Below are 144,179 nucleotides of genomic sequence, written 5' to 3'. Positions count from 1 at the left end.
AGAGGTCAGACAGGCGAGGTATAGGCATTGTTTGCTGCAGAGCGGGGAGCGGCGCAGCCCACGGGATTAGGTCTCTGGGGAGTTAGAAATATAGGCACCGAGTCTTGGCCTGAGAGGGCGGGGTGTGTACTTAGAAAAGCTATACAATGGGGCTGGGTGCGGTGGCTCATGCCTGTAATCCTACCACTCTGGGAGGCCGAGGCGGCATGATCACTTGAGGTCAAGCGTTCGAGACTATACAGCAGCCACAGCTCTAAAATGTCAGGCTGGTGCTGCCCTGGTCAAAGATGGTCTCTGCAGCTGGTTGATGTGTTTCTTTCTTCCCTTTCCTCCCTTTATCTTTTCTTCCTTCCACAAACACTGAATGAACACCTGTCTACTCCATACACTGCCAAGGCCCAGCGTATGTATACTGTTGATGAGTTCTCAATATATGCACACCCTGTGCTAAACACTCTGTGTTTCTTCTCTCATTTCAACCCAGGACTGCAGATACCACTATTATTCCCATTGTGCAGATGAAGAAACTGAGGAACAAAGAGGTTAAATAGTTTGCCCAAGGTCTCACAGCCAGGACTGGCATCAAACCCATGTGGCTTCAGAGAAGAAGGTAGGCACAGTTCTTGCCCTCAAGGAGTGGATACTAGGAAAGCACCATGGGGAAAACTATTAATAGTTCTTCTGGGGAAGTGAAGAAAGGCTTCCTGGAAGAGGTAACATTCAGTCTGGGGCGTGAAGGATGAACAGGAGTATGCCTGATGGGCAAGGCAGGGGGAGTGTCCGTGGGAAGGAGCAGGAGCAGCAAAAGAGAAAAATGTGACTTGCATGGTTCACTTTCCATGTCCTTCTGACGCTTCCAGCTGTCCCCTCCATAATCCAGATGGTATTTGTTGTTCCCAACCCACCCAGTAGCCTCAGGGCTCCCTTTTGGCGGTTTGTCCTCAACTCCTTCCTGAAGTACCCTAAGTTTGGAATCTCCCGCTCTCTCCTACTTTTATCAAACATATTTAGGCACTACATGATAAAGTTTAAAATTTTTAGAGCACACTTTTCAGTATCGAAAGTATTCTTAGGGTTAATCTTCCTTATAGCATCAATAGCAGGATTCCTCCGAGAATCCCTATGGTGGCGTGGCTGAGAGCACAGGCTCTGGGTTCAAATTCTAGCTCTCACCACTCATCAGCTGTGATCAAGGACAAGTTTCTCACTCTCTCCTAGGGTCACGGGGCATTCATTGGATGGATGTGGCGATCAGGTGGAATCCTACACTCAAAGTGCTTGGCACACAATTTGTCCTCAGTATCTCACCAAAGAAATTCTAAAAGAAGGGGGCAGGTAGGGTCTCCAACGCACATCTCACACTCACAGTTGTGCTGGTTTAAGAAAAGAGATGTCAAGAATATCTTAGACCCAGTCCTGTCAGGAAGCTGCACCCAAGGCGAGGCCTCAGCTTTGCCACACAGTCAGGCTTTCCCGAGGACACAGAGTCACTCAGGCCTGGGGCTGACTGACACTGACCCTATGCACAAGTGCCGGATGTATAAACCAGAAGCCTGTTTGTTAATTTCCACTGGAGAGGGTTGCCTGTCCTAGCATCTCCCCAGCAGGGCTGGGCAAATGCTGACAAGTTCTTCCTCTCTGATTGCCCTTTTGTTAATATATCCTGCAAACAGACTGCACTGTCACTGCAGAACACCAGGTAACAATACAGGTGCTTAGCTGGGTTAGTGCCAGGCATACATCCTGAATCCTGAATCAGAGGTGGGGTCTTTAGGCAGAAAGTTAAACTTTAATTAGGTAGAATCTTTTTCTCAGGAGCTGCCTTGCACCTGGGAACTTCTTAAGTTACCTCACCAACACCTTTACAAGCCAACTCAGGGTGCAGCCACCTTGCAGATGGTTCCTTTACTGAGTGGTGCTGGTTCTCATGGATTTCACTCCCAATGGGTAGCTTTATTGCCAAATTCCATTATAATCAGTACTGCCCACACACTGACCAAAGGAGGGAAGGGGAATTAACACTACTGCATGCCAGGCAAGGTGCTTACACTTAATCCTCATGAGGTTTTGTTGGTAGCTATCTTTATCCCATTTGACAGTTGTGTCACCCCAAAGTATGTGTCTTTTCCAATACCCCACATGTGGTAACATCTGCCAAATTAACAGAACCAGGATCTTATTGCAACACATGTTCTCATGGACTTATCAGCAACATTATCAGCAACTTATATCTCAGAATGACAAAGTGTTAGAGACTGAAGGGTCCTTAAAGGGTCAGTAGGCCAAACCCCACTTTCTTGAAACAATGTAGCCAAACTCCTAAGAAATCAGATGTCTTGCCTGAGATCACATACCCAGCTAGGAATTGAACCCAAGACTCTCCAACCTGGAGCTCTTCTCAGAGAGTGCATGGTGTTTGTTGTTCTTGTTTGTCATGAGTCGATTACTCACATTAAATACATTATTATTCATTAACTACAAACCAATATACACCCCCACATATTTGATCTAGCTTCTGCTAATGCAAGGGTCCCTGGCCTCTGGTGGGCTTACATCAGAGGACAATGACCTGAGGAACTGATATTTTCACCTTTCTCAGTGCTGAGCCTGGCCTCAGAGGTGGGCACTCTCAGGTGAGGCCTCTGCTGTAGTGGCCATGGAGAGCTTGATTACAAAAGGGCTAGAAATATAGCCACTAGATTCAGCACCAGGAGGTCCCTGGTGACCTTTGTTGGCAGCCTTTTCAGAGGAGTCAGGCAGAAGCCAGATTGCAGCAGAAAAATGAATCGGAGTCCAGGAAGTGGAGATCAGCAGGTACAGGGCACTGTTTTTACAAGCATGGTTAGAAATAGAAGGAAAACAACATGAAAGAGAGGAATACAGGGTTGAGGAAGGGGCTTGAAAAAAATGAATGGAAGAAATTTAAGCACATTTATATGCTGAGGGTATAGGGCCATTAGAGGGGAGACTCGAAACACAGCAGGAAGGGAAAATTAAATTGAAGTTACAGGCATGGGTAAGATTACCAATGGGAGAATACAAAGTAAGAAGAGTAAAGGAAAATCTCAGGGACTCGGGTGGTTGGAGGAGATAGAGATACAGAAAGAGTTCTAAGTAGGAGGTAGACAATTACTGTTAGGGTGGGGACTCATAGCACAGGATGAGAAAGAATTCTCTACACAAAGATTAGGATAGAAAGAAGTAAAAACTTTATTTTACTTCCCAAAGGTGGGAAGAGCTCGACTCAAGAGAGAGAAAGAAGTGATGGCAGGGAGGGTAAGGGGTTTGGAGTTTTTATGGGGGTAAAGGGGAAGAAAAAAGAGTGATTGCTGCCAATTGATAGCAAAAGGGCTGTGAGGCAGCTGTGTCTGTTTTTCCCTTTTCTCTCTCTCTTTCTTCTGTGAGGCTGGCTTATCAGTTTCCTTGGAATCTGGTCTGGCAGGGAGCTCTCATACCCCTGCTGTGTTTTTGGGAACTCTTCAAGTGCTGTTAAAAACAAAACTCTTGAAACAATATAAGCCATAAGTGGTTAATCTTAAAGATAATGAGTTGAGCCCCAGGTGGTTAATCAAACAAAGGACTATTGTACTGTGATCTTTCCCTTCAAAGGGAAAATTATATGCTGTGAGTTTATTTCTCTTTTTTAGTTCCTGTTAGATAGTTTATTTTTATTTGTTAGATAGTTTATTAACAAGGCTGCCCTATCAATTGCATCAAACATTGCCCAGAGATTAAATAGCATACTAGCATAAGAAGGAAGAACTAATCATTGGGTCAATGGTTTTAACAAAAAGCAGGTCAATAGTGACCTTTTCCAGAGTAATTTTATTACATTGGTGTGAATATGAGCCAAAAGTATAGTGGATTGAGATGTGATGGGAATATAATAGATTATCTCTTAATAACTAAGAGAGGCTTGTTCAAGAGGCTTTTTAAACAAGTTATAAGTTAGCACTTTTTGGGTGGGGAGAATGATAATGCCAAGTGATGGCAAAGGTTCAATGAAATGGGCACACATATTTTGGCACTGTCAACTGGCAAAATCTGTTTGGAAAGCCATTGGACAATAAAAGCCAGGAGTTGTAAAATATTCATATTATTTTGGATCATTTGTTCTATTTTTGAGACTACCTTGGAGAGTATTCATTATTAGGGTGGAGTGCTAGTGCAGAGCTGGTGCTCGTGGGTTTGAGAAACATTTCTCCAGACAAAGATTAGGATAGAAGGAAGAAGTTTATTTTACTTTCCCAAGCGGGAAAGGGCCAAACACAAGAGAGGAAGGGGAAGAGTGTGTTGGCAGAGAGAATCAGTATTTAGGCTTTTTATTTAGGAAGTGTAAAAAGGGGTTGAAGATGATGTATGGCTGTAGCCAAATTAACAGGCTACTGTGAATGCTGCATTGGCTCCTCTTTCTTCTCACAGACAGATAACAACAGAACCGGCTATGGGATGTCAAAGATCTTGTCTGCGATTTAGTCCTTAAGGAATGATTTTGGGCAGGATCTGAGGCCTGGTATTTGCTCCCCTGCTGTCATTTCCTGGGGGTGCTGGGGTGGGAATGGGCTCCTCAGGAACTTCTAGAGGCCACAAACAGATTCCGAAGGTGGTGAGCTGGTGAATGTAAAGAGACAGATTAACATTTCCTTTTTGTCTTTTGGCTCTTTTCAGATGTTATGAAAACAGAACCATGCAGGGTGCCTGCCAGCTAGGCAGAGCAAGATGAGGAGAGCTCATGATTGATCTTTAGATGTTATTAGAAAATTGCAGGGTTAGATATTTTCCTGTTATTTCAGTAAGGCTGCCCCTTTCATTCAAAAATATAGGAAAATTTTTATGCATAATAATATTTATTGTCATGCCACTTACAGTTGTGAAAAAAAGTAGTAACCACCTAAATGTCCAACAATAGGAGAATGGTGAAGTAAACCATAATCCATTTGCTGGAATACCAGCTAGTGATCACAAATGATATTCATGAGGTCTGTGTAGCAACACAGAAAATGTTTGTGTTATAATGTTAAGTTGCAAAGCAGGACAGGCAACTGAAGCTACAGTGCTTTATAAAGCACCTGTATGCAGTGGAGTTGGGAGGCAGAATGAAGATAATACAATACAGGAAAATGTTAATGGTGTTTATATTTGAGATGTGGGACTGTGGGAGGCATGTATTTTTATTCTTTCAGCTTCTCTGTGTTTCCCACAATTTTTTTAGTAAGCATGTAGCATTTAGAAATTTCTAAAAATAAATACTTTTTAAAAGGAGGTTTGGTGGTAAAGGATGGAGAAGGATATGGAAGTGGCTTGAGAGGGATGCAGGATCAAGGGAGGGTGATCCTTTTAGGATGGGTGCCCTCTGCCCTCTGAAAGTGTTTTTGGGGGGTGGAAAGGGTGAGGCTGATGTAAACAGAAGGGGTGCTGGGATGGGCAGAGTAATTAGAGAAGGTGAGGGTCAGGAGAGTAGCATGAGGGATGAGAAGGGCACTTCCTCGGAGCCAGAGAGGAAGTAAGAATGGGTGGCTTTGGAGATACTTTGGAGGGAATTCTTACCTGATAGCATTTATTTTATTTGGAATCTGGGAAACTCAATCTGTTCAGGACTGAGATGTGGGAGTGTGATTAGGGACTTGAGAGGGGCAAATGTGTAGATGAGCCACTGTGGGGAATGGGAAATGGAGGCATAAAGAGAAGAGGACAGTGACGGTGGGCAGCCAGGTGGTCCCCTCTGAGGATGGAGAATAACCTTGGTCAGGCATCAGGAGCTGAGCGAGGGGAAGCCCTTCAGCCAGACCTGCAGGCTGGGCACAGCAACACAGAAAGTCCAGCTGGAGTTGGGCCCTGGAAAGCACGTGGTCCACAGAACAGAAGGTCAGTCCCTACAGAGGGTGCTTACGTAAGTATCACTGAAACAACTGATGTGGGTTTGGGGCCCAAAGACAAGGAAGTGAAACCAGGAGGAGTCCGATAGCTTGAACAACACATAGAGACAGAGGGACTGACACTCTCAGTGAAGCTGCTCAAGAAAGAATGAAGGTGGCTGAGGGCAGAGTGAGGGTAGGACGAGGTCTGCCATCCGGGATAAGGACAACTGCTCCGGAGAGTGTGACTGTGGGAACCAGAGGGTGGCAGAAACAGTGCAGAGGTGGAGGAGGCCAGATGGGAAGAGACTCAGATGCTGAATGGAGGGCCATCAGCAGGGGTGCTGAAGGTGGCTGGAGCAGGGAAGGAAAGAATGAAAATGGACCAGACAGGCTGCTACATATATACAAAGAAACACAAAACAGATCAGAAAGTGCTTTGTGCCATAAAATAGGTCCAGAAAAAGGTAAGGTTTCCCCGATTGGGGCTTAGAAAAGGCTTTCTGAGGTAAGAGGGTATTTAAGGTGGGTCTAGGAATGGCATTTAGACATACGGTGTTGGGGAGGGAGAGGCGGTACACACAGGGACTAGTATGAGGTTGCACAGGGACAACAAATCCCGGCCTGCTCCGGTAAGATCTGAATTTGGTTAAAACATAGTAGGTACAGGACACAGGATAGAGAAGGCGAGAGAGCAGATTTTGTAAAGACTCAAATGCCAAGATAGGGAAGCTAGACTTTATTCCATGCATTACTGGTTTCTAAATTTTTCAATCATGTACCCTGTTAGTAACAAAATGTTTTAATATGCACCCCCAATATATGTATATTAATTTTCTATGTTTATATCAATAATTGACATGTTAAATATTGTCAAAGCTTAATTTCTTTCTTTGTAGATAAGAGGAAAAAAATACTATAGATATCTGCTATTTTACCCTCCAAAAGCCAGTCATTTATCTTGTCTGTTCCCTGGGGTTTGTAACGCCTGCTTTGGAGACCTGTGAATCTGCAGGGAGGCAGCCCTGTCTGGGACAGATGGAAGAGGGAGGGCCTGGAGCTGGCAAGGTCAGTTAGGGTGGGATTCCTTCCTTCCTTGTTGAGTTCTTTCTCCAGGCAGTGCACGGAGAAGTAGTAGAGCGAATAAGAAAGTCAAGACTAGGCGCGATGGGGAGTACAATGGAGGATGCAATAGAGATGTGAAAAGCATTGGGCCCCAATCCAGCTACATCCATGGCTTGTCTCAATGGGGACCTAAGACAACATAGCCATGTATGCGCTTTGAGTGAGTTGGAATTAGGGAAAGAAGGGCTGGCAGCTATCTAGTTAGGAAAAGGCCTCCCATCTTCCAAAGATTGATATGGTTTCCTGCATTGAGGGCCTGAGAATTCATTGATCCCATTGCCTGCTCTTAACCTGAATCACCAAACTACATTTAACATAGGCTGCTGCTTACTTATTCTGGATACTAATTCCCAAAAGCCTGACATGCCCCAAAACAGAACCCTTTTTGTCATCTGCCCTCTCTTGACAATATCATCTCTTTGTGCTCTCTGCTGCTTCTTGCTCAACTAGATGTACCCTCCTTTGCCAAATCTTCCTGCTGTGCCTTCTGAAAGTTCAATTCCATAGTAAGTAAGCCTACCTGCCTTATTAACCTAGTCATTTCCTGGACTCCACACTTTCCCCCAAGACACGACATCTCCATAAGAACTCTGGAAGGGATGTCTATGCTGCATAACATCAGACTCCTCCCCATTCCCCAGTACTATTTCTGGGACATTAGTCCTCTATGTTAGCATAAAACCCACTCCTTTGAGGCCATGCCACATGACTGTATCAGCCTCCCCTTCCTGTTCCTGCCATCTTCTGAGCTCCAGCCATCTGCACTCTGTTGTTAAGGTCTTCAATTCCTGGCTTGTGCTCCTGCCCTCCACCCTCACCCTGCCACTATTCAGATGGATCCATCATCCCCATGGACAATATCCTACCTAGTTTCCTTCTTGCAAAAGCACCTTGACTCCAGGGACCAGCACCCAGCTCCACATGGAACTGCCCTACTCTTTGACCCCCATTTTTCTCCTATCTCTATTTCTCCATATTACCACTACTCTAGGCCACTTTGGCAAACTACAACCCAAAGGCCAAATTCAGCTGACTGCTAATTTTGTAATAAAAGTTTTATTGGAACATAGCCATGCCCATTCATTTACATATTGTCCATGGTTACTTTTGAAGGAGCTCAGGAAATTTCACCCTAAAATATGACATCTTGGTATTTTGAATTAAGGGCCTTTAGAGATTAACAAGCCCTTGGAAGAGGCTGTTCTTGTATCTGCATAACCAGACGGACCCATCAAAAGAACAACGGGCTTCCCTTCCCTGTTATCTCACTGTATGTATTGCAGGAAAGAAAATCAAGAATACAACCAGACCTGAAGCAAATTGTTTTAAACATAATACTTGTCTCTCAGGTTAATTTACAATTAATCTGTTTCCCCCCATCCATTCACTCTCCCAGGTATCTATTCGTCCTCCCTAGCAACCATTTATTGCCCCTAAACAGAATTACCCATACTCCTTATCTGCCCTCCCCCCCCCCCCTTTAAAAGGCCTGTATAAAAATATCAGGATCTCATTGGTACATTGGGTAATCACTCTGTGATTCTCCCCTTCTTCACAGTAAACAAACCTCTGCCTCTTTTAGTCTGCCTTAATTGTGAGTTGATCTTTCAGTGAACTTTTGGGTCAAAGGGCAAATTTCCCCTCACCCCCACACTTTCTTCCCACAATGGCAGAGCTGAGTAGTCGATACAGAGACTATATGGTCCATAAAGCCAAAAATATTTACTGTCTGGCCTTTCACACACACACACACACACACACACACACACACACACACACACACACAAAGAGGGTTTCTGACCCCTGTTCTAGGCAAACAAAATAAAATAAAAATATTTTTCTGCAAAAGTAATACATGAGTGTCATGAAAAGTTGGGGAAATATAAAAAGATATTTATACAATGAAGAAAAACAGCTCTTATTACATAATTCATATATAATCACTTAATATTTTAGTGTTTTCCTTTCTGTTATTGGTAATTTTTATTGTCTGTGTGTATGTATATATTAATATGCTCATATATGTAAATCATTTTTAGAAAATCAGGATCATACCACTTTAAAGCTTGCTCTTTCATTTCAAAATATGTTATAAATGTTTTCCTACAAGAATTATTACTTTTTTTATAACATGATTTTAAATTTATGCAAAGTAGTCTATGGAATGGATATAACATAATTTAGTTAACCTGTCTTCCAGTACAGAAAATTTATACTGATTACATTTTTCTTCTTTATTTCAAATAATGCTGTGGTGAACATTATGAATATTCTTAGCCTTGGCAGACCATATGAGAAGAGGATTGTAGTCACCAACTGCTGCATGAATGTTGTAAACACACACACATACATACAGTGATAAGAATGTCGATCAGCTAGCATTGTATTTCATACATTCCTCCTGGTCCTTGGTGGCTTGGGGTCCAGGTGGGGGTGGGGGAAGGGCTAGAGGTGGTAACAGAGTACATGCTAGCACTAGCAATATTTTATAAAAATGATTATATGAGAAATTGATGTTAAGAGTGCTATATCACATAGGTTATGTATTCTTGCTTTAAATCTTAAAGATTAAAAATATATAATTTACCTTGTGACGACTGAAATTCTAATCCCTAGTGACTGAGTGTTATGAGCCAAAATGGGAAAGATACAAGAATGAGGACAATTTGGAGGAGCTGTGGACCAGTTGAGTTTTGGACATACAAAATAGTTACATTTTATGAGATTTTGAATCATGCAAATTTTAAATAATGAGATATTAAAATAGCAATAAAGTCTCACTTTATATACAAAATTTGAAAGAATTTAAATCCCCCCTCTCATTTAAAAAATTAGCCAAAGATTGTGTATTTTTAAAGTGAATGTATTGTGGACCTTGTTTACAACATTGCAATATGACTGCACCACGGAAGAGAAATATCCATCACCTTTGGTCTATATTGTGGGAACCACACTTTTTTATGTGCAGCAAAATTTTGATGAGTGGTTTTGATGATTTTTTTATTCTAATGTTTGATTTTATTATAGTTGTAAATCCTTGTGTTATCTTAACATCCACCAAGTATTTTTAATTGGTTATGGTGGTACAAGCGCTAAAAAATTCACCTGAAAACCAATAACCTTGAAACATGACCTTGATGTGATTAAAAAGCCACTAAGAAGGCAAATAAATGAGGCATATGCAATGCTATTAATTTAGTAGAGAGTAGTCTGCAAAATTAATATTAAAGATAATGTTAAGAAAACACAGAGCAGCATTAATGCAAAAATGTATTATAAGGCCAGTAGATTTAACAACTCTGTAACTTATCCTCTCTAATTTATGTTTATTATTGGGAAGAAGTAATTCTAAAATAATGCACATTTTGGGTAATACTAAGTCTTCAGGTATGCATTATTGGGAGGAAATAAGTCACATAGAAAACTGTTTTAGGTAAATTAAGGTGAGTATATATATAACAGAAGTATGGGTCTAAAAAAGGGCAAAATATCTTATGAGCTGTCCCTCTCCCTTTTTGAGGAATTAAAACCTGCACTCCTGCCCAAGGTCAGCAATCAAAGCGGCAGAAAAATGTTCTTTGTTCTTTGTTTTCTAGTGTCTTAAACCATAGGAGATGGCTCAACAGAATTACCTGGACAAAGGTCATGAGATCATTTTCACCAGAGATCAGGTCAACTACAACCACAACCACCAACTAACTATAGTTAAACAACAGTAGCCTGAAGCTGAAAACTCCCCTTAAAAGCCCTGTATTTCTGCTTGAAGTGGAGATGATGGTTCCTTAAGATTAGAGTCTGCCATCCTCATTTGCCGACAAATTAATAAACTTCTTCCTTTTCCTCAAACCACTTGTCCTTCTTCTTCGTTTGGCCTCGGGGACAAGTACAAAATTTTCGGTAACAGAACTTGGCATCCTTGAGTGGGCCTATTGAAGCCCCAGTGGAACGGCACCCCATGACTGCTGCCATAGCTGGAAGAGCAGGGAAACAGCCCTTGGTAAAGCCATGGGTCTTCACCAGTAGGAGCATTATCTTTTCAGGGCAAGAGAGTGAGGGACCACCCCAGCAGCTCCCAGAGCCTGTTTAGCTCTGGGGAACCCTATCTCTCCCTCCCCAAATTAGACACAACTCCTCACAACTTGAACCTCGTTGAGGAAAAGGAAATGGATTTGGGAAGAGTCAAAATGCCTTGGCCCTTTTGGTAAGTTCTCCAGTGTGCATGCTGAGACCCTTGATTCCACCCATTTGGGGAAGGTTGTAAACCTTTCAGCCTGTAGAAGGGCATTTGTAGGTGCCAGGGTGTGGAAGTCACAGTTGAGTGGAACTAGAGCACCTGGGGGAGTCATCTGCTTTTGGGTTAGGAGAATTTGGTTCTCTTTTGTATATTTCCCATTTCTTTGGTGGGCCTTGGCATTGAGATTGTTTGCATTGAGAATTCTCTGTATTGTCTTCTTGTTAGTTTGTGTTTGTTGTTGTTGTTTGTAAGTTTTATTTTAACATGGGAGGCTGTGTTTCTATTCCATCTGAAAGTCCCTTTGGGAGAATCTTGGCTGAATGGTCAACTTATAAGCCTATGTCTAAAGAGAAAATGGTGTTTTTTATTGTGATACTTCTTGGCCAATGTACATGCTGAAGTGTGAGGAGACATGGCTGTTGAATGGAACCTTAAATTATTATACCATCTTACAACTGGAATTATTTCATCAAAGGTCAGGTAAATGGGACAAGATCCCATATGTACAATCTTTCATGAAATGGCATAATAAAGAGGCTGAACAGCCTGGGACAAAGTTAATGGTATAAAGGAAACCTCCACTGGCAGTGGGTGAGGATAGTCAGATCCTGGATGATAAAACTGAGGAGGAATTAGTCAGGTGGGACCTCATGAACCCTTTCAATCCAAACTTCACAGAATCTGCTCCCCACCATCGGCTCCCCCATACCCACCACTGCTGATGGAGGGGCCCACGGTTGGGGAGGGTACAACTGGGACTGATTGTTCAGCCCTACACCCACCAGGTTATGACTTGGGAGTGGGAACGGTCTCTCCTTCCAAGACCTGGCAGGGAACTCAATTTGGACAGAGGGCACCAGTAGCTGGGGCAGGACAATTTCCATTGTGGCAATATCCAGTAGGGGGCTTGAATGCACAAGGACAGCCAGCAGGGTATTATTACACTTACACCCCATTTTCCACCTCTGACTTATTGAATTGGAAAAACTCAAACCCACCCTATAGAGAGGACCCTCAGAGAATGACAGAATTGTTCACAACCATCTATGCAATGCCCCACCTGACTTGGGTGAATGTACAGACCTTACTGAGTATATTATTTACTTCAGATGAGCATAGACTGGTGGTGGACAAGGCCAATGAAGAGTCACAGCACCTCCATGGTGAGGATCCTAAGTAGACCCCAGACCCTAATGCTACCATTCCAATGGAAGAACAAAATTGGGATCCTAATGTGGATGCAGACAGGATGAGAATAAATCATTACTGGAAGTGCGTTCTGGCAGGCCTCTGGAGGGGAGTTCCTAGACAGAAGAGTTTAAACAAGGTCCGAGAATTACAACAAAAAGCTAATGAAGATCCCTCTCAATTTTTGGAATGCATCTATCGGGCATATTGGAAGTATACAGATGCTGGTCCAGAGGCCCCTGAAAACACGTGCGTGGTTAATATGACTTTTATGGAGCGGAGCACTCCAGATATAAGGAGAAAGCTACAGCAGGTGGAAGGGGCAATTGGCATGAATCTCTCACACCTTGCTGATATCACCTTTAAAGTATGTAACGCCGGGGAAGAATAGAAACTGAAACCTAAGCGTGTTCATGTTAGCTGCACCAACCAAGGGTCCTTTGAGACAGTCAAAGGAAAGGGTGGGAAAGGCCACCCTAAGGTGAGGTACAGTCAGTATGCTTTTGTAAAGAGGAAGGACATTGGAAAGAACACTGCCCAAAGTTGCAAAGGGCTCCAGGAAACAGGAAACCCCCAGGAGAGAGAAAATGGTTTTTCAATTCCAGGACTCAGATGATGAATGAGGTGGCCTGGGGTTCCATGCCTCACTAGTGGCTCCAATCCAAATATCCCCACAGGAGCCCTGGATACAATTGACAGTGGGGACTCAATTAGTGGACTTTTTAAATGACACAGGAGCTAGCTTTTCTGTCCTAAACTCTAAACTAACTTCCCTTAGTGAGGATATGGTGGCAGTGGTCAAAGTAACTGGTCAGACCAAACAACCCATGCTTCAACCTCTTTAGTGCTAAAAGTTGAGACACAGTTTCCTATATATGCCAGACTATCCAATACCTCTCCTAGGCCATGATTTGTTATGCAAGTTGAATGTCCAATAACTTTTTCTCCAGAGAAGCAACAGTTCCACCTGCAGGTCTCGCCTGAAAGTGTTCTCTGTTTTCAATTTCTACTCACAGACGAAGAAGCAAATTCTGTTCCTCCTGAGGTCTACCAAAAAGTAAGTAAGGCCACATGGGCCTACAGGACCCCAGGATGTGCCTAACCGCCACACCAATTATCGTTTTGTTAAAAGAAGGGATTCACACCCCCGTAAGAAACAATACCCCCTTAAAAAGGAAGTGTTGGAAAGAATTCAACCTATATTGAACAGATTTCTAGAGCATGGACTAATTTGTCCCTGTCGGTCCCCTTATACACCGATTTTACCATCAAGAAGCCCCATACCAATGAGTATAGATTTGCACAGGATCTATGTGCCATTAATGATATCACACAAGACATATACCCTATGGTGCCAAACCCATATGCTCTTTTGACAGCAATACCAGGTGACTATGAATGGTACTCAGCGCTGGATTTAAAAGATGCTTTCTTTTGCATTCCTTTGGAAAAAGAGATCCACTTCCTTTTCTCATTTGAATAGCAAGATCCTGAGGCTATGATGACCTCACAGTACTGTCAGACTGCGTTGCCCCACAAGTTTAAAAACTCTCCTACCCTGTTTAGTGAGAGCTTAACAAGGGACTTGCAGAGCCTGCAATTGGACCAAGAGATTCTGTTACAATATGTGAATGATTTACTTATTGCCAGCCCTGATTATGAACATTGTCTCACAACTACAGTGATTGTGCTAAATCATCTGGCTTCATGTGGCTATAAAGTATCACCTAAAAAGGCACAGATTTGCAAACAGCAGGTTACTTATTTAGGATTCCAAATTAGCACAGGAACCCACAGCCTAATGTCAGAGCAGAAGCAAGTCATCTTGAATCTTGCTGCCCCCAAATAAAAGACAATTGTGTGGGTTCCTAGGAATGGGAAGGTTCTGTCACATCTGGATCCCAAACTTTGGACTAATAGCAAAGCCCTCGTATGAAACCCTTAAAGGGACAGATGTGGAGCCCCTGATCTGGACCACAGACTATCAAGATGCCTTTGAAAAACTAAAGCAGAGTCTTATGACTGCCCCTGCTTTGGGGTTGCCTGACTTGCAGAAAGAATTTAAATTATACATTAATGAAAAACAAGGAATAAGCCTTGGAGTATTAGTACAGATGTTGGGAGACATCCCACAGCCAGTGTCATACTTGTCAAAGCAACTGGACAATGCTGCAAGAGGATGGCCTCCCTGCCTGTGGCAGTAGCAGCTACTTGTGACTTGTTACAAGAGGCCAAAAAAAAAAATCACCTTAGGACCACCTGTTGTAGTATATGCCCCCCACTTTGTTCTGACTTTATTAGAATAGAAAGGGAGTTATTAGCTGACTGCAGGAAGGCTAGGAAAATACCAGGTCATCCTTTTGGATAATCCAAACATTAAATTAAAGACTGTGTGTACTCTCAATCCTGCTACCCTGTTACCAGCTAAAGAGAATGAGTCTTCACAGCATGACTCTTTAGAGATTCTGGAGGCTGTCTATTCCAGCCGCATGGATCTGTCATATAAGCAGATGCCAGAGCAAGATTGGGATCTTTTCACCAATGGGAGCAGCTTTATGGACAATGGACAGCTAAGGGCTGGATATGTAGTGTTCATGGAACAACAGGTACTGGAAGCAATGGCACTGCCACCTGGGACTGCAGCCCAGAAAGCTGAGCTGAGTGCTTTAATTAGAGCCTTTCAGTTATCCAGAGGAAAAAAGGTAAACATTTATACATACTCTAAATATGCTTTTATGGTTGTGCATGCTCATGGTGCCATTTGGAAGTAAAGGGGGCTCCTGACAGCAAGAAATAAGGATATTATGTATGACGCTGAAATAATGGCCCTGGTACAGGCTGTGGCTGATCCCAAGCAGGTGGCCATCATTTATTGTCCTGCTCACCAAAAAAGGGAGACAGTTATGTTGCAAAAAGAAATCAGGCCCCTGAGAGGGCTGCTAAGAAGGCTGCTAAAGGTGATCTGTTCCTTGGGGCTTTGATATCCCAGCTAAATTTAGGTTAATATAAACCCCACTACAATAATGAGGATGAAAAAAGGGCTAAAGACTGGGGCTTTGACACTTGGAATGACACAGCTAAGTGGAGACAGAATTCTCATGGGCTCATTCTTCTACCTGGAGACTTGGTTTGGCCCCTTATGAGGCACCTACAAGAATGCACACATTATGGGCGTGATGCCTTAATGGACTTGGTGGGACCTCATTTAAGAGGACCTCTTTTGCAACAAACTATCCAACAAATAACTCAGAGCTGTTCTTTATGTGCTTGAAACAATCCCAAAACAGAAAAGCCACCTGCTGCAAAGGGAACCCAATATGTGGGACCCACCCTTTCAATGATTGGCAAATTTATTTCACTCAGATGCCTAAAATGACTGGCAACTTCAAATACTTGCTTGCATTAGTAGATACCTTTTCAGGCTCAGTAGAGGCTTATCCTACCCGAATGGAGAGAGCATCTACAGTTACCAGAATCCTTCTAAAGGAACTCATTCCAAGGTGTGAGCATCCTTCCTCCATACAGAGTGACAATGGACCCTCCTTTATATCGGAGGTAACTCAGCAAGTAAGTAAAGCTCTATATCTAGAATGGAAATTTCATGCATCCTGGAGACCTCAATCTAGAGAGAAAACAGAGAAAATGAATCATACTTTAAAGAAAACTGTAGCAAAATTAATGCAGGAAACCTGCCTAGAGTAGGATAAGGTGTTGCCGTTTGCCCTCCTCTTGATAAGGGTAGTCCCTAGAAGCAGGCTTAAGTTAAGCCCCTATGAAATTGTTCACGGGAGACCCTTCCTAGCAACCTGAGGTAATTATGGCAACATAACCATAAGTTAAGAAAACAGAGTAAAGCAATGTGTCAAACAAATAAATACTAACCACTATGCATGAGTTTGCCTCTTTCACATCCCCAACCCAGTTGAAAGCACCCCACCACCACTTTAAACCAGGAGGCCAGGTATTGCTTAAAGCCTGGAAAGAACAAGGACCTGGACAACAACTGGCAGAAAAGTAGAAGGGACCCTATGGAGTACTACTAACAACTCACATCTTGTTGAGATTGTCAGGAGTAAAACCTTGGGTCCATCATACCAGGGTAAAGAGGTGACTCACGGAGGAAGAGGACACACGCCCCCCAGTGGACAGGCCAGCCTTTAAGCAAGCTAAGTGTCTGTTTAAGAAGAAGAAAAAATGAAAACATTGACATTTTTGCTAACCTTTATTTGGTTATTTGTTCTGTCTATAGAATGGAGAGAAAATTCCTTAGTGAGGATTTCCCAAACTATCATCTCTTCTGCTAGTCTGTCTTGCTGCTGGGTTCGTCATCCTAAACCTTGTTTAGTGCAAGTATTCCTGTATATAATTTCACTAATACACCTTCATACATTCTGAATTTGCAGAAGCCAGTCTCTCAGGTCACCTACAGGGTATGACTAATCATTCTGTACTCAGAGGTTCCATGTTTCTTTCTTACCCAGCCCCATATCAGACATTATGTACAAGGTGACAGTAAGGACCCACAGTCCTACCGGTATCTTAGATACCATGTGGAGTCCTCCATTTCACTCTGTCAGTCCTCACGGTTGTAGTTGTTGCTTATGCCCTTTTTCACCTGGAAATCTTCTGCATTCTTTATTTTTTTGTAATCTACTGCCAAAGATTTGACAAACCAAAAAGAGCAATGGCATCAATAAGTACAAACCTTCCATCTAAAACATCGCCCCAATTCAGCAGGAAGTAGCTCAGTGACTACATCACCCCTCCTCCCATAGATATCGAACAGTAAAATTGGCAGTGGAGAATATGTAACAGAAGTAAGGATATACAAAAGGGCAAAATGTTTTATAAGTTGTCTCTTTAAAACCCCTCACCCTTTTTGAGGAATTAAAACCTATATTCCTGCCTGAGACCAGTAATCAAAGAGGCAGAAAAAATGTTCTTTGTTCTCTGTTTTCTCGCATCTTAAACCACAAGTGATGGCTCAACAGAATTATTGGGACAAAAGTCACAAGATTGTCTTCACTGGAGATCAGATCAACCAAAACCACCAACTATAGTTAAATGACAATATCCCAAAGCTGAAAACCCCCCTTAAAAGCCCTGTATTTCTGCTTGAAGGGGGGATGATGGTTCTTGAAGATAAGAGTCTGAGATCCTCCTCATGTGTCAGCAAATTAATAAACCTCTCTTTCCTTTTCATCAAACCACTTGTCCTCATTTTTCGTTTGGCCTCAGGGACAAGTACTGAACTTTCAGTAACAAGAAATCCCGCAGATATTTGGAAATGAGGTCTCGTTGGGAGCTATTAAGTTGGAAGTTATCTGGGTAAGATTGATAGTTGAAATCATTCATTAGAGAGAACAAACTTGCCAAGGAGAGCACAGATTTAAGAGAAGGTCAAGAACATAATCTTCTGAAGCCACCAAATTCAGAGGATGGGCAGAAGAAGGAGAGAGGGAGGGCATTCCTGAGGACCTAGAATGTGTCAAGCAGGTTCCATGCATATGCCTGTAGTATCTCACTTAACCCTCCTGACATCCCTATGTTAGGCTGTTACATACCCCTGGTTGTATAAGGAGGGCAGGAAGAAGTGAAAGGTAAAGCAGCTAGACTCAGGTTTTTCAGGTCTGTCTGACTTCACTGCTTCCTTGAGAGGCATGAAATCAAGGCATGGATTAGCCAGACATAAAAAAAAACCTCAACTGCACAAATTTTAAGTTGGAGAGGAGGGAATTTGAGGTAACTCAAATGAAATGAACCATTACTTGCTGCCTCAGTAAATGGCCTCACCATCTACCCAGCTGACAAAGCCATGGATCCAGGAGTCATCATCCTTCATTTCTTTCCCACTCCCACATCAAATCCATCAGTAGGTCCTGGGAACTCTACTTCCAAATTATATCCTCTTTTTCTCATGTCCACTGCCCACCACCCTATACCAAGGCACATTAATCTTTTCTGTAGAAAGCTCAAACCACTTCCTATTCTGTGGCTATTCTTGCCCAGCTATAACCCATTCTCCCTACGGCAACAACATGAGTGCTACTGGCACTTGACTAATTATTAAACACTGATTAATCATTGTTCATTGTTGTGACTTTATTGTTCAGCTGTTCTGTCCATTTCAGAATGTTTACCATCCCTAGCCTTTGTCCACTAAATGCCAGTAGCATCCCAAGTAAATGCCTCCCCTTACTTGGGAGGGGGGATGGTGGTTCTGCTCCATCACACCTCATCCTATCCCTCAGGTTGAGAACCATAGAGCCTGAGTGATCTTTCAGGGTAAATCAGACCATGTCACTGCCCTGCTTAAAACCTTCAGTGGCCTCCCATGGCACCCCAGGGCCATTCATGATCCAGCCTGTCTACTTCTACAGCCTGACCTTCTCCAACTCTCCTCCTTCTCCTTTTTTACTCTCTTCAGGGCAACTTCCCTTCTCATCCTTGGCCTTATCAACCTATTTCCTTCTGCAGGGCCTTTGTGCCTGCTATTCTCCTGGCCTGGATTGCTCCTCCCTTGGCTCTACTTGGCTGGCCCTCCTCTCCTTCTTCAGACATGAGCACTAATGCTGATGTAGGCATGAGGCTGCTGTGGGCCATCCTGGCCAGAAATAAAGTCAGAGGCAGGCACTGCCGAGGGATAGGGAGGGAGAGAGAGTGGGACAGGGAAGGGGAGACCTGATGACATCTTTTGAACCCCCAGATCCAGCTGTGCCCTAGGTAAGACTCATCCGTTTGAATTTTCAGTACACAAGATAATAACATTTCCCTTTTCTCTTAAGCTAATTTGGGTTGAGTGTCTGCCACATGCCATGGCAAACAGTGTGATATTTGAAAATACAAATATTCCATGTGCTCCCTCACATGTAGCAAGGCTGGAAAATGGATGGATCTCTTTCAGTCCTGGGGTAAAGAGGCCTTTTCAGGGTCCTCTTCCAAGTTGCCTCAAGGAAGGACTAGAATCCCATTTCTAGCTATCCACTAAATATCTCCCTCAGCATCCTGCCCATCATCTTTCTCCCTAAAAAAGAAAATTTCCCTCCACTTAGTTATCCTTTCTGATTCCATCCCATCTCTTCTATCCATCACCATCAAACTACTTAAAAGAGGGAAATACATGTGCCCTTCCATTTCCTTCTCATGCACCACTTGTCAACCCTCAACAGCCAGGATGTCCCTTCCAGTGCAACCACATCTGCCAGTGGTCACCGCCACCTCCAAGTCCGTCCGCTAGCACAATGATCTCTTTTCAGCCTATACCCTCATTGCTCTTTCCGCAGCATTGATCACTGGGTATCAGGGGAAAGCAATTGTTGGTTTGTCTGTACAACGTTTATGCTCTTGGCCCTCCTTTAGCAATATTTTCTTTCTCTTATAAAGTGAAAAGAAGTATTTTATCAAAAGGAAATGGTCATATCTTATGGGTTGTGAGCAGATCCTAGTCTCACTTTTTTCTGTGTACCTCAATAGAGCAGATTTTTGTTCTCTTTTGTTTCTGTTTTCACTTTAATTTTGATTATGTAAGGACAATGGACTATTCATGTCAGCAGAACGTGGATGAAGTAGGCAATAATCATGACCAGATTTCAGCTTAGAACCTCCTTTATTAAGGAAGGTCCTTCAGGCATTTTTATTAACAGGCAGATACAAGCTTAACAAGAGCACCTCTAAAAGTCACAGTTTCAGTTGTTTTTGTGAGGTCATCCAGAAGACAGAGAACACAATGACGGCAGCTTATCAAAACCATGACAATCAAGTTGTTGGCCTTACGCCTTCCATCAGACACAACCATCACCCCCTCTGCTTCTGTCCTCTGAGGAATGAAGAGAAGCTGGGATTCGAGACTTGCTATTTATCTAGGCCACATGTGGCACTTGCTTGACAGCAGACAAGGCCCCCCACCCATGCCCAGGCTTGGATAAAATGGTGGCTACATTCTCTGTGCCAAACCTTCTCATCTCTGCTGTGTCTAGCCTAGACCTTGAAGTATCTGATCCTCCCTGGGCATGGGGGGACCACTGGACCAGCAGCACCAGCAACACCAGGCTGTACCACTGGGGGTGATTTGCCCGGGTGGAATGTTTCTCCCGAGGCTGACTCCACCGAAGCTACACCTGAGAAGGCATGGCGCAGGTCATAGTGAGCCCGGTGCATCAGGGGTCTTGAGTGAGCAGCCACTACCATGGGTCCTACCACCAGGGAAGCTGCAGGCGGACTGGCTGGAGGGGACACAGATGCAGCTGGGTCCACTGGAGCAGAGGTAGGAACTACGACGTCAGTGCCATCTGGCTGGGGCTGCGGGACCACAGGCTGGAGAGAGTGCCATTTCTGTAGGTTAGTTTGCTTCCTCCTCCCAGCCAAGGCCACCCAATTTCCTCACATTACTAATTTTTTTTTGCAAAGAATCTGGCAAAAAAAAAAAAAAAAAGAACTACCTAGGTACAAAGGATTGTCATCAGGCTTATGGAGAAGGATGACTGGCTTGTGGTGGCCCTCATCTCACCAGGATTATCTTGGTGATGGTGGACTTACACACGTGTGTCCCATGAGTGAAAGTACCCCCCCCCATGGCGAACCTTCACCAGCAGTGCCACCCTCTTCATCATCTTCAGCTGCAGCCACTGAGAACTGCCGGGCAGATCTGGCCACCTAGTCTCTGCAACTCAGAAAACCACTCTCACTTCCCACAAATAAAAAGGTGGCCTTCTCAACAACACAGTAGGATGGTTCTGGCCTATAGTCACCAGTTCATGGGAGGGGAAGGTGTGGCTGAAATAGCCTTCCATTAGTTGATGATTCCACATACACCAGTGTTATTTTACATTGTGAGGTTCAGAAGGACAGGACAGCAAATGTCCTGTAATTACTAATTCACTGCGTGGATGTTAAGGTGTCATTGTATTCTGAAGGTGCAGGCAAGAATATCCACAAAGCTGTTACCTGTGTTTGGAACAGTGTGCAGGTCACCGCAACATCTTCCTGACCAACCTTCTCCGTGACTGTTGCCTTACAGAAGCCGTATTGCTGCCCACAGAAAGAGAGGAGCTATCTTAATTGATTTTTAAAATGGATTTCTCCCCCAGTTTCACTGATATTCTAATACTACAAAGTAAAAAAAAATCACTTAAATTCTTAATTCCTTTTTAAAAAAACTTTCTTAAACATTATAGTTTCTGCTTATAGAAGACGTATGTAATTCTACAGATAATATAGAAAACACAGAAATACTTTGGGAATGAGATAGATCACCCACTATCCAAGAAATGATGGTGATTTAAGGAGAACTATTTTTAACATTGATGTACTTCTTTCTTATTTTTCAGTATATTAAATATAATTTTAAAATTGAGATAATTATGATTATACCATGTTGTATCCTGTGTTTTGCACTTACTATGATATAATAGCATTTTCTTTGAAAACAATTTTTGGTGTCTGCATAATTTTCTATTTACTGATGTACTGATGTATTATTTGATAAGCCCTCCTATTGGACAGTCAGATTTTTTTTTTTATTTTTGGTCACTTTATATGTATGATAAATCATCTTTATCAGATATATTTCAGTCAAACATCTCTGACGATTTCTTTAAGCTAAATTCCTAGAAATGGACATTACTCAAGGACTTGAAAGTTTTCACATCAGAGGTATATCTAGAAAATCTACACTTCACACTCCAGGTGGCTGGGCATGACTTGGTTTCCTGAGGAGATGGCCTCTGTCTTTCTCCTAACTCCATGTGCTTCCAGTAGGTGAGATGATTTGGTGACAGCTCTGAAGAGGGGAGGTGACACCCCAAAGGAAGGCCTGGCATGACATAGCCCCACAGGGAATGGGCATTTGGCGCTGTTACTCTCTTGCCTCAGCCCCAAGGTACAAACTACACAAGGATATTCTGTTCAACCCCCAGATTTGCCTGGGTAGCAACAACCTGAGTTCCTAGCCCACTCACCTTTTCTGCCAGCGGGTTGCATTTGGCTGGATCTGTGACCTCTTTAGCAACACAGTCAGTGGCAGCCACTGCAAACTCCACACGGGTAGAAACCGGGAGAGGCTGATAAGAACAAATGAAAATGCTCTTGAGGCAACACAATTTAGAATGAAAAGGGCAGAGAAAGAGAGGCTGGCAGGAAGTAGCAAGGGCCATGGCATGGCACAACTTCAATGAGCACCAATTACATAGACCACATTGTGGGGCCCAGGACACATGCCCCCGAACGGCCTACACAGGGCAGATATTGTAGGATTATGGTCTGAAATACTTGTACTACAGAGGTAGGACTTGGGTCTTCCCTGAGGAAGGAGGAGATATCCATTGCCCATCCATCACTCAGGGTGGAGGTGAGTTTTCATATAGGAAATAGGAAACCAGAAGGCCAGCCTTAGACTGACATGCATGGGAACACTGCCTCCCCCTAAGTCTTGGGGCTGCACTTTTAGACCCAAAGTTCTGGTTACTCCAAGACAGTGGAAAAGTGAAGAGATTAATAAATAACTTTCTTGTCTATTTCATAGAGCAGGATCAAATAAAAACATTTAAATGGAAAGTATGGAAGATATTGCTAGTGCTTTTCTTTCTTATGGTACTTGGAATATATGGACACTTAAAATAATAAAATATCTGCTACTTGGTGTAGTCTGGGATGGGGGTGTCCTAAGAATCACATATTCTGATGAATAGAATTACCATATATACTAATGTATTTCCAAGTATGCCATAGCTGGTATCCAGAATAGCAGTTTTCTTAAACATTAGAATTCTGTCGCTTTCCAATGCGCTAAAGCACCCACAGTACATTAGATGTTTCCTCCAGTGACTCAAAAGGCATTTTAGGATCCTGCCACTATAAGCCTGTCGTATGAATAGGCTTACGCCTTTATTAGTATTAATTATAAGACTGAGGCAGACGTCCGGCGGTGGCGGGTGAGAATGTGTGGAGACCAGTGGATTTACCGCGAGTGCTTCTGGATAACGTGGGAACCTCCCCTCTCTGGCCCTGGCGCTCTGGTTTTAACCAGAACTGAGGGAGTGGGGCTGTGCCTACCTGCAGCGTCTGGCTGCCACAAGTTAGAGTGGCTCAGCAGGGGGGAGCTGCTGAGGGCTTTGGGGTCCTCACGACACTCAGGGTCCTCATACCTCCAGGATGCTTTTGTCCTCCTTCCAACCAACACCCTTCTTGCCTGCTCGTTGCTGACACCGCACCTGGTTTTCCCTCCCTCCTGCTGCACCACAGACGCTACGGTACATTCCCGAAGTGCATGCAAAGTGCCCAAAGTAAGAGCGAGAATCTCAGTCTTTACCACGAATTGAGCCCGGGAAACCTCCACCAGCTGGAAATAGGTGCCGTTGCTCTGCGCGTTGAAGGCGGCCAGGGCAGCCTCCACGGCGTGCACCACGCGGCTGTGGTTGAACGGGGCCAGCAGGGGGCAGTCGGGGCACACCTTGCGCACGTCCTCCGCTGAGTCTGCACAGGGAGCAGAAACCGAGTCCGGCAGTGATGTCTGCTTGTTTAGAAAGGCCTAGAGCGTGCTCCAGGTGGCTCCGGGCATTTTCTCTGGCCCCTACTAAGCCTTAAGTAGCTCGCGTCATGCTGATATTTCTGCAGGAGCCCCTGTCATCAAGGGGTAATTTTCACCTCCAATAAACAGCTTCTTTTAAAAAGTTTTAAAATCCCAGAACCTAGGACATGTGGCTTCTCCTTTCTCTCACCGACAAAGTGGCTAGAACTATTTAGGTTGAAAGCTATTCAGATTCCATTTATTTATTTATTTCAGGATCCCTCCCTCACCACCACCCCCCAACCACCACCCACAATGCGACAGATAAGAAGAGTAATCATCTCTACCTGGACTGGAATCACATTTCGCAAACGTCACGGAAAACTGGCCATCTTGTTTCAGTACCCGAAAATCACAGTCTCCTTCCACAGCCTGGAGAAATAAATCCACGTGAGTGTCCAGGAAGACGGCTGGCCTTCCGCTGTTCACCCGGGAAGGGGTCCCTTCCAGGCATGTTTGTCAAAGGTGACCCTCACAAAATCACTTTCACTGGGTAATATTGAAATATTACACCCTCTGCTTTCAGGGAAGGCTACTACAAGAAAGTTAAGCGTTTATAAAAATCAGCCCCAGGGAAGGTGGCATCAAATGGCAATTTTAGAAACTGCACACCGGATAAAACGGCCTACTGTTCTTTGCTGAAACACCCGAAACTGGCCGGGCACCCCCAACAGCCACCCTAAGAAGGGCACTCACATGCTCCACCAGCTGCCTCACGGTGCAGTTTGCCACTGGGGTGGGGTCCAGCACATGGCAGGTGGTCTCCAGCGTGTCTATTTCAAGCTCAAATATCTCTCCAAAGGGCCGCTGTGGAGACACAGAACGAAGAGGTGAGCAGTCCATTCCCCTGATCCTACTGTGCGGGCCAAAGTGTGAGTCCCCAGTGAGCGTGAACCCACCCCTGTTTTGGAGAGGTGAGGGGAAAGTCATTCTGTCAGTCTGCAACTCTGTCTAACTCTGAACTGGCCTGTGGACAGGCAGCCCCCAGGGCTTCTCTGTCCTTCCTCTGTGGACTAGGCAAGCGCCAAATGGTGCTTGCAAGGAAAAAGGGGGCATAGGCTTGGACAAGTTGATGAGGCTGCAGTCCTCACTCTGAGCTCTGTTTGGAAACTAAAAATGAGTGTTGATGCTGCTCTATTTGGAAACTAAAAATGAATGTTGATGCTTTTTTTTTTTTTTTTAGACAGAGTCTTACTCTGTCGCCCCGGCTAGAGTGAGTGCCGCGGCGTCAGCCTAGCTCACAGCAACCTCAAACTCCTGGGCTCAAGCGATCCTACTGCCTCAGCCTCCGAAGTAGCTAGGACTACAGGCATGCGCCACCATGCCTGGCTAATTTTTTCTATATATATTTTTAGCTGTCCATATAATTTCTTTCTATTTTTAGTAGAGACGAGGTCTTGCTCTTGCTCAGACTGGTCTCGAACTCCTGACCTCGAGCGATCTTCCCGCCTCAGCCTCCCAAAGTGCTAGGATTACAGGCGTGAGCCACCGTGCCCGGCTGATGGTTATTTTTTAATTTCTAAAATTTCACCCTTCAACCAGCGATTTAGAAAATTCAGCTTTGGATTTTTCTCAGTCAAGCTGCAAAAGTAAGGTGGTATAGGGTAATGTCTTACCAGCATTTTTCAATCTTCTCTATCCCTCCCTCTACTTCTTTCTTCCTTCCCTCTCATTATTTACTTTCCTTCCTTCCCCCATTTTCTCTTTCTTCCTAAAGGTTTTTGTTGCTTTTGTCTTTGGCTTTTTCTTTGTCTTTTGGCTTGTAGGGTAGATGCCCGGATGCAAAGACGCTGCTCTCTACTTCCCCCTGCTGGTTATGATAGGGAAGAGCACGCCTCCCTCTGACAATGAGGAAACCATGTAGGTCGTAGTGCAGACTTGAAGGAGTTACCGGGAAGCCTATATAAATCCTTGAATTTGTTCTTGTTCATCTATTTCCATATCCTTTCTTCAAAGCTTGGAAAATCCAGAATGCACAAATATGCCTTTTTGTCTGTCAGCCCATCTGCTTGCCTCTCAATTTTCCTGACTCAGTAGTACCTGAAGCCTCAGAACCCCCTCCCCTGGAGGAAGCACTGCATTTTAGGATGTATAGGCATGCCCAAAGTAACTTCCCGAAAACGTCCCGCGCTGCAGTGAATAGGAGCCAGGTACAGCTTGGCTTCTCAAGGAAAGTACCTCTCAGGCTCCACCTTTTGTGAAAATCACGATGCCCATTCATTACCTTTTCCCTTGGAGGTGCATGTTGTGTGTTTATTTCCCCTGCATTGCTCAGTGTTTCCTCTGAACCACCATCACACTTTAATGTGGCTACAGTACTCTTAAAATCCATCTGGGGCAATGCTGACTTCAAATGTTTTGTCCCTTTGTGAGATCAGTGTCAGGTGTCAGTCCACCCAGACTTCCTGATGTTTACTTTTACTTTATCTTCCTTCCCACATTGTAAACTCTTGTGGTCACAAACTGTCTTTTTCACCTTTGTATTAAGTTGAACCATTAAAATTGCCAATATGTGGTTGCTTTTGATACACAAAAATGGCAACTTTGTATGGTTCATCCTAATATCTCCCATAGCACCCGACACTGGTTTTTGCCCAAGGAAGGCTTGTAATAAATGTTTGCTGAACAAATTACCATTAATCAGACACACATTCTAATTTTAAAACGGGCAGTAGACCTATGGCTTTTTCCCACCTCTCCAAATCTCTCCACTGACCCCCAAGGCATATTTTCCAGCTTGATCCTTACTGTCACTGGCTTTAGGCTGCACTGGTTCCCTGTCTAGCATGTAAGGAAGTGAATCCTGTTTATGCCAAGACTTCTCTTGGGTATGTGGGGAACTCTCTTTGGGAGGCAGCTTGTATAGAGGAAGGAGCATAGGTCTATAATCAAATCCCAGCCTGAATGTTTACTAATCATATGACCTTGGGCAAAAAATGACAATACATCAGAGCCTTGGTTTCCTCTTGTGTAAGACAAGCACAACATACCTACCACATAGGACTGGGGGCAGGGAAAAGGAAGGGTCAATGAGATAACATGTGAAAGTGGCTGGCACAAAGCAGGCACCTTCCAAATGCTAGTTTCATTCACTCTCAGTCTTTTTCAGGAAGAAACAGAAGCAAAGACAGATAAGTAATTTTCAGCCAGTGGTAACTTGGCAACTAACTAGAAGCTGGTCTCTTGGACCTTAGTTTTTCCAGCCAGCCATACCTTCCACCTGTGATCTGCAAACTATCATTTGAAGCCCTTTCTTCTCCTGCATACCACCCACACCCCACCCAGCACCCTCCTGTGACCCACAACCTCAGTATAGAGTGTCTTCCGTCTTGCCCTCCACCTGCCCCATCCTTCACTCCTGGGGAAAAGTCAGAGTTACCCTTTTGCAGTTTCATTTGTGCTGGGAGATGCTCATCTTTTGAGGCACCAGTTGAACTCCATGCTCAGGTTCTTTCAGCTCATGCACAGCAGGTTCACTTACCCGAGGCCACACCTTCACTTTGTCAATCTGGTTCAAGGTGTGCTTGTATCCCTGAAGAAGGTGGCTATTGATGTAGTCCACAGCCACCTGGGCTACTTGCTCTGTCTCTGGGTCATCGCAGTTCAGTTGTCTATAAGTCAGCTCTGGGCCATGTGGGGCCGAGTGGCAGCCCCAGAGCTGAGCAAGACAAAGGAGCAGGATGAGGGACTTCATGGCTGCCCCAGAGAGACCTTGGCAGGTGGGCAGGTGGCTGGAGACTGCAGGACCAACCCAAGTGCTCTTCTGGGAAAGGCATAACCATGGAGGCGTGGAAGGCTTTTTTATCTGTTGGAGCCTGCCAGAAGAATTGCATAAGGACATGGGATGATTTCTGTTTTGGTTCCAAGAAAACCCCTGCAAACATCAGCTCTGGAAAAGCAAACAGGTTAGGACATCGCTAGTCCCCAAGAAATCGGCCAAAGTCCATGCTGCTGCAGGGGAGACGCTGCAAAGCCTGCTTGGAATGTAGTAACAGCAGCAAAGAGAGAAGATAGCTGGGAGGACAAGATGGACACAGCCAAGCCTGGAGTGCAGTGGGTTGGCAGCAGAGGGAGCATCCTCTACTGTGATTCGAGCATGCCATGGGGTGTATGAGGGCAAAGGGGGGATATTCAGCAATTTGATAAAATATTCTAATGTCGAGGGGAATTAGCTTTTCCAAGAGAAGTCCTGCAGGGAAAACAAGGCCCACAGATACAGCAAAGGTAGAGATGCACTATGGGAGATGCCAAAATCTTGGGTAAGAGTCTTGGCAAAAAGAAGGAAGGAAGGGGAAATGTTTCTGCCTAGAGTGGGGAATGGAGGTGAAAGGAGGGGTTTCCTGTGGCAGGGCCAGGAGGGGATATGGTCAGCAGAGCAGCACGAGGTTCCCTGCCCCCTCCTCCTCCTTTCTCCAGACCTCACTGCCAGGGCCTGGCAGGTGACAGCACAGACTGGCACTGACCTGGGTCTCCTGGGTGGCTGAGCATGATTGGCACCAGAAGCCCTGTGCCCCCAGCCAGTACACAAGTGCAGCAGAGGGGAGTCCTGGTCTACCAGGCACTCATTAGACAAAGCTCTGGCTTAGAGTCCAACACTCCAGGCTGAGACCCTGCAGGGACAGCTAAGAATGCAAATGCTGCTTTAACACTCTTTATTAGCAGAACTACCACATGTCTTTCTGGCCAGAACACAGGGCCACCATGTTGACTTCAGGCACTATCTTTTAAGTGACCCATGACAATCCCAGGTGTGACCTCCAAGGAGGTTAGGCAGGATAGTGGGAGTCTTGGGAAATATCATACAAAGACCTGATTTGGTTTAGCCTGGAGCAAGAAAGCCCAAACATGGAGACCAACATGTTCTTCAAACATTTAGAGGTCATCATTGTGTGTGGGTGGATTTGTTCTGTTGTTTGACATTGCTTCAGAGGGAAAAACTTGGTTTAAAGCAAAAAGAAGGAGCCCTCCAAAGAGAAGCTTAGTATCGATTCGCTGGGGTGGAGGTCAGAGGGGGAGGTGGGTGGTGACGGGGCAGAGAAGGAGCCATTGGGGCTGTTCGCACGTCCGCTCCTGGCTGCTCATCCCTCACACAGAATCTCCGTGACAGAAGCACAGAAGGTGTGGTCAGGACCCCAGGTTCTCGCCCAGAGGGGGCTCGTGACTCCTACAGACACAACACAAGCTCTGGTCATCTAGCAAGATGACCCTCAAAGCCACAAGCAACCTTCCATCACTCTTATACCCCATTTTACTCAGGCCCTGACTCCTGAAGTTTCTGTGGAGGCTACACTCTTCTTTTACATAAGCTTTAAAAATACTAAATATGGTCATTACTGAATATTTGAAAACTATGAAACACATTCAGTGAGTACGCATTTCATAAGACATAAGCTCAGGTGTATAAAATATAATTTTATTTTTCCACAACCCAATAGAATTTCTGACTCTGAGACCTCTTTCATGAAAATTTATTCTAGTCACTTTTAGGTAGCCTAATTTTTCAGACATCTGCACTGAAATGTCGTCCTTCTTAGGATTGTTTGCCCTTCCTGCTTCTCCCCCGGGGTTAAAAATAAGCCTGGGGTGAAAAATAAGGGGTAATTTGTGCAAATGCCCCTTTAGTCAAGGGCACAAAGGGGTATCCACCTTTGCCTTGTGCTGCAAGGGCCTGTGCTGGCATCTTCTGCCAGGTAACCTGTCTCATCTGGTCCTCAGGCAGACCCACCTGTGAGCTAACAGCCTGCTTGTCCCCATCTAATCCACAGCAAGATGGTCCTCCCTGCATCCCCAGATCAGGGGTCCCCTTACTCCAGCTGTGAGACCTTTCCTAGACCACAGGCCTACTCTCAGCTAAGTGCCACCCCCTTCCTTAAGCCTGGGAAAATCTGGCTGCTGTGCCCACATAAGGTATAGGGGGCTTCATGAAGTGTCTTCAAGCCCTGGACACCTGCTGCAGTCATAGCCCCTCCACTGCTCTGGTGCCTGCTACTCGGGGGGCTTTTCCCTGCAACGTGCTGTCGGCCTGTGCTCCCCCACACCAGACGTAGGCTTGAGAATCCCACATTGATGTGGGGTGCTCTGTTGCTACACCAACCAATCTGAGGATGTGGGGAAAGAAGTTCTATCTGATCATACATACTCTCTGGTCATTTCGGTCTTATATGTGGAATATTTCTTTTGGTACCTTTGTTCTTAGATCTTCCACTGGTGACAATTTCTAAAGCCTTAGGTGTTTAGCTGATTAGACATTTTGCTGATGCTAGAAAAACAAGGCATGTAGTAGAGAGCAATTGATATCTCACCTTTCATGCTGCCATGTACAAACAAGAATACAAAACCATCCACAATCTCACCATCCAGAGAGACACAGTGTTAACGTTTTGGTGCTTTTGCATCTTGTCTTTTTTCTATGCAAAACATTACTTCAATATGATTTAGGTCATAGTGCATATACAACTTTTTAGTTTTTTTGTTTAACATTATAATTTGGATATTCTCTTATGTCATTAAGTAGACCTTAAAACATGCTTATAATGACTACCTGCTATTGTGTTGTGTGTCTGTGTCATAATTTATTTAAGCATTCTCTTATTGGGCATTTGGTTTGTTCTCAATTGATCGCTATCAGATCAAAAGCCACAATGAACTTTTTAATTTAGGAATCTTTGGTTTTCTAGGGTTTTTTTTTTCAGGATAGATTCTTATAAGTAAAATTATTGATTCTAATGACTTGGACATTTTTAAAGTTCTTAATTTCTAAGGTCAAACTGCCTATTTTTCTATGCCAATTCATACCTTCCCTTTAACTGTTGTGTCATGTCACCTCAGCGGTTCTCTCTGTTCCTCTGTTGCTGCTTCCATGCTGACTTTTATGAGAACTTAGATACGTGAAAACTATCAGAACTCCTTTTGTTAATGTATTTCATGAATATCTTTGTTTTATCTCAACTACTCCATATGTCTAATACTTACAAACTAAAATAACTTTGGTATCAAGCTGAATAAAATGATTTTTCAGTTTCCTTAGAAAGAAAAGTCATGGTTTACTTAATGACAATGAAGAAAATAGACAATATTTTGGTATGTTTTCCAAGATAACTGTAGCATTGGTGCCAAAGGGAAGCTATGGGTATTTCACTGTGCCTGATGACACCAATTTTAAACTTTGAAAGATTTTCACATGCTAAATATATGTGAAATACTCATGAGTGATCTTCACATGCCAAATGCCTAATACTGATGAGTGACCTTGGGTTGTTTTCATCGAACTGGCTCCAGCTTCTTTGTATGCCAATAGAAGACAGGCATTTACTTCCTTTTTTGGTCATTTGCTTCATTATTTTAATTACTTATCTGTACATTTTTCTATGAGGCCCACATCACTGTAATCAAACGATATTCTTTCCATTCACACTGTGGTATCTGATAGTGTGTTGAGAATATCAAGGTCTTATTAGAGCTGGTGGAGGAAAGCAGACTCAAAGGTCTAAGGCGCAAAAGAGGATCGACTATCCCCACGAGATGGCAGCAGGGCGCTGGGCAGTGCTTGCTGGGTGGAGCCCCTATGTGGCTGATGGCAGAGATCTCAAGGTGGCAGCTGTCTTAGTCCCCTTGTGTTGCTATAAAGGAATACCTGGGGATGGGTAATTTATAAAGAAAAGGGGTTTATTTGGCTCACAGTTCTGCAGGCTGTACAGGAAGCATGGCGCCAGCATCTGCTCTGCTTGAGGGCTTCAGGCTGCTTCCACTCATGGCAGAAGATGAAGCAGAGTTGGTGTGTACAAAGATCACATGGCAAGAGAGGAAGCAAGAGAGAGAGAGAGGGGAGGGAGGTGCCAGGCTCTTTTTAACAATCAGTTCTCGCGGGAATTAATAAAACGGGAATTCAGTCATTATCGCAAGGATGACACCAAGCAATTCAAGAAGGATCCACCCACATGACCCAAACGCCTACCATTAGGCCCCACCTCCAACACTGTGGATCAAATTTCAACATGAGGTTTGGAGGGGACACACATCCAAACTATAGCAGCAGCCAAGGATGGCATGAGGGCTCCTGAATTTGTCAAAAGGATCCTTCACCAGGGAGTCACTAGGGCAGATGGATGCATTTGAACTATTCCAAGGCAGAATTCAGTATTTATAGTTGCAGGTCGGGAGCCAGAACAAGAAAGATGACTGTAAGCTTAGAGTCAGAGTTTCTGGGAGATTGGTTCCGTTAGTGGACCTGCCAGCAGAGGATAGAGTTAGAAGAATGTGAAATATCAAGTCAAGCAGTGAGAGCTAAGGTGAGAGGTAGAAACCCAGCCTCTCACAAAACAGAACATGAACAAGTGCACATCAGCAAAAGCCAGAAGAATGATTGGCTTCTGCAGGGAGGAAGTAGCAGTGGTCGGTATTTAAATCATTGGGCCAGATTACTGGCTCTGCCTTGTCTGGTACTTAAGGACCCAGACCTTATGAGGCTGGGTATTAATTTCTGATAAGCCTTGTGTTTCTCCATTCATATGTTCAGTAAACAAACATTTATTGAGCACCTGCTATCTGTGATGTTGGGTGCCTGGACACAGATACAGAGTGATGAGAAGACACTATCTGTCCTAAAGGAGCTCATCTTGACTCATTTGGTCCAGCAACATCTGATCAGAAAAGAACTTTATGTTATTATATAAAATTATCATTATGTTATTATATAAATCATCATAATGTCCTGTGGAGGCAGATTAGGATTTATTTCTCCAACCTAAAAACACAGACTGGGCACAGCAGCTCACGCCTGTAATCCTAGCATTCAGGAGGCCAAGGCGGGAGAATCACTTAAGGTCAGTAGTTCAAGACCAGCCTGAGCAAGAGTAAGACCCCCATCTCCACAAAAAATAGAAAAAATTAGCTAGGTGTGGTGGCACATGCCTGCAGTCCCAGCTATTCAGGAGGCTGAGGCCAGAGGATTGCTTGAGCCCAGGAGTTTGAGGTTTCAGTGAGTTATGATGACACTACTGGACTCTAGCCCAGGTGACAGAGCAAGACTCTGTCTCAAACAAAAAAACAAAAAACACCACCAAAAAACACATCTACCAGTGGAATGCAAATTACCTTTGTCCAAGGACCCATCAGATTTCTTGTGAAGGTAACTTAGTACCAGTGGCTTAGAAGTCATCACCCAGTAATTAGCAAGAGCCCTTTGTACTGAGTGCCAATGAACCAAAGTTGGGAGATGTGGGCCTGACCACAGCATAACAAAAATGCTTTAACCACAGTGACCAGATGTGATTTCTTCCTTTCTGGGGGTTGAGAAAGGGCTCTGCAAGCCTTTTCCTAACCCTGTTCTCATAACCATGACTTGTCTCTGCAAATCCAAACCCATGAAAGGAAACTGCATTTGAGGGCATGCAAGGGGAAGAGTTAGGCCTGGACCGGTGCAAAATTGAAGGAGGCACTCTCCCTTGGGGTTGCTCCTTCTTAAATTTTGTGTGCTAGGCTTTTCTGTTGCTGCAGCCTAGACCTGCCCTGGGGAAGAGGCATAATCTAAACCCAGGACAGAAAAAAAGTCTGTACTTCATCTAATCTTTTTCCTCTTTCAAGGAAAGCTCTTTTACCATTTGGGAGGGGGATCCTATGTGTGAAAGGGGCCCCAAGAACACGGTAATCCTTACTATAAGCTTTTCATTATCACATAAGAAAATGGGAAAACTTTTATTCCCTTTTGTTTGGAGGAAGACTTCCTACTTTATACTGTTGAGTATAAACCCACTCAAATGTTCTGGCTCCTAAAATAATCGCTTTAGGGTTAAAGCAATGGGGAGATTTTGGCTTTCCCGTACTGGAACAGCGCCTCCTCAAGAAAACAGCGTCATCCTAGCTAATGTTATTGACTCCTTATTCTGTAAAAGGCATGAGAGGTGTGCTGTTCTCATGCTCCCTCCTTTACAGAGGTTTGGAGAGTTTCTGGAACTTGACCATGTCACACACCAAGAAAGTCGTAGAGCCTGGATTTAGCCTAATCACTTTCTTTCTCTATCAACCCCAAACCAAAAGAATACGGGGCCCAAAAAAAGCTGGGGAGCTTGGCTGTTGGACAGTGCCTAAAAGTGAGCAAGCCATTATTATTCTTAACAATAGAAAACATGGCTGTATGTTGTTGTATTTAAAAATAACTAAAGGAATAGAGCAATATATTGAGTTTGGTTACCAAATAAAAGAATTTAAAAATTAAGTTGCCCATGTAATTTCAATCAGTAGAAAATACCTGGAACTCAATTTTTCAAAAAAAAAAAACCTCCAAAAAACCAAAACCAAAAAACAAACCTTTGATCTGTTGACTTTAGTGATGACTCAGCCAGTATTGAAGTTATCTGTATCGCAAGTTTAAAAGGTAAATAAAAGGTAAATGATTACACTATTTCTAGTTAGATATTTTTTTCAGAGAAATGCCAGTCAATGCAGAGAATCACATGCATCTTTCCTGCTGATTTCTGCCGTCAACTTTTGATATCCTCAAAGCAAGGTGAGTGAGTGGCACTCTTCAAACAAGAAGGAAGATGAGAGGTGGAATTATCGTCTAGTGAGCCCCATGGTGTGCTTGCTGGGGACCTTGGATGTGGGGATTTTCAGAAGAGCTGTGTCCTTGCCATTGAAAGTTATACTGAGTCCCTGGAGTCAAGTAACTCATTGCACCTTTTTAAATTTGGGGAATTCTTTACCCGTCATGTGGATTATTGGGACTGGAATTCGTCCTTTTGACAGTGAGTCAATATTGAAGATTCTGTGGGTCCATTTATTGACATGTATTGAGTAGTCCCTAAACACATATGTATTAACTTCCAAACTATTTCTTGGATGCTACACTGTGCTAGGTGCTAAGGAAACACAGATGAATGGTATAATTCTTGTCTTCCAGATGCCCACTGTTGGGGCTAATTCCTTAAAACTATGGCAGCTATTGTGAACACACAAGAGAAGTATAAGCTGTGGTTCCTGCCTTCAGCCTGCACTAAATCCAGAGGAACATGGTCCCTGAGTTGGAAGGGTTCTCAGAGGACAATAGTGTCTATTTCTTATTCAATTTTGTATCCTCAGCTCCTGCCTCCTCTCCTGTACATGATCCCTGACTGAGGGTCTCCAGACCAGCCTATCACTCTACATAGGGTCTCCCTCCAATGTCTGGTGTCTGCTTGGGGTGCTCAGATACAAGACCCTCTCTACCACTTTGGCAGCCCATTCCATTGTTGAATCACTCAAGTTACTAGGATGTTTTTCCTGCCTACTTTATAACCTCACCAATGGGCCCAGATTCTGCTTTCAGAATACACACAGAGTAAAACAACTGCACAGACTAAATCCTTGGTCTCTATGTTGGGTTTTAGGTATTTAGAGACATCTGTGCTGTACCTTCCGTTTCCTGGCCTCCAATATCCCTGTTCCTTCAGTTACTTCTCAGATGAATTAGTTTTGAGACTATATCATGATCCTATTGAATAGGCAGGACTGGCACCAATGATTCAATAGTAGGATGAAGCATCTTGTGATTAGGAGTCAAATTAATTATGTAACTATCTGAGTGAGTGAGGATTTGTGCACACTCAATAATTGTGGCATTGAGCTTAGCCAGCTGCCACTGGTAGGGAATGAGAATTTCTCTGAATTTCTCTGAGGCTTATCCCAACCCTCAAAAGGATTAACAATGAAACCAACAAACAGGCCATTCTTCTCCATAGATTGCCTTGATTAGACTGCTTCAGTGTTGAGAGGGAAAAAACAGGAGGCGAACAAGATATGTAAGAGGAGACTAAGTCTCCTGCTTGGCTTGGATCTGGCAAGGCTCTCAGCTGTAGCTTTTCTTCACAATTTGTTGTCTGATCTCTTGAATACACTTAAGGACGTGGGAAGTCTTTGCTTCTGTTCTTGTTAGAACAGTAGAAGGCAATGATTTGAAATTGTGAGGGTGCAGATCACAGAGCCAGGGCAGGTAATGTGGGCAATTTTCTCTGTGCGCTGGGATTGTGCAACAGGCAGCCAAATCATTTGGTGAGTTAAGCAACAGATTGAGCTTCCAGGACTCAGATTCTAATGGCGACTGAGGTGGCGGGAAGATGGATACTAGCAGGAAGTAAGGGTAAGTACTATGGAGAGGGGCTGGATGGTGGGAATGGGGCATGGGAGTAGCTTAGCTTAATTAGGAGCCCTACATTTAAGGCTCCTACAGACTCAAGTCCAAACCCTGGTGCCACTATTTATTAGCTATGTGACCTAACTAGATAGTAAATCTCACTAAGATTTTGTTTCTCCATCTGTTAACTATGGGCAATAAAACTTGGCTAGTAGAGATGTGTAGAGGATTTAATGAGATAATATTTGCAAAATGCTCAGTGTAGGGCCTGGCATACCCACAGTAAGCTATCAATAAATAGAAGTTCGTAGTAGCACTGATAACACACCAGAACTGACAGCACAAGGAGGTGACATAGGCAATACTAAAGACTTAGATAAGGCCTTCCCTTCAAGTAGCCTATGTGTAGAAGCAATATGGCCTAGTGGCTAAAAGTAAGGGGTCCTTAGTTTTATCACCCTGGGCAAGTTACTTACCCTCTCTGAGTCTCATTTTACTCATCTGGAAAAAAAAAATTATAGCAGTGCATACATCAAAGGATTTTTGAGAGCATTAAGTAAGACAGTACACTTCGTTAACATCCCTGGCATCAGGTTAGCAGCCATGTTACCACTTATTCAGACAGAAGAAATGTAACAGGTGAAAGAGTGTTGGGGACCACCTCTTTTTGCATCAACATGCTGGCAAAGAGAGGGTCCTGGCAACAGGAGGGACTAGAAAGAAAGGGAGCTAGTGGTATTGCAGGAAAAGAAATAATTTGCTTGGCCACCCCAAGGGAATTAATGTAGCAGGACTCAAGGGTAAGAGGGCAGTAGGAATAGGTCAAAGTGGCTGGTGGGGGCTCAGGGTGCAGAGCACTCAGCTAAATCACTGGAGAACCAGGCACATAGATGCTGAGCCCTGAAACAGGCCTCAGGAAGGAGAGGGGAGCAGTTCAGGAGCTTCCCTGGGAGGTGATTCCAATGGACATTTAAAAGATTGCACTTGCCCAGTGGGACTCTTAGGTTCCCATTGGAGTCTACAAATATAATCATCAGGGCCAGCTTCTCACGTGTGTGTCCTGTGCAGGGGTGCAGGGCCCTGCACTAAGAAGGACCCTGTGCTTGGTGTAATGCTCTTCTGTCTTGAAATTCTTAATAATTTTTTAACAAGGGGCCATTTTACATTGGGCTACATAGATCATGTAGCCAGTCCCGGCTTACATCATAAGAAGTATGTTAGAGGAGCCAAGTACCATAGGCATTCACGGGAGAGAGGGAATCATTTCCAGCTGAGGGTGGGCAAGGAGAGAGGAAAGAAAGTGTTGTGAACAGGGGACATTTTGAATTTGACCCTGAAGGATGGGCAAGATTTGGATAGGTGGAAATGGGAATATGGCTATCTGGCTGGAAGAAATATGTTGGCAAAGTCAAGAGGTGGAGAAGTTTGGACTCCACTAAGGGAATGGTCAGAAATACTTCTGAACGTGGAGTCCCAGCTCTTGAGCTGTTCACATCTGTGCTCTTCCAGGATGATGCCATGCTCAGCTGGCCTTTCCACAGGGAGCCTTTTTCCAGGCCTTTCTTAGTCCTTTCTTCCAAGTGCCATTCTGCTAGGCACCTGCCCAGTAAATTAAATCTAGCCATGTTATTCTCAAAGCAAGGGTGGGGGAAAGCAGATTTGAAAATGAATAAAATAAAATATTCTTAATTAAAAATAAAATTTTCATTTTATTGAAATAAAAAATTAAAAATACTTAAGATAGATCAAATAATAGAACAAATACAAATGAAGAGAAAATTCGATTAAAAATCCCCAATGTCTAATTTGCTCTCTCTCTCTGTCTTTCATATCACAACTTCTGTGTAGGGATTTGCACAGCAGGCAAGTGGTGGAGGTGGAATTCTGACCAGGGTCCAAATCCTGTCCTCTGTCCTCTACCCCATACTGCCACAACCCCACTTTACTCCACTGGGGTGGGTTTCTCCAAACAGAACCTAGAGTGGTGCAGAAAACAGTGTAAGTGTTGGCACTTATAAAATTAACTAGGGTCATACCAAGTGACACAGTTGAGAGTCAGCATACAAGGAAAAAGGAATTTTTCTTATAAAAATATCACAATCTCTACCCTTACTATCCTAACATTTGCATTTGAAATCTTATTTCTGTTGACATGATATGACTGTCTTTATTTCTATTAACACCGTATCACGAATGACATGCCAATATACATTTTGTTGTGTTCCCACTTAATTTGAATAAATATCCAACTTCGCCACTTGATCAACAGGCTTTGATTTTTCTTTTCCAATGTAAGTGTCCCACTCCTAAATTTAATAGGACAGAGTGCATAGATAACTAGTATGTTTTGTGTAGTCCCAGAAGCTCAGATGCGTCCTAGGCTGTGTTGCTGCTTGTCTGGGAACTGGTGGGACAGACCACCTGCAGGAGAGGTGGGGAGTCGGGACCCATAGGCTGTAATAGAGCCTCCATGGTCATTGGGAACAACACAGGAGAGCAAAGAGCCCTTCTCCTATTGTTTGTACAGAACTCTGTGTGGCCCTGTGTGCTCCATGGCTTCAGCTGGGGCACAAAAGGACAGTGTCAAGCAGTCAAGGTAGTGCCCAGGTGCAGGTAGCAGTGCTTAGCTGTGGGAAGTGATGCCCAGGGCCAGGCAGTTATGTCCAGCGGCGGGCAGTGGTACCCTGAAGAAGGGAGTGGTGCTCTCGTAGTCCCTATGTCATTTGATCATTATTACAAAATAATGTTCTCTCATTTATACTAATACACATCATATTTTCAGAAGTGAACAGAGCATATGACATTTAACCAAAAGAAATTTGGGGTGTGGTTGTGGTGGATCACACCCGTAATCCTAGTGCTCTGGGAGGCCGAGGCAGGAGGATCACTTGAGCTCAGGAGTTCAAAACCAGCCTGAGCAAGAGCGAGACCCCGTCTCTACCAAAAATAGAAAAAATTAGCCTGGTGTGGTGTAGTCCCAGCTACTCAGGAGGCTGAAGCAGGGGGATCGCTTGAGCCCAGGAGTTTGAGGTTGCTGTGAGCTATGATGATGCCACTGCACTCTAGCCCAGGGTGACAGAGCAACAGAGCAAGACAAGGAAGAAAGAAAGAAAGAAAGAAAGAAAGAAAGAAAGAAAGAAAGAAAGAAAGAAAGAGAGAGAGAGAGAGAGAGAGAGAGGGAGACAGAGAAAGAAAGAAGGAAAGAAATAAAGAAGGAAAGAGAGAAAGTGAAAGAAAGAAAGAAAAAAAAGAAAGAAAGAAAGAAAGAGAGAGAGGGAGAGAGAGAAAGAAAGAAGGAAAGAAATAAAGAAGGAAAGAGAGAAAGTGAAAGAAAGAAAGAAAGAAAGAAAGAGAGAGAGAGAGAGAGAAAGAAAGAAAGAAAGAAAGAAAGAAAGAAAGAAAGAAAGAAAGAAGAAAGAAAGAAAGAAAGAAAGAAAGAGAAAGAAAGAAAGAAAGAAAGAAAGAAAGAAAGAAAGAAAGAAAGAAAGAAAGAAAGAAAGAAAGAAAGAAAGAAAGAAAGAAAGAAAAAGAAAAGAAAGAGAGAAAGAAAGGAAAGAAAGAGAGAAAGAGTAGGGGAAGAAATTTGGGAGCATCATATGATGTTTAAGACAGGATGGAAAATGGTTACCAGGGACAGTTTAAACCAAGAGACTACATGTAGTGAGATTGTAGAGAGGAGGTGGCAGCTTTGTCTCTTTGTAGGAAATCCAAAACTAACAGTTCAAGGTTGATTTACTTTCTAATGTAAAGAAATGTAAGTTGAAAGTCAGTCTGTTATTCATGTGTCCTTTGTTCACGAGTTCAAAGACAAGTCCAAGGAAAAGTTATTGGCCAGAGAACCTTATCAGGGAATGGGGACGTGCAGGGTGACCTGCAGAGGATGGGGTTGGGGCTTGGGCCCCCTAATTTCCACCAGCACCTCCCTTCCTTTGCTATGAAAGATGTTTTCTCAGTGGAACAGAAAATGCTATGTCAGTGTTGCTCTGTGACATGGCGGCTGCCCTCTCCACCCCTCAGTCCCAGGGAGGTTACCCCGAGCCCCACCCCTGAATAGAAATTCTAACCCACCAGCTCTGCCACTCTCTGCTGACGTCCCTAACACACACATACACACACACACACACACACACACACACACACACACACACACACACATGTTCTTCCCCACTTACAGGCTAGATTATTTTGGGGTGCAGAAGGCTAGAGCTGTTCCAGAAATGGGACCATAACCATGGTGGCTGTCAGACCTTGATTTTTTTGCAGTTACCTCTATTGCTTAGTTTTCTCCTTAGCTAAATATTTACATTTTGTTAAATATTACATAAGTGTGATTTAAAGTTCTCACCATTCTAACACCATTCTTTCCATTCAGATAACGTTATACTTCAGGGGAACAAAAAAAGCCATCTTTCAGAGTACATGTATCAAGTTTGCAGCAGCCACAACTGACCTGCTGCCCCTGCTTTCGGCAGCTCTTCTGCCATGGCCCGCTTTTTGTGTTGTGAATGGCAGTGCCCAAGGGCTAGCTCTGTGCCATGCATAAGAGAGGTGATGATGACATTTTCAAAGAAGAATATGTGTGAAGGAGGAGGAAGGGGAAGAGAGAGAAGGTGATGGAAGCCATGCTGCAGGAGTGGAGAAAAATGGTCTTCCCATGAACCAGAACCATCTTTAGCAAACAGTAGGTCAGGGATGGCCTCATCCATTGGAAAGCCCCCGTAAGCTGTGTGCTAGGAAGGAGTCTGAGCTCGGGCATCAGTTGCAGGGGCTGGGGTAGACACAGCCTGCACCCCCACCCTCACCAGCTGGGCTCCCCTATACACGGGCTGGGCTCTGAGCATCCTTGGTCCCTTGTGCCTCCTCAACTTCATGCATATAAGCATATAGTAGCTGCTTAATAAATGTTTGATGATTCATCAAGAATACTGTTTTCATCTATATTTCCCATTGAAAAACCCCTACAATTGCTCTTATTGGGTTTGTTAATACCAAATTAAAGCTGTAAAGCCTTCCACAATTGAGCTCTCTCTTTCCCTTTTGTTGTAATTTTGTCCACTTCCTCTCTACACCAGAGACCATGGGCTTTTCCCTGGCTGACAAGAGTATCAATACAAAGAGCCCCTGCTTGAGTCATATGGGGAGGGGTAGCATGCATAGGCCTGGGCACCAATCAGAAGGGGGAGCTAAAATGACGCTAGAATAAACTGGAAGCTGCGCAGATCATTCGGTTTCCACCCGTAACGCTATAGTGGACAAAATGTACACTAGCCCTACACCCGCCACAGTAGACAGCACCCTCTCATGGAAACAAACGTTTTAGAAAATGTTCCCGCAAGGACTCTGAAACCCACCAGCTGTCAGTAGAGTTGGCTGAAATTCCGAAATACCACTGTGCATGACGAACAATGAATACATTTTATTACTAAATTGTAAAAACCTCTTCATCTGTATCTTAAAAAGATGCCTGCTTCAAGACTCATAAAATGAATAATCACACAACAAAAAAAACAGACAATTAGAAATTTAGAAAAGGATAAAGCAAACAAACAGGAGTGGGAGAATTTTGCCAACATAAAACCAGAAAAAATAGTTTTAAAGATATTTTCAGAGGACTCTAAGCCCACAACCATGTAAGTATTCTTAGTATATATGAGTGGTTAATGTTATTCGTTAAAATAAATGGAAAACTGTGAAATGCAAGACAAATCCAATAAAGCTTATATTTTTATTAATATCATATAGTCAATACATGCAGTAATTCCTTTCTTCTTGTCCCCCTTCATAAATGTGTAATTCTATCCTGGAACTGGTGATGCAGGCAATGCAGGACATGGACTCCTTTTTTTCTTGGATAAACTGTTGAAAGATGTATTTCTGTCATCATTTAATTGTAAGTGTTTTTTCTGTGGTAACTAACTCAGTTTTCCATATTTAACTAAAACATTTAAAAGTTTTTACTGGCCAATGACTAAGGATTTATTAGTCTTGTGTGGTGGTTAATTAGTTTTTTGTTGTAGTTTTATGTGTGTGTGTTATGTTAAAAATGTTTCTTATATACCCCAGCACCTTGCACTGTGCCTGGCATTCAGTAGAAATAGATTTAGTGATTGTACTGTGTTGAGTCCTGTGGAGTGCAGAAGATACTATTGACTTTAAGAGACTTTTCAGGTATTATTAGGTTTAAAAACAATTATCCTCTTTTCCTGGAGTTGGGGTCTGACAGGTTTCAGCAGCTGTAGTGAGGAACCAGACCTGTCTTTTGACATCCCTCTCGGTTTTGAGTGTCCACAGTTTAATCGGTATCTCTCATGTTCTCATGAAGATCACTGATGTGTAGCCCACGTTTCCTAGGCTCCCCAGCAGAGAAAGGAATGACCTTAGGGGCCAGAATGGTGTGACATTTGCTCAGGTCTTATCCCTGAAACTCCAGCTGTCAGAATCCTTTCCTTCCTTGATGGCAGGGATGGGGGCTGATACTCATGGACTTGCAGATAGTAACTTCATTCTTCCCGAATTCCATTGTCCTCTTTCATGTTCTGTGAGCCATGTGGCTCCTCCATTGCTGTTCTAATATTCCACAGGCTCAGCTGCTACTTGTATGGTCACCTCATGTGATCAGCTGGGACAAATTGTATTTTCCAAAAATGACCACATCAATATTTGTAGATCTACATAATCCTTCAGAACCTGGGAGATTCTTTTGTCAAAAGATCCAGTCTAATTCCCCTCCCCTGGAATATGAATGAGGATTTGTGGCTGCCCCCATGAATAGGAATGTGAAGGAAAGGATACTGCATGACACATGAGGCTAGGTCACAAAAAGAAATTATGCTTCTAGCTTGTTCCCTCTCCCTTTTGGGACATGTGTGTTAGAAGCCCCGAGCCAATGTGTAAGAAGTCCAGCTGTACTGAAGCCGCCATGCTGCAGAGACCACACAGAGACAAAGATTCCCTAGTTCCAGTTCCCAGTTGCTTGAGTTCTCCCAGAATCCTAGACATATGAGTAGAAATGATTTCAGTCTCCAGCCTTTGTGCTGTCCCAGCTGACACCAAATGGAGCCATGGTGCTCTCTCCATCAAGCCCAGCCCATATTGCACATTTGTGAGAAAACATAAATATTGCTGCTTTAAGCCAGGAGGTGTAGGGTAATTTTTTACATGGCAATGGCAACTGAGACATCACCCTTATGGTATCATCATCTTGCTTTTTGTGAGACCCTTGCTTTTCTTCTACAACAGTTGCTGAGCAGAATTAAGGAACAGTCCCTGCTCTGACCAGTGTCAAAATTCCTCTACCAAACCACAAAACACAAACAGAGGCATTCAACTCTTACAATCTGAAATCTTATAGCTCCTTGTAATGTCCCTGATGGTTATACTTTTTATTCAATTGACTGCAGTTTGTTACGGTTACTCTGCCCACAAAATTTAGTGCAAGTGTCCTTGTGATTATGTTAGGAGACGTCAATTCAAGGGACACCTTGATAGCATTGCTGTCAAATCATGCTTCCCCACAAATGCTGTGGATGAAGTTGGCGCACCGCAACCCTATAGCTCCAGGTTAAGTTGCTTCTCCCACCTGAAACATTGTACAAGAGTCAAAAGCTTGTCTGGTCAGGTTTGATGTGTCCTGCTCCTCTCCTAGGACTTTTTGAACTGACAAACATATAGGAGCTATGAAAACTCTGTGACTTACACACAATAGGCACCTGATATTTTAAGCTCTCTTCCTGGAATGTTCACCATCAATAAGAGTATTGAATAGATCAGGACTGAGAACATAGCTCTGTTTTGTGCCAGCACAGACATCTCCCTTCCGGGTTGACATTGATCCATTAATCAACAGCATGTTCAACCATAATTAGTGACTTATGAATCCAACTATATGCCTTCATTTTGTCCCCAGGGATATCACGAGATCAATCATCAAACACTTTGCTGAAAACCTTGTCTATCACATTTCCTATTCTCCCAGTTTAATGACCTAATTGATAGAAAAGACAGAAGGTTTAATTACAAGACTTGTTCCTAATCACCTAGTTTGGCTCCTTGCAATGGTTTCCACAGCTGTTATTAATTCTTAGGAGCCATCCTGTATTTTTCACTTGATTTTATTATTATTGGAAGAATCAAGCTCCAAATAAAAAATCCAGCCCATGTGGAATCCACCTTCTCTATATTAGAATTAAGGGAGGCTAAGAGAAGAGGGCTGATAGTTAAGATGCATTAGTATTTGGGTTTGCATTGAAAATTATCAACATTGTTGTTTTACTTAATATCTTGATTTTTAGTAGCAATAACCAGAAAATGACTTAAAAAAAAAAAAGTTTGGAGCCCCAGAGCTGATTTTACAGTTCTCACAGCATTATTTTAGTGCCCTCTGGAGACAAACATCATGCATTGCAGAGGGTAGGAAAATAGGAGAAAAAAAAAATCATAAACTTCCCAAACCTCAATTAAGCAATATAGATTATAACTTGCTCTTTTTGCCTGTCTGTACCCAGAAAGGCATTACATTTGTAAATTTCCAATCATCCAACAACCTTATAAAATATGTACTATTATAATCACTACTTCACAGATGGAGAAACTGAGCCACAGCAAATAAGTGGTAGAACTGGAATTCGAATCTAATCAGTTTGATTCTAGAGTATATACATTTTAACCACAATGGCATATAAAACTTCCCATTTTGCTTCTATATTCTGTCAAAAACTGACATTTGCAATATCAAGAGTAGAATGAACATCAGTAAGAGGAAATAGAAGCCCAAGAGGGAAGAGGCGATTGATTGTAGGAAACCCTTGAACACTCCGAAGAACACTCCGAAGGAAATCATGTCTTTGGGACTGGACACAATCCAAGAATACTGAGAGAATATAGAGGTTGCTAACCATGTCTGTGGTTTTAAGGCACTGTGGAGGAGAGAGAGGCTGAAAGCCTGGAGATGGGCAATGTTTCTGGAAGGTAAGACTATGACAACCAATGCAAGTATCATTTCTAAGCACGTAGATATGGAAGTGCTGATTCCTAGGCCCTAGTATGGGTTCACTAAGAATAAGTCATGTCGGACACACCTCATTTTCTAACGGGGTTTCATCAAGGCCTCTCTGCATATCCTTGTGGAAAAGATGAAGAAATATGGCTACATGAAAAACTGGTTATTTTCATGGAGGTTGACATGACTGTACCCTGATGTTCTGATTGTTGTCAACCTGGAGGAAGCTTTTAGTGGCAAAACCCAAAAGTTGGCTTCAATTCTTTGGTCAGCATGTTTATTCACTGTTGGGATGAAAATCTTATGTCTCAGTCAATACCCTGTGGAGATAATATCAAGTGGAGAGGCACAGACAACTGGAGGATCCCAAAACATCATAATAGCCTGGGCCACTGGGCTGACTGAATAAGAGGTAACTGAATAGAAATGAATATGAGGCCCTTCATCCCAAAGTACTAGTCAACTGCTGTGTTGAGGAGTGACCTGGTGCAGCCTGGGTGAGACCCTTTAGAGTAGTGCAATCAACAAAAATATAACGTGAGCTACATATGTAATTATTTAAAATTTTCTAGTAGCCACATTCTAAAAAATAAAAAAAACCCTCCGGTGAATTTTAATAATATATTTTATTTATTTTTAATGGTATATTTTATTTTACCAAATATACTCAAAATTCTATCATTTAAACATGTAATCAATATAAAAATCATTGAGATATTTTACATTCTTCTTTATACTGTCTTCAAACCCCAGTGTGTATTTTATACTTCATAGCACCTCTCAATTTGTATGAACCACATTTCAAGTGTTCAATTGCCACATGTGGCTACTGAACTGAACAGGTGTTAGAGGGTTTTCATTGACACTCAGCTGTGATGAGACAGACTCTCAATTACGTTGTTCTCAGGCTGGGTGCATAAGTAGAGGCACTGTGCCTAAAGTTATACCACTCAGGAGGATTTAATTCTTCTAATGGAAAAAGCAAGAATCTGCGCTCTTTGACATATAAAATCACTACTGCCTAGGACCTGTGTCCAACCATTGATTGTGAGTGCTGGGACAATTTCAGTGACTAAAATACTAAAATTTTAAATAAGTGAACATTTACCAAATGTTTTTTTCTTCTCTTGCTTATCTCCCAGTGTATTTGGATAAGTCTTTTTGTTTATGGTACAAGTCATTACTAGAGCTAGTAGTAGCTTATCTTTTTTCAAGGAATAGAATAAAATTCTCTTTCTATTTCCATTTCTAATAACATTCAATGCAACTTTTCAAATAAGCTTTAAGTTTCCACATCCTGTTCCCTTTTCAGTAATTTCTGGGCACTAATATCCATTCAGGAATCTAGCAACCTAACCAATAGTGAATGCAGCTGAGAAGTAGGAAGTAAACATAAGTGAACAAATAAAATGAATATCCAAAAAAGACGTTAAAAATGCACAAAAGCTCAAGCTCAAAAATATCACCTGTCATTATCTCCATTTTGCAGATCAGAAAACTGAGGTTCAGAAAGGTTAACTGGCTTCCTCAGTGTCCCAGAGATTAAGTCTGTTGTCAGGCCAAGCATCCTTTCTGCCTTATTACATAGCTCCCTGGAATAACACTTTCCTTGCAGGACTGAACACACTACTATCTGTTCCCCCAACATCATTACTTAACATCCTTCTTCCACCGTGTTTATTTTCTCTGCTTGTGAATTCACAGTAGTTGAGTACATTCTCTGGAGCAGGTTGCTTTGGTTCTAATGCTGCTCTTACCACTTGTAAGATATGGGATGTAGCTTGATTTCCTTATTTGTAAACTGGGGGATAACAAGAGTCCCTTATCCATGTCAATGAACTTATCCATGTAAAGCACTTAGGACAGAACCTGGCTCATAGTGGGCACTAATTAAATATTTCTTTTACTCAGTGGATAAGAGACCAAGTTTTCACTGTTCTTCACTTGCACTTTTCTAACACATGAAAGTTTCTCGCTTGAAGTACGTACTGCCTATTATAACCTCCCAGCCTAAGAACCTCCTCTGCAATACTCCTGGACAGATGGATATCTTTGGTTTACTTGGTGAGAGCTTGCTGCTTCAGGTACCACTACTCCACTTTTGGACAGTACTAACTTCTGGGAAAGAAGTTGTACCATAGTGCAAAAAACTTGGGCTTCAGAGCCTGGTTTTATGATCCTCCCATCATCCTCCCACCCATTACTATACTTTATTGTGAGAAAATCTATGGAGCTTTGATACAAATCTGTCCAAATTACAATGTGCCTCAGATAAAGTACTTAAAGCTAACTAAAGTTTACAGAGTCCAATGATAAGAAGATATTCCTTTTCAACTCATTAAAGTATGGCAGTTGACCATGGATAAAAAGGAGTGACAAAGCCCCATTAATGTTCTTCTTTGTAGGCATTATCTCTATGGGGTCTTTCTAGCCAAGACTAGTAACTCTAGCTCTTAGTATCATCACTGACTTCTGCAGACATCTTGGAAAAGTATTTGCAAGTGCAAATAATGATCAAGCATTCTCCTGGGCTCAGATATGTAAGGGAAATGACCATTTTTAAGAAATGTTCAACTACAGGCAATTCAGTACATAATGAATCTCAAATGTACAAAAAGTCTACTAAACTTATGTATTTATGTGATTTCACTTGATTTCTAAGATAGTTTCAAACAGTAGCACTGGCTGCTGCTGTAACTATACTAATGGTTGGAAGGCAGCTCCACCACACTGCAACAGAAATTGTTGAACAGCACTAAACATTCACTAGCAGAGGTGAACATACATGAAAAGTAGAGTGTGATGTGACTGTATAATGTAAAAAGTGAAGAAAAGTGAAGGAGGTTCAAAAGTCAAATGTACTCAAGTCACATACTATTTGAATCAGGTGCATTCAGAAGAGGCAAATGGAATTTGCAACTCTACTTAAAATTCATTTTCTAGAGCCACTGGTAATCCTTGTTCCTAAACAAACCAAAGGCTTTCCAATCATGAGGTCAACTGAGATTATACACATGAAAGGTACCTTCTGCATCCATATCGCGTTTTTATAACTCCCAAATTAAATGAGAGGAAATATGCTTCCTCAAGGACAATTAGATCTTTGTGTAACCTTAATTCATGTGTTCCGATCTCTAATCTATTCAGGTTCTTCAAGCTTCTTTCTGTAAGATGCCATTGCCATGTGTGTGTTTAATTGGGTATGAGGACTGGATCTTTCTACTCTTTTGCATGCTTGTGCATCCAACTCGCTTGATGGGAGGACAACCCAACTAGCTCACAGGAGAAAAGAAACAGGAGTCACAAAAAAAATAACAACAAAATGTATTTAAAAACAGACTTCTCCAGTTGGCATTTTGAATGAGATAGTTAACAATTAACTCCAACCCTCTATGTTGTGTTTCTTTTGCTCCTGGAGTCCTCTTGCAGCTTTAATTCTTGAAACTCAGGTGGCAGCACCAGACATTAAATCCCCAAAGGGAGAGGTATTAGTAAACCTTTTGCTGGTCATTCTTTTCTGAATGCAATGGGCAAATTCTTAAGCCCTCTTATTCATTTCATGACGATCATTAGAAAAAAAATTAAACCAAACTTGCATATTGAAAATAAAAACAAAAACACAAAAAGCCCTGCAGATAATAAATATCGCTGATTCACTGATTTTAAACAAAGTCCAATTTTATTCACTTTTAATATCCTTGCAGTCCATTGTATACCTTCTGCACTGATCCTTGTTTCAGTAGCTGTTTGATACCTGAAGAAAGAATGAACAAATCACTCTATTAACAGAAAAGTTACTTCCCTAGAGTTTAAAGAGCATGTTTCATGGAAGGCTCATAAAAGGCCTTATGACAACCATAGATCGAATTAAACAAATAACTACCAATCTCCAACTGGACAGCATATAGATAACCACCCCCCCCCACACGTGCATCCAAGATGATCTGTTGTCTCTTTCTCTCAGGCTCACATTCCACATACATAACCCCACAAAACCTTATGAAATGAGGAATGAGAAGAAGCAATAAAAAAGGAAAGAAAACTCTTCAGCTAAGTCTTCCATTCCTCCTTCTTTATCCTCTTTTCATCTCTCTCCTTTCTTTTCCCATTTAGGAGCCTCAGCTGGGCCCTCTTCCAAACCAGTCATCATAGATACCCACCCCTAAGCCTCCAGTCCTTCTATTATACCTCATCTTCCCTTTTGGAATTTAGTCCAGCTCATTTGTTTTAAGTCCAGCTCATCTGTTTCACTCCCATACAACCTATCACTCCCTAGGTTTCAAAGCCCAACTTACACAACCTTTTGGTAACAGTGACACAAGGATTTTTTTTAACATTGCCTTTACAGAGAAAGACAAGTTCACTCCTATCCTTGTGTTCTACTAGTATTAATTGTTGATGTCTCATATCACTGGAGGGTTTTGCATCTATTGCCACCCTCCTAACACACATACAACAACCCCCCCCCTCCACACACACATTCATTATAGTCCATACCTTCTCTTGCTTCCTCTGTTAACTGTTCTTTTGGAAAATCCACATCAAAAGTGATTATCAAAGAGCCCTTGATGTTGTTGTTGTCAAAGCTGGGGAGCCCTTCCCCCTTCTTCCATAGCTTTGCTCCCGGCCTGGTGATCTTATCCCGGGAAATACGTACCTGGAAAGCAAAAGGCAATGGACTGGAATAGGTCTGGCACACCCGAAGTACACTAGTGACCACTGGTGCACAAAACTAATGTCACAGCTCAGCAAAAGGAAAGGATGAAGAGGCAAAGGAAACGTATTAGGACAATGCAAGTCACAGAAAACAGGTTTTTAAAAAAAGAAAAATCAAACACAAAAACAAGTTAAAAAGTAAGGTTTCTGTCAGTAGAAACTATAAGAACGGGCCTGTCAAGGGCTGTGCAGTCAACTCTGAGTAGCTGAAAAGTCTGTGGCACTGTTACTGCTGGACGTCCAGCAGCAGAGTGATGAGAGAAGGCAGAACAAGATCGAGAAAGGAGTCCCTGTGGTTCTAAATGATTGAGGCAGCTGATATAATCTCAAAACTACCCATATGAAGGCTTTAAAAGGACAGAAAACAAGAAAATTGGTCTGTTTACCTTGTGACCATCCAAGTGAATAATGTCCATCTCAAAGCCAACCAGAGACTCAACTAGTGAGATTGTCACATTTGTGTACAAATCATCTCCTCTCCTTTCAAATATTGGGTGCCTAAAAACAGAACAAGGTAAAAATTGTTAATTTCCATCTTTCTTTGAGTTCAAAAAGTTGTTAGAAAAATCTTAGATAAAGATGAACACTACTCTTTCAAACAATTAGCATTTATCAGACATGCTTTTGTGTATAGTATTAACTGAGACTATCAAGTTGTATAAGTCTTATTAAATGCTACTCTTAAGGAGCTTACAATCAACAAAAGCCAAAATACATAAGTAAAACTATTAGTCATCAGATTATGGAAGACAGAAAGACAACTTCTAGCAGAAGTTGGGGAGATAAGCAACTGAAACAGATCTGTGGAGATTTCCCGTGCTGTTCTTGAAGGCCAGGTCGGCTCTGGAGATGCAGATAAGGTAGGTGTGAGGAAGGGGGAATAGGGTGAAAGAGAATTCTGGCAAAGGCAACAACTTGAGAAGGCACCAGGTTTATTCACGGAATAGCACATATTCCATTTCCTCTGGGAAGTGATGAGAAAGACAAGGTAGGTAAGGAAAGCTGGGGAAAAAATCGTTGAGATTAAAGAGTGAGGTGAGTGAAAAGTCCCAGGCAGTGGCGGGTCATTTTTCCATATTTCAATAGGAACCTGTTTCAATGAATCCTTAGGTATCACTGGTTTCCAAAGTGGTAACAGGAGAGAAATAACAAACAAGAAAGCCCGAGCCCCAGGTAAAATTATCTAAGCAGCACTTGATGCTGAAGAGAAGCTCACAAAAGCTCTGATTATAGAAGCTGCACAGTATGTAATAGAAGGTCTTTTCTATGGAAAAGTTGCTCATTCCTATATGGTGCCACAGTTTCTCAGCTAAAATCTTCGCTCTTCTTGACTCCCTATCTTGTTTGCTTCTCCTTTATAACTTCTTACTTGTCTTATCCAATCTTTCCTTTTAACATCTTTTGGATTTGTGAGTCTTAAGTAAATAACTGGGGCTCAATCCTAGGGCCCAACCCCAAATTTTCAGTAGTATCATTGAAAAGTTACAAATAATTGTTTAGGGTATTAAGGGCATGAAACAGAAAAATGTCTGCAAGTGCTCTGGTGGCTATCCACACCTCTATGATCCGACTCATCTGAAAAGCTGGGGCTACAGAGAAGGCCTCTAAAATTAGAGTACTTACTTGACAACTTTGATTCGGAACCGTAAATCTCCAGGCTCCCCATCCACATGAGGCTCACCTAGTCAGAGCAGATTACAGCATACTGTAAGTCACACAAGTCGAACATCACAAATCTACTTAGCAATTGAGACAATTTTTTAAAGCCACTGGCTTGGGCATTGACTCTGTCAAGTCTACCAGTGAGGGTAGTGTCTATGCCTGGTTATATCAAGTTTCAGGTTATTAGTGAAGATCACCTGTGCCTTGGGTACAGCAATAAATAACTTGACCTATTTCCTAAACAAAAGAATGATTCAATGGTTTCCTGAACCTGAAGTTTTAAAGCTTTTTTTTTTTCTTTTAGAATTTTAAATTTAAGTCCAAAGGTGAGGTCTGAGAGCATTTTATTAATGCCAACTCTAGAGCTACATTATCTTCTTTCATCACTTAAAATTAATCCATTAAGGTCAGAACACCCTAAATTTTGATAAAATTTAAAACTTAGGCTACCTGATAATAACTTTTGGCCATAATATTCGAAGGATAAGCAGTAATGCCACTGCTTCAAGTGACTAACCATGATAGTCATAAGAAACATTTCTGTATCTTAAAACTGGCTGAAGAGTGTTAGAAATTATATATGCATTTACTATGTGGCTGTTAAGACCTGGTAAAGTGGGGTGAGAGGTATTCATAAGCAAGCAGAGAGCAGAAAATTATAATAATAAAACATCAAATATCAGCATTTCACCTTCTCCAATAAACGGGTACTCCATGCCGTCTCTCACCCCAGGTTCTATTTCTACCTCTAGCGTTCGTTCTTCATTCACTAGTCTGAGAAAAAGAGAATTAAAAAAAGAAAAAAAAATGAAAACGCAAACAAAACCCCAGATACAGATAGTAGTTCAAGTTTTATGTATTTTATCAGAACTTGTGTCTCTACTTGACAAAGCCATCTGATATCCATTTACATCTTCTACATGCTAAAATTCAGAGTGAAACTACTATATATTATATATACACATAAGAATGATCTAACATTCCAAGTAGGAAGAAAATGAAGCATTAACACTTGTTAAATACATTCAGAAATAAAGGGCACTGTTTATTAGTTCAGAAACATAAAAGTATTTAGAATACTTAAGGAAAAAATAAAAAATTTCCTTTTTTTTTTCTCTGTCTTTTGATAGAACATGGTGGGGGGAGGGAGAGAGAGAGGCAGGGAGGGTGACCTAGGTATGGACCCCTAGCATTTTATTAGACAAATGAAATCACATAGTGTTTCCTGATAGAACAAAGAAGATGCTTTCACTTACTTGACATTAGGGCATTCATCGCAGACAACCTCCTGGGTCATCTGGAAGCGCCCAGGGCCCAGCTGGGTGGTCCGCATCTCTTGTCGACAATTGCATTTCCGTTTGCCTGGAGCCTGCCTTGCCACAGGTTTGTTTCTAACTACCTAAGAAGTGCATAAACAATATTAGCTTCTCTCTCATGCAAAACAGCCATTAGTTTCCTCTACCACTCAGGGCTCTGCATGCATGGGTAGACTGAAACTTCTCCTTCTCTGGCAAGCTATCCCTCAGGGAGACCTAAAGCTGATAGAACTCTTTGAGGAGGACAAATCAGCCTAAAAATAGGAATGAAGCAAACACATACTTAAATGACTCAAATTCTAAAGTTGGAAAAGAGAGAGGAGAGTAAGAAAGAAGAGAACCAAAAAATAAGATGTATGCTGTAAGCATTTCTAAGCCACAACTAAATGGTACTCAGTTAAAGTAGTTCATAGAATCATTATCTTTTAAGAAATCTGAGCTGTGTAAAGCATACTGCGGAACAATCACAGGCCTCAAAAACTGGTATGTGGCTACCATCCAATCCTGTGATTAACCTAATGAAAATGCCTCCTTGCTTCAGGCAACTCGATCTAGGACTATTTTCCTTTAACTGGCAAGAACAGACACAACAGCCATCTCCTTATAGCTGACTGCAAACAAACCTTCTGATCCCTCTAAGTATATGAAATTAATATATAGGAAGAAATGTATTCCTATTTTTATCGGTTTAATTAGTCAATAACCAATCACAAGGTATGTGCTCATGCCACAGAATGACAGGAAGGCTTGAAGAAAAATCCCTTAAAGTTTACTAACATATGAAACCCCAGGACAACAAAAGAAATTATGACAACAATGACAGCAATTAGAGCAAACACTTTTACAGTAATTGTTATAACACATGCCAAGCAATGCTCTAAACACTTTTATATATTCATTTAATCCTCATAACCACCTTATGAGGTAAGTACTGTTATGATCTCAATTTTACAGATGAGGTAATGAAAGCATAGAAAGGTTAAGTAACACGACCCAGGCCATGTAACTAATATATGGCAGAGCCAGGATTCGAAACTAGGCAGTCTAGCTGCAAAGTCCATGCTTCTAACTACTATACTATCCTATCTATCTCTCAATGTAATTTTTTCTTAATCAAAGAATTTACCATGAGGTCATTGAAATAGCAAAGCCATTGCGTCCTTTACAATGATTAGATTAAAACAGAATTTGTATACGGGCACACTGACAGCAAAATTGATGTATACTGTGTATTAGTGATGACTGCAGAACAACAGGTTTGGAAGGGATTGTGGGAGTGAACAAGGCTCACCTCTTTTCTCTAAACAACCTCTCCTGTTTTTGAAGAAGAGATGGCTCAAATATTTTTAATGCCCCTTTCTTCTATCCGCAGCCTGAACAATAGTATTACAAGCCAGCAGCACCTTCCCTGATTGTTTAGTCCTCTTCTTTCAACTATTCAGTGCAAAAGCTACAACTAAGAAGAAAATGCTTCTCGTCAAGATGGCACATATGCATAGGTTACTGGCTATTCCCTCCAAAATCCTGGAAAAACTACAAGAAAACATGGATTCCAGGAAATAATAACTGTAAGGCAGAATATATGGGAAAATCCCAGAGACAGAAAGCTGTTTTGAACTGATATGTGTGTAGGGTGGTGGCTATAACCTGAGCAACAGTAGCTACTGAGGGCAGTGAGAAGACATGAGGAAAAAGTAGCTGAAGTTCTGCTCTTGCCTCTCTCCTGAACTGCCTTGGAACAAGCACTGTTTGCCCCCCCTCTGGAGAAGGAGAAAACAAAAGACCCAGACACCAAAAAAAACCCAAAACACCCCCAACAAACAAACAAAACACAGCTAAAAACCACTGGGCAAGGGCTCACCCCAAGATGCTCTACTGGGAAAGGTAGTTGCCAATACCCATAAGGTAATATGTGTTCACAGGCCAAAATAGCTACACACCGCAGGAGTCCAACTATCTGCCCCCTAAAAGACAACAGACTGGATGACATATATTCCAAGCAAATATGCTAGAGAAGACAGACCAGGAATTTAAAATAAGCATGATAATACTTCAGGGGATATGGAAGACATTATTAGCAAAATGAAAGAGTAAGAAATAATATAAGAATTAAAAATATTTTGTATAAAAATAAGAATTGAAATTAAAACACCGCAGATGGGAAATTATTAGAATGGATATAGCTAAAGATTGAACTCGTGAGCTAGAAGATGAGAATGAGGTATTCTCCCAGTAGGAAGGAGTAAAGGAAAAATAGAATTTATTTTTCATACTTAAAAGAAAATTAAGAGTAGATAGACAAGGCAAAGGAGAGAATTAATATTTGAAAAAATATGGAGATATATTTTCCAGAATTTTAAAAACAATGAGTAAACTAAAAAATGACAAAGCTTTAGTAGAAAATATAGGTGAATAACTTTCTTATTTTATTTTAAAAACTTTTCTAGAGACAGTGTCTCACTATGTTGTCCAGGCTGGAGTGCAGTGGCTGGATCTATTCACAGGTGCAATCATGGCACACTGCAGTCTCAAACTCCTGGCCTCAAGTGATACTCCCACCTCAGCCTCCCAAGTAGCTGGGACTACAGGTGCCCAGCATTATGCCCAGGTGCTTTCTTATCTTAGAGCAGAAAAGAATTTCTTAAACAAAACATAAAAACTAACCATAAAAGACTGATAGATTTGAACTAATTCTATTCATTAAAATAAATCTTATTTATAATGAAAAGAAAAGTTACAAATCGATAGGATGTATCTGTATTACATACAGCCGACAACAGATTTGCAGCAAGAGTGAAGTACTCTTAGAAATCAATAAGGGCAAAAGAAAAATGGGCAAAAGACATGAAAAAGTATTTCACGAGAGAGGAAACAAATATGGGCAATAAACACAGGCAGAGATTCTTATTCTAACTGGTAATCAAGAAAATGCAAAATAAGACCACAATGAGAGAACATTTTATACCCATTTGATGGTCAAAAATTAAGAAGTCTAGTAAGTCCAAGTATTAGAGAGATAGCAAATCTATAGATTCTCTTAGTAAATTGCTGGTATAAGTGTTGATACAATCAATTTCAAAAATAATATGGTACTATCTTGTAAAAATGAACATTGGTTCACATTACTCAGAAATTCCACTCTTAAGTAAATCCACCCAAGAGATATTCTTGCTTATGTGAATGTGGATATATATGCATAACAATGTTCATAAAAGCACTGTATGGAATTGAAAAAAACTGGAAAAAACCTAAATGCCTATTGATAACATGTGGCCATAATAAAATTTATCCGAAATTATAGCTATAAGCAACAAGGATAAATCCTAGTAACATAACAGTAGGTGAAGGAAGCCAGTCCCACAAGATAATGAATGATATACCATTTTTACAAAGTCAAAAGCAATGAAAACAATACATTATTCAGCTGTTTGTATATACATGATAAAACAAACAAGAATGGCAAAGGAATAAAGACAAAATTCAGGATAGATGTTACCTCTGGAGGGAGGCAGGGGAATGGAAGAGAGAAGTAGTGTGAAAGTAAAGTAAGTTATGGTATTGTTTCACTTAGCTCTTGAGCTGGGTGGTAAGCTCATGAAACAATGACAATAGTGTATCATAAATCAAGGATTATGATTCATTCAATTCTGTGCATCTGATTACTCTCCCTTACCCTCTAAAAGACAGAGAAGGTACACAGAAACCTCTCATTTTAGTAAGAAGTATAAGTTCTGAGAGTCAATACGAGTGGCTATATTGTTTGAACTTACTTCCACAAAATTTCCTGCATATACTTCTTCCAAAGTGACTTCTAGATCTACAATAATGTCACTTCCTCTCGGAATATTTCTGTCTTGCTGACGAGGGTTCCCTCCAAACATGAAACCAAAATCTCCAAAGAAGCTGTATATAAGTGTAAAATCATCAGGAAAAGAAATCAGAGTTCATGTTTTACAATTATTTAGTTTTCTTCACAATGATAAAATACTGTTTCCTACCAACACATTGTGCAAAACTGAAAGATATTTTTAATACACTGGAGTCATATATGATACACAATTTTTAATTTATACATTATCAACTATATTACTCCTTACCACCAAAAAATTTACTTTTTAATACAATATGGCTCATACATATAGCACAGGATATACACATATAGTATTACAATGAATTCAACACTAGATTCAACCAATGAAATAACCTGTTTCAATATTGGGAAAAATCCAGTTATGGTGGACATATTGAGAAAGGGTATAGTATATAAACTTATATAATGCTGAACTTCATGGTTAATTTAAGGAATTTTTAAGGGTAATGTTAACATATGTAGTGTTCACTTTATGTGATGAAAGAAGCTACTGCTGTGTACAAAAATCTTGGGTATGTAATTAAGTAAGCTAAAAATGCACTAGCCTTAGTAAAATTCTAGTTCTTAAAGAGAAGGAAGTTCTAGACTCTACAAGACCAAAATTAATATTTCTAAGTAACAAAAGAATCACTTTGAGATTAATAAAAACAATGACCTTTAATTATGCAGGCGTTCTAATCTTAATTTTTGGTATTATTAAGAAGCCTCAGAGATTAGCACAGTGAGGATGACAATTATATATAATAACTTCTCCTCCACCAACCAGCCCTGGTGAGTGAATTCCCTAAATCTCAAATAAAAGCAAAAAGGGAGAATGAAATGGGGGTTATGGGAAGATTTTTCTCTTTCTGGTATCCCTAGGTATCACTTTGGACAGCCAAGGGGAACAGGACACTTCCCTAGCAGGACAAAAAGCCAAATTAATCCTGGGGAAGATAAAGATGTCCTAATCATATTACTTACACATCTTTACAAATCCTAAAAATCCATTGTCACTCTCAAGCACTAAATGGAGAAACCTATTGTATGCAACAGTGATTCTTACTTCTTTTGGGGAGGGGTTCACAGAACCCTTTGAAAATCTGAAGAAAACAATGAACTCACTCCCCATAAAAATACAGTTTTAAACATTTTTTTATTTATAACTTCAGATTAAGATCTCCTAGTATATGGCATCATCAGGGTATATGGAAATACAAATGCTGAACAAAGAGGGGTTTTAAGAGGGAGAGGGAAAGGTGTTTATGATTCTAGACACCCAGCACTCCCAGAAGGCAGGAGATAAAAAGCCTCTACCTTAATCCCTTCTCTCAATGCTGGTTATCACATCCCCCACTTGTTGACAGGATGAAACAGAAGTAGTTCTGCGTATGGGAATAGAAATTTTTCTCTCTCTGCTTACAGTACTTTTGCTCACTAAATGGTGTGCAGATTCCAAGACAGCAAGTAGGCAAGGACAATCTGGTTTCCAACATATATCCTCCATAATTGTCAGGGTTGATTTAACTAATATGGTTGGCTAGAAGGACAGCCCTTTCAATGCTATCTGTCTTTCCTGAAGCTTCCACAGGGAAGACAGTAATTGATTATTGGATCAGTTGACTTGTACTCTTCATCAAAAGCTTCTGAACTAGGGAGTGAGGATAAGTTTTTAATAATTACTAAGTGTCCCATTCTCAGACAGTAATACTTCGTAGATGGGTAAATTACTTACTGTGAAAAAATGTCTCCATGGGAGCTCTGATGACCATCTTTTAATCCTTCCTCACCATAAGTATCATACTGTTTCCGTTTCTCATTATCTGACAGAACCTAGGGATAAAACCCAGTAAAGGAAAAGATTACGAGCTGGTAACATTCAGTTAAGGCACATTCATGTTTGTGTGTGGTTTTTTTTTTTTCCCAACTGTGATAACTGGGTCTAAGATTTCAGTGGGATGTAGTTTTCATTATGTATTCTATTAAGGCATATTTATAAAGCTATTTTCTCTAACAGACTAAATTCTTTGATGCACTGTTAATTTCACATTGTTCAATTCATGTTTTTAAAGTTATCAAATCTCACTTAATCACTTAAATATCATATCTGAGATTAGTGATGTGCCTGTGAAGGTCAGGGTGGTAATAGGAAAGAAGTGAGATGGATTCCTCAGGTTTACTTCCCATGCGGCTTGACTCTAGGGCTTATGCTGTTAGCCACCATACTAAATTATCTCTCTAAACTATAAATTAAGATATGACTATGACAGATAGAAGCAGTTAATTAGGACAGCCTTACAAATAGCTGGGCCCCACATGGCTACAATCCCCTGACACTCAAACACACACACACACACACACACACACACACACACACACACACACGTAAATATTAAGAGATTGGCAAGTCAAGGGAATCAGATGATTGGTCCTCCAGAGGTCTACACTGTTATGTTTTCATATTCTTTTTTAAAAGACACACCTTTGGCTTAGGGCCTGAATAATATGTGAGGAGTCAGGGTAAAAATTTATTAACATGTAAGATATACTTAAAAGGATTAATAGAAATTGATGTACAAAAGAGCTAGCCTTCTTAAAAACAAAGACAAATGGGTTAGTCCAGAAGTGACCACAGTACTTCTGGACTGTGACAGCCCAGAAGAGAGAAAGGAATGTTTGGACAAAGATCTTTAGAAAATAGGTACTAGGGGAAGCAGAAATAGGCAAGATTAACTTAAAAAAAAAACCACAAAAACAAACTCTTATTACTACATGATTTGAATTTCCAATATTTCTACTGTCAAGTCTACTTCTCTGATCTTGTCTCAGCAAAGAAATAAACCTTGCATTTGTGTCTATAAAAAAACACCATTTCAAAACCTCAAAATAATAACTAGTTTTAAGTCAGTTTCTTCCTGGACATCAGAGGCTTCTATAATAAGCCCCCCAAAACAACCCCTGAAGTCATTTATTATCATTTACTTTCTCCTCACTTTTCTTCTGTCTAAGGAATGCAATTTTATTCCATGGTCTTGGAAACAATTTTATTTTAAAAGAAAAAAAGGTTCTCGGTTGATTGGCCAACGAACATACTGATTTTCAACTAATTAAAATGCCAGCAGTAATCCTAGCTCTGTAGAGAAAACAAATTTCTCTTCACAAAAGATTCTTCATACTGTACGGGGATTCTGATTTGTGAACTCTAATTTACCTAAGACTAAACACAATCAAGCTTGTGACCTGAAGGAAGGTTTCTCTATGTTATGTGGTTTTTTCTATAGCCATAGCTTTTATTCATACTTTATCCTTTTTCCTGATTCACCTCATATGCAGCACCTAGATCCTGGAATTTCTCCTGGGCTTGTGGATCATCAGGGTTCCGGTCGGGATGAAGCTGCAGGGCTAGTTTTCTATAGGCCTTTTTAATATCCTTTATAGAGGCACTGCGAGGTACCCCCAAGATCTTATAGAAATCTCGCCTGGAAAGTGGGAAGAGAGAATACTTCATTAAAGAGTTATACATTACATTTTAAAAGTAAAAGTGGATTTTCCCCCCTTTATATTTAGGTTTGTGTCTGAGCCAAGTGGTACAAAAATGAAGATATACGTCACATTCACATATACACAGAATGACTAAAAAGAGAGCACATCAGAAATTGTAATGAGTCTTTTATACTGAAGTAATCACAATGAGAGACTATGTTTTGGGGGCATTGCTAGATTATTCAAAACATCTGTGGCACTCTTCTTTTAGAACTACCTTCAGTTAAGAAAACCATTTTTATCATTTTATGGTCCCATGTTATTTTCAGGCAATAACTGCATAATCAAATTAACTCTCCACCCTTTTCCCTATATTGGTTCCAATTGAATGCTGCTTATTTCCAAAAGTCAAATAACAACCTCAAAAGATGAATTCCTTTATTCAAAAAGATTATGTTACATAAATATCCTGACTAACAGTAACACTGTTGGAATGTTAAAGATGAAATAACTGAAGTCAACTTCAGAGGTTAAAATAGAGGTAAACCAAAGCCCAGATAATTCTGAAGAAAGAATAACACCCATCAGGATGCATGAGTTGTGTTTTTTGCTTCAAGAGAAAATATCAATCTTGTATTCATTTCTAATAATTATACTAGTTTGTCTAGATCAAACCTTTATTATAGACAGCTGCTAAAGCCTACATGCAAGAGCCTCTATGTCTCAGCAGCTGTGAATATGCATGGCATGAACTAGGGTAGAGATCCACCGACTTTCTTGCCAGGGACTATGCTGGAATCAAATTAATTGTAAAGCAATCTTCGCAAAAAGGGGTAGTGGGAAGATAGAATAGGACTATAATAAATTCTCAAGGCAGGGATCTTATTCAGCCCATTGAAGAGACCAATAGAAATACACTGAATAAAATGAATAAATAAGAACACTCACAAAAATCTATTTCTTTTGCCAGAGTCATTTTAGCCACCAAAATTTATTCTGAAAATGCATTCTCTCAACAGTGGGAATGGGGAAGCTATTCACAATAGAGACAGTAACTTAGTAGTGATGGTAATTTAAAAATGCACTGGAGGGCCGGGCCCAGTGGCTCACACCTGTAATCCTAGCACTCTGGGAGGCCAAGGCGGGAGGATCACTTGAGCTTAGGAGATGCCTGAGCAAGAGCAAGAGCAAGACCCCTCTCCTAAAAATGGATCGCTAAAGCTTGAGGCAGTGGTAAACTATCATGATGCCACTGCACTCTAGCCTGGGTGACAGAGTAAAACTCTGTCTTGAAAAAAATGCATTGGGCTACCAAGAACAGGTGATATATGACAGAATATTAAAAGCTCTTAGTCACACTTTAGGAAAAGTCATTTAATTATTTCATATGTCTGTTTTTAAAATCATCACTCACAAGGGGCTCCATGAGGATTGATTAGGGGCTCCCCCCCCCAAATCTGTTAAATTTTGACATCTTTTGAGACAAGAACAAAATAATCAAAAGGATTGCTAACATTAGTAACAAAAGGGCTAACTGTTTAAAGAGTGAGGCTTACTTAGAATATGCTTCATATAAAAATGGTTAAGTAACAGCATAGTAAAATGCAGGGAAAAGATGGCTAGCACAGCTCAGCATCAACATTACAGTTCCTAAGAGACTCCTTTATGAATGACTTAAGTCTAAAGCAATAGTGTTAATAATATTTATGTTGATGTTTTCTTAAACACCTAAGGATGTTGCTGTAAGTGTAAAAAATACTAACAAAAACAGTATACCAAGAAAAAACAATAAAGCATTTTCTAGGAGTTACCTTTTGAGAAATTTAAGATGTTTCACAAAAAAATGACAACAAAGTTAAAGCATATATGCACAGAACTTTTAAGAGAACCAGTACTTGAAATTTAAAGCCCTCCTAGGTAGTACTTTCCCTGTTTAGAACCTATAAACTGTCAGAAGCTGAGACCTACTATTCCTTGCATTCTAAAATATGAGGCTGGCATACCATATTCTGGGTCACAAGGCTTATAGGATTATGGATGTTAAAGGAAGAAAGAATCCTCAAGGGTTCATCTGCTCCTATTCCCTGCATAAGGGTGGCACATTATTATCCCAATGTTAGAGAATTTAGATGGTTCCTTCAAGGTTACATAATTCATAAGTGAGGTAGGGGCACCTGGGTAGAATCCCAGTTTACTACCTGTTGGTGAACTGCTCTTTTCGCTCAGACTATTCAGCTTCTCAAGAATGTACCACAGAAAGAGAGGCATGATGATAGTTTAGGCTCACTAAATAGCTCAAGAAGCTGGGAAGTACAAGGGCTCTCCAAAGGGTCTTCTTGATCTCTCAATCCAATTTCTTTCAGTCCCTGCATGGCTTCCCTCTCCGCCCTCCTCACTCGACCTGACATAACCCACCCACTTTAATGTCAGCCCACCTCCCACCCTCCCAGTTGTTCGTCCAGGCTGGGTGTAGCATCGTCCGCTCCTCCAGCTCAGCAGGGCACAGCAACGCACCTCCCGGACCAGAGAAATATCCATTCCCTTAACCTCGGCCTGGCACTGTCACTGCCTTCGTGACCGTCAGGCACCCCTCTTTCTTCCTCAGCTCTGCGTGCCATTGCTTCTGCTCACAATCACCTCCTTTCCCTCAAACTGCCCTCATCCCCCAGATGCTGTGTTCAGCAAGGCATCCGACTCCCACTCCTCCGGGCAAGCCTAGTTCTAAGGGCCTCGATCCAAGGCCCTGTCACCCACAGTTCTCCTCTCACCCCACTAGCCTGGCCCATAACACCCACTCCTGCGCCCCACAGCGAAGCCCCTCTCCACTCCCTCAGTCTGGCACTGCCGCTCCCCCCACGCCCCCTCCTCAATCCCCCGTCCCCCTCACACGCACACTTCCCCAGCAAAAGCTGACCCACGGGCCCCGCGCCTGCCGGTGCCTCACCCGGCGATCACGGCCCCGATGAGGTACAACAGCAACAGGCAAAAGGTGCTCAGGTTCTGCGGGGCCATGGCTCTTCTGTCCCGGGCCGGGTCCCACGCACTCCTCACAGCCTCCGCCGCCGCGTCGGCTCGCCAGCCCACCCGGCCCAGTGAGGCCGCCTCACGCCGGGGGTCTCCTACTCGGTCCGCAGAGACAGCTAGCTTACCCCCCCTCCCCTGCTGGTCCACTTCCCGGGAGTCCCGAGTCCCGGCGAGAGAAGCCCCCGGCAGGAGACGGCCAATCGCGACCCGGGGCATCACACGCGGCCGGCGCCTGGGAACCAATCGGCGCTGTACACTTCACCTCCGCGGCGGCGCAAGCAGCCAGTCAGGCTTCGGAACAGCAGCCGCAGCTTCCGGCCAACTAGAAGAGGAAACGTCAGAGGGTCGCGCCGCCGCAGGAGTCCGCTCGGCCCAGCTCCCGGGAGTCGGGGAAAATTGCGTGAAAGGTAGGGGTGGTGCCACGTGAGGGCACCCGAGGTACCGGTCTCCCCTCGCCCGCCTCCCCGGACTTTCCGCCAATCACGAGGCTCCTCCCCGGCACCGACCAATTGCGGGAGGGAGGTTTCATCTTGGTTACAAGTCTTGGAATTTCATTCAGTTTGAGCTCCGAGCGGGAGGAGGCAGCGGACGCACGAAGGCGGAATGGGCGGGGAAAGTGACTCCACGCCTACTGCACATCGGACACTTAGCCTAGGATATCTTATTCCCCTTAACAACCCCGTAAGAAAATTGTATCGGTTTTATGGAAAAGAGGTCTTGTACCTTACAGAGAAGCAACCGTGGAGACAGACCGATTTAAGTTCAGATTCGATCGCTTCTGGGCCTTTTGGTTAAGATCACGTGTTCTTAGTTTAATACCTGAAACGTCCAAAAATTCTTTTTTTAAAAAAAAAAAGGATTCGGCTTCTACCACTTCTTAGCGGTGAAAGCCCCCACATCCACCCCCAGTCAGAGTCTAAGTTTATTAACAAAACTGAGGCAGCGTTGTGATTTGTGATTTTTTTAACAGGAAAAAAATATCTGTAAATCATCTAGCACAGCGTCTGGCACATAGTTAGCACTCAATGAATAAAAACTTATTACAGTTTTGAGCAGAACTCTTTGATTCCCCCTCTGCCCCCAGTTTTGCTCATCACAGTAAACACACCACCTAGTTGTTCAGAACAAAACTCCAGATGCCTTCCTTGATTCCTTTCCTGCATAACCTATCCAATTCTTACCTCTAAGCTTATCTTGAGCTTAGATATAGCTCGAGATATAGCTTAGAGCACTGTGCCAGACAAACGGTGCTCAACAAATAATTGCTGTTGCAGAAAACTACATCTCTATTATTAGGTCTCTGGGCCAAGTCACATCATCTTTCACCTGGCAAGGCCTCCTAACTGGTCTCCCTATATCCACTCTTAATATCTTACTTAATATCTTAATATCTGTTCCTTACTCTTGTCTCCCGCCCATGATTTTTTAAAAACATGTCAAATCATGTCATTCCCTGCTTAAAAGCCTCGAATGGCTTTCCAACTGCAATTAGAATAAAATCCCAACTCTATGCTAGTTTACAAAACCTTGTGTGCTTTGTACCCTCACCTATTATACTCCTCACCATGTTCCAGCAAAACTGGCTTCCTTTCTCTTTCTTGAACACACCAAGCTCATTCCTACCTAGGGCCTTTGTACTAGCTGTTCCTTTTATGTGAACAGCTCTTCCCTCCCTCAGATCCTAACATGGGTGATTCCTTTTTTTTTTTTTTAACTCAGATATCAGCTTACATATCACCACCTTAGAGAAGACCTCCCTGACCAACCAATCAAAATTATCCCCTACTGAATCCCTTATTCTTACACTGCCCTATTTCATTTTTTCCATCCCCAGCTCTTCCGGACTCACATATTGAAATGCCAGTTTCATGAAAGCATGGATCTCTAGACTGTGTTCAAAGATGTATAAAACAGTACCTTAGAACAGTGCCTGGCATGGAGCTCAAATATTTCTGAATAAAAGTTGCTTTGACTGTGATCTTCGAATGGCTGGCTTCTTATTCTTCAGGCCTCAGCACAAATTCAGCACTACAAAGTGGCCTCTCTGACGTCCAGCCCCAATCTTCATAGCATTTACTACTATCTGAAATTATTCCATTTTATTCCTTAATATGTATTGTCTGCTCTCCCTATTAAATTATACACCCCAAGAAAGCAAGGACCTTGTCTGTTTTGTTCACCATTGTAACTTTAGTGCCTAGCACTGTGCCAGACACACAGTGATGCTCGACAAATAATAATTGCTGTTGCAGAAAACTAAGGCACAGAGAGGTGATGAAATTTGCTGGGGGGGGGGGGGACAAAAAAAAAAAAAGAAATTTGCTCAAGGTCACTGAGCTATTAAGTGGTGTAGCCTGGATCCGAACCCAGGTCTATTTAAATCTGAAGCCCCTGCTTTCAGGAAGATGCCTAGTAGGGGAGAGAGGCCACTGTAAGAGAAACTAAATTGCATTTTATGATCTGATTTACCTTTGTATCTTCTACACCTAGAGACGCCATAAACGAACTAAGAAAGCAGGAAATGTCCAGAAATCATGAAATGGAGGTTTAAAGGAAGGAATGAGATTTTCTGCTGGGTAAAATCCAAAAAAAGCTTCTTGAAGGCATAAACTAGGAGGTAAAGCTAAGAAAGGAGCGAACGCTAGGTGGGGTGGGGGTGGGGAGGAGAGAGGGCGGTGCAGGGAGTGGCGGTCTTGCTTCAGACGTCCTGGATTTGAATCTTGGCTCTGTCTTGTATGACCTTGGGGGTATGTTTCCTCATCAGTAAAATAAATGCACCTAAAGGGCTCTTGGGAAGACTGAAATAATACACATAAAGTTGCTTTATACAGTGCTCAGGTCATAGTAAACGCTCTATAAATGTAAACTGCCATCATTACCGTTATTATTACTGAGGAAAGCGTGCTGACCTTAACAGCAGCTATTGGCTGACACAGTTATGTGGAGCAATAGAAAACTTCCTACTCCCCTAGGCTGAAAGGCGCAACACCGGAAAGCCATGGTCTGGCTCCAGGCCCCACCGTCGAGATCTCTTGGCCTCAACTAAGTTTCTCCGAGCCGCAGAGGCGGCAAGCTGCCGCTCTAGCAACGGGGTCCGCCGGCTCTCGGTGGTGCGAAGCCTCGCGCTTGCGCTGTGGGCCTGGCGGAGGCCGAGGGGCGGGCCAGTGGGGCCGGGCGCGGGCTGCGGTGGCGCGCGGAGGGTTGCAGTGGAGCGACGCCTGCCTTCGCAGGTAACTGCGCCCGGGCTGGCACCAGGGAGGGCGTTGGGGGCCGGTCAAGCTTCAGGCTCGGTCTGGGGAGACCACCTTCGCGTTCGCCCAGTCTCGGGTCGGCGGCGGACCCTGTCAGCTTGGGTGTCTGTGTTCCTGAAGCCCGGTCGGGCGCCGGGCGGCCCACGCCGAGTCCTGCCCCGAATCACGTCCGAGGTGGCGGGCCAGCCTCAGGAGGACGCCACGGGCCCACGCCCGTCTCTCGTGCTGAAAAACCCTAACTCCCGCGCACCTCGAGGGCAGGAACCCCGGTGTATGTTTGTTTACGAATGTAGCCGTGTCCAATCTCGGAGTTAGAACAGAGGGTTCATCCTCAGGGTCTGCACACATCCGGACAGGAGCTCAGTCCTCACAGAGCAGCCTGTTGCATTTTGCAGAGAACTAAGGTCCTCCTCACCTAATTTTCATCGTCTGGTTTTACTCAGAACGACACCAAGCCAGCCCCATATTCGAAGACAGCTGTCATTTACCCTCCCACGCCCTTCTTTTGGGTTCATGCTACCATGTTGTTTCACCTGGCCCTTAGATGGCCTCATGTCTAAGGCCCTTTATGCTGGTAATTCTCTTCTGGATTCGTTCCCATTTTTCAGACTCTCCCAAAACTGGGTTCCCAAAGTACATTTGTACCAATGCAGTTCCCAAGTCAGACCTGAATCCTAATCTAGGGCTGTGCCAACAGAGTATGTGTCCTTGGGTAAGTCCCTTAACTTCTCTAAGCTTCAATTTTCTTACCGGAAAATGAGGACGATCATATGTACTATATCTCCAGGTGGTTGTGAGGATGAAAGAGGTGAAAGATACTGATTATGCTACCTAGCACGTGGTAAGCACGTGATTGATGTCAGTTATTTTTTGAACAGATCATTCTGAAGAGAAGCACAACTTTCCTAGAATCAATGCAGAACATAACATTTTTCATCTGTCATACAATTAATTTTTATATGATTTTTTGGATTTTTTAAATGATGCTACTAATGCTGAGGAGTGTCTGATAGAAGTGGGTACCATGTGAAATGATGGTACAATTTGATAAAATCATATGGAAAGCAGTGGGAATGTATGTCAGGAGTTTCAGAAATGTCAGTTACTTCATTTCACAAATGCACATCAGAACATTTTCTCTAGGAAATAATTCATAATGCAAAAAATATGAAGAAAGATGGTAGTCATAGCATTATTTAAAATAGTGACAATATTAGAACTTTTTATAATGAAAATTTTTGACAGACACAAAAGTAAAATAATGAGCCCCTTCATGCCCATTATCCAGCTTCAACAATGATCAATATTTTGCCTATCTTGTTTTCATGAAAAATCTTAAACCTACTAAGTGTCTAAAAATGGGAGAACAGTTGGTTAAATCAGGGTATGTTTATTTAGAATGCATTGAAGCTTTTATTTGTTTTTGTTTTTATTTTGAAACAGGTCTTGCTCTGTCACCAGGCTGGAGTGCAGTGGCGCAATCATAGCTCCCTGTAACCTCAAACTCCAGGGCCAAACGATTCTTCTGCCTCCCCAGTAGCTGGGAATACTGGCACTGCCACCACATCCAGCTAATTTTTCTATTTTTTATAGAGATCAGGGTCTCACTTTGTTGTTCAGGCTGATCTCCAACTTCTGGTCTCAAGCAGTCCTTCTACATCGTAATCCCAAAGTGCTAGGTTTACAGATGTGAGCCACCATGCCTGGCCAGAATACTCTGAAGCTTTTTAAATAATACAGAATTGTATGTGTGATATCACAACTATGAGAATTCAAAAACAAACTAACATCTAATCTATGTAGAAAAAAGACAAGAAATATTAACTAGCTGTCTTTTAGTAACGGAGATCATAGATGATTCCCCCCTTCAATTTTTAGATATTTTATAAATGTTCCATAAAAATCATGTATCATTATTATAACCAAGAAACAACAAACAAAATCCAAAAACACTACACCTGAACTGAGCGTGATAGAATACGTCAGAGTGAGTTTACTGTTAAAGAGAATAAATATGCTTTAACTTTCCTTGATCTGTATTTGCAGTCTATGTTTACATTAGCATTCTTGTCTGCTACCTCATATTGAACTTAAATGGTCAGCTGACACATGCAAATCTTTAACCAACTGTCCTCCATGTGCAAGTGATTTAACTCTGAAATTTTATTCCCCTTATTTTGACCAGTGCTCCTTCTCAGTGGCAAGGTTTCCTGTGTTAGGATTACTTTCTCCCCACCTCCCATTCCTTTTCTTCCTGCACTAAGCAGGGATCCCACTCAGACTGCATGCATTTACACACTCTTCCTGAAACAACCATTTCTAACAATTCAAGTAGGATAATTTTATCACAATTTTTTTTGCTCAAATGGACTGTAATGAGATCTGACCAAAAATTTATTCTGCTTTTGTTTGATGAACTAGAGCTGCTTTTTAAGCTGATGATACAGTACATTTAACACAAGGGAAGGGTCACCTTCCAAGAAAATGTATAAATGAGATTTGTTTCAAATCAGTTTATGAAGAAACTTTGTTTCCTAGGTATGCAAAGAAGCCTTTTCACCCAGATGTCCTTAGAGATAATATGGATCAGTCCGGAGTTCTCCTCTGGGTGAAAGCAGAACCCTTTATAGTGGGTACCTTGCAGGTCCCCCCTCCATCCAAGTTTAGTCTTCACTATCTCAGGAAGATATCCACCTACGTGCGAACCCGGGCCACAGAGGGAGCCTACCCACGCCTCTACTGGTCTACATGGAGGCACATTGCATGTGGGAAGCTGCAGTTGGCTAAGGACCTGGCGTGGCTTTACTTCGAAGTATTTGATAGTCTTTCAGTGAGGACACCTGAGGAGCGGCTGGAATGGTCTGAGGTTCTGTCCAGCTGCATGTCTGAGGATGAAGTTGAAAAACAAAGAAATCAGGTATGGATTGATTGTGTGTATGTATGTTTAATTGCTTTGGGAAATAACCCATTCTTAATTTTTGTACTAGCCGTATAGTTTGAAGTTTTAGGTTAGTAACCATTTGTGATCTTAGAATACCACTTGAGTTTTAGCAGTTCCAGTTTGACAGTATTTAATGTATTCAATAAGTTAGTCCTTACTTACCAATCTTTATTCATCTACTCCCAAAGCACAGGAACACTGTAATTGGAAGAGGGAAATATTTTCATTAACTTTGAAAGTACTTTGTGATGAGTGTTATGAACCATTGATCCGTTACCATGAGAGCACCTATTTTAAAATGAACTTCTGCTATGTGCTGGGATTCAAAGATAATTAGGATAGCATCTCAGCCCTTATGGAGCTTATAGACTAGCAGGGGAAGCTGCTGTGTAAAAAAGTGCTGTTTAATAGTGTGATATGTACAATAATAAAAGGCAGAAAATTGAGTAAAGAATGATTTATTCTGGTGATCAGGAAAGACTTCACACAGAAAGTATATTAATCAGAGTGACACACAATCCAAGAATCTGAGTGGCTTAGAACAATAACAGTTTATTTCTCACTCATGTAGCAGCCCAACACAGGTACCACCTGGTTAGGTGAATCTCTGAGCTGCTGTTGTCCAAGCAGTGACCCAGGATCCATTATTCTATCATTTGGAGTCACAATTATATTAATCAGCTTTGCTGCCGTTAAAAACAAACAAAATGAAATTCTAGTGGTTTACAGTAACAAAGGTTTATTTCTTACTCATTTTACCTGTAGGCTACACTTCAGCTGTGGCTTTCTTCCAGGCTGTGTCTTGGCTCTGTATGTTTTCTCATTTGGGACCCCAGGCTGAAGAAATATCTTCTTTGTAGGCCATCCCTATTCTTGTAATGGAAGGAAAGAGTAACAGAGGCAGGAGAAAACTCATGATGCCTCTTTATTTTCTTATTTAATGTATGCAACTTGAGTTTGAGGATAGCATATACCACAAAACCATCATCACCATCAAGGCCATAGACATATCCATCATCTCCCAAAATTGCCCCTACCTCCTTTATTATTATTTTGTGTGTGCATGTGTTAAGAACACTAACATGAGGTCTACTGCATACAATATAGTATTATTAACTATAGACACTATGCTATATAGTAGATCTCCAGAACTTAATTTTCTTGTATCACTGAAACTTTGTATCCTTTGGTCATCACCTTTCCATTTTCCCCTCCTCCAGCCCTTGCAAACACCATTCTTCCTGTTTCTATGAATTTGACTATTTTAGATTCCACATGTAAGTGCAATTATGCAGTATTTGTTTTTCTATGTCTGGCTTATTTCACTTAGCATGTCTTCCAGGTTTACTCATGTTGTTGAAAATGGCAAGATTTCCTTCTTTTTTTTTTTTTTTTTAGACAGAGTCTCACTCTGTTGCCCAGGCTAGAGTGAGTGCTGTGGCGTCAGCCCAGCTCACAGCAACCTCAAACTCCTGGGCTTAAGCGATCCTATTGCCTCAGCCTCCCGAGTAGCTGGGACTACAGGCATGCGCCACCATGCCCGGATAATTTTTTTTCTATATATATATTTTTTAGTTGTCCAGATAATTTTTATTTCTATTTTTAGTAGAGACGGGGTCTCGCTCAGGCTGGTCTCGAACTCCTGACCTTGAGCGATCCACCCGTCTCAGCCTCCCAGAGGGCTAGGATTACAGGCGTGAGCCACCGCGCCCGGCCAAGATTTCCTTCTTTTTAAGGTTCAATACTATTCAGTTTTGTATGTGTGTGTATGCATAGTGTGTGTGTATAGTGTGTGTGTATATATATATGTATGTATATATACACACTGTATATATAGTGTGTATACACCCCCCCCCCCACATTTTCTTTATCCATTCTTCTATTGATGGATATTTAGGTTGTTTCCGTGCTTTGGCTGTTGTCAGTAATACTGCAGTGAACATGGGAATGCAACTATCTCTTCAAAATCCTGATGTCAATTTCTTTGGATAAATACCCAGAAATGGGATTGCTGGATCATATGGTAGTTCCATTTTTAATTTTTTGAGGAGCCGCCATACTGTTTTCCATAATGGCTATACCAATTTTACATTCCTACCAACAGTGAACCAGGGTTCCTTTTTCTCCACATCCTTGCCAGCACTTATTAATCTTTTGTTAACAAGTGTGAGGTGATATCTCATTGTGGTTTTGATTTACATTTCCCTAATGACTTGTGATGTTGAGCACATTTTCATATACCTATTGGCCATTTGTATATCTTCTTTGGAGAAATGCCTATTCAGGTCCTTTGCCCATTTTTTAATTGAGTTATTTTTTCTTGCTACTGAGCCATAGGAGTTCATTATATATATTTTGGATATTAATCCCTTATCTCATGTATATATACACACACACATACATGTATATATATATATATATATATATATGGTTTGCAAATATTTTTCCCCATTCTGTAGTTACCTTTTCATTTGGTTTATTGTTTCCTTTGCTGTGCAGAAGATAATCCCACTTGTTTATTTTTGCATTTGTTGGCTGTCCTTTTGGTATCATATCCAAAAAATCAATACCAAGACCAATGTCAAGGAGCCTTTTCCTTATTTTTCTTCTAGGAGTTTCACCGTTTCAGGTCTTTAATCCATTTTGAGTTGATTTTATATGGTTTAAGCTATGGGCCCAATTTCATTCTTTTGCATGTGGACATCCAGTTTTCTTAGCACCATTTATTGATGAAACTATTCTTTCTTCATTTTGTATTTTTGGCACGATTGTGGAAAATTAGTTGACTATATGTGTGGGTTTATTTTGGGGCTCTCATGATGCCTCTTAAAACTTTTGCTCAGATGTGACATACACTATGACTACTTTCATTCCCTGGGCTGATGCTTTGTCACATAGCCAAGACTAAAGTCAATGAGATAGAAAGGTAAACTGCCATACAGGAGATAAGAAAAATCCCATAGCCATAGGTAGGGCTGTATAAGTCACTTGGAGGATGGGTAAGTGAACAATTGAAAATAATCATGCAATTTGCCACAGCCATGCCCATTAGGGCCTCAGAGTCCTTTGCTTCCATTTCTTTTGTGAGAGTTTTATGGGTCAGGCTTGAAAGTGGTAAATATAAATTAATCCACATTCCATTGACCATAACTCAGTTATACCATATCTAACTGCAAGGGGTGGGGAGTGGGAAATGCCATGTAATTTTGTGCCCAGGAAAAAGAGAAAAGGTATTCAGCTAGCATCTAGCCAGTCTCTGCTGTATGGGGTAATATCTAAACAGGGTTTTGGAAATTGAAAAGAAGTTTATCAAGCAACCATGAGGGGAAGGGTACTACATTTATTCATTAATCAAATATTTATTCAGTGCCTACTGTGTGCTATGTGTAGTAGTAGATACTGTGGATATAGAAATGAATAAAATGTTTAGGGATTTCCAAATTTTTTGAGTGCTTATTGTGTACCAGATTCTATGCTAGTTACTAGAGATATAAAAATGGAAAAGCCAAGGATCATATAGTCTCATGGGGAGACTATATGAAAAAATAATGATAACATAAGAAATAATTGTTAAAAATGTATAAAATCAAGGACTTATGCTGAGTGAAAAAAGCTAATCCCAAAAGGTTACATATTATATGATTTCATTTATATAACATTGTTGAAATGACAAAATCATAGAGGTGGCAAACAAATAAGTGGTTGCTAGGGGTTAAGGAAAGGGTGTGGCTATAAAAGGACAACATGAGAGATTCTTATGTTGATGGGAAATTTCTGTATCTTGATTATATCAATGTCAGTATCTTGATTGTGATATTGTACTGTAATTTTGCAGGATGGGTGAAGGGTACATGGGATCTCTCTGTATCAGTTTTTACAACTGCATGTGAATCTAGTTATTTCAAAAGTTTAATTAAGAAATAAAAAATTTATAAAATATATAAATTCATGGGGCTCGACATTGACAGTAGATTGAATAGATCTGGGTAATCTTGAGAATCTGTACTTTTAAATTCTTCAGATGGTAGTGATTTTTAGCCAGGTTGGGAATCAGGGAGAATATAGCTGTATACCCAGATGTATTACTTCATTTTTTTGCCTCTCCTGTTTGTGCATTGGAATGGATATACAAGGATAATTAAGGGCTTCAAATTGTGAGTTTCAAACCAAACCCTTCCTTGAATAAGAAATGACTTTATGCATCTATCAGACTACTAGTATTTTTCTCTTTAAGTCAAACACCCCTTTAAGAATTTGGCGAAAACCAGCCGGGTATGGTGGCACATGCCTGTAATCCCAGCTACTCAGGAGGCTGAGGCAAGAGGATTGCTTGAGCCCAAGAATTTTGAGACCAGTCTGGACAACACAGTGAGACCCCATCTCAAAAAAAAAAATTTGGTGAAAACCTGAAGCCTAATTTCTCCACAAAATGCGCATACAGAAAAAATATATATACAATTTTGGAAGTTGTACTGATACCTTAAACTTTCTTGATGAGTCTGTGAGCCTTAGGTTAAACCTCTGTGTCTTCACTAAATTTCCTTCTTCCTTTCTTCCATTTATTCATTTATTCAAATTACTAAGGTGATTTTTTAACTGTAACTTTAAATTTCTGAAATAATGTACTTTAAAAAAGTGTATACTTCATCCTTTCCCTTTCATCAGTTTTGGGAGAGAATCTGTATGACCATAGATGCTATCCAGCTTTTTACAAAGGTAAATGACTCTACTTTTATTAGTCTTAGAAACTCCTGCATCTCCATATCAGAGACATACATATCAAATGCTAGCAGTGTTTCTAAATTGTTTTCTTAGAATCAGCAAACTGTTGTGATTGTTTACTTAGTTGTAGATTAACGATACTGTTTTAAGACGTGTTTTACTTTTCTGCTGACATTGGGTGAGAAAAACGTTTTTTTAAATAAATATGATATGTACTCATCATTTATTTTCTTCTTGGATAGGTTTCAGTGGACACCCTACAGTTTCTGCTCTTCTTATACATACAGCAGTTAAATAAGGTCTCCTTGAGGACATCTTTGATTGGAGAAGAGTGGCCTAGTCCCAGAAACAGATCTCAGTCTCCTGACCTGACTGAAAAATCCAATTGTCATAATAAGGTACTGTTTATATCTTGGTCTCTTTCTCTAAAATGGGCAATTTGTGAGGGAGATGGTTCACCTTCATTAAAAATTATGTTGGGATTTTTTACATAAGCCAGTGATTTGATGGCTTTTTTTGTTTCTTACTTTTTACTTTCTCTTAAATTATAAAACAAAATCAATGTGTACAGAGAAGTGTGTATAGAGAAGTGATTTTGATACACTACTTTCACTGATATAAAAAACACTAGCATGATTTTTGGGCAAATCATTCACTATATTCTATTAGCATTCCTATTTTTGCAAATGTTAATGAATTTGAGTCTACTCATTTGACGAAAATAGGATAAACAAAAAGATATGTTTGTAAAGTCTCTTGAAATCTGAAAAATTTTCTATAAAAATATCTTCTCATATTGCTTAATCATGCTTAAGTACTTATATATGATGTGACAACCTAGAAGTTAAATTTAACTGCCTCACATTGTGAGTTTTAGAAAATGTCTTATTGCTTTTTCTTTCTATTTTTGTAAAAAAAAAACCAACAAATGTTTTTACCTGTTTTCGTGGAAGTATTCTGAAAAACTTTAAAATGTAGACCTCAGTATTAATGCCATATGCAGGCTGTTTTAAAATGTTCTGAGGCTAAAAAAAAAAAAAACTCTTTGTTATTTGGCACTTTTATAATCTCTTTTTAATAAATCTGTCCTCCCTTATATTCCATGATACTATACTCCCTTGGTTTGGCTTCTGATTCTTCCTTCTCACCTTTTTTCATAAATTTCTCTCCCCCTGATCCTTACATGCAGCTATTCTGCCTGTGGCAGTTTCCTCACTCAACATACTCATTCAAGGTAATTCTTTCTATTCCCGCAACCTCATATATCTCAATGACTCCCAACTTTGTCTTCATCCCAGAATTCTTGCCTCATATTTATCCCATCACGTAGTTGCCCTAGCTATACCTGAAATTCAGAATGTTCAAGTCCAGATGTATCAGTGATCCCAATCATTGCCTGCTCTCTCCGCATGTAGTTCCTGCTGAATAGGCATTAATAGGAGATGGTGTTTTGAGCCAAGGCAGTCTGCAGTCTTATCTGGCTCTATCACTTAATAGTCACATGTCTTTAGGCAAGTCAATTAATTTCTCTAGACCTTGACTTCTCCTCTCTAGATGGGGATAATAATGCCAATTTCCCAATGGTTGTGAGAGTTCAGTAATATTACCATGCGACTTGTTGCATACTAAGCACCAGTAAATGGTGACTCTGGTTTTGTGTTATAGCATGACCTTTCCAAATAACTGATAGGACCAGGGATGGACACGTGTTACTATGTATTTGAAATTGCTCTGATTTGAAGTGATGACCTGGGCCAGTCAGTCCCCCCAGGTAGAAATTATGATTTGGTGATGAGTGCTTGAACCAAAAACCTAAGTGGCATTGGGACCAGAATACCACCATGCTTGGAGGTGACCTGGAGTTATGAGGGACTAGAAACTCTGAGGTAATCGGAGAAGCACAGGACGCTTGTCATCAGAGAAAAAGAAGAGAATGGAAGAGACATGCAGAGAGACACTGGACCCTGAAAGAGAATCAGATTCTGGTGGCTTCCCATTTCCAGTTCTAACTTCATTCGGGAGACGACTGAGTGTCCCTACAGTAAAATCTCCCTTTCCTTGAGTTAACTTGTACTCCCTATGCCAGTGAAAGTTACCACCAGCCCACCCATGCTCCTTTCTCACCACCCATACCCAGTTAGTTGTAAAGTCTTACTGATTCTGCCTCAATATGACACTTTAAATTTGTCCCTTTTCTTCCTCTTACCTAAGCTTTTTTATCTAATGACTTTTTTTGCATTGATTTCTTTAATTAGGTTCTAGCTGGTCACCCTGCTTTAGTCTACAGTCCATCTACCACACTGGACTTTCTAAAATACAGATGGATTATATCTATCTCCTGTCTAAACTCTGTCAATGAATCCTCCTTGTCATTGTTGGGTTCATACTGAATTCTGTGGAGCCACCATATGGCCTACTTTGAGGAGGAGGAATGCAGTGAGAGGGAGGAAGAGCAGGTTGAGGCTGAGGACAGCTTACTTTGATCTGTTTTCTTTGGCATCCAGAGGAGAACTTAACTAAAAAGAAAAATAAAAGATATAGCTATTTAGAAAATAGTTTGGAAGTCCCTGGCATACAAAATAAAATCCAAATGTTTTAGTATTTCATACAAGCTCTTTCATGATTGGTCCCTGCCTACCCTTTTAACTTCAGCTGCTACTTCCCAGCATGCTTCCTATACCCTGCCCAGAATTTTCAATTCTCTGAACACAGCAGGTATTTCTACTCCATTGGGCCTTTGCATTTGCCATTCCCTATGCCTACAATGCCTTTTTTCTTATCTGTTTGCTTAACTACCAGCATCAATCAAGAATCTATTCAAACAGCAATCCAGTGTGATTTTTTTCTCCCAGGTGGAGTTGTTCCTCTCATGCTCATAGAACATCTTTATTGATCTCTGCTGTAGGTCTTATCTCACTGTGTTGTGGTTATTTGTTTATACTGTCTTCTCATGAGTTCTTTGAGGACTGGAACTATGTCTTAATCAATTTGCATGTTCGTCACTTAACATTTTTCATGTCAGTAAGAGGTGCTTAGAAAATATCTATCAAATGAATGGGTCAAATCACTAGAACATCTGCCAACTCAAAGCTTATTCCCAAAGTTATAATTTCTCTTAAATCAAGTCACTGTAAGATTCATTGCCTCATTTCACCCAGTAGAATTTGAAATTCCTTCTGTAATTGGAGAAGGTAAATTAAGAAACCTAGTGTTTTATTGAATGAATGTCTATGATGGTTACTTTTATGTTTGATCTGAAACTTTTAGAGTATGTACTAGCTCTGTGATCTTTATCAAGTTTCTTTATCTTTCTGTAAATCCATTTCCTCATCTGTAAAATAGGTATGATAATGGTATCTATTCTAGAATTACTGTTAGGATTAAATATGTTAAAGTATACATAGCACTTAATGCTTGACACACACTAAGGTTATTTATTAGTATTACTTTGAATTACTTAAGGTGGAAAGAGAATCTATTTATACCTATCACATACACAAAAAAACTTTATGTTTGTTTTTTTGGTTTTTTTGAGACAGTTTTGCTCTGTTGCCCAAGCTGGAATGCGGTGGCTTGATTATATAATAGTTCATTGCAGCCTTGACCTCTTAGACTTAAGTGATCCTCTTACCTCAGTCTCCCAAGTAGCTGGGACTACAGACTTGTACCACCATGCCCAGCTAATTTTTTAATTTTTTGTAGACACAGGGTCTCACTATGTTGCCCAGGCTGGTCTTGATCTCCTGGCCTCAAGTAATCCTCTTGCCTCGGCCTCCCAAAGTGCTAGGATTACAGGCAAGAGCCACCATGCCTGGCTAAACTGTGTAAGATTTATAAACCACCTAAATCCTTTTTGGGGATGAGGCAGAGAATAAATACAAAATAATTAAAATATAGAAGTTTTAGATCTTGTGGAATCTCTTTGTTCTGTTAAGAGTGCTTTCTTTTGATTTTTTTTAGAACTGGAATGATTACAGTCACCAAGCCTTTGTCTGGGATCATCTATCAGATCTTCTTGAGCTGCTTTTAGATCCAGAACAACTCACTGCATCATTTCATTCGACCCATAGTAGTCTAGTATCTCAAGAAGCTGTTGTGGCACTCAGCTTTCTTATTGAAGGTACAGTAAGTAGAGCCAGGAAGATCTATCCACTTCATGAACTTGCACTGTGGCAACCACTGCATGCAGAAAGTGGCTTTTCAAAGATCTCTAAGACTTTCTCTTTCTACAAGCTGGAAGCCTGGTTGAGATCCTGTTTGACTGGGAATCCATTTGGTACATCTGCTTGCCTCAAGTCTGGAAAGAAATTGGCTTGGGCCCACCAAGGTATTTTTTAATATTTTAATCAATATTAAATTGAATGACTAGTTAAGGAACCTAATGTTTTCTAGTGTATTAATGATCACACATCTTCTGTAGAGGACCTAAAAAATAGTGCTACTATAAAAGAGAAAAAGAGAACATCTGTCTTATGTATATGACTTTTTCTCTCAAGGGAGCAACAATCTCAGAGAGTTAATTTATTTGTCACAGTCTTCTTGGTCACAGTTAACAGAAACTCCAACTGTAGTTAGTCCTCTCTTTGCTCTGCTTTTCTCTTCTCTGACTCACCTTCATGCTGTCACACTCACTTGCTTGGAGCTTTCCTATCTTCTATACAACACAGCAGAATTTGGCCATCTCACGGTAAGAGAGTTCGTAGAGAGATACTGTCTTTTTAGCTGCATAGGCATAAGCAGAGTAGATGTTTCTAAATTGGAAATTTAAATTTTTATTAGAGAGAATATTGGGTTACATCAGGTATCCCTGAGGATTCAGCAGTGGCTAAATGGACAGGTTCAGGTGCCATATAACTCCTGGGCCCAGGTACAAGTTTAAGAGACACCAGTAGGTGTCTGTGCTACTAAGGCAAGTACTAGGCAAAATGAATGGGAAAAAAATGCAGTAGAATATACTTCTGTGATCTCTGAATTGGAAGATAGAGAACTAGAGAAAATATTAGGTTTCATACAAATGTGAAAAAAAAGTTTTGTATTAAATTTTTATAATGAAAAAAACAGAAAATGGTTGAACAACATCTATAGAATCTTGAGCAAAAAGATTGTAATCCAAGAATTATGTATCCAACTAAGCCCTAATATGAGGTGTAAGACTCTCAGATATGTAAGGCACCCATAAATATATAAGAGAATACTACATAATCTTGATGTTCGTAAAAGAATATAGGTTCAAGAGAGTTTTTGAATGTTAAGATAGGCACTAGTAGGAAAAAAGAAAGTCCAACCTTATAAGGATTGTACTAAAATGTTAACAGTGATGGAGAGTAGGATTACAAATGACTTTTATCTTCTTTTACTGTTGTTTTTCTGCAATAACCATGTATTATGTACATGGTACATATGTAATAAAAATAAACTTATATAATAAAAATAAACAATGAGTTATTTTAAAAGAACAATAGCATACTTAAGTGACCATTCCACATTTGGCCAATATTGTTTACAAGGGTGTCCCATTGGCTTGCAGGGAATTACAGTTTGAGAAGCCAGAAGCCAGTCACATAATGGTGAGACTATGTTAGGACAGCAACTTATACATAATTTTTGAGTGTTAGTTTGTGCAAGACACTATTTGATAGGAAGGTGTGCTCTCAGGTAGTAATGATCTTGGGAATAAAACACGAACTCAAACACGATTCATGGAATAACGTGGTAAGCAAATTAGGGCTACAGTATTAATATTATGGCAATTCAGAGAGCTGAATTATGGTTGGGATGATAAAGTAAAGCATCATGGAGGAGAAGATACTGGAGTTAGGCCAGCTCTTACACTTACTAGCCATATGACCTTAGGCACATTACTTAGCTTAAAGAGTAGACAAGAAAGAAATCTTTGATCTATAAGCAATCTTAAATGGTTTATAGGTTTTAAATTTTTTTCATAAAAATTATGAAATAGTACAAATACAGAAAAGAACAGAAAATGATATAGCAAACACCTTTTTTCCCAATCCCCAGATCTAACATTTTTTCCCTCACATGTAGTATCTAATTTTAGACGTGTATATACATAAACATGTGTAACCTCATACAGTTGTTTGTTTTCTTTGATTTGAAACTATCTCATTTATTTATATGTTTTCTTAAATAGTGGAAGGAACAACCAAAAGAGCTAAGATTGCTTGTAATACTCATGTGGCCCCTAGGATGCATGGCATGGTGGTGATGAGCCAGGTTTACAAGCAGACGTTGGCCAAGAGCTCAGATACTCTGGTGGGGGCACACATAAAGATTCATCGGTGCAATGAGTCTTTTATATATCTGCTCTCCCCCTTACGGTAAGCACAGTCTTCATAGCGTTCTGGCATTTTGACATTTTCTTTGGACTGTGGCCCTTTTTTTGCCATCAGAGAATAATATTTTAGTCAAATAGTTTTTATCTTATTCAGAGGAATTTATCTCATTTTTTTCTTTTTTCAGATCTGTGACAATTGAGAAATGCAGGAATAGCACCTTTGTCTTGGGCCCCGTAGAGACTACTCTTCACCTACACAATTGTGACAATGTTAAAGTCATTGCTGTTTGCCATCGTTTGTCCATCTCTTCTACTACAGGATGCATCTTTCACATTCTGACGCCTACGCGCCCACTTATTCTCTCTGGGAACCAGACAGTAACTTTTGCCCCTTTTCATACCCATTACCCAATGCTAGAGGACCATATGGCCAGGACGGGCCTTGCTACAGTGCCTAACTATTGGGATAATCCAATGATTATGTGCAGAGAGAACAGTGACGCTAGTGTCTTCCGGCTCTTACCACCTTGTGAATTCTATGTATTTATTATTCCCTTTGAAATGGAAGGGGACACAACAGAGATACCAGGGGGTCTTCCATCTGCATATCAGAAAGCACTTGGTCAAAGAGAACAGAAGATACAAATCTGGCAGAAAACTGTGAAGGAGGCTCGTTTGACAAAGTGAGCATTTTTTAGAAGTAATAGTTTATATTTTATGTGAAACTCCATGGAAAAACAAATTAATCTGTACATTTTTACAGCAGTGCTAAAGTAATGAAAGATATATTGTATCTTTTATGAAGGCTTGGATTTCAGGTCAGTATTCTAGGCACTGTTGGGTTGAGGGATGGGAGTGAGTGGATACTCAAGTATTGGACTCCCTTCTTTTAAGAAGCTGAAGTTTAGTTGGCAGATTTAAGAGTTATGTGAATCAAAGAAATCATATATAGAATATGCCACATAATTTAAGACTATTCTAAGTATCTTCTAGGTACTAACTCATTTATTCTTAATAATAATTCCCTATTAAAGATGAGAAAACTGAAGAACTGAGAGATTAGGTACTTTACCCGAAGTCACACAGGAGCCAGGATTCACACCAGTTGGCATGGTTCCCGAGGTTCTTAAATGCCTCTGATGTCTTTGTCATTTTCTTTCAACTATTGTCATACCATATCATGTCATATTGTATCATACAATACCATAATAACATTATAATAATGTGATATAAAAATGGATGACCATTGAAAAAACATCCTTTTAAAGAAATTCTGTTGTTTGAATAAGCTTCTGATATTTAGGTGCCTAGATTTTATTACACGTGAAAAACTTGTATGCAGAGTATGGGATATGGTAAGCACTTGATAAATGTTAACTCTGAACCATAGTGTTTTCAAGTGGTGAGATCCATGGTGACGCTAGAAACAATAAAAGTAGTCGATTTGACTTTGGGAATATAGGCAGACAGAAATCAGTTTGAAAACGGACTGCCAATAAGATCTATTTAAAATGATTAGATTTTGTCATTTTCCTGCTCTGACCCCTCTAATGGCTTTTAATCATATTTGGAATACAATCTAAAGTCTTTACCATACCTATCAGGCTCTTTTCCTCATTTGCTGCCATTCGCTTCCTAATTTACTCCCTCCCAGCATACAACAGTCTTCTTGCTATTACTTAGTCATTGCCATCCAGCCAGACTGCTGGGAACATATGTAGAACAAATGTGGATTGTATTGACTCACTGCAAGAAGCGAGAGAACTGTGTTTTATCTCAGTGAAAGTTTGGCGGTTTTGTCTCGTGTTAGGGGATTTGGGGGAGGGTTCTAGGAAGCAGGGCTATCTGGGACTGAGAGTAATTCTATGATTTGGTAGCTTCATAATTTTTATATCTAAGGCAGGAGGAAGGAAATGGAGTTAAAACTGTAACTGTAAGGAAGCAGCAGTCACTCAACCAGGAAAGGGTGATGTTTGGTCATTTTTGTGGTTTAGACCACAAATTTTTTTTTTCTGACGGGGAGCAGAGGGTGTCTGGAATGAGATATGATTATGGAATGGTCTTGTTCTTGCTATGGACTGTCATAATCCTGGAGCAGCTTTGTCTTATGTTGGTATTCTGTGGAATTGCCTACATTCAACAGAAGACCGCCACAACCAGGCCAGGTCCAGCTACACCAAGGCCTAGGATGGTGCTAAGCTAGCTCCTGGCTGTCAGGAGCTACTCTTTTCTGTCTTATTGTGCACATGTTAAATATGCTCCAACTTTAGAATCTTTGTCCTTTTTGTTTCTTCTGCTTGGTATGTTCCTCCAGATCTTCATTTTGCTTACTCCTTCACTTCATTCAGACCTCTGCACAAATGTCATTTTAGAAAGGTCATCTCTGTCCATTCTTTTTCTAAAATAGCATTTCCAATATTCTCTATTCCTTTACCCTGCTCTATTTTTCTCCAAGGCTCTTATAACTGTTTAACTTTATATCATATATTTATTTGATTTGTCTTTCCTGCTAGAATATATGGTCCACAGGGGCATAGACTACATAGATCCCAATGTGAGTGGTTCCTCTGGAGTCGGGTAGTACCATCCAGCCTGGACAGAAGCTTTGTCTCTTCTCTTTTCTTTATACATTTATCCCCATCAATCAGAACACTACCCAGCATTCACTTGGTCCTCAGTAAATATCTGACAATGAATAAGTCTTTACAAAGAGAGCATTGTATCTGACCAATCCTTTTTGGGTGGTAGAGGGTGGTCTAGTGTACTCTAAACAGAGAAAGAACAAAAGGATAACTAGAAATAATGAATGATTTAATGTTATCCCATTAAAGTGTTATGTAATCACTTGGAATTAAATATAGATGAATTAGTGTTCTTATGTTCTTTCTGCTTTCACTTGTGATTTTAGGGATCAAAGGAAGCAGTTCCAGGTACTTGTGGAGAACAAGTTTTATGAATGGTTGATTAATACAGGACATCGCCAGCAGCTGGACAGCCTTGTCCCTCCTGCAGCAGGCTCCAAACAAGCAGCAGGATAGGGATCCTACATCAAAACACTGGTAGGCATTTAATGTACATCACTTAAAACATTCTTTGGGGGAAACCTTCCAAGTGTAAAAAAAATGCACAGAATATTATATTATTAAACATTGCCAATTGTTTTCTCCCAGTATACACAGACCTTTACATACCCATATTTTTATTACCATATTTTATAGTGAAAAAGCCAACCAAAATGGAACCTGTAGAAATTTGGGCAAATATAATAGCCAAGTTTTAACTTTTTTGCCTTTTGCCTGGTACAATTTGTACTGTCTAAAGATAGTATAACTCTTCCCCACACATAGCTTTAAGTTTAATTCCCTCTTTCTAACACATCTTCCCTCTTTCCTATCCCTCCAAACCAGTTCATAAATTAGCTGATCTTTGTTGATTACACACAGGAGCAGTAATAACCAGAATTAATCCAAATGAAAATTTGATTACTGAACACTAGAAGATCATAGATTAAATAGAAGAGAATTAGGATACAAACAAATTTACTGGAAGTTATTTAATCCAAATATATGCTATTCTTTTCTTAATAGAAATTAGTTTACTTTGGTATTTTAAAACATGAACGATAGAGGCCGGGCGCGGTGGCTCATGCCTGTAATCCTAGCACTCTGAGAGGCCGAGGCGGGTGGATTGCTCGAGGTCAGGAGTTCAAGACCAGCCTGAGCAAGAGCGAGACCCCGTCTCTACTAAAAATAGAAAGAAATTATATGGCCAACTTAAAATCTATATAGAAAAAATTAGCTGGGCATGGTGGCACATGCCTGTAGTCCCAGCTACTCGGGAGGCTGAGGCAGTAGGATCGCTTAAGCCGAGGAGTCTGAGGTTGCTGTGAGCTAGGCTGACGCCATGGCACTCATTCTAGCCTGGGCAACAAAGTGAGACTCTGTCTCAAAAAAAAAAACATGAACAATAGAAAAATGGACAAAGGTCATGATTAGATAGTTCACAGAAAAATATTTACAGACATAAAGATGATCACTTAAAGAAATGTAAGATACTGCTTTTTATTTATCAGATTGGCAAGGATCAAAAACTGGTTGTACACAATGCTAGCAAGCCATTTCATTTGCCACTGGGAAAAGTGTAAATGTATGCAACCCCTATGGAGGGTATTTTGACAAAATTAAAAATACAAATATTATTTGATGTAGCAGCAATTTCACTTATTAGAATTTATGTTACAGATATACTTGTGTATATAGAGATCTATTTAATTTTTAATTTTATTTTTTTAAATTGACAGGTAAAATTGTATGTATTTATTATGTACAACATGATGTTTTGTTTTTTAAGAGATGAGGTCATGCTATGTTGCCCAGGCTGGCCTTGAACTCCTGGGCTCAAGTGATTTTCTCACCTCAGCCTCCTGAGTAGCTGGGACTACAGGCCCATGCCACCAGGCCCAGCTGATTTTTAAAATATATACACATTGTGGAATGGCTAAATCAAGCTAATTAACATATGTATTACCTCACATAGTTCTCATTTTTGTGGTGACAATACTTAAAATCTACTCTCAGCATTTTTCGAGAATACACTATATTATTGTTAACTATAGTCACCATGTTGCACATTAAATCTCTTGAACTTATTCCTCCTATCTAACTGAAATTTTGTAACTTGTAAAGATCTGTTATAAAAAGATGTTTATTGCAGCATTGTTTGAAATATGTGTAGACTGGAAACAACCCAAATACTTCTCAGTACAGACTGGTGCCTAATGAACTGATTCATCCATACCATGGAATGCATCTTTAAAAATAATGAAGTTTATCTGTATGTGCTGATACTGAGTGATCTCTAAGCTCAGGGGGAAAAGTAAAATGTTGCTTTGTGTGTGTGAAAATAGAGAGGGATTATCAGACATATTTATATACTAATTATAAGCCTAAAATTTTTGAAAGGATATAAAGAAATTGTAAACAGTGTTTGTCTTTGAGGAATGAGATTGGGTATCTATCTAAGGTGGGAGAAAACTTACTCTTTGTTTTAAGTTATAATCACATAACGTGAATTAAAATTCACCTTTTTAAAGTGAAGAATTTAGTGGCTTTTAAATATATGCAAAGTTTGGACAACCATAACCATTGATAAATCCAGAACATTTTCATCACCCCCAAACTAAAGTCCATTGGCAGTCACTCCCCATTCCTCCAGCCTTCTATATCTTCTTCACCTCAGCCCCTGGCAACCACTAATCTACTGTATGTATTCTGGACATTTCATATAAATGGAATCGTACAACATGCGGCCTTCTCTGTCTGGCTTCTTTCACTTTGCATGTTTTCGAGGTTCATCTATGTTATAGCATGTATCAGTACTTCATTCTTTTTCATGGCCAGATAATATTCCGTTGTGTGGATCTGCCACTTTGTTTATCTGTTCATCAGTTAATGGACGTTTGGGTTGTTTCCACGTTTCAGCTATTCTGAGTAATGCTGCTGTGTACATTTGTGTACAAGTTTTTGTGTAGACATATATTTTTATTTCTCATAGATATATATCAAATAGTGGAATTGCAAGGACCTATGTCTTACTTTTTAAGGAACTGGTTTTCCAAAGTTGTGAAAATGTGTTCTTTATTGTTTATTTTACATACTGTTTACATTTTTAAAGTATGTATTATTATTTTTTTTTAAATTTTTACAGCATTTAGTTAACACATGGTGAGATTAAGAATTAGAAATCTCATGGGGATTATACAAAGGAAATGGTAAAAATTTTACGTTAAGCCTGCCAATATTTTAAGTCTATATATGAATTTCTTCTATTATGAACTTATGTGACACCTAGCGAAAAAGAATATAATTAACTTAAACTATCATCTGACCTTGATAATTTATGTGATTTTGTAAATGCATGGTTCTTTTTCTTATTATTTGCATGAAGGCAATAGAAAATTGTTACTAATTTTTCTTTTGTTGTCTTCAGGGCATTGTGGAAGCACGAGGATGAATGGAGGATGGTGCTCATCTTGAAACTAAATTGGGAAGGCACTCTTGCTGCTTAGGAGATATTGGGCTTTTTCTTCCTATTTAAGACTTTTTGATTTTCCTTCCATATTCATTTATTACTGTTTAGTTTTAATTTTAGCTAAACTTCTGACTTTCATATAAACATATTGTTTATAGAATATCAGAAGACTCATCTTTATGATGCCAAAATGAAAAAGTTGATGAAAGCAGTCTTATTGTATATATGTTAATATTAAAGTAATTGAATATAGATTTGCAAGTCTACTGCCTATTTTAATTTGTATGATGAAAGGATTTCATCCTTTCTAGAGTTAAATAAGACTTTTATAGTTATTTGTAACTATTTAAAAGGAAATTGCTACTTCTTTTAAAGAATAGAATGAAAGTATGATTTATTGGTATACAAATATGGTAGAAAGTTTTATATGAAGATATTTTAGTCTTTAAAGTATGAAATTTAATGAAATTGTATAAAAATCTTTATTTTTCATTTTCTGTTTTAAATTTTCAATGAAAAAACTGGAGAATAATTTTTTCCTTTTGAAAAAAGATAAAGTTTTAATTTTAGAAAAGGTTTCCAGTGTCATTGTGTGACATATCAAAGTAAAATTTACATTTGATTGGGAAAGCCCTGTTCTTGAAGATAAAGGAAAACAATGATCAAATTAGTGAATGAATCAGATCACTGATAAACATTGCTTCATATGCTCACTGGCCATTTAATCAGTAATTATATCAAAAAGGGCTTGTTTTCATATTTCTAAAGTAAAAATTTTCAGAGTGTTAATTCTAATTGAAGTTTTCATAGTTTTTATTTTAAGATGAAATTCAAGCAAGTAGAGCATTACCAAATAAACACTGGTGTAACAGAAGTGTATTTTGGCAATTGCTATTTGTTAATGAAATTAATGGTATTAATCAGATACTTTCTTTAAATTTTATAAAATTCAGAAAACTAAGCATATAGTTTAATACTCTGTTTCTCATTAATCTGCTTATCAAGGCACATTTGCCCTTTTCTGAATTGACCATAATGCATCTGGGAGGCATCCCATTTATAAAAATATTTGCTGAATAGCTTTGTTAATAGAAAGATGAGGAAGTCAGACTTTTGAGAAGAATACACTTGACCAGGAAAATTAAAATGGAGAAGAGTTGACTCATTGTTTCTTTGAGTTTACATAGGACGTAATCTCTTTTCTAAAGTCAGAGGTGAATTAATGGCCAAAAAACACTCTCCCAATATAATATGGAACATGTCCCAATATAATATGGGCAGAGAAACACCTAGTGCGTGGCAAGTTGGACTTAGCTAAACCTTTGCAAATTCAGGAGTCCCATGGTGGTTTTCTGTCTCTCTACATACTATGGCACCCTTCTTGTGATTAGAACTCTTTCTTTTTAAATTTGTGTTTGAAAGAATTTCAAACTTAAGGAACAGTTGCAAGAATTGGTCAGTGGACTCTACATATCCTTTGTCTACATTCACCAGTTGTTAACATTTTGCCGTATTGACTTTACCACTCTTTATATAATAGTATTATTTTATTTTTGCTCAACAATTTAAGTGTAGGTTGAAGACACCTTCACTCCTAAGTATGTTACCATGCATCTCCTAAAAACAAAGGCATTCTCTTACCTAGTCATACTGAAGGATCAAATTCAAGAAGCTAACCTTTGGCAAAATAGTATATACAGTCCACATTAAGATTTTTTTTTCTAATTGTCCCAACAATGTCCTTTGTAGTGACTTTTCCCCGCAAACACAAGATCATGCATTGCCTTTAGTTGTCATGTAAGTTCTTTTGCCTTTGGAACATGTCACTTCTGTCCAGAAATAGAGGATGGTCTTTGGACTTTTATTTCCTATAAGCTTTGTTGAAGGAAAAAGACATTAGGAATTTCAAAGAGGCTGCTTGCTAAGAAAAAAAAAAAAAAAAAAAAAAACCCAAATTGCCCAGGGAAGAAGGACTTTTTGTTTTTAATTTTTAAAACTTTGGCTGGGTTTTGGTGTCTTGACTCAGCAAAGTCTATAATGCAGCAGGGCTTGGTAAGCATTAAAGGGGATACTGAAGCTTTCTTTTATTTCATAATCCCAATCGGTTTTTTCTAGAAACCATCAATAGCCTCTAAATGACTGACTCAATTTTTGGATTCTATTCTCATGACTAAGCAACTGTTTGATTTGAAACCAGCCCAGTATAAATGTCACTGTGCCTCTAACTCTCTGTAGCTATTCCTGAATTTCTTTCAGCACTGGGGAAACCAACCTATGCACCAAATATGTCTAAAACTGGAACCAAGGTAAGTAAATGGTCATACTGATTTTTAGCCTACCCACTTTTCACCTAATGATACACTGAAAGGAACACAGGAAAAAGTTTTGGCTTCTTTGCCTGGAGGTGAGTATCATAATTGGGATTGGCTGAGAAGATTAAGAAATGTTCATTATATTTTCATCACTAACAGAATTACCAAACACTTTATTAAGGATTATCTTTCTGCATTCTAGCAACTAATAGTCTATGAATCTCCACAGGAGTAAGACATGCTGATGAAGATTATATGGAGTAGAAAACTTTTAGTAGTAAATTAAAAATATGTTTTGTGAAATTTAACCTCAACCATTAGTGTTCTAAATGGCCAAGGTGGATGGGCCACTCAAGTGAATAAAATCCTACATATCTCCTTCATTCAAGCAGTTATTCTTACCCTTTCCCCAAATAAAGTGCTCCTTTACATTAGGAAAATTGCCTCTAAAATATTTGACTGGGCTGGAAATTGATCTCTCAGAGCTTTGGGAATGAGGGAACATGCCTTCTTTTTAGCTCTTCCACTGACCAGTGGGTGTAAGGCACAGCTGGTGCCTAGTTTTTCCTCCAGTTTTTTACTCTGAAAATTTTCAAACCCATGGAATCCTGAAAGAATAAGAAATACTGAATGAATACTTGTATGTCTTCACTCTGGTCATTAACATTTTGCCATATTTGGTCTCTCTGTGTCTCTGTCTCCTTTTTACAAAACCATTTGAAAATAAGTAGCAGACTTTTCTATACTTTTGCTTTAAATATTTAGGCATGTACCTCCTAAAAAAACAAGGATATTCCCCTGTATAAACATTGTATCATTATCATCTCCTCAAGATTTATCATAACTATAGTACCTAATATTGAAACCATATTTAAATCTCCCCCAATTGCCTCCAGAAATGTGCTTTGTGGCTGGTTTTTCCCTTAATGTAGGATCCAATCAAATATCATGTATTGCATTTGGTTGTCATGTCTCCTCAGCCTCTTTATTTTTTTAGCCTGTGTAATCTAGAACAGTCCCCCTACATTTTTTGTTGTTGTTGTTATTGTTTAATATATTGACATTTTTAAAAATCTAGGCCAGGTATCTTTTGGAAAGTCTTGCAATATAGATTTCTCCAATTATTTCCTCATGTTTGGATTGAGACTAAACATCTTTGGCAAGAAAGCTACTTAGGCAATGTTGTGTACTTCCCATTGTTTGACATCAGAAGGTACCTGTTAACTTGTTCCATAATTGATTAGTGCCTGATATTTTTCCACTGGAAAATAGAACTAATAATCATGCTTGTCATCTAGAAAGTTTGGGGAGATAACTAAGTGTTGTTAGTGCTCTGAGGTTCTTGAAAATATGCCATGCAAATCCCACTAAAAAAGAATTTCAAGTCCTTAGAGGGATATCCGCATGCCTTGAGGGAAGACTGTTACATAACTGTCTTAGACAGATGAAAATATCTCTCGATTTTAAAGATTTCCAGAGTAGCAATAGTGTACTCTCTTATTTATAGCTGAGTTGTTCATTTAGTTAAATAACTTTTGCTTACTAGGCCAAAGGATACAGTAAGTTATTTTTTACTCTTTCCTCATTGCTTAGCCCTTTCCCACTATCTTGCTAGCAGATTAATCAGAGGAGTTATGGGCTTGGTAGCAGGAATGGAGTTTTACTAAGTATGTTTTTGTTACCTCTGGGATACTTAAGACGTTTTTCTTTTTTTTTATTTTTTTTATTTTTTTTTTTTTGAGACAGAGTCTCACTTTGTTGCCTGGGCTAGAGTGAGTGCCGTGGCATCAGCCTAGCTCACAGCAACCTCAGACTCCTGGGCTTAAGCGATCCTACTGCCTCAGCCTCCCGAGTAGCTGGGACTACAGGCATGAGCCACCATGCCCGGCTAATTTTTTTTTTTTTGTATATATATTTTTAGTTGGCCAGATAATTTCTTTCTATTTTTAGTAGAGACGGGGTCTCACTTTTGCTCAGGCTGGTCTCGAACTCCTGACCTTGAGCGATAATTTTTTTTTTTTGTATATATATTTTTAGTTGGCCAGATAATTTCTTTCTATTTTTAGTAGAGACGGGGTCTCACTTTTGCTCAGGCTGGTCTCGAACTCCTGACCTTGAGCGATCCACCCGCCTCGGCCTCCCAGAGCTAGGATTACAGGCGTGAGCCACCGCGCCCGGCCTTAAGACGTTTTTCTTTCTGCTGCATTGGATTAGTAGGCTGTTTTTCAAAAATATAAACTTGAAAATGATAGAAATTTTGTAATAATTTCTAGGAAAACCTTCTGTACATTTCTTAGCCTTTTCTACAAATTTTTTTGCCCAAGGACCAAAACCTCTTAGCTGACAATAGTGTGGATTTCATGGTTCTTCTACAAATAGAAATGGAGCATAGATAGGTACAACATTCTCTGGCTGTGAGATTTGGAAGGTCTCCCACTGAAAGGAGAGCATGGTCCTGGAGCTCAGTAATGATTCCATGGCAACAGGACAAGTGCTTTGTTTCAACCTTGGGATGGTTGGCTCATCTGCTGGGAGGGTGAACATCCGATGAGCTTATTGAGCGTGGTGTATATTTCCACTTCTCAGACATTGATACCAGTCAAAAAATGTGCAGAGGAAAGTAAACGTGAGAAACCATGAAGTAAAATAGATAATATTAACCTCACTTCCCATAGCATATCTCTTGCAACGCCTCCTTTTTGGTGAATTGCCAAAAACCAAATGCGAATTGAGCATATGAATTAAGGAGTTTAGAATCTGGCCATTCTTAGAGAAGTTACTTAATTTTCCTAAAGATCTCTCCACAGGTCATGGGGAAAGCCCCTGAGGCTCAGGATCAGTCTTGTTTAGTGTCTAAGAGAGTAAGTGCTGCCATGTTAAACAGAGCTAGTTGTGCAGGTAGGAAGACAGCAAAAGAAAATGAAGTGAACCACAGATTACTAACCAGGAGTTTTGCTCTGCAGTCACCGGCTTGCTTGCAACTAACTGGTAACAGCTAGTGACATTAGGCAAGTCAATTCTTCATCTGTAACAACTGTCACAAAAGCTTATTGGCAATTATGTGTCAGGTATTAAACTAAGTACTTTATCAATATTATGCCATTGGACCCTCGAACATCCCTCTACAATAGATACTATTATCCCATTTTGCAAATGAAGAGCTTTAGAGAAAGGTTCAATGCCCTGTCCAAGGTCACATAGCAAGTAAGCAGTAGTGCTGGGATTTTTTTTTTCTTCATCTGTAAACTGAGGTGCCAGGTATCTAAATCTGTGCTATGTCCTTTCCTTCATTCCCTACATGTAATTAGTCACCAAATTCTAAATTCACATAGCAGTTGTCCTTCAATGGCCCTCATCATCTCACGCCTGGCCCATAGCAGCTATCTATTTCCAGGCACAGACTGCTATGTACAGCTCTCAAATAATCAACAGAGGGATTCTAGCATGGCTCCTGTGTCATTTTTCTGGGTTTATTTTCTAATACTTCACATATTCTAAATGTATTAGGCTTAACAAACTATTGTCCCTGTAACGGACCATGTTCTTTCACTTCTTTAATCTTTTGAACAGACTTGTCTTTTTCTTTGCCTCTGGAAAATACCCACTTATCCTTCAATCCTTAGCTCAAGATCATTTCAAGATTCTACCTGCTCTACTTTCATCTGAAATGACTCACATGATTTTCTACTTTTAAATCCATGAAGCAAATCAGCCACAATGGGGCAGCATAATGCTAGGGAATTAACCGCTCAAAGCATGCCATCGGTAGTTTCAGTTTAAATTATAACCTAACATTGATCTTAGATTGTGGAATTATTGAGCAACAAGGAATAAACTCTGCAGTCCATTTGTGGTTTTTATAGTGCTTTTCAGAAAATGCTTTGTGAATCCTTAGGAGTTCCTGGGAAACTCAATCCCCTATTTCAACCAGAAAAGCTCTTGAGTTGTTTTACAGCCAGGCATTCCCATCTACTCTAGTCCTTGCATTTGACAAAATGGGAAGCTGAAGCCCAGAGAGGCGACTTGACTAAGGTTGTAAGGCTGATTGTGGAGAGGTAGCTCTAGAGCCCAGGCTTCTTATTACTGGTTTCCCATGGCTGCTGTCAGAGACTTACCCCAGGCATTGTGGTAGAACCTTAGTGAGAGTGTGAAGCAAAGGGCATTCCTGACTGGGCACTATGGCTCACACCTGTAATCTCAGCACTTTGGAAGGCAGAGGCAAGAGGATCGCTTGAGGCCAGGAGTTTGAGACCACCCTGGGCAACATAGCGAGACCTCGTCTCTACAAAAAACTTAAAAAATTAGCTGGACATGGTGGTACACACCTGTAGTTCCAGGTACTCAGAAGGGTAAGGCAGGAGGATCACTTGAGCCTAAGAGTTTGAGGTTGCAGTGAGCTATGATGATGCCACTGCATTCCAGCCTGGGTGACAGAGCAAAACCCTGTATCAAAAAACAAAACAAAAAGAGCATTCTTGCCTTTGTTACTTTGCAACTACTCTGTTGGCAATAAGCTAATAATACAGAACATAGTATGTATATTTGCATGTGTATATGCTCTATATCCATCTAAAATAATCTTTCTAAAGCTAAGGTTTATGTTGTATTTTTCACTATATATCACCTATCATGAATTTCTGCATTTGAAACTCACTCATCTTCGTCAAACATTTATTGAGGGCTTGTCAAGTACTGGACACAGGGGATCATAGCTTAAGAGAGGCTTGGTCCTTGCCCTTGGAAGAAATCTAGGAGGAGTCTAGTGGGAGGGATAGCCACACAAATGGGTGATTTATAATATAAGTAGAGAGAGCTGTGGGGACAGAAAGGAAGACTTGAGCCTGAAACTGTGGCTTATATTAGAGCACTCTTCTGTTTTGCTGCATATTAAGCCTTCAGAAAATACTCGTTCCTAATCTTGACAACTAAAGTTGTCTGCCAGAAAGCATATTTTGTGAGGTGAGGTAGAACTATATATTTTCTCCTCAAAATTGAGGAGAAAGGAATTTCTAAAGGGGGGCAATATGTTCTTAATTTTTATTTCATCTGTGAATAAAGCTACCTAATGTCTCAGTTTTCTTTGTTTGCCTGTACTTCAGATCACTTTCTATGAAGACAAAAATTTTCAGGGCCGCCGCTATGACTGTGATTGCGACTGTGCAGATTTCCACACTTACCTGAGTCGCTGCAACTCCATTAGAGTGGAAGGAGGCACCTGGGCTGTATACGAAAGGCCCAACTTTGCTGGATACATGTACATCTTACCTCAGGGAGAGTACCCTGAATACCAGCGCTGGATGGGCCTCAATGACCGCCTCAGCTCCTGCAGGGCTGTTCATCTGGTACGTCTGCCACCTTGCTCCTGTTCTCTCCCTCCCTCCTTCCCTCCCTGGCTCCCTTTCTCTCTCTCTCTGTCTCTCTCTTTCTTGCTTTTATGTGAAAGTTTTCTGGAGGTTTTTCTACGTCTTAATGTGTGGCTGTCTTTTGTTGGCTGCTGACACTTAAGTAACATCTTAGATCAGTTCATCACAGGACTGAATACACTAATTATTTTCATGGCACTTCCTCTGCCTCTTGAGTATTTTGAGGAGATAATTTTTTCTTATGAAAAGTCAGCTGTTTAGCACTATTGACAAGAACGAAGATTTGGAATCAACCTAAGTGTCCATCAATGGATGAGTGGATAAAAAAAAATTGTGGTACATATACACAATGGAATATTATATAGACGTAAAAATGAAATCCTGCCGTTTGTAACAACATGGATGGAACTGGAGGACATGATGTTAAGTGCAATAAGCCAAGCACAGAAAGACAAATCTCGTATGTTCTCACTTATATGTCGGAGCTAAATATTAAAACAATTGATCTCATGGAGACAAAGAATAGAATGACAGTTACCAGAGCCTGGGAAGGATAGCGGGAATAGGGGGATTAAGTGGGGATGGTCAGTGGGTGCAAAAATATAGTTAGATAGATAGAATGAACAATATTTCATAGCACAATGTGACTATAATCAACAATAAGTTAGGGTATACTTAAAATAGCTAAAAGAGGGGATTGGAATGTTCCTAACATAAAGAAATGATAAATGCTCAAGGAGATGTATATCCCAATTCCCCTGATTTGATTAATACACATTGTATGCCTGTATCAAAACATCACATGTACCCTATAAAGATACACAACTATTATGTTCCCATAATAATTAAAAATAAAAAGAAAGCTGTTTCAGTCAGTACACAGTGGAAATGGAAGTTTAGATCATCCAGCTTTCAAGGTAGTAGATTTGGAACCGTACAGTTCTCTAAGTTCTTAACCTGCTGGTGATTTCCGTAATAGTTGCTGTTTGTATTTTTTTCAGCCCAGCGGAGGCCAGTATAAGATTCAAATCTTTGAGAAAGCAGATTTTAGCGGTCAGATGTATGAAACCACTGAAGATTGCCCATCCATCATGGAGCAGTTTCACATGCGAGAGATCCACTCCTGTAAGGTGCTGGAGGGTGTCTGGATTTTCTATGAGCTACCCAACTACCGTGGCAGGCAGTACCTCCTGGAGAAGAAGGAGTACCGGAAGCCCATCGATTGGAGTGCAGCTTCCCCAGCTGTCCAGTCTTTCCGCCGCGTTGTGGAGTAATGATGTGAATGAGGCCATAGGCTTCTTCCTGGGGCCCAAATGCTGGCTGGCCTTTTGGTCCAAATAGGCATCATAAATAAAACAGTTGGCATGCATCCCACTGCTGACTATAACGCCTCTCCTTAAATGCTCTTAGGGACCAGCAATGTAGTGCCCGCCACGGTGGGCAGTCACACAAAGCAACTCATCCATCAGATTACCAGTCTAGATCTTTGTGCCAAACAAAGTGAGATCACATTAAAAGGTTAGAAAATCATACTGCCATGTGGTGGTTCTTTTTGCTTATGTTTTGCATTAATTCAACAGGCACAGTAATAATTGCTGTCATTTATTGAGTGCCTACATTATTCCATTTTCTCTTCACAACCCTGTGAGAGGTAGTTTATCTGCATTTTACAAATAAAGAAACTGAGGCAGTGAAATTAAAAAATTAAAAACTTGCCCAAATTCACCAGCTGGTGAATGGAGGATCCAGGATTTGGTCTAGGATATTTCTGTTCCCAAAGCCATTGTTCTTGTCTCCTTATTTCCAGCATATTCATTCAACACATATTGGCTGGAGTTCTCTGCACATAATGTAAGTACAAGACCCAGAAAAAATGTAAAAGATGGGAAGGGCCGTGTGCCCCTGAAGGTCTGATTCAGGGGACAGAATTCCTATCAAGAATGATCTGTGAAAACAGTTATTATTTGAAAATAGCGATGCCATAAGTCACCTGAAGTCCCTTGTTTAAGATCCAGAGACTCTCTGGAAGGAAGAAATGGAAAGCCATTTGCAGAGCTGCAGAGAGAGCTCTGGACATTGTCACTCTACCGTGTTCCTCTTATCTCCAAAATGACAGAGTTGAACCAAATTCTTTCTCGAGTCCCATCAAGCACAAACGTTCTAATTCCCCGGAGGCTAGAAGGAGGACACTGAAAGACTAGCAGATTACCCAAGACTATTGACACTTAGTTTTAGAGGCACAATTTCTGGAAGTGACCAGAGATCTGCCACTCGTTTTCCACTGAAGAAACTGAAGCTGTGGGAACAGAGTGAGTTAGTATCATTCTCTTCTCTCATATCAACTGCTTGCCACGTTCCTTGATGAGTCGGTCACAATCTGTTCAAAACAACCAGAAAAGCAGTTCTGGCAGTAGGATAGGAAAACAAGAAGTGTTAGGATGACTAACCACAGTTTCAGAGAAGTAGAAAATGGCTTTAGACAGATAAAAGCAGAATTATCATTTTGGGGTGTAACATGCCTAATCCAGAAAGACATCACCACCATTCTCCCCAGCTACAGACACACCAATCAACTTTTTGCTTAAAAGGAATTTTACTAGCAATTGATATTAGAGATCAAAACCACTTTATGTCCTTATCTATCAATCAATCTCAGCTCTTTCGGTAGAACATTCGGCTATTAGAACAAGAAGCTGGTGTCCCACCCATCAACCACATCCAGAACACCACCTGATAATTCAGAGTCATCTCCCTCTACCTTTTGTTTTTTTGTTACTCTGAAATAGGGGATCTCAAGAAAAAAAGGCAAGGATATCCTTAAACCGTTTTATCCCTGTTTCCATCCCAAGCATTCCTCTGAGACAAGTCTGAATATTTCCCAAATATAGAGCCCACCGTCTCAAAATGCGACATCAAGGGCTTCCATTTAAAGCCTCCAGGGTAGGGTTGCCAGATTAAGTACAGGACAGTATTAGTAAATCCCAAATATTGGGATATAAATACAAATATGGTATAAGTATATTCCAAGTCTTGCATGGTACATACTTGGACTAAGAAATTATCGTTTGTCTGAAATTAAAATTTAACTATATCTTGTATTTTTATTTGCTAAATCTGGCAATCTTACTTCAAGGGCAAAGCAACACAGGAGTGACATGGAGCTAAGAGCACAGGAAGTGCTGCAGGCTACGGAAACAAGGACACATGCCCCACAGAAGGCATTTAAATACATTTTCTAAAAAACACTGCAAGCCAACAAAATATGTCTGCATCTGAATCTGGCCCGTGGACCACCAGTTTCCAATCTTGGCTTGTAGGGCAGCTCTGAATATCATAAATTGTTCTTTGCATTGAGCCAAAATCTGTCCCCTGAACCTTTCAACCTGCAGTCCTCATTCTGCTTTCCATCTAGTTCTTCATCCACAAGATAGCTCTTCTGACATTTACAGATCACCCTGTTTGCCTCCACGCTGGCATTTCTACACTGAACAGCTCCTGTTCCTTCCATCATTTCTGTCTTGACGTGCTGGTTCCCAGAATCCTCACCATGCTGGTGTGTCTCTCTTGTGCTGATTGCAATTTATCTCTTCCCCACCAACGTGGCTAGATCTGACCAGTGCAGACTTATGTGCAGTCCTTTCATCTTCCTTTCTCTGATTTAGACTGTTCTTGACTAAGCCCAGCTTGCCTTGTGTTCTTCTACCATCCTTGATATGGATTGACTGGCCGCCTTTTCCTGAGAACCGGCACTGCAGCTGAAGAGCTAGAGAGTTCCCTGCCTCTCTGGGGAATTAGATAGAAGTGGATTCAAATGCTGCCACTTTCACATGTCAGCTCCATATCACATAATCCTACATGTATGACCTCAGTTTCCTTATCTGTAAAACTAAGATAACACATACTTTGTGGGCATTAAAATAAGATAATGTGTGAAAAATACATAGCATCTACAGCCAATTCTCATTATTTTCCATAGTTATATTCTATAAGGACACCACAAACACTGAATAACAAATATTCAACTATTGCTCGTAGAGAAAATATAGAGTTAGGTTTCTGTGAGCCTCTGGTCACAATATTTTTGTTTACTGATCAACACATAACCTTTTTTCATGTATTTTTCTGTTTAAAGACATTTTAATATATATTGTTGATTCATTGACATGGAACTCATGGCCAACATCACTGTAACATATGTCTGAAGAAAGATTATCCAACACATTTTCTCAGTAAGGCACATCACTGCCTTCTTACGCTTAGGAATACTAGACAGCCCTACAGCACTACCTTTAGGGGCTGTTTTAAACAGTGAAATTACCTACCAAAAGTGAAACAATACAGAAAACATGGCACTAAATAAACAGTGAAAAGGACACTTGTTTACAGTATGAGAGCTGGAACAAGAAAGCAAAACATTTGTTTGATCTCGTCTGGGAACATACATTAGACAACTCGAATTTTTTACTGCTCTGCTTATATCCATGAATGACCATAAAAGCACCACCAGTAGTGATTTTGGGATTACAAATAAATTTTAGTGAGTGGATGAATTCACAAATATGGAATCTATGAAATAATGTGGATCAACTGTACCTTACCACCATGGTTAGCATATTAGCACCATTTCCTAGTATTAAGTACTTCTATTACCAAATTGTTTGACTTTTTTGGTTTTATTGTTTACTTGCTTAATGTATTTATACCTCTTTCTGTCTCCCAGTTGTTTTCAGTAAAGCATCTCTGCATTTTTGGCAGATGCTTCATAGTTGGGAAAAAATACATCAGAATGATCCAAGCCATCCTACTACCTTGAAAAAGAACTGTATTTTTATTATCTTAGGAGTTTGGCTTTTTCTTAGTTCTCCCATAAGCCTCTCCCCCAGTTCTAGCTCCCAGCAGTTTCCAAGGCCAGGAGGGTTGTCCCCAGAATTCACACTAATCTCCTTTGTTTTCTAATTTCTACCTCGTCCCTTTTATCTGGGCTGTCTCAGGGGACAGAGGGCAGCTAATCACCAAGTTCTTCTTCCAGCTCTTTGGTTGACCAGCTTCCGGCACACACAGGAGAGAAGGGTCCCTTGTGGGTGGGACTTCATTGCAAGAGAAACCTCTCCGCCCACAGACACCTCCCATGTTTACCTCTTTACTCAAGACTCAAACTTCAAAGTCAGGCAATTTTAGAACCAGAGGGGCTGGGGGCTTTCTCATACACCGTAATAATAACTTAGTGAGAGGGGGCTTACTGGCCCCAGGAACTGGGGCTCAGAGAGGTTAACCAACTTGTCTAAGGTCACTGGTCCCAAAGCTCTTATTCTGTCCATTGTACCATGCAGCTTCTGCTTCTCAGCCTTTGAGGGACAGAACCACAGTAACTTGTCAGTCATAGCACGAGCTATTTCTTTTTAAATAGCTTTATTGAGATTTTATCCACGTCATACAGTCCACCTGTTTGTAGTATACAACTCAATGGTTTTTAGTATATTCACAGTTATGTGCAATCATTACCATACGTGATTTTAGACCATTTTCATCACAGTACCCTTTAGGGATCACTGCCTTATCTAACTCCCCATCACCCCAGTCCTGAGCAGCCACTAGTCTACTTTCTGTATCTCTATATTTGCCTATTCTGGAAGTTTTGTGTAAATGAAATCATAAAATATGTGATCTTTTTGTGACTGGCTTCTTTCATTTAGCAAAATGTTTTCAAGGTTCATGCATGTTGTAGCACGTGTTGTTACTTCATTCCTTTTTATGACCAAATAATATTCCATTATATGGAAATTGCGCATTTCTACAAAATATTTATCCATTCTTCAGATGATGGACATTTGAGTTATTTCTACCTTTTGGCTATTCTGAATAACACTGCAGTAAACATTTGTGTATACATTTGTATGTGGACATACATTTTCATTTTTCTTGGATGTATACCTAGAAGTACAATTGCTGGGTACGAAAGTTATTTCTTTTTAAATGCTGGTGGCATGTGGGGTCTTGAAGCCACACAGACCTAGGTTGAATTCTCGCTCTCCTACTTTCTAGTTGTAGGATTTGGGGCAAACACACCTCTCTGGGTCTTAGCCTTCTCATATGTAAAATAGAGGTAGTTATACCTACTTCCCAGCATCAGATGAAGTAATAAGGGAAACATTCTTAGTCCAGTGAATGACCCACAGGAGTAGGTACTGAACAGAGGCAGTTATTCTAAAATCCTCCAAATATGGACTTCCTGAAGGAGGAGGCATATGAGGAGTTCTTAATGGTAAACAGATGTGGAACCAGTGGGCTGGAGGTCTCTTTAGCCCCTACCTGCTTTAATGATCAATGACCTAGTTGTCTGTGAGTGACTTTATGAGATCCTTTCTGAGAGCAGGTGGAGGGGAGGAGGCTGGGGAGGGGTGGCAGTGGCGGGGACAGGAAAGCCAGTGAGCTCAGTGCAGCTGAGCAGGTCGCTGAAGGCACAGAAAGGGGAAGTTAGGCCTCCCCCTCTGCTTCTGCCAGACCTACGCTGCCCTCTTGCTTTTCTCTTATCTGAGCTAAACGATCTCATTTCCTTTCACTCTGGTCCCCTTTCCCCAGCACCAGTGTGTCCCTTTGTGACACTGGTCAGCAACCATGGGTCTCAGCACCCTGGTTGGGTGGTTCTGGAATTGATTAGCTTTCAGGAGAGATTTTGCCAGCATTTTGCCTCTTGGGAGCACAACAGGCAGAGATTTGTTCCTATTGTTCACGCTCTACCCTCTTGAATAGGCCGCATTAGCCTGTGCATTGAACTGTGGGGCCGGAACAATGGCGGGGCCTGGCTGCAGTGCTGACCTGCGTGATTTCTCAATACACGCTGGACGGTTGGCCTGAGCTCACAGGAAACCTGGTGACCCCGGCCTGGTGACTCCAAGACCCAGTAGTCAGGACAGAAAGATAAATCTTGTGACTGCGTTTCTGTGAGCAGCAGAAGGGGGAAGGAAGAAGGAGGGTGGAACACAGCTGCCTACAAGTTGGTTGTAAAGTGGAACCACTAACAAGCCTCTGGGGACTCCCTAAAGGCCAGGGGTCCTGGCAGTCTGAGTGAGCCACATTTTCCTGCCAGCTCCTGCTGTCTTACAACCACTTAGCAGCAGCCCCCATTTGCACATGCTATTCCGGAGTTTCTAAAGCTCTTTGCCATGTAATACCTCATTTGACCCTCACCGTGGTTGTGGGAGAGAGGGAAGATGGTTATCATTATTCCCGTTTTACATATGAATAAACTGAATTACAGAAAGGCTCCGTGACCTTAGGGTGAATCACAGAAATTCTAGGCTCTCATAGTCAAGAGCAGCCCTTTGATGTGACAGGTGTTCATGCCAAAAGTCTTCCCTGTGACATGACAATTTTAAGAAAGCCATTTCTCTCATTTTTGTCACAAGTCTAAGGCACACTTTCAGTGTAAGTGGCCCCTGTGATTTCAAGTAATGTTAGTGAAATACGAGCAGGAACTGGAGTGCTGGAGTGGGGGCGTGTGTGAGCATCTGTGAGGACGCGTCCGAAAGACAAACGAAACTCATTTACCCATGGCTCTGTTGATCGGCTACCCCTTTGCCCTTTGTTTCTCTGGTTCCCAGTGGAGACACACACGGCCGGTGTGTGGAGCAAGGTGGAGACTTGACCCTTCAGGTGTGTTCCCCTTTAAGCAAATCGAATCCTTGGAAAATTTCAAATTTGCAAAACAAGTAAATTGGGGAAGAAATATTCTCTTTACTATGACTATAGGACTCTTTTAAAATTTTCAAACAAAAATTCAATTTTCACAGAATGTTTGTTGTCAAGGAGTTGTGTGTTAAATGAGAGAAAAATCTATAGGATGTTAAAAGTTGACATGCACCCAGACTTGTCCAGGCAGACTCTCCCGGTCTGTGACTTTCTCATACTGTCCTCAGGGCCTGGAAAGAGGAGCCCTTCCCCGCCTGGGGGCCCATACTTGCAACGATCCCACACATCACAAACTCCAAGGTACGAAACAGACCCCATATTCTGTCTTTCCTGTGTAAATCTCTCTCTCTGTCTCTCTGGTTAGGTAACCAGCTGAATGAAGGGAAATTACAGGAAAGGGCAAGGGCTGAATGGCCCCCTAGACTAAGGGATGGGGATCTGAATGCTCACGTCGGGGGATGGGGGAGGGAGAAAATCACAGCCTCTGCCCTGGGAAACCAGAGAAAGGGGGTCTGACTGGTTTACTTACTTACTGGGTTAGCTTTTTTAAGGTATCATATATTATATAAACTATAAAATTCACCTTTTTTTAAATGTTTGGTTTGATGACTTTTGACAAATGTATACAGTTGGGTAACCACCGACACAATCAAAATACAGAACATCTTCATCACCAATCAAAGTTCCTTATGTCCCTTTGCAGTTAGTCTGTCCCTGCCCCCTGCCCCACTTCCTGCTCTGGGACCACTGATCTGTCTCCTCTCCCTAAAGCTTGCCTTTTCCAGAACATCATGTAGGTGGAGTCACGCCGTATGCAGCCCTCTGTGCCGGGCTTCTTTCACTTAGGGGGACGCTCTTGAGAGACATCTATGTTGTTCCATATATAGTCGTTTGTTACACTGAGTATTATTCTATTGTATGGATGTACCCTATTATGTTTTACTATTTACCAGTTGAACCACATTGGGTTGTTTCCAGAAAGGCTGCTTTTGTTTATAGCCACTTCAAATCACCCAAAGTGCGTGTCTTACCAGCCAGCTTCCCCAAGATGATCGTGCTGTTTCCCATCTCTCTACTAGGATGATGTAGTTTTGGGATGTACCTAGAACTGCCTGGAAATCCTGAGTTGGCAAAATGACCTGTGGAGAGTGAAACCTGCCTGCCTTGGCTCCCTGGGGATCTTGAGTGTGTCATCCCTGTCCTGGGTTCAGAGAGTCATCAGCCGGGAGTCCTGGGCCCAGGTCCAGCTTCTGTCCCATCCTGCCCCAGCACATCTGAGCTACCCCCCACCCCCACGTTCACAGATGGCGGGGCTGGCCTCGGGAGGGCTTGGCTGCTTTATCCTCTGGGTGGCAAGGCTGATCCTGGGAATGGGTGATGCAGGCTGGCAGTGGGAATTTATAGTTTAATTCATAGTTTCCAAATATTTAGGCATGTGGTATGTGGGCCTCTATTTGCACCCTTGTTCCAGGCCTGCAAATGGTGATGAAGGCCTGCTCCTAGTGTAACTGGGGACAGCATCTGAGAGTTCCCTCCTGGACTCCATGAGCAAGTTACTCCTTCAGGCATCAGTGGCCCTCTGGTGGTGCAGAGGGATAAATTCTGTATGTAGAAGTACCTGCTTTGCTCCAAGGATCTAGCTTCTGTTCTGGGAACATCTTACCTCATTATTCCATCTGGTCCCCTGACTGACAGCAGCTGTCAGGACAGGAGAAAACAATCCATGCTTGGCAGTCCTTCTCTGTGTCCCCAGTCAACTCCCTCACCTCACCCACTCTCGACAGCAGCTGTTTTCTCCTCACTCTCCCCAGCCGCCCCAGCACATGGCCTGGTCTCTACAGATACCTCTAGCTCCTGAAAAAGAAAGATAATGGGCTGGAGTTCGCTTGGCTTCCTCCCAACTCCTGCACATGTCTTCCTGTCTGTAGAGTGTCAGTGTTCCCTGACACTTTGTTCTTGGTCCTCTTCACACCCGACTCTCCCACAGATTCAACTTCCCTCTCTCCACGTGTGTGGCTCCCAAATCTGTCTCAGAGTCACTCTCTCCCTGCTTCAGAACCCAGCCATCATCCTGTCCCCATCCTCCCTTCTCCCATACCCAGCTGGTTACAAACTCCCATCCAGTCTACGCTCCGAGGATTTCTCAAAGCCCCCTCCCTCCTGCACCTCTCTGCCTCGTGCCTCTGCTTGTGCCCTGGTGTGTGCCCCACAGGCCTGCGGCGTCTGTCACTCCAAAAACACAGACTATGTCACGTCCTGTATTTAAACCCTCCTAGTCTTTCAGGTTCCAAATGTTTGCTGAACAAAATCCCAACTTGCTGGACCATGACACACGTCCTTCCTGATGCAGTGCACAGAGGCAGCGGCTGAGCGACCCTCATTCTACTCGCACAAAGGTTCTGTCTGTGCACTCCCCCCAGCGCCCACAGCCCCACCTCCAGTCTACTACACTCAGAGGCAATCGCTGGGATTTGTTAAGGGTGTTATGCTGTTTTCTGCCCCGAATAACCCTTCCTACGTTTTTTGCCCATGAGCCTTCTCCTTATCCTTTGTAACAGGTCAGATGTCCCCTCCGGGGCTTTTCTGACAACGACACCTTGCTTCCATGCTACTGTGACACTGCTCCTTCACCCCTATCTCAGTTCCTAGTTTCCTGAGCCATAGTTATTTATCCATGTTTCTCACCGCTTTAGGCCATGACACCTCGAGGTCAAGGACTGTGTCTTTTGTCCATATATCATCCAGGGTAGATGTTTGCTGCTAAAGGAACACTTATCACGCACCTACTAAGTGTCAGGTACTTTGTGTACTTTTGCCAGTACTGATGGGCTAGGAATCAAGAGAAGGAAGAGTTCTCCTGAAGACCTAAACTTGTCAAGGATACAGCAGAGATCCTCAAAGTCATCTTAGGGAAACAGACTCCTCATCCTCCCAGTTTCACTATACCCTGATTGAAAGCTAAACGTTTCTTATGTGAAGAAATAAGTCAATAAACAGGAAAGACTTGGTCAGCCGTGGAATCCAAGAAAAGTTAAGTCCCAGGGACAATTGTTGAGTGAGTAGGTGAGTTTGTCTAAACTTTGTCCCTGGAAGAGGAAGCCTTGCCCAGTACTTTTAGATTTCACTGTCCCATGGGCAGGAGCAAGCAGGAGTCACACTTACTGTGGGGGGATTTAGGCCTCTAGCTGTCAGACACTTGAGTCCTCTAAACTCCACTCCTTCTGGTCCCTGTTTCTCAGATAAACCTGATTCTGAGTTGGCTTCCAAGTAACGTGACTGCTCTTGGTCAGGGGGACTCAAGAGTTCTGTTTCCTACGGTAGTTATGACTCATTGTAAATTGCCAACTTGGACAGGCCCATCTTCCTTGGAATACGCTGGTTTCTGGGCCCATCAGGCTGAAGGCCAGTCTTGGATTCATACCAAAGCAATGAAAGATATTCCATGAGGAATCCTGGGACACAAATTGCATCTCCAGTAGGTGACATGTCAATAGGGCTATGTAGCCATGGGTGAGAGCTCTTTAGAATGTAGACAGGCAGCCTAGTGCAATGGTTGACCATGTAGACGCTGGTGCTAGACAGCCTAAGCTCAAATCTTGGCTTTCCCACTTACCGGCTGTGTAACTTTATGCAAGTTACTTGATCTTTCGGTGTCTTAATTTCCTCATTTTAAATAAGAATAGTAAAACTACCCACCTACCTACATAGCTACCATCATTTTCTCCATGCTCATAGGCCCATTTAATTTTTGCATCAATTCTGAGCCAGTGCCCGGGGAAGGCCAGAAATGCTGGGAGATCAATGTTCCTGGGAGCATCCTCAGCCGATGATGAATGTAAGTTGGAGGATGTACACCCATTTCTTCACCCCTCCGGGGGACAACCGTGAGGCATGTTCTACACTGTCCCCCAGGGAGCCCCAGTAGAACTGAGCTCCTGGTGCAGTGGTAACCTGCTTGATGACAAGCTCTCATTGGCTTCCTTCCGTCCCTGTCTCACTTCCCCACTCTCCCTACCAGGGCTTCCTGGGGTCACCACCCACATACCTTACCTACACCCAAATCCTGTCTTTGCATCTGCTTTTAGGGGAATGCACAACCGAACACATCCCTCTTATAGGTAAGGAAACTAAGCTCAGAGAGATGAAGTAACAGGCCCAAGATTACAAGAGTCGCAAGTGATAGCTGAGATTCAAACTGGGCTTGTCCATTCTCCACCCACTGCCTTACCGTGCTGGACTCCATTACTTCCCTTTTCAGCTTTGTGTGGCAGACAGGGTCACGGCTTCCACCTACACCTGGTTCCAGCTGCTGCTTTCATTCAGCAGTAGCCTGCTACTCCTGCTGGCAGCTCCCACCAGCAAAGGGAAGCCCCACGGGCAGCCAGGCAGGTCTGGGGTCTTCAGGTATTGCCATCAGCTTGGTAGAGTTGGTTCACTTGTGGGCTGCCTTATTTCTGGTGGACAGGGTTTCATTTTCTGCATTTGTATAGACACTGGCATAGAGCCTCTGTTTTTAAACAAAAAAGGTTGATGTTTTTCATAAGTTTAATATAATTTTTAAAAATTATCAAAGGCGGCTGATAGCCAAAGTTGTGAAACCCCCAGGGTGCTATTAGCAATTTGGCATTTCTATTTCCGATGGGAATGGTAATGGTGCTCTAGAAGCAGTGCCACGATTAAGACATTGTAACTGTCAGAACTCAGAAGTGTGAACTTCAGCATAGGAACAAATGCAGATATTCCACTAGAGCTGGTTGTGTGCATGAATTTCTGTTGGCTCCTCCTTGCAACTAAAGTTCTAATCTTGTTACTAGAACACCAAGAGGTTTGCTGGGACCGTGGACTATTTGAGCTGCTGAGCATGTGAGGAAACTGTGGGCTAGAGAGGATGTATGATTGCTCACAAAGTCACAAAGTCCATCAGGGACAAAGCCAGAGTAGGTTCCGGGTCTTTCCACTTCCACAGCAGTGCTCTTTCTCTCTTTCTCTTTTATTATGCTGATTCTGTGCTCCTGTCTCTGAGCCTCAGTTTTCCTCTCTGTAAAAGGGGCATTAAAAATAATTCCTAGATTTCAGAGTTGTGAGGATTAAATTAGATATTTATGTGAGTTGCTTTGTAAACTGCAAGTGTCATGCAAAGGTAGGGAGGCAGTAGGGTACAGCGGAAAGAACATACTTTTCAGAGACAGACCCGGTAGGAATCCTTGCTTCCCACCCGCCAGCTTATCTGAGCCCCAGCTTCTATAAAATAAGGTGATCCTATCTTCTGCATAACATCATTATGAGATTTAAATGAGATATTTTATGTAAAATTCCCGGCAAAAGTTCTAATTTTCTCTTTTTCATATGTTCCCTGTTTTTTGAAGGGGGCACTAAAATTGGACATTTGGGAATATTGCTAGAAATAGAAGAATGTTTGTTGTAATAGGAATTGGCCCAAATTAAACACATAAGGACTTTCCTGTTCTAAGAGTGCCTATCATCTCCAAAGATGCCAGTAAAGTCAGCGTAGAGAGTAGGCAGAAATGACTTCCCATGAGGTTGACAGGGTGTCAGGAGGCTGTCAGAAGGAAAGCCTATTTCTCCAGTGTTCAAGACAAGTGGGCTGTGCTATTTGTGGAAGCCTTGTTTATTTACGTGGAGGAAACACTCCAGGTTTGCCATATTTACAAGCAGGAGCAGATTAGCCTGGCGGGGATGCTGTGCAAAGAGAATGCTTCCTCTGAGCCTCAGAAAAGGAGAGAGCAGGTGCTGCTAATCCTCTTGCCAGCCCCTTTCCCGTCTGTTGTACGAGTGAGGTACCAGTTAGAGACTCTTGATCAAATTTCTCATTTTTTCCAACCTGTTTTTTTAGGCTCAAGATGTCTTGCTTTCCTGCTCTTACTCCTTTTTAGTTTCTTTTTTTAAGGTAGTACCGATGTGTGAAAAACGTCCACAATACAGAATGGTCCTCAGTCTCCTTCTCATCCCTCTCCTACCTCTGATCCCACCTCCCCCCAAATAGGTGACCATGAATGCCATTTTCTCATTCTGTTCTGATTCCTCATTTCATACATACTTATTGAATGGCTGTTCCAGGAATTGGGACCAGAGCAGTAAATGAGGAAGTTGAGAGTCCCTGTCCTCCTGGAGCTTCCATTCAAGTGGTGCTTCCACTTTTATCTGCTCCTAAATGGTTATATGCATTTTGTAACCATATACCCTGTTCTAGCACATCAATCATTACTTATTATACACACTGTCTTGTGCCTTGCTTTTTTCATTTCATCGTGCATCTAGGATATGTTTAAACCTAGCCCGGGCGCTTTTTGGATTGGGTCACCTGGGCCCACAGACATCAGTCGCAGCCCAAAGGAAGGCAAAGTCTGACTGACTCCTGAAGAGACAGAGGTGGGAACAAAGGGCTAGCATGACAAAGCTGTCTTTTTTGGGATAGTTTTGCTAATCAGGTTCAGATTCCTGCAGGAGGTTTAATACTGAATTAGGACTCTTTTTTTTTTCTTTCTTTTTTTTTTTTTTGAGACAGAGTCTCACTCTGTTTCCCGGGCTAGAGTGAGTGCCGTGGCGTCAGCCTAGTTCACAGCAACCTCAAACTCCCGGGCTCAAGCAATTCTCCTACCTCAGCTTCCCAAGTAGCTGGGATTATGGGTGGAAGCCTTTACCCTGGCTAATTTTTTCTATTTTTAGCAGAGATGGGGTCTCACTCTTGCTCAGGCTGGTCTCAAACTCCTGACCTCAAGTGATGCTCCTGCCTCAGCCTCCCAGAGTGCTAGGATTACAGGTGTGAGCCACCACGCCCAGCCCAGTCAAGTTTCTTTATGTTCTTGGCATCAGAAACTCAACTCAAACTGGCTTAAGCAAGAAAAAGGATATGTATATCCTGGCTCTCCAAGCCAGTAAGTACACAAGGGCAGCTCCCGGGGCAGACAGGGGAGCCAAAGGAACCAGCTTGCTGGCGCAAGGTTACTTCCAGGTCTCCATCTGTCTCTCCACTCTGCTTGTCTCTGCTTCAGTGGGCATGTTGGCCTGCATCTGTCCCCCAGCAAGCAGACCCTTTCTGTGTCGTGGGGAACTGGTGCTACAGGTCAGGCAGCGACTCCTATTGGCCAGGACAAGGTCATGTGCTCACCCTTTTGTCTAGCAGGATAGAGTCTCTCACCAGGAGAAAGGAGATAGGAAAGTTCTTTCAATAGACAGCAATAATTACTAAAATCTTGTTTAATGAGTTTCTACAATCACTTTTCAGGGCTGTGTCCCTATCAGTCTAATGTTTCTTGGACAAAATGGTATGCTTAAAACTTATGTTAGAATTAAAATTTCCAGAAGTATTTTAGACAACTTGTATGAATTTTGCTGTACTGACACTTTATTCTTTCATTGGTTCATTGATGCATTGATTTCATCCAAAATTAAGCACTTGCCCTATGCCAGGCACTGGGCTGGTCTGCTGAAGATACCTGGTTCCTAGTCTGGAAAGAGACTCAGTCCTTGCCACAAAAGCATGGGGAAAAGAAATGGACAAATGGTTCTTTAGGTCATAACTACTCGTGGGATTAGCGTACAGCAGAACTGTGTACAAAATGTGGTAGGAAGAGAGGCAGGAACAGCTAGCTCTGCCTAGAGAAGACTTCAGAAAGGGGAGGCACACACAGCAGAGTCTTAGGGAGATTGAAGGGGCTTGAGATATCTATTAGGACTCTTTACAGGACAATATATAGGAAGCAAATTTAGCTAACTTAAGCTAAAAAGTATCATAAGATTGCAGCTGGATTCTGGAAATCCCAGACTCAGGCCTTGGAGGACAAAAAGTAACCCAGGCAGCAGTCTTCTCTCTGTCTCTGTCTCTGTTTCTCTCTCTCTCTCTCTCTCTCTCTCCCTAACCTCCTCCCCGTCTCCCCAGACCACCTCTCTCTCCTCTTCAGTCCACAGCAGGAGCACGGTGTGATGGAGGGTCAGGGGGAGAAGGAGACACTGAATGGGAGAATAGAATGAGAGCTAGGCAAAGGCTAGATGGAAAAGTCCAGAGTTTCAAGCCGAGGACTCCTAGTGTCCTCATGGAGTCCCCACCAGGCGAGTCTTCCCAGAAAGCAGAATGGGGTTGACTGGCCACACAGTGCAATCTGTCATGGCAGAAAGATGGCCAGTTATTTCCAAAGAACCAGGAAGGGAAAAGATGCCTGACCTCAAAGAGGGAGGAGCCTTCCAGCTGGAGGGGCCGCCTGACAGAAGAAATGTCCCAGAGAACTAAGGGAGGGACCTTCCACCAGAAGGACAAAAAAGAGTAGAAGGTATGTATCCCTTTGCAGAGCATAGGCTTGTCACAAGCCAGTGAATCTTGCTCAGAGTGAAATGCAACAGAAGAAAGAAGGAAGTCCTCTCAGTGTGAGTTTTACTCTCACACAGCCTTGTTTTCCCAGAAGCCCAGGCTCCTCGGGCCCTGGACTCAGGAGTGACTGGGAAGAGCTTCCTCAGTAGTCCCTGCAGCTGCCCACAGGAGACTGAGCTCGCCACAGTCACGATCCCCTCTCCCGAGAGGTCACAAACTGTGGGCGCAGCAGTGCTGAGTGACAAATAAGTGAACTCACTTTTTCCCTGGACTCCCCGAGCAGGTGCCTGGAGAAGAAAATGACGGGAGAGTGTCCCTTCCACAACATGTCGTCCATCCCTCAATTTGTTTACTTGTGGCCTGGATTCTGAAATCACTAACGTCACACACACACATACACACACACACACACCAGCCCTTACTAGGTGATTCTCCATAACTGTGCTGAGCAAATCTACGTATCGTTCACTATTTCTGCCTGAATGCTGGGGCAAGGAAAATGCTTATCCACCCTCTAGATTATTCCAATCTCGAAGGCAGAGGGGTCAACTGGGTGTTCAGACTTTAATTTATTTATGTACTGAGTGGCTTTGTATTTGCTGTGCAAAAATTCTTCCCATCTCTATTTGACTGGAGCAAGGCATTGGGTAGCCTGGGGCCAGGGAGGTGTCAGAGGGATGTAAGACTGCCTGTTGCAGGAAGGTCTGTTACTTCTCACTCTCCTTTGGGGTGTACCTCTGGGTAGGTGGTCTCATTTATTTTCTCCCAAATATTCCATTTGCTTCCTCCATCCCACCTCTTCCCTCTTGTATGGGGCAGCCAAGTTCCTGATAATATAAAAGAATAAAATGCATCTGGAAGTAGAAGACCATGAGCTGGTGGGTTTTCAAATGAGATGCAGCTGGTGCATGTGCTCAGTCACTCCCTTTCTGCAAGCCTGGGCTTTTGAAGACACATGGTGACATCTGGAGCCAAGCATTCCAGAGACCCACATGAAGGGGCACACCCAGATAAACTCAACACTTACAGGAAGTCATTTTTGAACACCTGGAAGAGGGATCTGGGTTCAGATCCTGCTAAAACAATAGTTTGCATTTATTGAGCACCCATTCTGTATCAAACATTGTGCTAAACATTTTACATGGATTATGTCATTTAATCCGTACACATCCATCCCAATAAATAGGAATTATTACCCCCATTTAATAAAAGAGCAAACTCATATTCAGAGATTAATAATTGACCCCCAAATCTCACTCTTTGTAAGTGGCAGAACCAGAACTCAAATCCAATCAGGTTGAATTCAGAACCGATACTTCACACTGTCTTACTACTTAGCTGTGTGTTTGGGGGAAATTACTCAACTTGTCTGAGCTTCAATTTCTTTATCTACAAACATGGCTATAATAATAGTACCTTATTTAGGGTTGTTGAGAACATTCAATGGGATAGTAAGTCTGAAGCAGCTCCCAGCACACAGGGAACAATGGGTGGTAGCGATTATTTTGCAATGCTTTGCAAGAGACAAGTATTCCCCCTGACCCACAGTGAATGAAGTTTTCTCAACCCCTGTGCTAGTATCCAGGGTTCTGTGGTCCTCAATGCTCAGATGGCTCCAGGCGAGGGTGGCTCAGGATGAGCCTTGAATCACAGAGGCTCCGACAGTGAGGTGGAGGTTCTTATTAGGTACAACGTGGGGCTCTTGGTCCAGTTGAGTGAGTGCTGCTCCTGCCTCTTGCTCCCCCAAGCCAAGCCCCTTGGGGTTCAGAGTCAGGAGCCTCCTCTGCCTGGCACTCAGGGGAGGACCGTCTTGGGATAGCCTGTGTGCTGCTGGCGGCTGTGGGTGGTGGGTGGCCGCTCTAGCTGGAATGCTTCTGGGAACAGATGGGGCTTTCTGAGCTGTTTGAAGGTGGCAGCTTGATGTATATTAACTGGCAAACTGCTCATTGTGTAGGGGCGGTCCGGAAGGAGGCCTGCGGTTGTAAGTGGGCGAAGGGGACCACAGAGGGAAGTTGGCAAGCAGGAAGTCACGATGTGGGCGGAGGCAAGGGCACAGCTGTGGGCGGGGTGTGCTCGGGAGGTGAGGAGGTGAGACAGTTTGTTTCAGAGCATGCTTGGCCTGCACTCCTCACCAAGGGAAGCATATTGGGTAACATTTGCTTAACTTGTCTCTTAGAAGCAGCATGATGGGAACCTGGAATCAGTGTGGTGCGCTTCTGCTTCTCGCAGCTCTTCTGCAAGAAAAGGGTTTGTTACACAGTAACCTGTCTTCCTCCTGGTCAACATTAAAGTCAGTTTCTCTGGAAATCCAAGTATTCAGACTATTTCACTATTTTTTTTTCTTTTTTTTCTTTTTTTGAGTTTTAAAAGTATGATGATCAACACAAAAGAAGTTTTAAAAGAAAAGAAAATAAATCATCCAATACTCATTAGGATCATTTTGTTCTTTCCTTTTCAGGCTTTTAAAATGTATATTTTTATGCAGCTGCAATCAGAGAGGAGAGAAAATTCTGCTGGCTCATTTAATAGCTTGATAATTTCTCATGCTACAGTCGTCAGAGTTGTCACAAAACGCTACATCTCATTGTTTTACAATAAATCAAGGTTCAATGAAACAGAATTGAACTCATGTAATATGACTGGGTCTGGTGTAAGACTTTCTTGGCAATAGCTTCATGTCTGTCTGGTGACCCTCCTGTCCTATCAGGCCAGATCATATGTTACAAAAAGATAATTTGTAGCTAAAATAAGAAACAAGATAAGGCAGGAAACTGCTTGAGTCTGCCTGTAACTCCAGACACCACCAGTGTTCATGTTTTGCAGTACAAGGGTTCTCATCACTGGCACACATTAGAATCACCTTGGGAGCTTTTAAAAAATATTGATGTCTAGACCCTATGCCCAGAGATTCTGATTTAATTATGTGGGGATGAGACCCAGACATAGGTATTTTTTCAGAGCTTTCCAGGATCCTACTATCCATCCAGAACAGAGAACTACTGGTCTAATGGGTTAACTTCTTAGAAGGATCCTCACTGCATGTTACACAAAGGATAAAGGCAGGTTCATTAGAACCCTGTCCTATAACAGAGTAGAGACTTTTGTCGTCAGTGTTGCGTGACAGCTACTTAACTTATTTAAAATTATTTGGCAGGATATGGCTAAGAATAATGGGAGGGTTGTTTAATGGGAAAGAAACAGAGGTGATCAGAGGGAAGTCTGGGAGTGCGTTTTGAAAGTGGGGATGGTAACATGGAAAATTTATTCCTGGCCCATAAAAGGGACTTGTGGCTTTCTGATTCTGAGGCTCAACAATAATTCAAAGACCTGGGTTGGTATTGTCTGGTGAACTAAGTGTTTGCAGCATCCACCTCAGCCGGGCTGGGATGGACACCCCTCGCCACCCTCATGGACTAGAGTCCTCCCCCTGGAACCTGCGGGAGCCGTCCAGGAGTCGGGGAAGTGTGCTCTTGGCACAGGAGGCACCAGGCCCGCAAATATCAGTCTGTTGTCTGTGAGCAAAGAGTGATGATCACCTCTAGCCTCTTCCATCTCTTTTTAGTTCAGCTTTTTAAAGTTGGCTCAAAACTTTTCCTTTCCTCCGGTTTGGAAAGCTTTGCCAAGACTGACTTGGCACATTCAACTTCACTAGTCAATACTATGTGCTCTGGGATTTCCTTAATTCTCTCTGTCTGGGTCTTCTTCAGGCTGCCTGTCTGCCTTGAGGGACTGTAGAAGGGAGAGGAAATGAGTTCAGTGTAGCAGACATTATCTGAGCATCTTCTCTGTGCCAGGAACAGTGATTGGCACCAGAGCTACACAGACGAGCAAGACAAAAATCCTGCCCTTCTGAACTGTGTTGTGAGTCAGACTGGTAAGTCTCTTTCACAGGCACCAAGAACTGTGGAAGTACATGGAAGAGAGAAATTCATTCCACTCGAGGGCTCAGGGATCTATTCACTGTGAAGGGAGTATTTGACCTGTACTTAGAAAGAAGTTGTTCCAGAAATCTATTATTGTATAACAAACCACTTCAAAACTTGGTGGCTTAACACAACGATGTGTCATATGCTCTCATAGTTCTGTGGGATAATTGGTGGTTCTCACCTGGGGTTTCCCTTGGAGTTGCAGTCAAGTTGCAGCTGGGGCTGGAGTTATTGAAAGCTCAGTTGGGCTGGGCATCCAAATGGCTTTGTCACTCACATGTCTGGCACCTCATCTGGGATGGCTGAAACAGTTGGGCTGGCAGAATGGCTCTCTCTACATGGCCTTTCCACTTGGCCAACTGGCCATCCTCACAGCATGGCAAAGTCAGGGTAGTTGAACCTCTTGCATGGTACCTGACATCTCAGAGCATGCATTCTAAGAGGCTAAGGGGAAAGCTGAGAGATTTTTAATGATTCACCCTGGGGAGTCATGCAATGTCACTTCCACTGCATTCTATTGGTCAAGACAGATTCAAATAGGAGGGGGTTCCATGAAGGCATGATGACCAGAAAATGTGGGTCTCTAGGGAGGCTCTTTGGAGCCTAGCTGCCCCCAGATGAACAGGATTTCCACATCCAAGAGGGGAAGAAGAAAGCATCCTCAGCAGAAGAGACACCATGAACAAAGCGCTGGCATGTGTGGACCACTTTTAGTTTTGAGCACTTTAAATCCAAGTGGAAGATAAGACCGGCCAGGTAGGTGGAAGTCAGTCCATAAAAGAATATGTGTTTTCTTCTATCAACAATCGGGAAGCACTGCATGTTGCAGGGTTGGGAAATCTACATAATTATTACTAGATCAGTGCTTTGCTTGGAGCACTCTTACAGCAGTGTGGAAAATGATTTGGCAGATAGGGGAGTCTGGGGGCAAAGAGATCTCTCAGAACACTCATACAATCAGCCAGGTAAGAGAAGGTGAGAATTCCACTGAGGTCAGGGCAGTGGGGCTGACTGGGATGAGGGGAGAAGATGGGTGCAAGGAATTGTTCAGAAACGAAACCAACAGGATGGAGCAATCGATCACACATGGGAAATGAGGAAGAGGCTGGAGGAGAACATGAGACTGGGGCTTCAAGACTTGGTGACTGGCAGGAGGGAGAGGTCTTCAGGAGAGAAGCCTGAGGGCTGTCGTGAATCTGCAGTATTCAGAGTCACCAGCCTGCAGGTGGCAGGTGAAGACCTTGGAAAGCATTGTGATTGCAGGGACATGCAAATCTCCAGAAGAACTCATCAACAACTCAGATCCCTGGTTTTGAGAGTCTGATTCAACAGGTCTGGGGTGGGTCCTGGAATCTGTACTTTTAACATATACCCCAGGTGATTGTGATGCAGGCCCTAGGGCCCCAGTTTGAGAAGTGTTTATGTAGATAATGAAGATAATACTAATTAGTACCCTGGGAAAGTTAGTGCATTAAGTTTGTAGAAGGTGAGGAAGAGTAGGTGAGGAAGAGAGGTGAGGAAGGGGTCTGAGTAGTTATCCAGAGAATCCTGCCTTTGAAGAAGGAAGAGTAAGCAAGCGGGTTGCATGCTGCAGGAGGTGAAATGAGGCTCAGAACATTTTTCATGTTTCATGAGGTCTTTTGTGACCTTGGGGTAGTAGAAGCCAGAGTACAGGAGACTAAGAAACGGTGGATGGTGTGAGGATGGGTACGCAGGTAAGTGTAGATGCCTCTTCCCAGAAGTGTGGGGGATGGAAGCGAAGGAGAAAGAAATGATTGTGCTACAGAGGTGTTGAAGGGGACTGTCCTTTCAGGGTGAAGGGGGCCCGAAGAGGAAGGAGATGGTGGAAAAGGAGAGAGAGAAAACAAGCGACGGGGAGAGAAGGAGACAACAGCAGAGCATAGTGATTAAGACCACAGGCTTTTATGTCTGTCGTCTAATGCTGATTGTTTCTTACTAGCTATGGGACCTTGAGCAAGTGACTTAATCTCTCTGAACTTCAGTTTTCTCATCTGTACAGTGAGGCCGACACTACCCTCCCGGGCGGCCGTGGGCCCCACAGCACTCAGAACAGCTCCGATCCCATTCGACTGGTGCTGCTGCTGCTGGAACAGGGGACAGATGTGGTAACACAAAGAATAATATCTGATGGCAGAAACACGAAGAGGTTCACTTTCTTACTTTATTATAAACATTTCAAACATATACAAAAGTAGAGAGACTCATATCATGAACACCCGTGTATCCATCACTCAGATTTGATAATTCCTAAAATTTCACACACTTGCTTCATCTATTCTTTTTTGTTATTGCTGAAGTGTTTTAAGACAAATGTTAGCCCTCCTATCATTTTTCCTTTTTACGTCTAAAAATCACAGTTTTTGAAAAACATTTCTTACATAAGCACAATGCCATTACACACCCAATAAATAATCATCAACTCTTTGGTAGCACCTAATATCCAGTTCACAATCAAGTCTCCCCAGTTGTGTAAAAAAGGATTTGTTCAATTCAGAATCCAAAGTCCTGCATTCAGTTCTTACATCTTTAAATCTCTTAATCTGGAAGAGTCTCTCCTTCCCTTTTTAAAGCCATTGGGTTATTAAAAAAGTCAAATGAGTCAGTTGCCAGGCAGAATGGGTCACGTTCCGGATTTGTCCGCTTGACTCCTCGCAGTGACACTTCACTTGTTTCTCTATCCCTGGAAGTGTTTTTAGCTAGAGATTAACTTGAAAGACTTGACTAGAATCAGCTTCTGTGGGGGCTAGTACAGCTCACGCTGGTGTTTTGTGCTTCGTGTGGCACTCTTCTCAAACTTGGTCTCTCCAATCAGCTGGAGGCACTGTTTAAACATCTCCGTACCCAGGCTGCAGCCCACACCTTTTAAATCGTAATCACTGGAGATGGATCCCAGACACCAGTAGCTGTCTAAGCTCCCCAGGCAATTCCAGTGTGCAGACCCAGTGCCACCCGCTGAATATTTCATCTCATCAGGAGGTCTGTAACCGGTTGTCCCATTCTTAGTGATCATGATAACACTGAGCGGCAGGTTCAGGCGGTGGCAGCCTCATCTGTCCACGTGAGGTTCCCCATTAGCGTACCATCTGAGGGTCTCCTCTGCGGATGACTTCCGCCTGCACCAAAAGATGGTTTTCTAATTCCTCATTACATTCACATTTTTTAGTTGGAATTCTTCCATAAAAAAGAACTTTCCCTTTTCAACCTGTGCTATCTGGTTACCCTGCAATACAATCCAGGCAAGGCAAGATAAATGTTGAATTTTTTCCGAGGGGTTAATCTTAATCAAGAGAATAATCACATCTTTTTCTGTCACTTTTTGAAAGAATGTTGGGGCTGAAGATGCGAACATTCTTTGAGGTGGAGATCAGAGGAGGAGGAGGAGGTGGGAGTTCTCATTATACTATGAGGTCAGGTCACCTTCAGTGAGGGAGGTAGGCAGGAAGGAAGTAGAAGTCTAGAATATGTGCTGTCAGGAATGTGGCAGGCAGTTAATTATCAAGGAAAGAAGGAGTACTGAGCCGCCAAAGGTCCAGCTGGGATTAGAGTGTGAATTTGTGTTGGAACCAGTGGTGGCAAATTTCTGCAGCAATGTTTAGCAGCAGAAGAGGATTTGCCCAGTCTGGCTAGCACTGGAGTTGGCACAGTGGATGTTGAAGGAAAAGTGGGTAAAGAAATCAAGGGCACAGGCAAGGCCTTCGGCACAGTAGCCTCATGGTCTCTCTTTCATATGCATGGTTTCCCCTACCTGGAACACCTGTCTCCCGGCTGGCCTTATCCTCCAGGACCGTGTGGAGGCTGTGTCCTCCAGAAGCCATCCCTCAGCGCTCCACAGCCTCCGACACGACGCCTTCACAGCTCATATCACCAGCACTGAAATCTTAAGTTGTGTCCTTTATTGTTGAGAAGTGGCAGTGCCAACAGAAAGGGCTACTTGTAAAACATCACCAAAAACATCACTATTGATCTCAGGAACTGAAGGGAACATCACACACATGAATTCACCTTTTCAGTTTTTAAAACATGGCTCAGACTGTGCCAGCCCGTTCCACAAGACCCTTTAGGTATTTCTAACAAAACTGGCATCAAACCCCAAATCCCCACTGTGCCCATGAGGATCTGCAGGATCTGCTGCCACCGTCACCCTCACTCACTCTGCTCCTGCGTGGGGGGCTCCTTGCTTGTCTCCGTCCGTCCACACACGAGCCCCCTGCAGAGCCTCGGCACTTGCTGCTCCCTCTGCCTAGAAGGCTCTTCCCCCAGATGTCAGCCTCCCTCTCCCTCACTTCCTCAGGTCTTTGCGGCAGTGTCATTTTCACAGAGAAATGCTCCCTGCCCACTCCTGTCACTCTCTACCTTTGCCCTGCTTTCTTCCCCACGGCGCTGAGCACGACACATGCCTCTACTACATACTCAGGTGCTCTCCGTTTGCCGTCTGTCTCCCCCACCAGAGTGTAGCTACCATGATGGTGGGGACTTGTTTTTGTCCACCACTGGGTTTTCAGCACCTAGAATAGTGCCCAATTTACAGTAGATGTCTGTGCCCAAACTTTATTTGTGGCATGTATGAATACACACCTAGTGCTTTTGAAAGGCAAAGCAAAATTGTACTAGAAACAGGTGCATATTTGTCTGTACCCATGGCACCCATGGAGCCCCACAAGGGGAAGCACTAAGCCCCAGACAGAGGCAGGGCAGCATTGATGGGGTTCCACCCTCAGCACTGAGAACAGGGCCACACGTGACATGGGGGAATGGAAAAAGCAAGAGTCATGAAGATGCATGTGAGTCACGTGAAGTGAGCTGTTGCACACATGGTCATCAGACATGGATGCTTTCATTCAGCAAGCATGTCCTGAGCCCCTCCTGTGGCCTAGGGCACTAGCACAGTGATACCTGGAGGAATAAGACACAAGCCCTTCCCCAAGTAGCCTGCAGAGTAGACGGGAAGCTGAGAAGTCAACAAGCAAAATGTGGCATGCCTGGTGCTGGAGTGGCCATATGGCATGGCAGTTAGGAAGAGGGATTTGGGCCAGAGAGAACCCGGATTCTGGCTCTACCACTTACTAGTGTAGTGATCGCAAGCAAATTACTTAACCTCTCTCTGTCTTGGTTTCCCCATCTGTAAAATGGAGACAGTAATAATACCTATCTCATAGGATTGTGCAGATTAAATGAATGTGTGCCTGTGTGTGTGTGTGTGTGTGTGTGTGTGTGTGTGTGTGTGCGCGCGCACATACATAGATATTTCTTAGAACACTGCCTGGTACGATAGGCAGTAATATATATATGCTGGCTGGTATTTAATATTGTGAGAGATGCATATACATGTGGGGCTAGTGAGGGCACAAAGTGAGGAGGGGGCACAGTCCAGGAAGGGGCAGAGAAGGCTCACGGGGTGGCGGGGATCCCCTGGAACTGAAGGGGGAGAGGCATGTAAATTGGCCACCTGCAGGGGAGAGGGGCCCCGTGAGGGGAATGGAAATGGAGGCTTCCGGAGCAGCACTTGGAACATCAGTTCAGAAGAGACAAGGGTGTGACAAAATGTTACTGGCAGGAGCAGAGGGTCTGGCCAGGGCCGAGCACAGACTTAGAGAGAGCCTCAGGGAGGCGTCCCATTCTTGGGGGCCTGATTGCAGCTTCCAGCTTGTCCAGTGGAAGTGGCCACAGGATGGCTCTATGTCCCCAGAATAAACCAGGGCCCTTTGCAGGCTGATTGTGATTTTTTAAAGAAAGAAATGCAATTTGCTGGTGCTGGAGAAGACATTAATTTTGTTCTGTGGGTTGCATGAGTCATCTAGGAACAAAACAAGAAATGTAAGTACACCTTCCACAGCCCTCTGTGTGTCACTTCATGCCTGCCCGGGGGTGGTCATTACTTCAGGCAGCACACATCTCTCTCCATGAAAAGCCCAGTGTCGGGCCCCTCTGAGCTGGAGAAACTGGGTCCTAGACCTCCTGAGCCCATACTAAACCCAGCTCCATTTTGCAGGCCCAAAAGGGGTGGGGGCGCCTGCCTTTTCCCATCCTCTGAAGGGACCTTGGAGACAGCAGGTGTGTGCTCCCACCTTGGCTACACTTCTCCCCATGTGACCTCGGGCACCTCCCATGACTCCTCAGCTCATCAGCCTTCTCATCTGAAAGTGGGGTGTGGGGCCCTCTAATCGGGATGAAATGAGGCTGTGGTGAGGATGAAATAAGACAGCACAATGCCTGGGACAGATTCCTGCAGATGTGCTCAGTAAATCTTCGTTCTGCTCCTGTCAACAGGTGCAGAACATGGAGAAGACGTCTCTTCTGACGTCCTTCCTTGAAGCGCCCAGGCCAGCCCCTTCCCTTCTCTGAGCCTCAGTGTGGGTTCTGTAAGAAGAGGTACTTGAACTCAGTTATCTTTAAGTGCTCAACTTTCTTCCAGCACTGACAGTCTAAAATTCTGTGACTGAGAACAAACTTGCCCCGAGGTGACATAAAGAATGTGTTTGTGCTTGGCTACTTAGAGGGTTGAATGGGTTCTTAATCGTGTGTAACCAGTATTGGCTCCCAGCAGGTGCTAAATCAATCTGGGTTTTGGTTCTGGGGGAAAGTGGTACCATTTGGACTGACAGTGTGGTTATTCACTTAGGGCTGAATCACAGGTGGAGGCTGGAGCAAGGAGCTAGAATGAACGGCCCCTCCCAGGCTGCCATCAGGCTTCATCAGTCCCTGTGGGAAGAAGACAGGAGAACATTCCTTGTGTGTCAGAGCAGGCGGTTTGTACCTGTTCAGAAGCAGAAGCGGAAGGAATGCCCTTTCCCAGAGCTGTGGGACAAAATATCAGCCTCATTTCAGGCCCAGGACAAATCCAGCCTTCTCTAAGAAGTAGGCAGCCTGGTCTCCCAGAAAAAGGACATGTTTTGGAATGAGAATTTTGTCCTGGTTCTACCTCTTACTGGCTATGTAACTTTGGGCAAGTTATTTAACCTTTCAGAACCTCATTTTCATTATCTGTAAAATAGGGGTGATATTAATAAGCCCATTTCTCACAAAGTTATGTAGATTCAATGAGATAAGGGGAGTACCCTCCACACAGTAGGTGCTCAACACATGGCAGCCGTCTTAAGCCTTTCTAGGGCCCCCTCGGTTGGAAAGTCTCTTCCTTCTCTGTATGTCTGCAGTGACTGCTCAGCGCCATAGCAGAGGCTCAGGACTAGTTGTGGATTTGCCTTCATCTCCTGTTGCATCCTAAGCTTCTAGGGAGTGGGGATTGCTTTAATTCACATCCGATCCCCTAGTGTGCCTGGCAAAGAGTAGGTGTTCAATTAAAACACCCTGAATTAAGTGGAAGACAAGCTCCAAGAGAAGAAATAGCCTTTCTCTCCTTGCCATCCCCCTCACCAGCCTAGCTTCCTGGCTCCTGCTGGCCAGCCAGGTGCCCATGAGTGCGTCAGAGTGCAGGCCTGGCCCTCCGGACTGATTGTGCCTGCGGACCCAGGCCAGGGGACAAAACTGGGCAAGGGGGAGGGAAGCATGCCAGGCAGGACCTGCCCAGGGGTCCATCGTCTGTCTCTTTAGCAGTAAATTGTGAGGTGAAACAAGCCAGCCTGCCAGACCCTGTTTGGGCCAAAGTGGCTGTTCTCGTCATTTATAATGGAAGCCTCCAGCAGAACATCACAGTTAATTGCAAAGAAGGGTGAGTCACACAAAGCAGCCTGAAAGGACAGGGAGCTCATTGTAAAAGGACAAAGATACCAACCAGAAGGCTGCTGGGGACAAGCTCTGGTGTCTGGGGAGCCACAGGGCACTCGGGTAGGAGGGCAGAGAATGATCATCACACCCACGCTGCCCCACTCTGTGTCAAGGGGCCATGCACAGCTAGGTGATCCTTCTGTAAGTGCCTTTTATTATTATTATATTTTGCAATTTTAAAAATACAAAACAGGTGCAAATACTTTAACAGACACCTGGACATGCAATTATTTCATCCTTGTGACAGGGTTGTGGAGTACAAGAGATCCGCCTCATTTATAGATGTGAAAACTGAGGCCTGGAGATTTCGTGGTTTGCCCAAAGTCACAGTGGAAGCTGTGTGATGTGAAACCAGAGATGTCTGCCACCAAAGCCTGTGCTCTGTTCTCTGTACCACGGTCTGGTCCCATCTTCCACCCAGGGCAGGAATGGCCTCTAGCATCTCTGACACTCGTCTTGCAGTCCAGGTTCGACCCCTTTCAGCCATGAGGTGCTCACAAACATCATCCTAGTTAAAACCTAGCACTTATGTAGTGAGTGTATGTATATACCAAGCACTACTGAATGCCCTTTACAGATATTAACTCATTAACCCTCACAAATACCCTGAGAAGTAGGTACTATAAATACTATTTTCTTCTCTGTAGAAATGAGGACAGAGAGGCTCAGGTCACATAGCTGTTAAGTGACAGAGCTGGGACTTCACCCTGGTAGCTGCCACTGGAGGCCAGGCTCTTGTCCACTATCTGGTCAGCCTCTCACAGATAGCCCACTTCACTGCTGCCCTGCTTTGTTTAAAAGATTTTCCTTATTCTGATCCAAATCTGCTGCCCTAGAACTTCTAACCATCCATTTTAGTTTTGTCCTCTGATGTAGGAAGATTCCAGTCCCTCTTGATGTGGCAATGCTTCGGCGAGCTGCCCACTTGACTCTTCCACTCTACTCGAATCTTCTCTTTTTCTGGTTCTGATTTTCCTTTATCTTTTGGTGTGCCCCAGTGGTGGGTCAGGGGGCGAGTACAGAGCTGGCCCCAATATTCCAGGAATCATTGGAATGAATTTCCAGACTGAATGAGCTTATTGGGAGTCACATCACCTCATTGGCTCTTGAGTCATTTAACCTGAGGTTACTTTCTGGTGAACGTGGTGAGTCACATGGCCCCCAACCTGTGCTTGTGTCTCAGCTATGAGTCAGGGACTGCAAGTTCCACTGGCTCAGCTCTGGCTTCTCCAGAGGGCTCAGTTCAGCTCCTGAGCCAGGGCACAAGAGCCTCTATACCATCCTTGGGGTTCATGCCATTTCTGGTCTTTCCATTGAGCTGGGGGCCCTATAAGGGTGTCCTCATAGTGAGGCTGAATGAGCAGAGCACTGATTCACAGCATGGCCCAGGGTTGTGGTTCATTGGGATCTGGAGTAAAGATCCTCCTCACCTTGAAGCTGCACAGGGGATGTGCTTAGGCTCATTGCACGCCATATGAAGGTACCACTTATGGGAATAATGGGGATGGATTGCAAGCCACCTGCTCCTTAATACTTACTCAAATGTGGTACATTGAAGCAGTTCTTCTCTCAGCCCATCACTAAGCAGCAATTCACTGAGGGAGAATAAAGAAGGTAGCATAAAAGTCCTTTTGACTTTTTCATTTCTTGGTGACTTGATTCTTCCATCTTGTTGCTTATTTATAAAGGATCAAAATAATGCCAGGGAAGGTTATCCTTGGTTTTGTCCAAATCCTAAAACATGATCCATATAAAAAAGGAATTTTACTGGGACGTTATCAGAGAACTTGTGGATGTGATGGGAAGTCTAGAAGACAGCTTGGAAGCAGGACAGGAGTCAGGACAAGATGTCCTTGACATTCAGGATGTTGCTGCTCCCATTTTGCATCTTTGTGTTACTCTGCCCAACATTCAAAATCCCAGGGGAAAGTCTTATTGGTTGGGCTTAGGTCACATACCTACTTGGCTGTACTGGGGTGACAGAGGAAGAACCTGCTGGAGGTGGCCTCCAGTAACTTCTCAGCTTCTATATTTGGGGGCAAGAGGCACCGATATGCCATACACCATCACAAATAGTAGGAGAGAGGTAGAGCACCTATACTCTACTCTAGAGGAAACTAGGGTGTTTTTAGATAAGAGAAGAATGCTGGATAGCCAAAGCGAACATACAAACACTCCATCCATAAAAACTGGTGCCCAAATAATTAGTAATTAAATAATAAGAGAAGGAAAAACCAGAATCCTCCATCCTTGAAGGCACAAAGAGTTGGTGAGCCTTGGGGCCACATGTAGCCTTCTGGATCCTGGAGTGCAGCCTTCTGACTGAATCCAAATTTTACAGAACCAATCCTCTTAACAAAGGGATTTGTTCTGTGAAGTTGGGATTTGGTCGAGAGGTCACGCTTGGGAATCTGGAGGGCCACATGTGGCCTTGAGGCTGCAGGTTCCCCACCCCTCAGAAGACATTTCATCCCATCCTAGGGAAAGCTAGGTGATAACTTCCAAAGCAGCAAAGAGAGGGTGCAAACAAATTGAGGTGTCTTACCAAAACAAATGGAAGGTTCCTATCCTATTTGCATGATACAAAGTGCCAAGGAGATGTATCCCATAAAAGCATTGTTGTGAAGGATAAATGAGGCAAGCATAAAGAGCTCTGAGTGCAAAAAATATTTAGTTCTCCCTATTAATTATTGTTTCCAATATAGGAAAAGCTTCTTTCTCCCTATGTCTGTTCTAAAATATAACCTGATAGGAGATGTTCTTGTTTGGGATTGTGGACAAATATGAAAGTTCTGGAGGGTTGAGTTCAGGGCCAACTTTCTAGGGGATAAGAGGGCAAGCTTCATCCAGGAGCCAAGAAAAAGCAATGATGACCCACAGGGAATGGACCATTCAGAGCGGTCCCTTCATGACACTCCTTCTATTTATGGGTTTTTAGGTCTCCCAGAAGGGGCACCATAAACTGTGTACCCAGACAGGGTGGGGGTGGATTGGATGAGCAAATGGACCCACTGGACCTGACTCAAAGAAGGACACCCCATCAGGAAGGCCTGCCATGGTGTTAGGACTTACCACCCCTTCCTTCTGGCAGAGTCGGCCCCTGTCTCTGTTGACCTGGGCCTGATTCCACTCTTCGTGAGCCAGGAGCATGTTCCCAGGCTCAGGGAGAGCCCAGGCAGAGCACCAGATTATCAGGCTTTAACCATAAACATACCTCCAAACTGAGAGCTAAAGCCATTAGGGACAAGCTGTGAAAATTCAGAGTTGGTGATATTCATGGGGGTGGGATCCATACGTTGAGCCCCTGAGACAATGGTTTTTATATTCCGACTGGAAAGCCCACACGTATGTGCATCGCTAACCAACTCAAAATATTGAAGAGGGCTCACTAGGCCCTTTGTTGGCTCCATAACTGGTATAATGCCCACCAACACTTGGGGCATGGCTCTTTCAAATTCCAAACGGATCATCCCTCTAAAGACTTCAATGCAGTGCTTATTCCACTGATGGAAATTCTTTCTGTGACTTCCACCCTCGACTCTAGTTCTGCCCTGGGGCATCCTCCAATTATAGCAAATTTCTCTTCCACAGACGAACCCTCACATATGTAGACCCAGATACCCCTGAAGCTTCTTTCTCTCTGCTAAACACCCTCATCTTCTTAAATCACTCACTGGCAAGTTTTCCAGATCCCTGAGCAGTTCCTGGCCACCCTCGGCCCAGGTGGGTTTACTTAACCTTTACTGTGCCAAGCAAAGGTAGCCTGTATTGTAGTGTTATTCCTGTTTGGCCTGGAAGGAGGGGATCTCGCTCTTCCTCCAGTCCCAGTGAGCTGTGGGTCAGGGCTCACTTTGGTTGCCCCAAGTTCAGACAATGCCTATGGTTTGACCAGTTCTGCCTTTGAGATGGCAGCTGTGCAGGACCCGCCCTCTAAGCCCCTCACCCCTCCCAGCCTCCCAGGGCTGAGTATGGGTGGTACGCTGTGAGCCCTGAGTTCCAGGATTGGGTCCTGTTGCTCTTGTTCTCTGTTCTTCAATATCTCCAGCAGCCCACGCAGAAAAGGCAGCAGTGTTAGCCTCTTGTTCCTGCTGTTTGTCCAACACCCACCTGAGTGGGAGCAAGTCTCCCCTGAGCCTGGAGTCGTGACAGGCTTTGTGCAACCTTTTGCAGCTCTTTGCAGGCAGGGCTGTGGATTTATCCTTTGTAAGGGCTGCCGGTGGGGTGGGAATGTGGGAAGGGAGGAGTGTGCATTGGGCCAGAGCCACAGAGGAACAGCAAAGCTGACAGGCAAGTTGGAGTGCTCTCTGTGCCTCCAACTCACAGTACCGCCCATCCTCCTTGGAATCAGAAAACAGCCCAGAGGCAGAGGAGGCCCCACTGGAGACATAGGGCTCCAATTTTCAGCTGGGAACAGGCCCCCAGCTCCAATTGGCCCCATTGTCCTTGGGAACTGTGGGGAGTTAGTTTATCAGAGGCTCTTATAGGAGCTGTGATCTGCATTTGGTTTTGTGGATTTATATGTGCTTTGTTTATTTCCCTTTGTTTCCCCAGAGCTGCTTTTTGTGTAAATGTTTCTTTTGAATATGTTTCAATAATGCTGAAGAGAGAAGGCTTCCTCCCCGACTCCGTGCTATCTTGATGACTCCTGAGGCTGTAGAGACTAGTTAGAGATGCCTTCCCCCAGCAGAGGGTGGCAACAAGAAAGCTGGAGGTAGTGAAAGGAAGGGCAAGGATTCTGAGACCCTCCTAAGTTCTAGGCACTTGCATAAATATAATCAGATTTAATTCTTGCTGCAGCTCTGTAGGTGAGCTTCGTTATTCCCATTTTGTTTTTTCAGACAAGGAAATGCTGAGGCTCAGAGAAGTCAAGTCACTTGGATTACCCCCAGCTAGCAAGTGGCCAAGCCAGGATTGGAACTCATGTCTGACCCCGAAGCCTTCCTCCTGTCCATGGTGCCTCGAGACTCAGAGGGGAAAGACAGGAGTGCTCCACCTGTCCAGCCCAGGGTTGATTCCCCAGGACCCCTTCTTTTCTCATGCCTTGAAGGATCATGTGTTTTGTACCTATGCACTGATCCCGTTACAAGTGTGTGAGTGTCCTCAGAAATAAGGCATGTCAATGGAAGAAAGAAGAAATAAAACATCTGAGTCTGAAGAACCCAACACATTTAGACAGGTAGCCCCTTGGTTGGAGTCTGTTCTCAGAGCCTCTGGGAAGAGCATGTGTGTTGGAAAGGCATCAGTTGGCATGAGGTGTTCCAACTGGGCCAGAGACTCATCTCCAGGTTTCTCTGTAGGAGAGAATACTGTCTTGGGAACCCAGTACAGGTGGTTGTGAGTGTGGCCAATGCCCCCAGTCACTCTGTGTCTGTCTGCTCAGCCAATCCAAGGGTCTGAGTGTTTGGAGCTTGTCAAATGACACAACCCTGGGATGTCAGAACTGGAGCGTCTGCTGGAGTTACATCCAAACTCCTTATGTAACAACACACAGGGAACTGAAGGGGTTTGCCCAAGTCACACAGCTAGCTCACCCAGCAAGCTCTAGATTTCAAGTCTCTCAGGGACTAGCCTGGTGCTCTGTCCCCTCCTCAGTGACTTTCACTGCCCTAGGGGTCAGTCAAAACAGGTTATGCTCAGAATCCCCAGGGAGATTCCAGAAGCCCACATTGTAAAATACCCCCAGGCAATTTCTATGCCTATTAAGTTAAATAAACTTCAACTATTAGGGTGTTTAACCAAGCACAGCTAAGGGACTGGACTTAGTCTGACTTTATCAACCCTTCTCTGGCCCCACTATGAATAGCCTGGATGAGGTATGCAAGGTTGAGACACAGGGATCGCCTTTAGAGGGGTCTGTGCTCTCCCATTCAACACAGTCCCTGCTCATTTCACTTCACTCCTTCAGGTCACCTGCCTGAAAACCTAAAGTTTTCCCCTGTGCTCTAAATATTCTTCATGATGAAATGGCAAAGACTTGGTCAAAGCATCCAAAGAGCTGGATTCTAGGGGTCCATCTCGGACATTAACTGTGGAATCCTGGAAGAATAAGATATGTCCCCATGCTACACCTCATTTTCCTCCCCAGTGTAATGAGAAGTTGGCCTCTGTGGTCCACTGCCCTTTCCTGCCCTCACTTTCTGTAGTTATTTCACTCATTGGTGGTAGACACTGTCTTAACCAGCTGGTGTCACCTACCACACCTATACAGAACATGGTTCATGGTAGGTGCTTAGTAGAGATCTATTGCATTGTTAGAAGAAATTAAACTGAAGGCTTAAATGAGGCTTGTGGGAGTTTTTCTTGGTTGGTGACTAACTCTTAGGGCTATAGGCATATAGGAAAGAAAGGACATTCTCCTGGGAGGTCTGTTATTTGTTATGATCAGCTTATTTAAAGCAATGTCTTCTAAACTTGTCTTATCACATGACACCTGGTCCTGTACTAACTTGTGCTGGACCTGCCAACCTGAAATATGCTGTTGAAACTGGTAGGAGAGGTCGCAAGAAGAGGTCCTGAGATCTCTCCATATGAGTGTGAGGGAGATGACAGTCAGAGGTGTGGAGGGAGAAAGGCAATCAGACTTCCACAGAATTAACTTGAGAGACTCACCCTGGAACAATTCTAATTTAAAAAGAGTCATTGACTTTGGGTGTATATTATATGAAACAGCACAAAAAGAATTAGTTACAACTACTTGTGGGGAAGGCAGAGGTGGCTTCCCAAAAAGATATACTAAATTTAAGGCAAAGTTAGAAAGGAATTTGTGGATTTATATGGCTACTGAGTCAGTTCTATAGTTTTCTAAGAGAAGGTAATTATTGCCTTCAGTTATGGGGACTATTACTTCAGAGCTTAAAACAGACCCTGGCCACATGAGGGCTGCTAGTGGATGTTCACAGGATATGTAACTTGGTGGAGTCCATAGGTGCCTCCACAGGTAAAAGTTTCACACTGGGTTTCACCGAAGACTGAACCACTCCCCCTAGCTCTAAATCTCTAGTTCTAGGACTGATCTGAGAAGAATCAATAAACAGCTCAATGCCACAATACGCTTTACAACTATGCAGTAGCATTAATATTTACTTTCTTCTTTATCCTTTTGTGCTTTTCCAAATTTATTCACCTTGAAAGTAAGGTTACTTTAGATTCAGAAAATAATCTGAATTTTGAAAACTTGTTTTTAAATGAGAGAGATGCAACAAGATGGTTTACCATCCATCTAAACATGGAAAATGTCAAGAAATCAACCCTGTTTTCCTCCTTGCTCAGATAACCATGCTCCTTACTCCAACTATTGACTTAAAACTTGACATTAAAGCACTTCCCACTGTCAAAAATGAGAAATTTAACAGATTGAAATTATAGATATAGGTCAGTGTAGCTGAGATGCATCTATGCCTGCCTCACAAACTGACCCCTTGAGCGTCACATTGTGTAAGAGATTGTGCTCTCATCCCCAGGCCCAGTTTGTGAGTCAGGCATACATTCATCTCAGCTACACTGACCTATATCTATAATTTCAATCTGTTAAATTTCTCATTTTTGTCATTTGTTATTGTCCTGATTTTTTTTTTAAGTTGTTCTTTGCATTTTCTTGAAGTTCACTGAGCTTTCTTAAAACAATTATTTTGAATTCTTTGTCAGGCAGTTCATATGTCTCCATTTCTTCAGAGTCAGTTACTGGTACTTTATTTTGTTCTTTTGGCAATATCATATTTCCCTGATTGTTTATGTTCCTTGTGGCCACGTGTTGGTGTCTGCACATTTGAAGAAGCAGGAACTTATTCCAGTTTTTACAGACTGGCTTTGTCTGGGAAAGCCCTTCACCATTCAGCCTGTCCAGAAATTCTTAGCAGGCTGTCTGGTGTAAGCCATAGGCAGGCTTGCTGCTAGAGTTGTTAGGTAGGCTAGCCTGGCACCTGGGTATTCAGGGGCTGGCCTGAAGCTTGTGTCCACAGGAGCTGAACTGGTGTAGGGTGGGCCTTGAGACTGAGTCCACATGGGTGGGTCTGGTGCTGGGGTGGTCCTGGAATCTGAGTCCACAGGGGCAAGCCTGGGTCCTAAGTCCATGGGGTCTGGTCTGGAGCCTGGGTCTGCAGGGATGGTTCTGAAACTTGAGTCCATGGGAACTGACCTGGAAGTAGGGTCTACTAAAGTGGGCCTGGCCCCTGAGTCTGCTGGAGCAGACCTAGACTCTGAGTCCATTGGAGTCTGGGGCCACAAGGGCCAGTCTAGAGCCTGGGGCTGCTCTGCTACTGGAGTAAGCCTGGGGCAACAGGGGCCAGCCTAGAGCCTGGGACACAGATGCTGGCCTGGTGCCTGGAGCTATGGGGGCTGACTTAGAGCCTGTGTCTGTGGGTGCTGTGCTGATGACTGGGGCTGTGGGGCTGGCCTGGTCCTGGGGTGGGCCTGTAGACTGAGTCTGTGGGGGTGGACCTGGCACTAGGGCAGGCCCAGAGCCCCAGGTCACTGGGGTCAGCCTGGTGGTAGGATGGGCCTGGAGACCTTCTGCCACGCAGGCCTGGAGCCTGGGACTGCAGGATCCCACTTGGCACCAAGGCTGCCATAGAGGCTCAGTCTGTGGGTGCTGGCCTGAAGTCTGGGGCCATAGGTTCCTGAAGAGTGCTGAGTTTTACTGGGGCAGAGTCTAAGGCAAAGTTGGTATTTACTTCCCTCCCCCTCCCTGACATAGAGGGTATCTCTCTGTACTGTGCTGCCCAGGTTTTGGGGAGGGGTGATACAGATAATGTAAAACTGTCCTTCTTACCCTCTTTAATGTATTTTTTCTTATTTCTGTGCTATACTAAAGTTCTGTAATCTCTTATCTGGTTTCCTTCGCTCTCATGAAGGTATTTTTGTGCATGAATAGCTGTTCAAATTGATGTTTCTGCAGTGAGACAAGCTCTATTCCACCACCTTGCTGATGTGTTGATCCACACAATACCACCACCCTGTCTCTAGTAGACGAGATAAAGACCTCACTCTCCACTGAGATTTGTGGCTCATGTCCAGAGTACCTGGGAGTCAGTGATAACAAACTGCAATCCCCTGGAGCTCACACACATCTCTAAACCAAAATCCTTGCCAAAACAGGGCTTCTAAAGATCCCTGTGCATAGCAAAGGAAGATTCTCAGGGCTGTGCCAGCATTAACCCATTAAGATACCAATGCTGCACTCACAACAATGAGGCCCCAGTATCCATAATGACTACTTAGCAAATGATTGCTCTATAAGTTAAAATTCTACAGTCACAGGTTCAGCCGTACCAGTGGTTAACACCTTATATACTTCCATATTGGTTGATAAATAGCCTCTGCCCAGAATACCTCAATTCCCAGAACCTACTGCCCCAGCTGTCTTGGGACACCTCCCACACTCTAGCTGGAGGCCTCCAGAGGCTAGGGCTAAGGTCCCTTGTTATTGCTTGTGTGGATCAGTTTCTCCAAAGTCCTGCTGGACACTACCTTTGGCTTCCCATATACAGAGAATCAATCTACATCTTGCTTACACCTGAGCCCAAGAAATCCCAGGTAGGTGCCCGTGAGAGTTACTTTGGTATTTACCAAAGTCTTGGTGCATGAGTCAGCCTCCACAGCTCTCATCCATGTATCTTCCCCAGCCAAGTGGGCCTGATTCTGGTTCCTGGTGCCCGGCTAATCTCTGGGGCTGCAGCTCCCAATCATCAGCCAGTGATCCCTGGAGTCCTCCTTAGATAGCAGCCCCTGTACAAACCTCAGCCACTGAGAGACTTAGGAAGAGAAGGGGAGGGTTTCAATTATTACCCTATATGTATTGTGCTCTTTCTATTGCAAGGAATAAAAACCCACTCAAGCTAGCTTGAGAAGAGATGATTTATTGTAAAGCTCCATGTAGCAGATTAACAGGAGCCTCAAGGAAATCTAGGAACAGGAACCTCATTAAGGTTTGCCTTGATCATTCTGCCTCTGGACTCAAGGCAACTCTAATTTCTCACAAGCAGTTGTCTAAGGCTCTTGCCTCTAATTCAGGGGTTGCAAGCACTAATACCTGCACAGGCGTGCACCAGGCAGGTAACCCAAGTGTGAGCATGACAGGGCATGGTGGAGGCTGGTGGCTGGGAGAACACATGGCCCAGGGAAAGCAAGCAGCTGCCAGCTCCTGCTGATGGCGGCCATGACATGTAGACCCTACATTATGGACCTTTTGGCTTTTCAAGAGAAGCCAAAGAGCTGGGTTTTTATGAAAATATCCCACATTTTAAAGATTGGTAACAGATTCACACAAATGCAGAACACTATGTGGGCTGGATAAGACAAGTCTTATTCCATGACCACCAGTGACATGCCCCTTCAGTTGTTCCACCACTGACCTGACTTGTTCTCTATCAACTGGTGAATTCTTTCTTTAGTTCCTATTCAGGCTCTTAAGAGAAGAAAACTAATTGGCCTGGCTCATTCTTTTGGATCAGGTCAGGTCAGATGGTTGGTTGCCTTTAGGTCAGAGATCTGCTCCTGCCTAGTCCAGTGAGCCATGGCCAGCAGGCAAGAGGGGCTGTGGGGGCACAATGTGGTCTCTCAGTCAGCTGGGCCTATGGACAGGCCAGTTACTCTTCACACAGGCTGCGGTGGGGCCGGCCTGGCAAACACGCCTAATGCACATATGTTATATCAATCCCCAAACAGCCTGTATCAGTCAGGGTTCTCCAGAGAAACAGAATATACATAATATAAAATATATATTATCTATATTGAGATACAGAGAAGCAGAGACAGAGACAAAGAGATAGGGATTTTAAGGAACTGGTTCCTGCAGGGGATGACAGGTCCAAAATTCACAGGGCAGGCTGGCAGCTGGAAGCTCAGGTGGGAGTTCATGTTGCAGTCTTGAGGAAGTTTTTTCTTCTCCAGTAAACCTCAGTGTTTGCTCTTATGGCCTTCAACTGATTGGATGAGGCCCGTGCACATTATCGAGGGGAACCTCCTCTACAAAGTCATCTGACTGTAGATGTTAACCACATCTGTAAAATACCTTCACAGCAACACCAAGATTAGCATAGTACCCTGTGGGTCCAATAGCAGCCAAATTGACACGTGAAACTAACCATCACACAGGTCTATGATGTAGATATCGCTTCTCCCATTTTACAGATACACAAATGGAGGCTTAGAGAGGTCATGTAACCTGCCACGATCACAAGGGTTGTGTGTGTGAGAGCCAGGCTCTGAACTAAGCTCTCTATGACTCCAAAGCCCTCCCCTTAACTCCTGCACCACCCTGCCTCTCAGCTAGGTCAAAAGTCTGAATTGAAGTGACCTCTGTAGACATTATACTTTCCAAGAAGAGCTTTGGTGAAGATGTATTTCAGCTTCCTTCTGAAGTATTAATAACATTTGCATCTTTTTTTTCTCTTTTCTTTCTCCCCATGCATGACTTGTTACATTTCTCCTAGTCTCCATACCAAACCAGTAAGATGATTTTCTTGCTTAGTAGTAAAATGATAAAAATGATTTAAACTTCTTTCCCTGTCTTGAAACAGGTTTCTCCCTGTCAGTAAGAAGCAGGAAGAAGAATGAAAGAAAACACATCAACATTTCTAGCTTTCAAGCTGCTTTTCAATAAAGAAATAGGCAAACAAAATTCTAGAGATGGTCATGAATTGCACTGAAAATATTTTCTCTGGGAGAAAAGTCGCTGCTTCCCAAAGAGGGCTCATTTGTTGATTTAATCAGCTTGCTACATCACCTTCTCCAGTAAAAGATTTTGAGTTAGAGTGGCCCTGAAGATGGGGTCTGCAGTTGAGAGCTTACAGTGCTAATAATGATTGTACTTTTTACCTGTGTCCACATGTGTGTTATGGTTGGAAAGACTCTTCTTCATGCAGTGTTGGCATGCGCCTGGATTTCTCTTGTCCCGGTGTCATGTCTGAGTGCCCCGCAGGCATGCTAAGAGAAATCTCTGGTGACTTTGGGAGAGAGAGGATGATACATCCTTGATGCACAAAAATTCCTAGAGTGTAAGAGCCAGAAGAACCCTTCTCCTCCCAACCCCTTTATTTTACAGGTGAGGAAACTGAGGCCTGAGAGGTGACTTGCTAAACATGTCACGACTGGAAGCTGTACCTCGAGGACGACTGGTCTTTCCTGTAAAACTCCCCTCAGAGCTGCCTTGGGGCTGAAAGAGAAAAATGTACACCCAGTCTCCAGGGACCAGCAGCAAGGCTCTATAAAAAGGATGATCTGCCTGTTTATTCTGCGTCCTGTTATCTTTGGCATGGCTCCGCATGCCAATCCTTAACCCTTCGCAGAGCTCCGGGCAGTGTCTCCACAGTGCATTAGTGTCTAATCACTAGGAAAAGGGCAAGGTCTGGCACGTACAAGAGCAGCAAATATAGAAAGTTCCTGAGAGAGTGTATAGAAGGAGATGGGCTGGGGCCTCGAGGGGAAGGAGTTGGAGGGAGAACTAGGGTGCCAGAAAACCATCTTTCAGGGCTTCCCACCAGCAGAATAGCACTTCTGACAGATTTTCCTTATTTGTCTGTGAAGGGGATTTCAGATCATTCAGGATGGACTCAAGTGGTTGCTAAGGCAACAGTGTTACAGTCATCACTGCCATGGAAACCCCTTTCGTGGCATAATATAAATATTTTCCTTTAAGAATGAGACAGGGAGTTGAGTGGGCGACAAGTTATTTTCTAATGCTCATGGGCTATGGCCAAAGTCTGCAAAGGATGGAAGGAAGGAGACCATCAAACTAGCTCAGATTCTATGTAGTTCACAAAGTAGGCTGTTTCTGATATAAAAGCCAAAAAAAAAAAAAAAAATTGGATGGGGGGGGCAAAAATTCCACCTGAAATAGTCTATAGTTCTGTAGTAGAGAGAAGTAAGAATTTCCTATTTCTCTTTGTTCTCTCAGGGATGGTCTGTAAGACTGGATCCTTAGAAGCAGCATTGGAGGCATTTTAAAGAGTTTCCAGAGCCTTCTCTTCCTCCTTAAACTTCCCCCAGTGGAGGATAAAGTTTTAAGAGCGTCCAAGAATACGAGAAACTTCCAGGGAACAGTAGTTTGGGTCGTGACCAAGAGGGGACATCTTCTTGCCTCATGTACTATCTCAGAAGTTAGATGCTTCTTACTTTTACTAGTCTGGGCATGCTCCCACACCACGGGCATTGTGGCCACACCGTTGCTGCACTCAGCTTCCTCAGAAGAAATACCTGTCGCTTAGGTGAGGAGACAGGACTGGATGACCTCCAAGGTAACTTCCAATGCCAAGATGCTAGGATTCCGTGGTTCCTGCTCTCAAGAGTTTATGATTCTCAGAGCCAATGGTTCTGCATTCAAAGATGCTCTGTTTTTATTACTCTGAAAGCCTGTTTTTTCAATTGGGTGGCAGAACGAGCCCCGAGGGCAGCAGCCGTGGGCAGGCTGGAGGCGGCGGTCACTGCTTTGCGGTCCCACTGGTCTCTGCATCATCCCTCCCAGTGCCTAGAACACTGAGGTCAAGGCCTCTGCCTGGCTCTTCTCCAGATGGTTTTCTATTGTGGGAGTTTTGCTGGCAGGAGCTTATGATGAAATAGGCTTACAGAAGGCACAGCCAGGCTGCAGGGATGACTGGGGCCCAAAGGCAGCCAGAATCATCATTCTTGAAAGTTTCCTGACTGGCCTGTGTTTATTTTCCATGGGCTGTGGAGGAGGAGAATAATCGTGGTTTTCTAATCAAAGGGTTTTGATGGAGGGGCTTGGCCCTGCAGCCTTACCCTGTAGACCTGTTCCATGCCAGAAAAGGGGAGAGGAAGGGGATGGCTTTGCACAGGAGCTTATGCTATAGCAAGATGAAAAAATTGTTCTGCGAGTCTAAGAAGGTTCAGAATTTTCATTCCAGTTTATCTACCAGCTCCTGGGGGCTGTGCCTGGGAGAGCTCCCAACTGTGTGCTGTTGAGTGGGGGCTTCAGTGGCTCTCAGCTCTAGTTTCCTGGTCTGCAATGGGGGAGTAGCACAGTTGATGGGGCAGACAATAACCAAATCTGCTAAATGATTTCAGGTTTAGAAATGGGACATGTATACTTATTTAACAATTCTTAGAATGCCAAGGAACCCTCCTCAGAGCACGAGAGGGAGCATTAGAATATATAAAAGAAATGCTACCTCCTTTATCGCATAGCAAAATAAAGGACCATGTCTGTTCCAGGACATTTTGTTACAATTTTTTTTTAAAGAAATCATCAGGTGGATGCATAGATCCTTGACAAGTTTTCTTTTCCCTTCACTGTGAAAATAGTTTTATTGCTGTTTCAGTTTATATAATTAACACATGCCCTTTGGAATAATTTGGACAATGTATAAAAGTGTAAGAAAGAACTTTAAAAATCACTTAAAATACTACCACCTTGAGATGATCCCATTAGCCACTTCTTGACAATATTTTGCATATACATAAATTTTGTACATGTACATAACTGAGATTATTTCATGCATGCCGTTTTTATTTGGGAAGATATTTTTTTAAATGTGGTTGCTTTCTATCTTACCTTCCTGTTTCCCTTCTGTATGCCTTTTTATCTGCATCAACACTCCTTCCCATTCCAGGTAACCTCTGATAACCACCTAATGTCAAACCACATTGTCTAGAAGTCCGGGAGACAGTGAAGAAATATGAAAAAATGTATTCTGTTTTCTAGATTTCTAGAAATCTCTCCAAGTCTTCTGATACAGATACAGATCTAACTCCTTCTCTTATTAGTTTAGTCCCTGATGACTGGCTGGTTTTTGTTTATTTGCCTTCCCTTTGTTTAGATTTTAATTGGGGGTTTGGTTTGCTACTTGGAACAAGGGTGCCATGAGTATAATTGAATACATGGTCATTAAATCTCCATGGACTCTCATTCTCTGAGACAGATTCCAAGGAGAGGGACTCATGCGTGGGAAAGTATGCAGATTTTTCATTTTAAAAGATAAGAGCAAGGTTGACCTCCAAAAGGATTACTGTCACATTTCTTCTTACAATGAAAGACAGTATTTTGGGGGGGCTTCACCCCAAAATTCCCTTAAGTAGTAGTTTTCATTCTCTTTGACTTTTTTGCCATTCTGGTGGGGATAAAGTGATATCTCATAATTTGCATTTCTCTGATTGTTAGTGGTGCTGGGCATATTTTCATATATTTATTGGCCACTTTGCATTTCTGTGAATTGTCTATTCAAAGCTTTTGCCTTTTTACTCTTCAGTATTTTTTTTAACTTTTTAATTTGAAATAATTTTAAACTTACAGAAGATAGCCATATAATATCACTGAGGTCAGTAACCTTGATCACTTGGCTAAGGTGATGTCTGCCAGGTTTCTTCACCGCAAAGTGACTATTTTTCCCCAAGTTACGGGTTTCTCTTGACTTCAGCTGAGCCACAGTGCCCAGCTCTCAAGCCAAGCCTAAATATTGCAGCTGACACATGAGAAATCCCTGCCAGCTGTAGACAAAGGCCAGTCATGGATGGGCAATGATCTTGCAAAGTCTGTGGGCTTCTCTGCTCACTGTTATAATAATAATTGCTGACACTTTTTGAGTGCTTAGTGTGTGCCATAGACAGCCGATGGAATCTTTTTTGTAGTTCATTGATTTTAAACAAGCCTGTCTCAATCCTTAGCAGTGTTCTTTTTATCAATAATTATTTTTTTTCCCATCAAAGTAACAGATGCTCAGAACTCAAAAGTCAAATGGTACTAACAGACCCATATTGAAAACATCAGTCCTTTACACACTCTTTTCACCCTCCCATTCTCTTGTGCCCAAAAGGCAACTACCCACAACTCTTTCAGCTAGCTGCTCTAGTATTTGCTTCCAATTCTTGTCTCATTTTTAACCTATCATTTTTAGCCATTTTCTATTAACTTCCTACCATGTTAGATGAGGACTTAGCTCTCATATACCAATGCTTCTTCCCATTTTCTTCCTGCATTTACCAAACATAGTTATTTCACAATATTTGGTTAAATAGTCCATATTTTATTTTGGCTATACAAATATTTTTCACTGTTCAATAAAGTATCAGATTATGCTCTAATTCTTGTATGGCTCTTGCTTCTTCCTGGAGCTTATGATTTCTGTTTTACATTTGCATGTTTTTCTGCAGTGGTATTTTTTTCCCAAATGCTCCTTCATCTTTGACTTATTCCAATCTATTAAAATGTCCATTTGCTTAACCACATGAGTTTTATTTCTTTTTTTCCGGAAACTCTTTCTTGTTCTATAATCCTTTCTCATAGCATTATGCCCTTGTTTTAGGAGGCAGTATCCTTTCTTATGCTCCCTGTGTTGTCTGTTTCCTCCAATCTCCTTTTTTTCTTGGATATTTTGTCTCTCCCATGTTGGAAACTTTCTTCACATGTCATATCCTTGGCTATTTATTCATTTTAAGATTGAGGCACTGAAATTCTAGTAGGAAGCTCTGGAGTATGTACATGGAGCTGTCAGCAGATTGATTGGCTTTGCTTTGGGATTTTCAAACCCTGAGCCAGCATTTTCACAGGGATAGACCCAAATATCTGTTTCCTGGTTACATAGGATGGCGTGGACCTGGGATCTCAACACACTATGTTCAGACTTTCAACCATTGACTCTTGTTTTCAGACCAGAGCCTTATCCCTTTTTCTTCACCAAGCCTCCAAATCCCAACTTCTCAGGATTTTGTCTTCTTGCCAGAATTTTCTATGACAGACCCTTAAGTTATAATTTATGCCTCTCTGCTAAATCAGTGACCACTTCTTCATCCACTTTTCACCTTCCAAAAATTCACTTAAATGTCTTGTTTGCTGTTGTTCTTATGTTCTCTTTGTTCTTGTATCTACTTTTATTCCTTTACTAACATTTTGGTAAGTTTGGTAGGGAAAAGAAATGAACAACTGTGGTCAATCAGATTTTTAAAACTGAAACCCATCGTATGAGTTCTAAAAACATTCAGCCCCCAAAAGAAAGCAATTGAGGTCTTGACTCTTCTCCAGAAAGCTCTTTGCCATCTACAGAAACTTGTCCACTTTCTTCTCAAGGAAATTTTCAATTTCTCTAGACCAAAAGGTATGAATGGGTAGACTTTAGCAACCTTACCCTCAAAGGTTTTAAAAACTGCAGGTACAAGATGGACATGTGGACAATTAGGAATCAGTTCAGCATGTTGGGTACTAAAGTGGTCTTCCATGTGGCATGGGAAAACCTTTGAATAAAAGCCATACTTTGGTTTTCTCTTAACAGAAAGGCAATGCCTCATTGTAATTCCAGATATTTGGCTTCTGACATCTAGGACAGACTATTTCCCTGAAACATCCTCAAACTTCTAAAATATCTGGCCACCTTACAGAGGACCTCAGGGCAAGTTGTGGGCATTTTTAGGGCATTATACAGTGTCTAGAACACAGCAATTTCTTAATCAGGAGCTTCATGGCTTGCGATTGGATGGCTTTAATGCCTTTTAGAATTTGCCTTTGTTAATAGTAACCAAGGTCTATTTTATATTTATAATCCAGTTTCTAATATGTCCCAGTTAAAATTACATCATAACATAGTAAGATTCTAATTTGAAATCTCTTCCATGGATGACAAGAGTGAAGAATAGGAAGAAAGGAAAGAGAACTGCTTAAAATCTGTAGGTAAGAGAGAAAGGATGTGGGGTGGGACTGATCCTGGGTGGTAACAATTAGTCTCATTGGTTCATGCCTATAATTGAAAAATGCTGCTTTGGTGTGTGCATTGTAATTGTCTGGGAAACTTAAAAAATTTTGATTCCTGGGTCTCAACCCAGAGCAATTAAATCAGAATCACCAGGCATAATGCCCAGGCATTAGCATTTTTTAAATCTCCCCAACTAATTCTAATGTGCATCCTGAGTTAAGAACCACTGGCCTTGACGTTTGCTTGCTATTCATTCATTCAGCAAATTTTTGTTGAGTATTCCTTACATGTCAGGCATTTCTCTAGGTGCTGGGGACTGGGCATGGAACTAGGCAGATGGAGTTTCCAGCCTTCACAGAACTTGCTTCTAGAGCTTCAACCATGGGTGTTCAGGGTGTGTCATACGTTTCAGGGCACAGGCTTTAGAAACAAACAGACCCTGTTTTAACCCACATCCTACCACAGTCTGGGGCCTTGGGCATGTGCCAACCACTCTGAGTCCCCTTCAGTGTTCCCGTAGACAAAACACGGCTCATCATACCTGCTTCATAGGGGCACACAGAGTGAAGGGAGATTATGAATGTGAATGGACCAGCAGACAAGAGGAGGTGGGAGGGAGGAGAAAGGGGCCAGGCATCAGGGAGATGTGGAGGAAGTGGTTCCTAGTATATGGAAGAGGGAAGTAACCAGGGCTTGGAGAACTATGAGGGCTCTCCTCTTGGGTTGCAGATGGCCATCTTCTTGTTGAGAATTCACGTGACCTTTACTTTACGTGGATGTGGAGAGAGAGAGCATGGCCCTGAGCTCTCTGGTATCTCTTCTTATGAGGACACTAATCCTATTTGATCAGGGCTCCCCCTAATTTAACCTTAATTACTTTCTTAGAAACCCTATCTCCAAATACAGCCACACTGGGCATTAGGACTTCAACATATGAATTTTAGGTAGGATGCAAACATCAGTCTATAACACTTAGGTTAGCAGTTTTGTAAACCCATAAGCTTTTCCACTAGAGTTCTGGGAATTCTTACTGATTCCAGTGCTATGGTCTCAAAATTATTTAAGCAACACTACCAGAAAAGCCTGTAGCCCAGAATTCCTGACAGTTCTTTCTATGGGTCTCTGAAACAGTCCCTTTTTGTTGAACATGAAGCACTCTAGCCTGCAACTGACTGCAAATGCTTTCAGAGAAGAATCAGAGTAAGACAAAAACTATCCATGGAATGACAAAAGACATAAAATGTCCATGGCTAAAGATATAATGAGAATTCGTTATTAAAAATATGCAATTGACAAGAAAATCTGGTTGTTTCTGTAACATGAAACATTTTAAATATTAACATTTCTCTTTTTACAAGATCAAAGAACAAATTCTTTGAGATTTTTCTAGGGGCTCTCTGAGGAATCTCAAGGTCACTTTAAGATCAAGATTTCATTTAGGATTTGATTTTGGGAAGGCAAAATTGTCAAAAATATCAAAAGGTTTGAACAGTTGACTAAGTAGGATTCTAGGTCACTTTGAAACAATATTTAGTTACCTATTTAACAAAAGTGATGATAAAAGAATTCAAAAGTAAATATAGAAGGTAACACAATTGAAAAAAAAAAGCCTTAGCTCTTTTGCTAAAGCTCATTTTTTTAAACCTTATAAATGAATCCATCCAATCTTAGCTAGCTTTAACCACTTAAGATTACTTTTCCAATTTTTTATATCCCTTTAGTTTTCTTCTATATTTTCCTCTTTCTCATTCGGGAACAACCAATCATTTCACTTTTGGACAAAAGTATTCCCTTTTTCCCATAACAAAAACACATCCTTCACACTTTGCATCCTTTCGTCTCCCTTTATCCGCATTATTTCCAGTAGTTTTATTTACATATGTTGATTAAAATTTTTAACCATAAGTAATTTTTTAAGATAGAAAAAACTAAGATGTAGACAATTGTGAATTGTCTATCACATACCAGCATTCTATAGCAGACCAACAAATTTTATAAAGATGCCATCTCACAATTTTTACAGGTATGTGCTTCCTCATGGCACAATTTTTCAACGTAGGAAAAAGAATATGCTGTTAACAACAATGTTTTTTAACAACAACATTGTTGTGAACAAGTATACTTAGCCTCTCTATGCTTAGCAATGAATTTTCAGTAGTTTATCTTAGAAATAATCTAGATATTTAATGAATATCAATTACTTAACTTAAATTAGCATAATTTTAAGATTGCAAGCTACCAAAAAGATTTTGGGAATTAGTTTTAGGCAGATATTCTAAAACATAATTATGGTTGAAAAGCCCACTCATAAAACTTTTATTCTACTTATATCAATTTAATACATGTGATAATTCATAAAACACAGCTGTTTTATTAAACCAATAATATTAAACTAGCCTTATCTGCCAAAGATTTCCCAGTTATATGAACTTGAAAAAACATTTGGGTTAGTTCCTGTATTTCTGAGAGTCTTAGAAATATTTAACTGACATAAGCACTTATTTATCCTTTAGTCAATCAGAATAGAGTTCCTTTATGGGATTTTATAAATTAATTTGGTAAAACCATCAGGAGTTAGTCAAAATACCACATATACATAACATATGTACATATATGTATTAATATATATAAACATACAGACAGATGCAAATGGAGACCTTATAGCTTCCATTCTAAAATTTTAGCCACACTAATTTAAACACACTAATACAAAATTCACTGGTTTATATAAAATAGTTGGCTCTCACCTTTACTGCACTTTATATATTTTACATCCAAATTGTGTTTTTGGTGAATGGAATAAGGTTACCTGTTCAATATGAGAGCTAATTATTTTTACCAACATTATGGAGGAGATGCTTAAGATTTTCTTTTGCCCTGATATATAGTTGCTTTGGGGAGTCCCTGAGACCCCTGAGAGGCCCCGATGGGGCTCAAGAGAACATGGGGAGTTGAAGGGCTGTAGTGGGAAGGGAAATGTCTGGCAGCAGTGGGCAAAACTCTGGAGGAGGCAGAGGTTGAAGAGGAACATACAGAAAGGAGGAAGGAGAAGTGGAGGCGCTGGGAAGGGAGAGGTCTTGGAGATGTCACTTTGGGGCAGCCACTGAAGTCCCAAGCTATCCTCAGTAAGATCACATTGACTAAAAGGGAAGCAGACGGAGTTAATGCCAAGTGATGGAGCACATGGTCAGCAGGGGTTTCAGGAGGAGGTGAAGGTTCAATCCACTGAGAAGCTCCCATGCACTTAACCAGTGAAACCTTACAAGCAAAGATGCCTGGGACTCTAACCTGGACTCTGTCTTAAAGCAGAAAAGCCTGGGAATCTGACCCAGCCTGTTTCTCACAGAGGAACTTGGGATTCTAACCTAAACTTCTGTTTGCCTGGAACTCTAGCCCCGTTCTTACAGAGAAGCCTGGGACCCTAACCCAGCTTCTAGAGTATACTCAACATCTTGGGAATCAAAATCTGTCCTTACCATTCTTCAGCAGACTGTCAGTGGAGCACTGGATAGGATCAGGAGTCAGCCTGGCCCATGGATCCCCCATTGATCAGCCAGGAGTGAAGACAAAGGCTCCAAAGCTGTGCACTTGGCATCCTGGGTGAGAGGCCCAGGGGTCTAACAATGAATCTGATCCTGTCTGAGTCGTGCACCTTAATTGTTACAGAAAAGATTATTCTGACGCTTGTTAAAATGTCAGACTGTTCCAATAGGTATATGAAGGGTAGAAGGGACTCAGCAAGGATAGACACAGAGGCCCAAGGCTGAGCCCAGCTGAGAAGAGGGCTCAGAGGGGCCTAACTCAAGTTTGGTCAAGAACAGAGGTGTTGTCATTACTTATGCTTTTTAGTGCCTAGGATGATTGGATTGCAAAGCCAGATTCTAACAAAATCTTTAAAGGGTTTGTGTAAAAATAAAATTCAATTTATGCTAAAAAAAATTAGTAAGAAACTTTCTGTCTCCTGCTCATTTTTGTAATAATGTTCAGGCACAGGGGAAAGCCTGGGTTAGACTCAGGGATTCTCTGTGCAATTATGATTGCAAAGGCAGGGAAAACAATGCTGAGATGTAGAGTTATCGAGTCTTATAGCTGCAAAGACCTTGGTACAGCAGTTCGCAAACTTCAGTGTACATTAGAAATGTCAGGGGCATGTGTGAAAGATGCAGATTCCCAGACCGTATCCAGATCTGCTGAATTGGAATTTCCATGGAGACCAGGAAAGTGCATTCCAACACCTTCCCCTCAAAACGTTGCTGAGGCAGGTAATACTCCAGCAGCACTTTGAAAAACATCCCCTTTCACTCCCTTCATTCCCTCTCCCCTCCCCTTTTTACATCTTCTATCCAATGTTCTTGACCCAGGATCCCACAATCTGTCAGAACTCATGCAAGGCAGCCCATGCTGGCCCTGGACGGCATTTACAGTTAGAATGTCTCTTCCTTGCATGAGGTTAAAAGGGGTCTCCCCACTACTTATACACACTGTTATCTTTATAGAGCTGGTCCTTCCTGGGCCTTTAAATACTCAAGACCAAGATCACATCTGTAACCTGTTCCCTGTTAGGCAGGGACCACATCTGCAGGTGGCAGACACAGGCCATGAGGGCAGTTCCTAGGGGTGGAGAAGTGGAGTTGGGGGAGGAAGGGACTGCAGGAAAACGCAGCTAACAACTGCAAAGAGCAGGACTTTGAGGTATGAGGCGTACACACCTGTGGAGCTGCAACTTTGTTACAAGAACACCTGTCAATCATGTACTTCAATCACCTGGTAACATCCCACACCTCCCGTAAGTCCTTCCCCAGACCAGGCCAATAAAAGGAAACACCTG

The 144,179-nt window shown here is 42.2% G+C and overlaps 4 protein-coding genes and 1 long non-coding RNA gene across 5 annotated transcripts; 3 read left to right on the top strand and 2 right to left on the bottom strand.

Annotated features, from left to right (window-relative positions):
* Positions 1 to 19,989: 19,989 nt before the first annotated feature.
* On the bottom strand, positions 19,990 to 31,744 carry AHSG (alpha 2-HS glycoprotein). The gene is made up of 8 exons (XM_045539870.1): positions 31,644 to 31,744; positions 27,447 to 27,780; positions 24,662 to 24,772; positions 24,253 to 24,337; positions 23,708 to 23,871; positions 22,359 to 22,460; positions 21,346 to 21,429; positions 19,990 to 20,715 (listed from the first exon to the last, which is right to left on the bottom strand). The coding sequence occupies exons 1-8, from the start codon at positions 31,715 to 31,717 to the stop codon at positions 20,380 to 20,382; spliced, it is 1,290 nt and encodes a 429-aa protein (XP_045395826.1). The 5' UTR covers positions 31,718 to 31,744; the 3' UTR covers positions 19,990 to 20,379.
* Positions 31,745 to 36,025: 4,281 nt separating this feature from the next.
* Positions 36,026 to 40,730, top strand: LOC123630362. The gene is made up of 2 exons (XR_006732657.1): positions 36,026 to 36,077; positions 40,444 to 40,730. It is a non-coding gene; the product is annotated as an uncharacterized LOC123630362 (long non-coding RNA).
* A 7,646-nt stretch (positions 40,731 to 48,376) lies between these two features.
* On the bottom strand, positions 48,377 to 63,825 carry DNAJB11 (DnaJ heat shock protein family (Hsp40) member B11). The gene is made up of 10 exons (XM_045539869.1): positions 63,041 to 63,825; positions 59,936 to 60,092; positions 58,349 to 58,446; positions 56,534 to 56,666; positions 52,704 to 52,846; positions 52,139 to 52,221; positions 51,409 to 51,466; positions 50,172 to 50,283; positions 49,567 to 49,726; positions 48,377 to 48,823 (listed from the first exon to the last, which is right to left on the bottom strand). Exons 1-10 carry the CDS (start codon positions 63,334 to 63,336, stop codon positions 48,759 to 48,761), a joined length of 1,305 nt encoding a protein of 434 aa, XP_045395825.1. The 5' UTR covers positions 63,337 to 63,825; the 3' UTR covers positions 48,377 to 48,758.
* A 2,421-nt stretch (positions 63,826 to 66,246) lies between these two features.
* TBCCD1 (TBCC domain containing 1) lies at positions 66,247 to 86,620 on the top strand. The gene is made up of 8 exons (XM_045539868.1): positions 66,247 to 66,350; positions 68,910 to 69,288; positions 74,277 to 74,432; positions 77,995 to 78,361; positions 80,186 to 80,372; positions 80,515 to 81,012; positions 83,238 to 83,388; positions 86,318 to 86,620. The coding sequence occupies exons 2-7, from the start codon at positions 68,953 to 68,955 to the stop codon at positions 83,365 to 83,367; spliced, it is 1,674 nt and encodes a 557-aa protein (XP_045395824.1). The 5' UTR covers positions 66,247 to 66,350; positions 68,910 to 68,952; the 3' UTR covers positions 83,368 to 83,388; positions 86,318 to 86,620.
* A 726-nt stretch (positions 86,621 to 87,346) lies between these two features.
* On the top strand, positions 87,347 to 95,564 carry CRYGS (crystallin gamma S). The gene is made up of 3 exons (XM_045539867.1): positions 87,347 to 88,665; positions 93,771 to 94,013; positions 95,036 to 95,564. The coding sequence occupies exons 1-3, from the start codon at positions 88,645 to 88,647 to the stop codon at positions 95,306 to 95,308; spliced, it is 537 nt and encodes a 178-aa protein (XP_045395823.1). The 5' UTR covers positions 87,347 to 88,644; the 3' UTR covers positions 95,309 to 95,564.
* Positions 95,565 to 144,179: the final 48,615 nt, after the last annotated feature.

The sequence above is a fragment of the Lemur catta genome, chromosome 1, assembly GCF_020740605.2.
Source record: "Lemur catta isolate mLemCat1 chromosome 1, mLemCat1.pri, whole genome shotgun sequence".
Lineage (NCBI taxonomy): Eukaryota > Metazoa > Chordata > Mammalia > Primates > Lemuridae > Lemur > Lemur catta.
This window is presented reverse-complemented; position numbering and strand designations above follow the sequence as displayed.

Excerpts from the sequence above, each read along its gene's own strand:
- AHSG (XM_045539870.1), bottom strand. The coding sequence starts at position 31,717 with ATGAGTGGAAGCAGCCTGAAGCCCTCAAGCAGAGCAGATGCTGGCGCC. Across the intron at positions 27,781-31,643 it reads CCTGTACAGCCTGCAGAACT|GCTCCAACAGATAAAAAAGC; the intron begins GTGAGCCAAATA and ends TTCTTCTGGCAG. Across the intron at positions 21,430-22,358 it reads GCAACCCGCTGGCAGAAAAG|CAATACGGCTTCTGTAAGGC; the intron begins GTGAGTGGGCTA and ends TTCTGTGGGCAG.
- DNAJB11 (XM_045539869.1), bottom strand. The coding sequence starts at position 63,336 with ATGCCCCGGGTCGCGATTGGCCGTCTCCTGCCGGGGGCTTCTCTCGCC. Across the intron at positions 58,447-59,935 it reads ATCTAGGTGCTGCATATGAG|GTTCTGTCAGATAATGAGAA; the intron begins GTGAATCAGGAA and ends TTTTATCCCTAG. Across the intron at positions 51,467-52,138 it reads GTACCCGTTTATTGGAGAAG|GTGAGCCTCATGTGGATGGG; the intron begins GTGAAATGCTGA and ends TGCTCTGACTAG.
- TBCCD1 (XM_045539868.1), top strand. The coding sequence starts at position 68,953 with ATGGATCAGTCCGGAGTTCTCCTCTGGGTGAAAGCAGAACCCTTTATA. Across the intron at positions 69,289-74,276 it reads TTGAAAAACAAAGAAATCAG|GTTTCAGTGGACACCCTACA; the intron begins GTATGGATTGAT and ends CTTCTTGGATAG. Across the intron at positions 78,362-80,185 it reads ATTGGCTTGGGCCCACCAAG|TGGAAGGAACAACCAAAAGA; the intron begins GTATTTTTTAAT and ends TTTCTTAAATAG.
- CRYGS (XM_045539867.1), top strand. The coding sequence starts at position 88,645 with ATGTCTAAAACTGGAACCAAG. Across the intron at positions 88,666-93,770 it reads TGTCTAAAACTGGAACCAAG|ATCACTTTCTATGAAGACAA; the intron begins GTAAGTAAATGG and ends CCTGTACTTCAG. Across the intron at positions 94,014-95,035 it reads CCTGCAGGGCTGTTCATCTG|CCCAGCGGAGGCCAGTATAA; the intron begins GTACGTCTGCCA and ends TATTTTTTTCAG.